The sequence below is a fragment of the Chamaea fasciata genome, unplaced genomic scaffold (assembly GCF_029207755.1).
Source record: "Chamaea fasciata isolate MVZ Bird 193981 ecotype frontalis unplaced genomic scaffold, bChaFas1.0.hap1 SCAF_20, whole genome shotgun sequence".
In the NCBI taxonomy this organism is placed as follows: domain Eukaryota; kingdom Metazoa; phylum Chordata; class Aves; order Passeriformes; family Sylviidae; genus Chamaea; species Chamaea fasciata.
Window position 1 is genome coordinate 246333 of NW_027094105.1, and position 125209 is coordinate 371541.

General features: G+C 56.6%; 8 protein-coding genes and 1 long non-coding RNA gene across 19 annotated transcripts in view; 3 read left to right on the forward strand and 6 right to left on the reverse strand.

Moving 5' to 3' along the window:
* The window catches only part of LOC136299611 (uncharacterized), a 5220-nt gene extending 4807 nt beyond the window's left edge, over positions 1-413 (reverse strand). The window contains exon 1 of the long non-coding RNA XR_010723532.1: positions 234-413. This is a non-coding gene — a long non-coding RNA (uncharacterized lncRNA). The remainder of the gene's footprint in view (positions 1-233) is intronic.
* Positions 414-9861: 9448 nt separating this feature from the next.
* ENTPD2 (ectonucleoside triphosphate diphosphohydrolase 2) lies at positions 9862-20666 on the forward strand. 2 transcript variants are annotated; one of them, XM_066201565.1, is made up of 9 exons: positions 9863-10193; positions 15419-15536; positions 16020-16170; positions 16773-16932; positions 17025-17252; positions 17573-17839; positions 18041-18160; positions 18432-18566; positions 19562-20666. In XM_066201565.1, the coding sequence occupies exons 1-9, from the start codon at positions 10083-10085 to the stop codon at positions 19760-19762; spliced, it is 1491 nt and encodes a 496-aa protein (XP_066057662.1). In that variant the 5' UTR covers positions 9863-10082; the 3' UTR covers positions 19763-20666. The 2 variants fall into 2 exon arrangements, with proteins under 2 accessions (XP_066057663.1, XP_066057662.1); XM_066201566.1 differs by lacking the exon at positions 17573-17839 and having other exon boundaries at positions 9862-10193.
* Positions 20667-22217: 1551 nt separating this feature from the next.
* On the reverse strand, positions 22218-23955 carry TMEM141 (transmembrane protein 141). 2 transcript variants are annotated; one of them, XM_066201572.1, is made up of 5 exons: positions 23850-23955; positions 23685-23751; positions 23490-23573; positions 23182-23313; positions 22218-22528 (listed from the first exon to the last, which is right to left on the reverse strand). In XM_066201572.1, exons 1-5 carry the CDS (start codon positions 23901-23903, stop codon positions 22449-22451), a joined length of 417 nt encoding a protein of 138 aa, XP_066057669.1. In that variant the 5' UTR covers positions 23904-23955; the 3' UTR covers positions 22218-22448. The 2 variants fall into 2 exon arrangements, with proteins under 2 accessions (XP_066057669.1, XP_066057670.1); XM_066201573.1 differs by lacking the exon at positions 23685-23751 and having other exon boundaries at positions 23182-23333; positions 23850-23945.
* PAXX (PAXX non-homologous end joining factor) lies at positions 22520-27017 on the forward strand. Of its 4 annotated transcripts, none has more exons than XM_066201568.1 (7): positions 22520-22976; positions 24160-24220; positions 24349-24383; positions 24497-24687; positions 25192-25269; positions 25705-25798; positions 26627-27017. In XM_066201568.1, exons 1-7 carry the CDS (start codon positions 22867-22869, stop codon positions 26664-26666), a joined length of 609 nt encoding a protein of 202 aa, XP_066057665.1. In that variant the 5' UTR covers positions 22520-22866; the 3' UTR covers positions 26667-27017. The 4 variants fall into 4 exon arrangements, with proteins under 4 accessions (XP_066057665.1, XP_066057666.1, XP_066057668.1 ...); XM_066201569.1 differs by lacking the exon at positions 22520-22976 and adding an exon at positions 23969-24066 and having other exon boundaries at positions 25189-25269; XM_066201571.1 differs by lacking the exon at positions 22520-22976 and adding an exon at positions 23969-24066.
* Positions 27018-27315: 298 nt separating this feature from the next.
* CLIC3 (chloride intracellular channel 3) lies at positions 27316-30661 on the reverse strand. The gene is made up of 6 exons (XM_066201447.1): positions 30581-30661; positions 29611-29720; positions 29136-29261; positions 28897-29003; positions 28398-28573; positions 27316-28059 (listed from the first exon to the last, which is right to left on the reverse strand). Exons 1-6 carry the CDS (start codon positions 30614-30616, stop codon positions 27898-27900), a joined length of 717 nt encoding a protein of 238 aa, XP_066057544.1. The 5' UTR covers positions 30617-30661; the 3' UTR covers positions 27316-27897.
* Positions 30662-31055: 394 nt separating this feature from the next.
* Positions 31056-65973, reverse strand: ABCA2 (ATP binding cassette subfamily A member 2). 4 transcript variants are annotated; one of them, XM_066201443.1, is made up of 49 exons: positions 65784-65973; positions 58332-58425; positions 55883-55994; positions 55296-55462; positions 54964-55091; positions 54691-54795; positions 54031-54216; positions 53731-53949; positions 52787-53121; positions 52379-52538; positions 52051-52179; positions 51624-51791; positions 50502-50598; positions 49977-50150; positions 49794-49896; positions 49136-49250; positions 48596-48786; positions 48217-48367; positions 47713-47917; positions 47096-47260; positions 46605-46785; positions 46100-46312; positions 45588-45784; positions 45325-45507; positions 44726-44910; positions 44517-44637; positions 43497-43784; positions 42246-42464; positions 41991-42093; positions 41316-41641; positions 40647-40860; positions 40364-40469; positions 39955-40066; positions 39470-39530; positions 39039-39213; positions 38840-38955; positions 38249-38396; positions 37911-38034; positions 36938-37070; positions 36647-36764; positions 36336-36514; positions 35885-36026; positions 35411-35545; positions 35131-35234; positions 34772-34864; positions 34374-34476; positions 34096-34233; positions 33681-33887; positions 31056-33436 (listed from the first exon to the last, which is right to left on the reverse strand). In XM_066201443.1, exons 1-49 carry the CDS (start codon positions 65847-65849, stop codon positions 33401-33403), a joined length of 7530 nt encoding a protein of 2509 aa, XP_066057540.1. In that variant the 5' UTR covers positions 65850-65973; the 3' UTR covers positions 31056-33400. The 4 variants fall into 4 exon arrangements, with proteins under 4 accessions (XP_066057540.1, XP_066057542.1, XP_066057539.1 ...); XM_066201445.1 differs by having other exon boundaries at positions 43578-43784; positions 46605-46788; XM_066201442.1 differs by having other exon boundaries at positions 46605-46788.
* Positions 65974-70980: 5007 nt separating this feature from the next.
* FUT7 (fucosyltransferase 7) lies at positions 70981-72795 on the forward strand. Its single transcript, XM_066201320.1, has one exon. It carries the CDS (start codon positions 70981-70983, stop codon positions 72022-72024), a length of 1044 nt encoding a protein of 347 aa, XP_066057417.1. The 3' UTR covers positions 72025-72795.
* A 1414-nt stretch (positions 72796-74209) lies between these two features.
* Positions 74210-79500, reverse strand: LOC136299497 (POU domain, class 5, transcription factor 3-like). The gene is made up of 5 exons (XM_066201174.1): positions 79003-79500; positions 77324-77435; positions 76810-76940; positions 76143-76307; positions 74210-75386 (listed from the first exon to the last, which is right to left on the reverse strand). Exons 1-5 carry the CDS (start codon positions 79498-79500, stop codon positions 75135-75137), a joined length of 1158 nt encoding a protein of 385 aa, XP_066057271.1. The 3' UTR covers positions 74210-75134.
* A 5331-nt stretch (positions 79501-84831) lies between these two features.
* On the reverse strand, positions 84832-106534 carry NPDC1 (neural proliferation, differentiation and control 1). 3 transcript variants are annotated; one of them, XM_066201390.1, is made up of 9 exons: positions 106399-106528; positions 93327-93470; positions 87982-88089; positions 87681-87857; positions 87498-87564; positions 86448-86532; positions 86218-86297; positions 86025-86121; positions 84832-85069 (listed from the first exon to the last, which is right to left on the reverse strand). In XM_066201390.1, the coding sequence occupies exons 1-9, from the start codon at positions 106490-106492 to the stop codon at positions 84992-84994; spliced, it is 930 nt and encodes a 309-aa protein (XP_066057487.1). In that variant the 5' UTR covers positions 106493-106528; the 3' UTR covers positions 84832-84991. The 3 variants fall into 3 exon arrangements, with proteins under 3 accessions (XP_066057487.1, XP_066057486.1, XP_066057485.1); XM_066201389.1 differs by having other exon boundaries at positions 86218-86532; positions 93327-93467; positions 106399-106534; XM_066201388.1 differs by having other exon boundaries at positions 86218-86532; positions 106399-106534.
* Between the last annotated feature and the right edge of the window lie 18675 nt (positions 106535-125209).

A 125209-nucleotide genomic window follows, 5' to 3' on the forward strand; every position in this document is an offset into this window, starting at 1 on the left:
GCCTCTGAACCAGTGTTAGTGAAGGAGGGAGCTGGACTCCAGCCAGGACTGGGACCCTGCCCAGCACTGAGTGTGATGCTGTGCCACGGGGGCTGTGGAGCTGTCCCAGGCTTGCTTCATGCTGAAGCAACATTCTTTGTGTTTCAGAGGTTTGCACAAAGCCAGCTGACCAGACTGGAGTGGCCTTAAGAAACCCAAAGACGTGTTTGTTTTGTGACAGGAACAGGTGGTACCTGCTGCCCTGGGGTGTGTCTGAGGATGTCCCTCTGCGGCTGGAGAGATACCTAAGCATCCTTAGAAGCATCCAGCTGCACATCAGTCACATTGGTTAGTAGCATGTGAAGGAGAAGGAAATTAATGAGACTTCCCATGGCTTTTTGAGATCTTCACAACACATGATTTTCTCACATTCAAGCTGGTGGCATGCCACAATCAGCTCAGAAGCTCAAGTTTCTCCTGAAAGACAAATAAAAGTCCAGTTCTGCAGATATGTCCAAAACCTGAAAAGTATAACCATGAAAATCTCTGCCAGTCATAAATGTTAGAGGTTTTACAGTGTCAGGATTTTGGGTTATCTGACTCCCATCTTTGAGTTCTGAGTTATTTGAGAAAAAGCCCTTAAGATATCTGGGGGGCCCTGGGGTGCACCAGGAATTCAGCAGGAGAGTTCATACAAAAGGCTTCAGGTTGGGCAATGGTGGTGAAGCAGGAGGGTTAAATCTGGGGAAAAATGGGTTTAATAAATTTATTAAAGTGGAATAATTTCCTGGCCAGGGTATGATTTAGCTCAACAGTAACAGGTGATTTCACTGCAGCTCTACAAAGCTCATCCCTGTTCCCGGAGGCCCTGTGGAGCATCAGTTTTGCTGGAAGGAGACAAGTCTCACTGCTGGAGGGCTTGCCAGGAGGTGGATGCTGAGAGATTGTCTTGGGAAAGCGAGCTCCCAGTGGTGTTTGCCCAGAGTGGGAGCTATCAGCACCCAGAAAAGATCTTCTACCCTTTGCTCAGATGTCAGCAGGTTTGGGTGGGGATCCTGCAGGGCCTGGGCAGCAGGAACAGGGAGGGATGCTGCGAGGCACCCAGGGCTGAGAGGTAATATGGGAGAGAGAGAGATCCCTTGGCTGAGCTATGGCAAAGCACCTGCTCTCCTGCGCTTGTATTGCAGTGAGTCCATTGCTGCCAGCCCTGAAACAGGACTTCTGCAGCCAGTCAGGAGCATTCCAGGCTACTTCAGGCACCTCACACTGTCCTCCCTGCCACAGTGGTGGGAAATGAATCTGTGCTGTGTGTGCCACTGTCTGCCTGTGTCATCAACTGCCTGTGCCATCATTCGTTTGAGTGTGCCATCACCTGCCCTGCCTATGCATCATGCTGGCATTGCTGTGCTGGACACAAGGGGCTTGTTCCACTACCAGGAGCAGTGACAGCTGGAGGCAGGAATAACAACAGCCTGTGACATCCCCAGTGCCCCCTTCAGAAGGGTTTCTGTAATCCTCTGCCCCCACCAACGACTGGGATCCCTGGGAGGCCTGGGAGCAACGTGACCACTGACTTCCGAAGGGCAGTGGAAGCTGAGTCCTGGGGCCCCTGGGCAGTGCATTTGGTTTCTGGCTCTGTCAGGAGGATGGCACCAGGAAATCTTTAGCAGCCTGGAACAAAGGGTGCTCTTCCAGCCTGGGTCCCGGCATGGGTACCTTGTCCAGGAAGAAAGGATGCTCTTTCAGTCTGGGTCCAGCATGGGTGGCTTTGAGTCATCTCCCGACCTCCAGCAGTCAGCTGGCTGAGGCTGCACACTGGAATCTCAACAGACAGGGAAGGATGTGGCTGCCTAGTTGGTGGGGAGAGAGTGGGAAAATGCCATTTGGACTAAGGCTGGGAAGAGAGTGCACATCGTGTCAGCTAGGGCTGGAGCAAGTCCTCGACTCTAGCAGAGGAAATGGTTCTCCTGAGTTTTCTTGCTGCATTTTGGGATGTGTAAAGGGCTGGAAATGTGCCTACTGGCTGGAGGGGTGTCCTTAGGGCTGTGTACCTTTGCATGGAGGCAGTGACCATCTGTCACAAGAAAAAATCCATTATTTGGGCCACAAATTTAACTTTAGGATTGTTAAGGCAGTCACTGGATTGACAAAGGACCACTCCAGGCTGGTGGGGAGACCTAAGCCAGTGTACTGGGGCTGTTCTCATGGCTCCTGATGGAAAACAGTGGGAGAAGAGACCAGCAAAACCAAGGAGTGCAGATGAGATGTTTCCATGATGCAGAGCTTTCCCCAGAAGGACTGTAGGGTGGAGAAGGACTGTAGGGTGGGGAGGAGAGGGAACACTGCAGGACAGCTCTTCTTGGTGTTCCCCACCTCATGGGGGGTTGGGGGCGGGGGGGTGGCACCAGAAAGCTCCAGACGTGCTGGGTACCTGATTTTATTGAAGTCCTGCCAAAGAAGAAGAGAGACCCCTCCATTCGCACAGGCTGTGTTTCCAGTATGAGGTCTTGGATCAAACAAATATAGTTTCCTGCCAAAGATTTGCAGGAGCCCTAGGACAGGACAACTTCTCCAGCTGCAGTGCTGTGCAGCAGCATGGAGGGACAGAACGTTACCACTGGCAAGTGAAACCCTTCATGGGATGCTGGTCTTCAAACTGACTGTCAGCATTAGAGGGAAGATGATTTTGCTCAGTGCAAAATGGGACACCTTCCTGTGTCATTTCCCAGAACTCAGGAAAGCGGTGCTGGAGGAGCATCAGCTCGCTGGCTTGGGATTTACTGCTGGAGAGTGCAGTATGGCAATGGGAAGGTGGCTTATGCCCTAACAGAGATGTTCCTGCCTCCTGAACTGGCTGCTATGGTACAGTGCGAGAGTGGGGGATGCTCGAAGCCCTCCTAAGATGTTTGCTTTTGAGGGAACCTCTGGGCAGAGAATTTTTCTGTGGATCAGCAATGGGAAAAAAGCAAATACGCTGCACAGAAGAACTGGTGGAGAGACACCAATACAAACCACATCCTTTCAGGTTACTTGAATTCTCCTCACAGATCAGTACAATAGCTGAGCATGGAGTAACAGGTTCTGTTTGGAGCTTCAAGGGACACAAATCCCTCATATAGCCAGGTTAAATGTAAATAACTGGGCAGTAAGAGACCACTTCATGTCAGAAAGGATGTGGGTTTTGGGCTACAGTGGACAGTAGTACTTGTACCCACTCCATGGAAAGAAGACACTCCCACGCACCCTACCTCCCCATGCCCTGCTGCCTGTCCTCCAGCCATTCATAGGGACCTTTGCAGCATCCCAAGGCCCTGTTCACTTCAGGCCTCTGGGTGATGAGTAGCAGGGTTGGCAGAAGGGCCCCTCAGCTTCCCCCAGCTGCACCCTACTTGGTCAGAGCCCTCTGATGCTTTGGTGGGGCTCAGCAGGGACAGCCTGGGTGTCTCAGCCTCCCTCAAGGAGTCCATTCTTGCTGTGGGTCTCCGTGGAGCTGTGGTGATGGCCATGGGCTGCTTCAGCCTGCTGCCCTGAGAGCCAGGCAAGGGCTCATCCTCCCCGTGGCCGAGCTGTTCACCATGGCCATGGCCTGGTGCTTGTGGGGGTGAGCTGAGATTGTTCAAAATGTGGTTTCTCACTTGGAATTCGAGCTTGTGGGTAACATGGGCCAGTTTAAGAAAAGTGACAAACAGTTCCCTGCTTTATTCCAAGCAGAAGATAATTTTCCCCTCCATCCTGCCAACTCTGTCCCCACCCCACCTCCATCCCCTCCCTCACACTGAGGATGGGGATCAGCCCCTTGCCACAAGGCTGCCCGGGAGGATCCCCATGTGATGATCCCTTCCTTCATGTCATGTGCTTTGCTCATGTTCGCCCAACAAGTCCCACAGGCTCAGGGATACGTGAGCCTGTAGTGGCTGCATGGAGCCAACAGGATGTTGACCACGACCCTGGGCCTCCATGTGCCACAGACACCTCTGCCCTGGGGCCACAGCATCGGGGACAGATATTCTGTTGGCAGGTATAGTGTCCTGTGCCAGCATCCACAGGCTCATGTCATGATCTTGGGGAGAGAGCTCGTCAGACGTCGTGCCAGGGCTCCAGGAACAGGGTTGTCAGTCTGAGGGGCTGCTGCCCTGTGCCTCGATACTTCCCAGCCCTCTGTCTTGGCAGGAGAGGGCTCCTGGCAAGACAACCAGGAGAAGCCAGTGGGGCTTTTCTGCTACCTACTTCCTGGCTGGTTCAATGCCAGGACAACAGGGATCCCTGCCCATGGAACCCCTGAGGGCTTGCATCGCACAGATGCTGTCCTGGGAAACAGGAGACAAAAAAGGGTTTAGAAAGTGAGACAAGAATAGAGATTTGTACTTGGGTTTGATTTTCCTTCCAGGCAAGGATCCTTGCCAGCAGGGGGATTATAGCCTTGGATACACTGAGATCCTTCCAGACCTTCAATGCCTCTAGGAGGACAAGATCTGGGCTTGGAGCCAAGGCTGGAATACATCAGTGGGCTCCCATTCACAGGATGCAGAGGCCCAGCAGGAGCTGCATTTGGTCAGTAGCTCTCTCCTGACTGAGGGAGGTTGTTGCATTCCCATATGTTTTACTCTACCAGTGTAAACACTGGTTGGATTTGCATCTTCACTGGCCACACTCAAAACCACCCCAAAATGCCTCACATGTGTGTGTACATGGCCTTACTCAGTGCTGGGACTGGTGTGGGCATCCCCAGAAATTCCTGACAGGTCCTTGCTTCCACTCCCCTCCTGTCTGACTCCAGCTTCGTGCAGGTGGAGATGTGGGTAAGTGCACCTAAGCAAAAGCATCTTTCTGGCTCCAGGTTCACATATCTCTGCTGGACTGTGGGATATACCCAACAGCAGGACAGGCAGATGGGAGGTTTCGTGATACCCCACACAGAATATTGTGACTCCTCCATGCAAGGCAATGAGATACTGGGGAGATAGTCAGCCCCAGCAGCTGGGGAAGCCTAGACATCCAAGGTGCAGGATTCACCCTGCCTGGAGGTCCCTGACGAAGAAAGACCTCTGGGCTTGCACAGTGGCCTGCATTGGCCTGCACTTGCCAAAAAATGCACCTGATGTGTCAGCTGAGTCCCAGGGTACGTCAGTCCAGGTCCTGACTGGAGTCACAGAGCCTTGGGGACTGGGAGCAGGTTCCCATTCCTCCATCTGTCTGTGCCTCCACTGCAGCTCCCAGGCAGAGCTGAGATTGGGAATGGGAGTGGGATTTGGATTGAGAACAGGGCTGGGGGATTGCTCCCATAGCCTGTGTACGGGTGCGCCAGCAGCCTCAGCACAACCTGAGACCAAAGGAACAAGTCCCTGCCCGTATTCCTCAGTCTGTGCTGCAGAGGCAGATGGGGACTGTGCTCCTTCTGGGAACACCTCTGCAGCCTCATGCTTTCCCAAATGTCCTTCTGGCTGCTACAGGGACTAGGCTGCTCTCCAGCCTGCCCCTCTCTGTCCCTGCTGGTTCTTGGTCTGGGTGCTTATACAGAGGAACCCCACCTGGCTTCCAGTGCTCCCTCAGGAGCAGGTCAGGACCTCTGGGGCTTCTGCCAGGGCTGAGATCAGTGTTGTGCTCTGGAGTGTGCTGTGGGATTGTTTGTGCATTGCTCAGGGCTGGCCCGCACTGGGCCAGTCCCAAAGCTGTTGAATGCTTCTGGATTGAATGGTCTCCTGCACTTGCTGTTGACTGAGGAGCTCACAGATGGGAGCAAAGAACTCTGTCCCTAACCCCTCCTTTTGGACCCCAGCCTGTTGCAGAGTCTACAGGCTCATTGTGTTCTTCCTGTTATTACCCAACCACATATGGGAGCTGCAGGGCCGCCCACCAGTGCTCCCAGGTGTGCTCATCCAGCTTTTCCAAAGCCAGTGAGCAGCCCTGAGTCCCACAACCAGCAAACCCCACCTCTCAGAGCCACCAGTGAGTTCGTTCTCCTGCTCCAGAGTCTCCTTTGATCCCTCATTCAACCCTGCAACCCTCACCCAGGTGGCCGCACCTCAGAGGCTTTTGTTGGAAGAGATGGATTAGAAAACTTCTTTCCTTTGTCTGGGGAAGTGGCGGTCCCCTGCACTGCTGAGTGACTAATACACCCCCCACTTTCTCTTCTTTGTAGTCACCTTCCACTCTGCCCCCAGGGATTATTTCCCCTGCTCCGTGGTGGGGACAAGCGTTTCCACCCAGCTGGGATGGGTGCCAGCATGCCCTATCTTTCCTGGGGAATCTGTGCCTGTGCCTCTCCTTGAAGAGAGGCCGTGGCTTCCTGAGTCACTGAGCTGAAGCCCATATCCACACCAGCTGCAGGGGATGTGGAAATACAGACAAGAGTCCTCAGGTGCCTCAGGCATGCTGGTGACACATCCTCATCCAGTTTTACCTGGGATTAAGCTCTCTGTGTTTATCCAGGTATGGGATGAGCCAAAGACACCAGCACAGTAGGGAGTTGGGGCTCCTGAGCTGGTTTCCCTTTGCCTGGGACATCCATCCCTTCCTCTGGGCTCCTGTCCCATGCCGCAAAGAATGATAGAACCATAGAAGGTCCTCAGTGGAAGGGACCCACAAGGATTACAGAATCACAGAATCATTAAGGTTGGAAAATACCTCCAAGGTCATGGAGTCCAAGTTCTGGCCCTGCACAGACCCCCCAACAATCCCAGCCTGTGCATCCCTGGCAGCGCTGTCCAAAGGCTCCTGGAGCTCTGGCAGCCTCGGGGCCGTGCCCATTCCCTGGGAAGCCTGGGCAGTGCCCAGCACCCTCTGGGGGAAGAACTTTTTCCTGATACCCAGACTTAACTTCCACTGACACAACTTCTTGCTGTTGCCTCAGGTCCTGTCACTGAGCAGCAGAGAGATCAGCACCTGCCTGATCTCACAGGTTAACCTGGTCCCTTTTTGTTATGGCCCCATCATGGTGTTGAAATAAGCTGTAATTATGAAAAATTTGCATTAAATTGGGGGAAACTTATTGCTGTCTCACAGCAAACCCTGCTCCTGCATCTGATGGATTGTCTGGTTATTTCAGGTTTCAATGCCATTTTCATATCTGGTTATGCTGAGGGGATTTGTCCCTCCCACTACCAAAGCAGTTCCCTAAAAATTCACGGCATGCCTCTGTCCCTGTGAATGGTCAAGGCAGGATGAACGTATGGAGACCAGCGCTGTGGAGGGGAACAGAGATGACAGAGATGAGATGCTGGCAGGCAGACAGATGGCAAGCAGGGTGGCAGGCAGACAGGTAACAACGTGGCAAGTGGAGAGGTGGCAGAGTGGTAGTGTAGCAGGGCAACCAGGCTGTGCTGGGCTGGCTCCCCACATAGCCACTTGCTCATTGAACCTGATCATTTGGGAAGATGGTATGCTTCACAACTGAGTCCTGCAGAGGTGACATCTGTTCTTACCTTTCTTTGTTGGTGCCCAAAATCCACATCCCTGTTTCCTCAGACAAGGCTGCTCTCACCTCCTGCCGTTGGAGCAAGTTGCCTGCTTCAACTTCCACGGCAGAGAAAACCTTCCCCTACCTCTCACTTGTTTCTTTCCCACGGAACTTTCTTGTGCCTGGAGCTCCAGCACTGCCCACCTGGGGCACCCACCTCTGCACAGACACCTGCTCCTCCCCAGAGACATGGCTGGGTTCCCTATGAAGGAACTGGGGCTGCCCACACACCATGGGCAGAGGCACTGCCACCCTCGGTGCCCTGCTCTCCAGCCTGTGATGCCTTGACAGGGCTACGTGGGAAAGAAGAAATTACATGAACCGCACCCCCTCCCCCCCCGCCCCTTTAGTGGGGCAGCAGCTGGCAGTGCCCAACCCTGGCTGGGATGAGCTCAGACAGCTGTGTTGGGGTGCTCCTCACCTGAATGTACCGACATGGGGTATTTGGGTATTTCTCTGTCTATACATGTGTTTGCCTGGCTGACATTCCCCTGGGAATGGGAGTATTTCTACCCCAGCATGTCCAAGCTTTTGGTGCCTTCCTGTTTGCCCTGGACGTCGACTATCCTGGGACACCAGGGTTTGGCACAGGCTCCCTCAGACCTCAGCTCACACCTCCTGCTCCCTTGGGGCTGGAAATAGGGGGGCAAAAGTGACCCCATGAAGAGGAGGTGCAGCCTCCCATTGGGAGGGAAGGAATGCCAGCCCCCCTTTCAAAGCCACTCATGAACAGCCGGGGAATAGGATGGCCAAGTCTGTGCAAACCAAGGTACGGAGGATACTCACATCTCCCAGGATGGGTCCCACCACACCGAGGACCAGATAGGAACTTCCTCCAAAGTCCCCAAAACCAAAAGAAGGATGAGGAGCAAATGGACCATCCCTACTCCCACAGGGCTCCCCAACCCTGTTTCTGCTCCTTACCATCCAGAAAATAGATTTTTTTGTTCCTTTTCAGTCTTTGAAGACCTCATTGTTTGTCCGTCTAAAGGTGAAGCAGGAGGTTTGAGAAAAGGATTAAGTGCAATCCAGAAAAGATCTCTGTGGTAATCCCTGGTGCGGCTGCACTGTAGAGGATGGCAGATGAGTGCCTCAGAAGGTGAAGTGAGTCAAGCATGAAGAGTCAAGAATACACAAGTATTTTTCCCATAGAAACTTGAGAAGAGTCAGCCTGGGGAGGCAGAAGGGTAGGGTAAATGATGCTGTGCTGAGCCTCAGGGACAAGACTTTTTTTCTCCTGTGGCATAATCAGTACCAAAAGGGAATATTTTTTTTCACAGAAATTAATATATTAATGTCTTGAAATAGATTGACATGGATTTTCCAGGGTTATATTCTTAATGAATTGAAGTGAGGTGAACCCCTGCAAACAGACTCACAGATTGAACACAGCAGTTCTGCAGAGAAAACACAGTGATGGGCACTGCCAGGGTGAGGGTGACTCTCTGTGCCCCTATTTATTTTTTAGCCATTTTCTTCCCCAGACTCTGCTGCCAGTCACTGCTTTGGGGACAGCACTGGAGCTTGTCCCCTGTGGGACCTCCAGCAGCAGAACCTGCACAGTGGAGTGGCGCATCAGGGCTGGGGGCTCCTGCACAACAAGTCCTGGGCAAAGGCTTAGCCCCGTGAAAACCTCTGTGCCCCAATACCACAGTAATGGGCAGGAAGCTCTGCAGAAGGTCCAGTGCTGGTGCGATGTGTGGAGAGCATGGGTCCACGAGCATGACTGTGAGCGGCAGGAAATCTCTTGCTTCAAAACATGTTGAGAAGTGAGGCAGGCATGAGGAGCCTCAGCTCACAGCCTCTGTGTGACGGTGTGACCGTCAGCCTGCAGCCCAGCAGCTCTGGGAGGCACGTCGTCCAGCCTTCTCTCCTTGTTTATTATTTTGTTCACTGTTGTATCCCACTGTGTAAGCGAGCTGCAAATGTCCTTCTCAGAGGAAGGAGCCCAATCTCCTTTGGCTCGCTGCTCCCTATGCAAATGCATCACATTATTCACTTGTGACCATATTGAAAACAGCCTCAATATGCATCTGGGCTCCTCAGGGCTGTCACGAAGTTCTTGTGATGATTAAGAGCAGGAACACAGCCACAGTCGTTATTCATCGTAGATGAGAGGTTCTTGGAGCTTTTCTGTGTCTAAGGATGTTCCCACGTCCCACTGAACCCATCTAAGGGCTAAGCCCCAGGGCGGGGGCAGGATGGGGTTGAGCCTGGGGTCAAGGACCATGCCCGGAGGGGTAGGTGGGGCTGATCCCTGGCTGTGCCCAGGGAGGAGGGACAGGATTGGGCTGAGCCCTCCAAGTAACGGTGATGCTCCAGGGACAAAGCTGGTTCTGGAGCCGGAGCGGTGCCTGAGGGGCCGGGCTGGGGCTGATCCCGGGCAAAAGGCCCGTGGCCTGGGGGAGGCAGATCGGTCTGGTCCCGGGGCAGAGGGGGCAGGAAGATCTGAGTCCGAGTCCGGAGCAGCCGCAGGATTCGCAGCCCAGGGCCGCCCCGCGCAGTGCCACGGAGCCCGGTGTCCCGCCCGGGTGGGCCGGGGCGGCGGTGACTCAGCCGGGAGAGGCGGCCGAGGAGGAGGCGGGGGAGGAGGAGCGGCAGGAGCCGCCGGCGCGGCTGCCGAGCCACTCACCTGCCCTGCTCCGCCATGGCCCGCCGCCTGGCCGCCCTGCTCCTGCTCCTGGCCCTCGGCTGCCTACTGGGCATCCTCCTCCTCCTCCTTGGCTCTGGGGACACACGGGGCCCGCCGGGTTTGAAGGTGAGGGGGCCGGTGCGGGGGCACCGGGCGCGGAGTGGTGGCGGGCACCGGGAGGTCCTCGGCTGCCGTGGGCACCTCGCCGTATGGCATTCCCGGTGTGCGGGAGAGACGCCGGCATCAGAGGATCCCCAGCGTCCCGGGAGGCGCCGGGGCTGACGGGTCCCTCATCTGCGGGGCGGGTCGCGGGGAGCAGCCGCTGCCGGGAGCGCAGGGACGGGGCTGCCCCAGTAGCGGGACCCGTTGTGTGGCACCTCCGCTGCGGGACCCCGCGGCTGCAGCACCCTCGGCCGCCCATCCCTTGTGCCTTCGGACGTGCGTTTTGGGAGGGGAATCTGTTGGACACACTGAAAGATAGCGGCCCCCCAGGCCAGAACAGCCGAGTCAGCATCTGCTGCTGCGGCTCTGCCTAGGCCAGGGCTCCCCTGCACACCCCAGCATCTCCCCGGGCTCCACTGCATCTCCTGAGCCAGTGCTGCTGGGTGACAAATGCACTTTCCTTTGAAAACAAGCTGCTTTTTTTTATTTCCTTTTTTCATTGTAAATTCAGATGATGAAAGAAGTTCCCGAACAGTTTTTTGTTGGCCAAGTACTCCTTTTGTAGCCCAAGTCTTTTGTTTTACAATACTCCCAGGCTCTTGTCCTGAAAAGCAGCTCATCAAAACCCCCCTTTTTCTCATCCCAGGCAATTTACTTGGAAACTTTCTGAGCTAGCCTGCATGCCAGATGTGCCACTGCCTTCTCTCTGGGTTTGTCAGATGTAATGAAGACTAGAATGAGAGGACGAGCTGGCTTAGCCAAGATGACCCTTTTTGCTCTTAGTATAACTACCCATTATTAACTCCTTCTCTGTGACGCCTTTCTTTGCCACCCGTTGCCACATGCTGGGGCATCTTGGGCAGTGCCAAGCTGGTTTCAAAGTGGATTTTTTCTCTTAGATTGGTTACATGACCCCATATGTAGCACTTGGATCAGCCTGGAAAGCCTTTCTTCTTTCTGATTCCAAGATAGACCTTTGGTTTTAAATGAAATGAATTCCCAGAAACCCTTTTTCTTGTGCTTTTTTTGGTACTTTTTCTCTCTCTGAGTGGTAGCACCTTCTAGTCTGTAGGCAGTGTTGCCGTTTTGGGCCAAGCACCCCTGAACACCTGCCTGGGTCCTGGCCCTGCTCGGCACAAGGCCTGGCCCAGGGAACTCAGGGTTCCAGGACTTCCCAAGTGCTGTGAGGTCCAGCATGGTGTGTGCACTAGTGTCCAGCAGTGCCTGTTCCCATGGGGCTGGCACCGGGAAGGTGCTGAGGAGTTGCTTTCGCATAAAGCTCAGTGCTATTTTGAGAATGCAGAACTTTGTGTTATTTTAACTCAGCCCAAAAGATGCCCATGTGGTTTAGAGGTCAGTCCTGCTATGGGAGACCCTCGGCATGTCTTCCAATGTATCTCTGGCAATTTCTATGTCCTGTGGCTGCTATGGCTACTGCAGCAGGAAGGAAACCTGTCGCAACTCACTGCAAACATGGGCACTGCATGACCTCACTACCCTTGAGAGAGGCAGAATGGTGGGAGGACAGAAATGGTGTGGGGGCATATGTGGCTAATACAACATGGGGCAACTTGGAGAGCCTGTGGGATGGGGACTGGAGTCCTGGGCATGGCCATAGGGCACAGTGTCAGGCACATGGGGCATTCCAAATGTCTGCATCTGCCTCCTCCCCTGAGCAGAGCCATACACTGATCAGGAATTACAAGCTCTACCCATGGCCTTTGGGAACATCATTGTCCTCTGTGTCCCCTCTGCAGGGGCTTTAGGATTGAGCAGCCCTGACTGGGGCTGGGCTGAGTGATGTTGCATTGCGGCAAAGCTGTTGGGACCATGGGTGACCCAGGAGGTGGCAGAGATAAGGCTGGCATTGGAAAACTGTCCCAGTGTGGGGCCACAGCGGGGACTCCTCTGTGTCCCCCCCCCGCCTGCAGCATCACCAGAGTCTGGTCAGGGAGTTCTGTTAGAAAAATCCCTGTGCCTGCAGGAGATGCTGGTGTTGGAGACTGTCCCACATGCATGAGGCCCTGCTAAAGACCTGGGCGCCAGCAGGCAAACATGCTGAGGCTTTTATCCTCCCTCCTGGGGCTTCCCACCTGTAGGTCCCCTAGAGCCCACCTGCCCATGCCCACGGCTCAGCCACGACTCAGACCCACATGGCAGTGCACTCTGCTCTGGGGAATGCAGTGGGTCCAACACCAAAGCCCAGGGTCTGGGCAGGGACAGAAGGCAAAACAGGGACAGGATCTGGAGCCAGGGGCTCGCACCTCTGCACACCACTGTAGGTGACCCCATTCATGATTTCTGTGTGAATACTGGCTCATTGGGACTGGAGATGACATTCCTTCTTCACTGGGAACATACTAGGCTGCCCTGCTTATCACTGCCAGGTGAGGACAGCTTCTGCACAGGGACAGGCTGGGGTGCCAAACCCTGTGCCCCCAGGAGGGGCTGGCACGAGGCTGTGGTGGCTCCTCTCATGCCAGAGTGGCTATGGGTGAGCTGTCACAGCAGATGGCCAGGCACTCTCTGCAGTGGTAGTGCCATTGTGTTGCAACACCTCACTTCAGCCCGGTCAAGCACTGCTGCTGCCACCGCCATGGCTGGGGGATCCCTGGGATGCCCCTCACCCACCACTCCATACTTGGTGGCAATGGGCTGGGGGTCCAAGAAGAGAGACCCCCACCCTGGCCCACAGGTGTTGGCAGCAAAGGGCACTAGGATGTGCCTACATGGGGCAGCCAGTTCTGCATCCTGCCCCAGCGGTGCCACTGTCACCCGAACATGTCACCTCTGCATGGCCCTTGCCCTGGGTTCAGGCTCCATGCTGCCTCTCACTGCCTGCACTTCCCTGGGCATGCACATGTGCCCACGCACACCCATGTACATGCCCCTCCTAAATGCATGCATGCACAGACATGTGCACCCATGTGCACACAACATTGGCACACCTCTGTGCATGTACACCTCACCTGTGCACACCCACAGGCAAGCACCCCCACATACCTAACCTCCACACCTAAATTTGCATACACCTTTGTATGCCCATGCACACACACACAAACACGCATACTCCTGCAGCATGTACACCATATGCACACATACATGCGTGTGCATCCATGCATGTGCACATACATGTGTGCACCTCTCTACATGTGCAACTCCACTCCAGGTATGTACCCCCACGAATGCACCCTGGTACCAGCTCTCCATGGGGTGAGAAGTGGGGCACAGCCGAGCCAGCCCCGCTGAAGGCAGGAAGAAACTCTGTGAACCAGCCTTCTCCCTGTCACAGGTGGTGGGTCTCCTCCTGCTCACCCCGGAGCCCGCCCTGTGGCCATGTCCCTTCCTGCCATGGGGTGAGTCTGGCATCGCCAGCATCCCCCTCCCAGGCTGACCCCATTCTTCGTGGGCGGTACTAGGTATCCCTGGCACTGCAGGTCATCCTTATTGTCTCATACTCCAGCATCTCTCAGCCCTTGCCACCAAGTAGATATCCCTGTCTCCAACCTTGTCCCTCTCTGTGGACTTCAGCCCCTCCATGGCATCTCCAGGCTGGAGACTACTCCCAGGGTCTCTGCTGTGCTCAGCCCTGGGTTTGGGGATGACCTATCAATGTTTTCCCTTTGGGGACAGCCTCATCACCCTGCTCCTGCTGGTGTCACTTCAGGTGATACTTGGGGTAATGTGGTGCCTTGTGAGAAAACCGGAGACATCTGCATGGTGGTTACAGGATGCATGGGCACATGTGCCACTGAGGTGGACAGAGGGTCCCCTGAGGCTGGACTTCCTCAGAGTCCCCGGTGCCTGGTCGGTGACTGCTCATCTGGGGACACAGGGGTGACCACGGTACTCCAGCGTGGGCAGGCACTGCAGAGGTTGCCCTGGCGAGAATGGACTGGGGTGCCACATGCAGAGAGGCATTGAGAGCCCTCTAAGCCTGACCAGAGCACTCATCCCAACACCCAGCACAGGAGGTTGGGGAGGGGTGTTGGGGGGAGTTGTCACCCTCCTTCCTCCTCTTTGCAGTGTTTGTCAGGAGCTGAAGCTGCATCACTGCTCCAGCTTGGCCACAGAGGGGGATTCTCTGTTGGCTTGTAGCTTTTGGCCCAGGGCATGAGCAAATCGCTGGGTGAGTCTGGGAGGGTCACCCATGTGAGACGGTCCCCTGAGGGAGCAGGAGGTACCACTGGTTCAGGGCCATGGGTTCACGGTGTAATTGGGGCTACCTATAAGTGGGGATATCAGGTGTCCCTGCCTCTGCCCTGACACTTCTGTTGCCTGAGCTGGTGAAAACCAGGTGATAGGGACAGGAGTGGCATGGGGCACCCACGGCAGGCAGGGCTGGGATGGCTTCCAGAGCCAGGCAGGGAGAGGAGCTGCCTACTCCAGCCCTTGGCTCTATCAAGTCTGGGTAGGGCAGGAGCAGACAGAGGCTCATAGGAAGTTTAAGCCTTAGATGGCTTCACCCTAGAGATGCTCAGCTGGGGTGGTGCTGAGTCCTGCCTTGCTTTCCCCCCATACTCACAGCCCTGAGGGGGCACAGCAGGGGCCAGCATGGGCAGCCCCAAGCCCCATGGGCAGCAGGGGTCAGCCAGAGGGGTCCACCCTGGGGTGCTGCAGGCAGCATGTATGGTGTCCCCTCCCTGGGAGCTGGGTAACCTTGTTTGGCAGAAGGAATAGGGTTATTTATAGCCAGAGAATGGCCAAGCCATACAAGGGCAGGAGGGATGAGGGGCCTGACTGCCCTTCTTTGGCCAAGAGCATCCCGAGGAGCCATTTCAGGTGTCCCTCCCCACCACCGGTCCCAGGGACTTGCTAGCATGGCTAACAGGCAGCCAGGAGTGATGGTAACCTGCAGTGGGGGCAAGAGACCCTTGGGCTGCACTCAAGGGGGGTCCCCTTACCCAAAAAGCCAGAGTCCCTGTGCTGTTCCAAATAGCATCTCAGAATGGCCAGTATCCCACTCCCAGTCATATCCCAGGCAGTGCCCTGTTTGGGCAGATGTGGGCCTGGCAGTGCCAGGCGGGGCTTAGCAAAGCCTGCCTCTGCCAGCCGATGGTCTGGAGCTGCTGGGCACTGATGGCGTAGGAGTGATTGTGCACTGAGCCCCAGTGCTTTCCCTTGGTAAGGGCTGGAGCAGCCAGGGAACCTTCAGCCTCCAGGCCTCACCCATTACCTTCCCCCTGCAGTATGGCATCGTGCTGGACGCTGGGTCCTCCCACACTGCCATGTTCATCTACACATGGCCTGCAGACAAGGAGAATGACACTGGGGTGGTCAGCGAGCACGGCATGTGTGATGTGGAAGGTAAGGTCTGGCCCTGGCCCGGGGCTGGGAGTTGGTGGCGGTGTCTGTTGCATGCCTGTGGCAAGGCAGCATGGTATGAGTGCCCCTTCCATGCTCAGCTGCCTCCCTCTGTATTCACTGGTGTAGTGACGTGTTCTGAAGGGTTCAGCTCTATTCCTAAAACATCTCCCAACTCCCCCCAAGGCTTGTAGCCATGCATGCTTGTGGTTTAACTTTTCCTGGCAGGTACTGAACCACCAGGGAATAATCCAGCTCCCTGCCTACCCCAGTGAGGAGCCAGGGTCGGTTTTTCTCTCTATTTATCAACCCTTCCCAGACTGTCAGCCAGCAGTGGGCAGGGAGATGTGGCTGGACCCTGGATTGGCTCCATGCCCACAGAAAACATTTTGGAAAGCCTGGAAGGGGCAAAGCTGCTCACCAGGCATCTTCCCACTGAGCATCATGCCTTCACCAGCAGGGAGCAATATTGTTTCCTCTTCACAGGTCCTGGCATCTCCAGCTACAGCTCGAACCCTCCAGCGGCCGGGAGAAGCCTGGAGCACTGCCTGAACCAGGCCCTGAGAGATGTGCCCAAGGAGAAGTACGCGAGCACCCCGCTATACCTGGGTGCCACGGCTGGCATGCGCCTGCTCAAGTGAGTGCTCAGGGGGACCCTGTTGTGCCACTGTGACATGCCAGCTTCCCACACACAGCAGGGGCAGAGGTGGTGAAGGATGGCTGAAGTGTTGCCCCTTTGCTGGGCAAATTTCTTCAGCACCCAGCTGCCCAGTGTTGTGTCCCCTCCAAGAAGGGGTCCTGCCTTTCAGAGCAGGATATGCTCTGCAGGGCACAGCCAGCACAGCACTAGTGGAAAGGGGCTGGTGGGGGACCAGAGCCAGGACAACCCACCCAGATTTTTTGGATGCTAGGAGGAAAATCCCTTGCACCCACTGTCAGCCTGATGGGACACAGTGAGAATAATCACCCCTCAAAAAGCACACAGGGGAGGAGTAGTGCTCCCCTCACTCACCCCAGGCAGGAGGGAGCACACTTCATTCCTGCCACCTGCCTCCTCCAGCAGAGACAAAGGGAATTAGCTGGTGTTTTTTGGGGACATGCCTATGGGTACCCAGGCAAGGGCTCACCTCTCTCCTGGGCCTGGCTATGGCAGTGCTGGCTCCCACAGGCTGTTGGGACAGGGAGGGCTCTGCAGCACTGTGGCAGTCCTGTCACACTGCCCTCTCACTTGGCCCACAGCATCGCGGACCCACAGGTGTCAGATGCTGTCCTCAGAGCTGTAGCAGCCAAGCTGAAGATGTACCCCTTTGATTTCCGGGGAGCAAAGATCCTGTCAGGGGAAGAGGAAGGGGTCTTTGGCTGGATCACTGCGAACTATCTCCTGGAGAACTTCATCAAGGTAGGCAGGGGATATTGACATCCAATGGGATGGCTGTGGTGGCTGGGCAGCTTATCATACACTTATGCCTGCTCTTGTCCTCCTTGTCTCAGCGTGGATGGCTTGGAGAATGGATCCAGCCTCAGAAGAAGACCCTGGGGGCCATGGACTTCGGGGGCGCTTCCACCCAGATCACCTTTGAAACCAGGGACAGGATTGAAAATCCCAGAAACGAGGTGATGCTGAAGCTGTATGGCCAGGCATACAAAGTGTACACACACAGCTTTCTCTGCTATGGGAGGGACCAGGTCCTCAAGAGGCTACTTTCCAAGCTCCTCCAGGTACTATGTGTGTTTGATGTGGATGCTGACTGTCATGACCCCACAGTTATGCCCTCACCCCAGTATTTACACTGTCCCTCAGCCCTGGATCAGCTGCACACCTTTACCAGCCAACTTGGGTTTTGCCCCCAACCCTCTCTTGTGTTCCCAGGGCTTTCTCCCACCATCTCCATGAGGTAATGCAGCCCTTGGCTAGAGGCAAGACACCCTAAGCCATTTTGAGACACTTCTGGCAACTGCTCTTTGTCTCACTGCTCAAGCTCCAGGGGAGCTGTGGCTATGGCACAGCTCATGCACCCCATGTGTCCCTCCTCTGGCAGGCTGAGAGCTACCAACAAACTGTGTCCCATCCCTGCTGGCCTATGGGCTACAACAAGAGCCTGTTGCTGAGCAGCATCTATGACAGCCCCTGCACGCAGAAGGAGAGGCCAAGCCTCGCCCTCAACACCACTGTTACCTTGGTTGGCACCGGGAATGGGAACCTCTGCACTCTGCATGTGAGCAAGCTCTTTGACTTCATCAGCTGCTCCTTCTCCCGCTGCTCCTTTGATGGTGTTTTCCAGCCGGAGGTTTCAGGAAACTTCATTGTAAGTCCTGGCATGGAGGAGGGTGGTGACACAGCTGCTAGCTGGGGAGGTTGTCCCCGGCTCCCCAGCACCATGTGGCAGCAAAGCCAGGCCCCCAGCTGTGCAACAGTGGTTGTTGGTGCCCACCACACACCTGAGAGTCTGCTCATGGTGAGAGTTTGCTCCCAGCCTGACCAACAGTTGCTCCTTTCCCTCCATCAGGCCTTCTCTGCCTTCTTCTACACGGTGGACTTCATCCAGACTATGATGGGAAGACGTGTGCACCTGCCAAGTGACCTGAAGGATGCTGCAGACACTATCTGTGCCACCAGCTGGAGTGAGGTGGGCTCTCTGGGCATCATGGGAAGGAGGGGGCTGCTTCATGTGGGGTATCACCCAGGCTTTGAGAGAAGCCATTGGAGGTCACTGGGTTTCCTGGCACCAATGGAGTAGGGGGAAGGCAATTGATGGCTCCTGCACGGGACTGGGCTCAGGTGGGTATGGGCAGCCTTGGCCTCACAGATGTAACCACCCTGAGCTTCAGGCCATAGACACAAGCCTGGCCATTGCTGGCTTGACCCCTCTTCTCTTTCACTCTGTGCATCCCACCCAGCTGCTCCAGAAAGCCCCCAAGCTGGAGAAGAGGCTGCCAGATTACTGCGCTGTCAGCACATTTGTGTATTTGCTCACCACCAAAGGCTACAGCTTCAACAACCACTCCTTCCCCAACATTGCCTTCCAGAAGAAGGTGGGTAGCACCAAAATACATCCCCATCCCATGGGATCTCTTTGGAGTTAGGCCAAAGAACCCTGCAGGAGAGATGATCCCACACAGAAAAAGAGCCAAACAGAATCAAGGAAGATCTCAGTGAACAGGATAGAACTCTCGGGTTTTGAGGGATCTGCTGGGGGATGGAAACAAATGATCTGAGCTGGCTGTGGGGCAGTTACAGGGTCAGGTCCTTCAGCCCTTCCTTGGCCCTCAAGACACCAGCCATCCCAAACAATGCTTTGCTGAGGCTTTTTGGAAAGTTACCTCAGGGTGGCATCTCACTTTTGCCTGCACGTACCATGGGATGTGCAACGAGCTCAGGACTGGCTTAAGTGCACAAGGTTTTACTCCAGGGGATGTGCCCAGTTTGGCACAGGATGATCACTGCTCTGTTCCTGGGCTGGCTGGACTTGTGGGCAAGCAGAGGCTCAGGGGGCTGTGGGCTCCCCCACACTCTTCTTCCTTGGGCTGACACTGAGACAGGCCCTGAAGGGTCTGAAGCACAAGTCTTACGAGGAGCAGCTAAAGGAGCTGCGGGGGCTCAGCCTGGAGAAAAGGAAGCTCAAGGGGGATCTTCTCACTCTCTACAACACCCTGACAGGAGGCTGTAGCCAGGTGGGGGTTAGTCTCTTCTCCCAGGTAACATGTGACAGGATGAGGAAATGGCCTCAAGTTGTGCCAGGGGAAGTTTCAGTTGGATTTTAGGAGAAATTCCTCCATGGAAAGTGTGGTCAGGCATTGGAACAGCCTGCCCACGGATGTGGTAGTTACTGTCCCTGGAGGGATTTAAAACACAACCAGGGCACTTGGGGACATGGCTAAGTGGTGGCCTTGGCAGTGCTGGTGTTAGTGATTGGACGCCATGATCTTAGATGTCTTTTCCAACTTCAATGATTCCATGATTCTAAGGTGTCCTGAGGGTCATGCAGCTGGGCTGGCTGGGTGGTGACCACACCATGATATTTCAACAGGCAGGAGAAACCTCCATTGGCTGGGCCCTGGGCTACATGCTGAACCTCACCAACATGATCCCGGCAGAGAAGCCCTCCTCCCACAAAAGCATGTTGTACAACTACTGGGTCATCCTCATTCTGCTCTTTGTGGTCACCACCCTGACATCCCTGGTGACTGCCATCTGCCTGCTCCGGCACAGCAAGTCCAGCATAATCTGATGGCAGGGACAGGGTGGGCCATATCTGCAGGACCAGCACCATCCTACCTGCTGGAGCTCCACAGTCTGAATGCTTGTTATGTGGCACATGCTCAATGTCCTCCTCCAAGCCTGACACCATCCCAGAAGGAGAACTGTTCCTTTTGCCCTCCCCTTGCCCTCAAACTGCAGGAAAAGAAGGACAGAAGATGATCGCTGGCCCTGATAGAAGGGCTTAAATGTTTCCCAGCACTACTCAGGGATGGACCCTGGAGCAGGCTTGGGAATGGGGCATTCAGAGCTAGGACATCTTTTTGCCACCAGAGCTGAGCTGAACTGGGCCAATGAGCCCATGCAATAACAGGATTCATTTTCATGTGTATGTGTATGAATGGGGAATATTACTCACACTAGTCCTTATAGCTGACATTGCTAGCCTGTCCCTGGAGCATCACGCCTGCCTCCTGGGGAGCTCTGGGCATCACCCAAAGCCCATGCTGTCTTTCTGGCTGACGCACAAACCCCACTGACCTTCCTGAAGGAAGGTCTTGGCCTTGGCCGTTGGCCTCAGCTTTGGTTAAGGACTTAGCAACAACCAGATGTGGGAAGCTGGCAACTTCCAGGTCCCACTGCAACAGCCCAGACATGGTGCCTTCACTATCCCCCTGGTTCCTATGCCAGACTTGCCTTTGCCACAGCCAGAGATTGCTGCAGCTCCATGGTGCATGGCCATGCTGGCACAGAGCCGATGGGCTCCCGCATTGTGGGGCTTTGCTCTGCGCTGGGATTTGAGCCTAGCATCACCCCATACCAGGCAGCTGGGAGGATGCACCTTCATTTCCGATTAAGAACAGGGATATACAAACATGAAGAAGGTTTGGTTTTGCGATTTTTTTAATAATCTGAAATAAACCTTTGTAACCACTGCTATGGCTCAGTGGCTTGTGATTAGCAACAGGCAGTTCAGTCTGGCTGTCCCACGGGGACAGAGCCCCTCAGCCACATCCACAGGTCAGGCTCTGCCTGAAGATCTCAGCCCTTGCAACCTGTCCAATGCTGAGACACCATCACGGCTCTGTGCGCTCTACTAGCCTGGAGACAACCTCAAATAGACCAAGGTGGGCTGGAAACCTCACTCCAGACCCAGGCCCACCTGGAGGTGGAGGAGCTCCAGCCAGCCGCAGTCACCAAGCTCATGTTTCCCGAGTGCTGGAGGTGCAGTCACTCCAAATGCGGGAGCAGGCAGCTCAAGCTGTCCCTCACTGTCACAGCCCCCAGCAAACAACCTGCCAGCAGCTTCCACTGCCAGGGTCCAGCATTGGTGCTCAAGGGTGGCAGCAAAGCAGCTCACATTTGCTGCTGCACTCACTGGCAGCTCAGAGACACCAGGACACACATCACAGTGCTTGGCAGCTGCCTGGGACTGGTCCCAGCACTCCAATCCTTTGAGAAGCCTCTCCCTGCCCTGCACGATGCATGAACACTGGAGAGGAGTGGCTGTAGGGACCTGCAGTTTCTCACTGCCCTCTTTGATCCTGCTGGCAGCACCAACTCTGCTCCGTGGGTTTGCTCGCTTCCCAGCACCCTTCCTCACTCCAGCTGAACTCCTGGAATACCATGCTTGACTTAACACACCTGTTCCCTGCAGCACTTTGCTTTCAGCTCTTCCACTGGCTGCTCCCCATCTCTCTGCACAGGGCAAACCTGATTCCAGTTCAGATGATGCTGTGAACCCCTAAGCCCAGTTTCCTCCCCAAGCTCCTCATCTCCTCAGCACAGGGACTCCCTCCTGTGGTGAGGTTCAGGGCCTGTCTACGTATCTCACACGGAGAAGGCACTTCTGGTTCCTGACACAGAAATGCTGCTCTAAGAATCGGGGCAGCTCCCAGAATTCAAGCTGGGTTTCCTCTTCTAAGGAATTCCGCTGCAGCTGAATCAGAGATGGAAATCCACCAAGAGCAGACAATTTACCGAGTCAAGACTTGGAGTCTAACATGGAAAAACCCCACATGCTCCACTGTGTGCATGGGATTTGAGGCAGTACCATTACCTTGCCAAGTAGTTACAAATCTGGACAGGCAATCTGGGACTAGCCAGTGGCAAGTGAGCACTGCAGAGAGGGGCCCTGGGCACATGGTCACCCCTGTTACAGGGGAAGAGGACAACCCAGAGGCCACCCAGCTGTGGGGTTCAGCTCAGGCCTGTTCAGGTAGGTATGAAAAGCCTTGCTGCTGCGGTGGAAGGGACATAGGGACTGCTGGGCTCAGGAAACATAGGGAACACAGCAACAGCTCTGCCCTCACAACTTAGCCCAGCCTTGTCTGTGCCTGTAGCCATCTCAGAGCAATCCAGGTGCTGACTGTCACTGCATTACCACAGAGGGACCAGAGCTCTCTGCTCCAACATTCACTGCAGAGGTTGCCTCAGGTTGACATTCACCACCTACTCTGTCCTTCACATCATCCACAACAAGTGCCTTCAGCTCGCAACTTTTATTGTACCCCCAGTGCAATGTGCAAAGGCCATCAGGCAGACAGCAGCAATCTGTGAGGTGCCTCCACCACACTCTCACTGCAGGATTAAGTCCTCTGAGCTTTCCAGCAGTGTCACCAAGACCACAATCCTTACAGGCAGCATGGGCATTGTCAGGTTGGGTAGGCAGGAGGGGGTGAAGCAGGACATGGGCACAGCACGCTATGCTCTGCTGGCTACTCCACCACGTCACCGTACCTGTTCCTCCTCACCAGTGTTGCAGCGCCGTCCCTGCCCTCTGCACTGGCGAGGTTTTCTGCAACAAGAAAGTACAAGTTCCTTGGACCTGTTCCAACTACACTGGTGAAATTCACCGTGGTGAATTTACCAAAGGTGGGCAAAGAACCACAGAGCCATGGGGAAGCACGTAAAGCCTCTTCAAGTTGGTCTAGCTTTGGGAGTTAAGGTATGTGTGGGAGACAGCAGCGAGCAGCCATGAGAATTGTCCAGCAGCACCTGTCTTGATGGCCCTAGCGTTCTGCCCACCCTACTGAGCAGCAAATCCCTCCACATCTCAGTTACTCTCTCCATCCCTTGCCTTCTCCTTCCTCTTCCAGCAAATGAGCCTTTTGTGCTGGCTCTCATGAATACCCAATGCAGGCAGGGCAGGAAGCAGCAGCAAGTACACCCAGCCCACATCACCAGCCCTGCTCAGGAACCCACTGTGCCAGGTGCACAGAGGGACAGGGGAGGCGTGAAACCAGGTAAGGTGCTCCACCCACCATGGGTGCTCTTGCTCCCACCCCTTGGCTGTAGGGTGCCAGTTGTGGGACTTATATAATGAGATTTACATAATGACACAGTCACCAGCTTATTTACAAGACAGGAACAGCAAAGTAATTACTGCAGCAGGGCAGAACCAGGCACCACGACAAGCTCAGGGAAAGCAGTAGGAAGTTATGACTGTACCTGTGGGCTGAGACACCCCACCAGTCACGGCGAGCTCCTGTGGGGACTTGCCTGTCTCCAGGTAAATCCAGAAGTTGGAACATTTCTGCGTCTCAGCTCTGGTTACCATGTAGCTTCCGAGGGACCCTGCAGCTGGGGCGGCCGAGGTGCTCCTGGGAGTGCCAGCAGCACCTTGGTGGGGACCGCGCCTGCTGCCGCGAACCCTCCTGAGCCCTGGGGGCCGGGGCACAGGGAGGTGGCTGGAGCCAGAGACAAGCCCCCGTAACAATGGCGAACACCCCTCTGTACCGCTCGGGTTGGGCACTTACCAGCAGCCAGCAGCAGGCTCCACTGCGGGCTGTACGGCAGCGTCTGCCGCAGCAGCTTCTGCACTGCGAAGGCGGCCCCGCTGCCTGCCGAGACAGGGGCCGGGGTTACCGGACACGGCCGGGACGTCCCCGCAGCCCCCGGGGAGCGGCCAAGGACAGCCCGGAGGATGCCGGGGTGGCTGGACCGGCCCGTACCTGCCAGGAAGCTGCCGATGCCCTTCATGAAGGCGTGAGACTGGCAGGCCGCGTACTGCTGCAGCGCCTGCGGGGACGCGTCAGTCGGAGGCCCACCCGGCTCCCTGACCCCGGCCCCCCCCTCCGCACCCCCATGCCCCCCAGCTCGTCCCCCGCAGAGCGCACCGGGTGCTTGGCGGCCACATCATCCTCCACCCGCCGCACGCCCAGGTTCACCATGGCGGAGCTGCCAGGCCCGGCCCCGGGCAGGACACGGCCCTCCCGGCCGCCTGTGGCCCGCCCCTTCCGCCGCGGCCATGGCGGAACCGGCAGGGCCCTTTCATCTGCTCCAAGCCGGGACGGGCCGATTCCTCTGCTACTGCGGACCCGACGGCACCGTCTAGTGAGAGCGGGGCGGGAAAAGGAGCAGGTGCGGGGCGGGCACGGGGCCGCGCGGGGGTCGAGCAGCCCCGGCCTGAGCTGCTTCCTCCCACAGTGTGACCGACGCGATGGAGGTCTGGGCCGGGGAGCTCGGCGGCTGCCCGGCGCTTGGCTGTGTATGTACCGGGGGGCGCAGGGGGCGGCCGGAGAGCCCGGGCCTGAGACCCGGAGTGCCGGTGGGGCAGGGATGGATCTTGACCCAGGCTAACCGTGTTGGACGCGCTCTTCTCCTCTCCCTCCGCAGCGGTGCCCGGCGGAGGAGCACGGCGCGATGCTCAGGTGGGTGCCGCCGCCCTGGGACGTCCTTCGCTACGGGCTCCCCCCCACCCTAGGCCCCACCTCGCCCGGGGCTCCCCCTCTTCTCCCGCTCCCCTCATGCCCGCTCCCCGCAGGGCCGCCTTGGGTCACGGGGCCGCCGCGCTGAGCCTTGCCCCGGGTTCGGCCACGCTGCGGCTGCCGGAGGATCCGCGGTGCCCATCCCTGGCCCTCGCCCAGCTGCCCGCCGCCGAGGCGCGTAGCCAGCTGCAGGCGCTGGTCTTCGGCATGGCCGGCTGCATCGAGAGCCTGGAGAGGCGCCTGGAAGGTCCGTGGTGGGTTTAGAAGAGGGGAGGGCTAGCGGCACCTGCCACCTTCATGGGATCGTCACCCCCACCTAAAGTGCCCTAGGTGCCCGAGCTAAGCAGCAGCAGGAGAGGGTTTCACCCCAGATGGTTTCTTCTCACCGGTCCCAGTGGGCCAACAGAGGAGCTGCTCCCCGTCACTTCCCTGTTCGGGCTGGCCCGTTCTCAAAGCTGGCCAAGGTCTGCACCAGACCCCCGCAGGCAGAAGAGGACACAGTGGTATGTCTCTTTGTGGAAACACAGCCCTTATGGCCAGCACCACACCAGCATCCTGAATGTGGGAGTCACCTTACAGCGTCTGAGGGGTCTGGGAAGATTTTGGAGCAGCAGCAGTTTGGATGAAAGCGCTGAGAGAAGAATGGGGCTCAGTTTGGCTGTGGAGGGAGCTCGCTGGGGAGACTTGAAGTGCTGCATGCGGAATTGGGGGGTATTGTCACAAGCTTTGTCTCTGGCTCCTGTCTCAGTAGCAGCGGAGACGTTAGCATTTAGACGTTCCTGCAGCCCTGAGAAGAACACTGCCCGGAGCCAGCAGCTCTTTCTGCCAGGTAGGCACTGCCAAGGGCACCTGCCCTGGTCCCGCAATCTTTTGTCTTCTCCTCCGTGGAGTCTCCTGGTCCTGTATCCATGTGCTTTCCAGGACACTCTGAGCACCCTCTGCTGTGGCTGCTGGCAGCCACGGGGCAGGGCTTAGTGTGGTGGCTCTCAGGGTGTCTGGGATGCTCAGGTCAAAGGCTGGGTGGGCATTGCCAGCCTCAGAAGGAAGGCAGGCTTTCCTGTGCTTCCAGACTGGAGGCTCTGGTGGATCCATGTCTCCTTTTGGGAGAGGAGGCTGAGTTTGGCCCTTTCTTACACTCTGGTGACTGCTGGTCCTGCCAGGCTGGGCTCCCAGAGGCTCCCCTGGCCCTGGAGGGACTGGCAGGGCTGCCAGAGCTCCTGGGTAACCTGTAATCTTGTGTCCTGCCTGTTCCTGACTGAGGCAGACCGCAGCCCTAGGAAGAGTAGGGCTTCCGGCTCAGCTTTGCCAGCCAAAAGGAAGATCGCCGGAGAATCTCTCATTAACCCTGGTTTCAAAAGGTCAGTGCTGGGGCTGGGTGCTGCTCACTGGGCACCCTGTGGGTTCTGCTCCAAAGTGGCAGGGTTCAGGTCTCTGATGTTTCCTCCACTGTTGGGGAAGCTGAATCAGGGAAACCTTATAAATATGATTGTTTAGCAAAAGATTCTGAAAATATGAAACCTATAATCGAAATAGAAATGGAAGCTTACTTTGAGTTGTAGGATACCGAGTCTTAGTTACTGTATAACCTGAAAACAATAGTCTAGCCAGCTGAAGGAGAATCCCTTTTGATGGAATGATACCTTTCTGCTAGCTAAGGAACCAAAGGTCGATGTAGCAAAACAGGAAAGTCTAAAGAGTAGTTTTTAGAGTTTAAAATATAACATAGTATGGTAACGTAGTAGTTCTTATAGGCTATATGTAGATTCTATAGGATTTTGTGTCTTGTGTTGGTTGGTCACTGTAAATTAGAATATTCATCACAAAAGGAGATATAATGCATTGTAATAAGGACCTCGCTCTCTTCGCTCTGCTCTTACCTCTCTTATCTCTTACCTCTTCTGCTCTGATCCCGGCTCGCTCTTACCTCTGCTCTTTCACTCTCTTATCTCATATCCCTTCTCTCTCTTTTTCCTTGCTCCCTCACTCCCTTCTCTCTCAGCTTTTGCCCCCTTGATCATTCTCCCGCTCTCTCTGGGACTTCCCTTCAGCCGAGGCTGGTGGCTGAAGGCAAGGCCCTTTTTACCCACGACCCATGCAATAAAACCACGTATTCTAGAATATCTCAGGTCAGCAGAATTCCTTCTCCCTGCCGTCCGCGGATGTTCTTACACTCCACCTCCTTTCAGCAAGAAGGTGTCATCGGGAGTGAATTTTGAGGACTCCTGATGGGTGCTGTCCTGTGCCCTGATGACAGCAGTATGGACCCCTGTGTCTGAACAAGGAGGTGTCCCTGTTATTCTGGACCTGCTGAGGGTCCTCGACCCAGGGAGACAACAGAGCCAGTAGTATCTGGCAGCCACCCCTCAGCTGGGGTAGGGGCAGGGCCTTTGGGGGGGACAGATGGAGCAGAGGGGACACCAGCATGGTGAGTTTTTCCCCTGCAGCTCTTCCCTGCTGGCAGGGACCAGCTCCTTGACCTCACTTACCATTAACTGGTAGTGTTTGGATGGAGCTTTGATACCGTGGAATGGAAAGATCACCTGTGCTTTGCAGAATTCTTGCCAATAAAGGTGTTTTTAGCCAGCTGGTCTCCCAGGGTGTGCCTGTCTATTCTACCTCTCCATTTCTCAGGAAGCCTTGGGCCTGTTTCAGCTGAACCCGGAGGTCTGGGCCTCAGAGAAGTTCTCTTCCCTGCCAGCTTTTTGCAAATGGACTGATGGATGTGTGGTTAGAGCCTGGCCAACCCTTCTGGGGAGCTGGAAGGGTACGTTCTGCCTTGCTGGGCACTGGGAGAGGATGAGGAGGTCAGTACAAAGCCTTGTGAGGGAGGAGCTGCTGGGGTAGTCACTCCAGACTCACACTGGTCTTGCTTGTAAAGCTTTTATTTATTTTCAGGAACTCTGAAGCTTAGCTTGAGCTTTCCCCGCTTCACAACCCCCAAGTCTGTTGAGAGCTTCCCAATTGTGAGTTCTGGGGGGAACTGACCTCTGCCCATTGCCTGTGCCATCCTCCTCCATCTCTGTTCCTAGGTCTCTATGGCTATGCCAGGTCCCCTCACCAGGTGCATGTGTGAGGGAGGCACACCCTGTGGTGCCTGCTGCCCAGGTGGGTGGCACAGTGTGCCTATGCAAGTGGCTGCAGGGCAGCTTGTCATCCCCAGCTCTGCCTCTGCCCTCAGCTGGGCACAGCTTTGCCACTGATGGTGCCCTGGCTGTGCCCCCTTGCTCTCATACTGATGCTCAAGGGGTCACAGAGCTTGTCCTGGTTGTGAGGAAGGGTGGGTGGCACAAGAGGAGCTCAATGCACTGCAGATTGCTACCAGCACCTGGGTGCCAGTGGAGGGAATTTGGATGTGAGGGGCACAGGTCTCCTGAGCCCCTGCAGGCAGAGGCAGGGTGGGCTGACCTCCTGCCAGACCCCAGCTTTGGCCCTGCACCCACCAGGGCACGTGCCCAGCTCACTGCAGTGCCCGGACCACGGAACGATAGGCTTGTACAATCTCCTGGCTATTGGGGCAGGTGTATTTGAACTCCTTGGTTTCACTGGCACTGTTGAGATACCGCCACACACCCTGCAGGTCCTTGGGGATCCCAAAGCGGCGGTAGTGCTGGCACACAACCTGCAGGCACAAATGGGGGAGACTTGCCTGACACTGTGTCGAGGAGAGCTCTACCACCAAGGCAAGCACCAGTTGGGAAGGGTGGCAAGGAGCCAGGGACAACCCTGACACTGCACAGTCAAGGGCTGGCACTCAGGAGGGGATGCAGAGAGGAGTGGGATGTGTGGGAGGGCACTGTGCTGGGCAGGGCTCCTGGGGAGAGGGATGCAGAGGGGCACAGAACTGAGAGAACAACTGGGAAAGAAGTAGGGGCTTGCTGTAGGCACCAAGAGGAAAGTGAGGGCTTGGGGATGCCAGGGAAAGGAGAAGGGCATGGAACTAGATTGCCTGTGGCTTACCTGAACAATGTTGAGCTTGGGCAGCAGGTTGCAGTCAGCCAATGTGAGGTGATTTCCATCAAGGAAACGGCGCTGGGAGGCCCGGAGGCAGGGGTTCTGGGCCAGCTCGTGCTCCAGAGGGGCACTCAGGTACTCATCCAGCTTCAGCAAGGCCCGCAGCAGGCTCCGCTGCAGTGCTGCAGGGAGGGTAGCCAGGTCATGGTACAGCCCTGCTGTGGGCATGGGGCCCCTGCTCTGCTGTGGCCTTCTGCCAGCCAGCCCAGCCCCGTGTCCAGGTAGCACCTGTCAGCTTCTTCCCACCTGCCTCAGGCTGGCACCAACCTCTGTCCTCCCACAGAGACCTGGCACAGCTACACTGGCCCACGTAGGGAGGGCAGTGCCTGGACAGACCTGACTGTGGACTGGGTGGGGGGACTGGGAAAGCTCAGTGTGACCAGGCTAGGTTTTGGGGTGTGGCACCCGAGAAGTTGCATGGGGTGCTCCCCCACCGGCTCCTCACCCTCATCCTGGGCAGGTACTGGGTTCTTGATAAAGGCAGAGAACTTGTGGAAAATGTCATTCCCAGCCAGGTTTGACTCTGGGTACTGTGGGACCAGACTGGGGCACCTGTGGGGACATGGGCACAGCTGAGGCAGGTAGCAGAGGCTGACAGACTCATCTGTCGGCTGCCTCATCCCTCAGCTTGTCCTGCCCCTTGGGGTGCCCCTTCCTCCTCTCAAGGCAGCACCAGCCACTGACATGGGCGGGCCTAGCTGGTCTTCCAGGAACTCCTCAATGGTGATGGTGTCGGTCTTGGGCTCGCCGTTATAGAGGAGGATGGGCAGCTGGGCACCTGGTGCGAAGTCCTTCAGCACGTCCAGTGCCCTGTGGGAGATGGGTACACTGCTGATGCCTGGCACGTCCAGGGTTCTGCAGGGCACTGTGTGTGTGAGTGTTTGTATTATGCACATGTCCCAAATAAAGGGAGTTCTGGGGGGCCAGTGCACAAGGTGGTGCCTTCAGACCCCTCCTGCCTCAGTGTGCGCCCAAGGAAATACCTGCCAACCTCCACCAAGCACCAATGGTCACCTGGGGAGGTACAAAAGGCTCCGTGCATCCCATAGTGCCCACCCTTCACATCCCTTCCCAAAATGCTGGGGACCTACCAACCCCCCACCCTGCACATGATCCTGACCCCAGGGCTGGCACCCCTTGGGAGGGGGCCACCACTCACCTCTTCACATCCACAGTGGTGAGGGTGAAGGGCACCCCTTTGAGCAGCAGCACCATGAAGAGCCGCTGGCAGAAGGGGCAGTGCCCCACGCTCTCCCCGTCCTCACTTGCCTGTGGGCACAGAAGAAGAGCTCAGCTGCCCTTTCACCCTGGCAATGGCCCCAGTGGGGGCAGCCCCAGAGGGTACAGGGTGAAGATGATAGACCACATGCCCCAGCCCAGCTTGGGAAGCTGTGCTGCAGTCCATAGCACCTGCTATGCCAGGCAAGGCGCCAGCTCCTGGCCACTGCCTGCTCCCAGAGCTTCAGTGCCACACCCCAGAGCAACCACATGGCACAGCAAGTGCTGGCCCCGGCACCCTCTGGGGACAAGCACCTCCAGGCTGTGCCGGCCTCACAGTGCCAATGGCACAAGGGCTTGAGAGTAGTAGTGGGAGCAGGGGTGGCTGTGGCCGGGGAAGTCTAGCAGCAAAGATGTGTCAGAGGAAGGTGACAGTGATATTGTGGTTGGTGGTCCTGTCAAAAACCCAGCCACAATCCCAAGTGAGCCCTACCCTGCCCTGCAGAGACACAGACTGCCCCGGCCAAGCAGTGGCTGGGAAGGGCCTGGCAGGTGCAGGCAGATGCTGTGGGGCTGGGCTGCTTTCGTGGAGGAACCTGGTCCAACCTCCTCAGGTTTAGCCCCCACAGCCCCTGTGCCTGCAGAGCAGGAAGCAGAAAGCAGTGCTCCCTGGAGAAGAGCCGGAGCTGCCCACTGCCTGTCCCCCCACCTGGCTGCTGCCTGTTGTCAGCCCCACTGCACACCCGGTACCTGACCCCCTGCCCACTATCTGCCCCCCCTGCCTGCCCAGTGCCCCACATCTGGGCAGTGCAGTGGGAAGGGGCAGCCCAGCCACCCCACCACAGCACAGCCAGGGTTGGTTGCCAGGGCTACTCACTGGCCTGGGGCACTTCCCTCAGAACCCCCCTCACCTTGATGAAGAGCTGGATTTGGGGTTTCTCAGCCATGCTGTGTGGTAGCTGCTGGTGCACTGCTGGCTGCACCCTGAGTGCCCCAGCAGAAAACACGGCCCCTCCCAGCCCACATTCCTCCGCGGGGTGCACCCGCTCCCACCCACGCCTGGCCCCATGGCACAAACAGGACGCCCTGCAATGGGGCCCCGCCACCATGGCTGCTGGCAACCACAGGCCAGTACAGGCAGCTGGTGGCATTGCCAGCTGCTGCCACTCCTGCCTGTACCCCCAGCCACCCCACACTGCCTGAATGACAAGCACTGGGCACAGACCTGTGTTGTGCTCCACACTCTCTGCCCCTAGCAAGGATCCCTAGCAGGATCCTGCACCCCCACCCTGGGCACTGCCACTCTCCTCCTCAGACCAGGCCCTCCCAGGCACCCAGCCCTGCCATTCCCCCCATGCTCAACTACACAGCCTCAATGGATTCAGTTATTACTTTTTATTTAAAACAATCATTATTTTCACATTTCATCTTTTTGTTTGGTAGCAATATACAGGCAGCTCCAAGACATTCCCACCCCCATGGGCTCCATGCCTGGGGCTGAGCATGGCACCGGCACTATGCCCGTGGCTGGTGGCCAAGGACATGCAGGGGGAGGCAAGGCCAGAAGCAGGGCCAAACTCGACAAAGTGAACAGTGTTAAAGCAACAGCCACCCCTGTCCTGGGACAATGCCATGGGGCGCTACCTTCCCGGTCCCATCCTTGAAGTGACTCTAGCAGCGACTGTGCCCAGGCAGCCCTAAGCCCAGGGCAGGGAGGCCACCGGCCACACAGGCTGTATGGGCACCTCGACTAACCCTCAGAAGCCATGGGGATGATGGCATGGTGGCGGGGGAAGACTGAGTGCACAGGGTAGACACTCTGTGACTGGGGTGCCAGTGCCCATCTCGAGCCTGGAGCAAGAGTGTAGTGTGGCAGGTATGGGGCAAGGATAAAGCCCAGAGCACAGCAGCACTGCCCACCTGAGGTGCCCCAGGGTGCCACCATGGTGACAGCTGGGGACTCAAAGATGACACTGACCCCTCTCCCTGATCGCAAAGGCCAAACTTTTGAGCTGGCCTGCTCTCCTGCATGCCCTGGGGAAGGCAGAGTGTGGCCAGCATAGGAGCAAGGGCATGCTGGTGGGGTCTGCCCCCCTGTGCCCTCCACCCCATCCCAGATCCAGCTAGTTTCCCATATGCCATTAAAAAAAATATGGTCTGAAAAATCTGAAAATAGAACTTCTTACCCCAGTTTTCCCCCTATTGAAAATACTGTATATTGTATCACAATCTATAGCAGATGGTATATGGGGCTGATGGGACCAAGGGGCATAGGGACAGTTGAGGTCTGGCCCCGCTCCTGTGCCTAAGTGGGGCCAGAGCCAGCCTCTCCCCACCTCTCATGGCAGCCAGCTGAGGTGCCTGGTGCTGCTCAGGGACTCCAGCCAAGCCTGTGCCAGGGAGGCAGAGAGGGCATCAGAGCACACAGAGCAGACGGACCATAGGTGCTCCCCAGGAAGGTGCAAGGCCATCCTGGGATGTTGCCCATAGGCTGCAGCAGCCAGCAGTGGGGGGTGGGGTCAGCATCACAGACCCTGCTCCCAGCCCATCTCTAGGCACAGCTGCAGCCTGTTGAGACCTGCAGGCACCAGCCATGGTCCCTGTGGGTGACAAGGCAGCAGGACCCTCTGCAAAAAGGAGGGGCACTGCTGGCTGAGGGGGTGCCTGCTGCTGGCCAGTGACTGCCAGTCCCACTACTACAGTCCATCCTTCCCTCCCCACCACTCCAGGCACCATTGCCAGGCTGCGCTGGCACCCACCTGGACTGTCCTGACCTCGTACCTCAAAGCCACCTCACTACCAGCCTCCAAAGCCATCCCGGGGCGCTGCAACCCCCCTCCAGTACCACCAGTGACCCAACAATAAGAACCTAGTGCAGGTGGTTCCGGTACAGGGCTGGACACTGAGGGACAAGTGTCAGGGCAAGAGCGATGTGGAGGGGGACACAGCAGAAAGGTGGCAGAGCTGCAGCAAGTAGAGGAAGCAAGTGGTGAGGGCAGGCAGGAGGCAGTGCACTTGACGGTGAGGGACATGATTAGGGGCAGAGGGGAGAAACAGCTGGTGCCAGCATGTGAAATACCCTGTGAAATACCCCCTCTGCCCCTGCCATGTGCCTCTGCAATGGCACTGCTGCATAGGGATGAAGCCAGTGCCCAAGGCCAGGCAGGGTCGGGGCGAACGGACCCCAGGGTGGGCAAGATGTACCAGTGGGGCTGAGACCCCCAGTGACATCCCACTGGTGACAGAAATCGGTCATGGGTGAAGCACCAGAGCACCTGCCCCAGTATTGCCCAGGGCAGCATCAGCCAAGGGTGATGTGGAAGCAGCCATTCTTCTTCTAGCTCCACGGGGCCAGGCCTGGGGGTTATGCACAGCCACAGGTCCCCAGAGTGAGCGCAACATGGGTGTCCAAAGGCACTGCTCACAGGCATGTGTCTCTGCCCCAGTGTGGGGCTGGCAGTGCTGGCACCAAGCCATGTCCTTTCCTTCACAGTCTCCATCGAGGGCATGTTGAGGACCATGCCCCTGGCACCACACAGTGATGCTGCTCTGGAGCTGAAGGGGGAAAAAGCCACCCCAGTGGTGGCTTGCAAGGTCCACCCAGGCATTGCTGTACCCACTGTGTCCTCCCCGGCATGTGGCTCCGGCTGCGGCAACTCCGCTCCACGGGGCAAAGGGAGGGGAAGGCCAAAAGGGTTTGGTGGCTTGACAATACGGTTGTCCCCAGGGTCTCAGCACAGCGTGTCCGTGTTGAAGGAGAGCTGAGCCTGAGCAGGGAGAGACAGGCACAGCTCAGGGGCTGCCCACTCAGCCAGCACACCCAGGATGTCTGGGGCCAGAGTCTGGCACAGGTGGCAGAGCAGATACCTCTCCAAGAGAGCCCCCACCCATCCCAGGCCCAGCCCTGGCTCCACTGTGTCACCTTTGTGGTGTCACAGCACCCAGTCCCAGGGTCTGTGGCATGGACTCAGGTGAGACCAGGAGCACCCAGATAGGGGGACAACCTCTCACCCTCTCCTCCTCAAAGCTGATGAGTCCTTCGTCATCAGTCTCCAAGTCCTCCTGCTCCTCCACCACAAGGGCCCGCAGCTCAGTGGGGGTGGTGCGGGGGCGCAGCAGGCTCAGCATGCGCTCCAGGGGTGACTGCAGGACACAGCTGGGGCTGGTCTCCTGCTGCTCCAGGTTGTCACTTTGCTTCTTGGCAAAATTCACAAACACCTGAGGAGGAAGAGGCAGGAGACTCAGGTATTTGCAGGCATCTCCACCCCATGCTTGGCAGGTCAGGACTCAGTGCATCCTGCTGTGCGGTGGCTGCCACCATGTTCCCCATCTAGCTCCAACCCCTGCCCCAAAGGCAGATCCTGCCTGGCACTTCGTCACTCCCTGAGGACAAGCATCCAGCTGCCCATGCCGTCCTCAGTCTTACATTGTCCAGTGTGGTTTGGCTGACAGAGTAGTCTTCAATGCCCAACACATCCACCACTTGCTCCATCTTGCTGAAGATCTGTGCCAGTGAGATCTGGTCCGACTTCAGCTGGTACTGGGCCTTAGTGTGATGACGCTCCTGGAGGGTGGTCACAGTGGGCTGATGAGGGCACTGAGCCTTCACTCCTGGACTCCCTCCTTTCACCTCATGGAGGATGAAGACTGCTTGTGCCCTGAGGGGGCTGGCAGGGGAAAGCATGGCCACCATGGGCAGCTCACCTTGAGGACAGCCTCAGGGAAGTTACGGTTGAAGAACCTCACCACTTCCTTGACATTGAGGCTGGACTTGGTGCGCACTGTGATCATGTAGCCGTCACCGAACCTGCACAGGAACAAGGCACCCCATGAGGACCTGTCCCCTCATCTGCACTTCCACGACCCTATGGAAGGGAACAAGGCTCTCACGCAGCCACTACCAGACACCAGGCCGGTGGCAGGGCACTTCAGTGACCCTGTTCCCTGCCCACCTCTAAAGCAGCATCCACACAAAGGGCTGGTATCTTGTCACAGATGCCACACTGTAACCCAACCATGGGGATCCAGCCCCCTCCTGCCCAGCAGCACACACAGGCTGCTGGGCCTCATGCAGGCATATTGAGCCCTTGCCAGGTCCTTACCTGTTCTTCAGGTGCTGAATGCTGCCAAGACACTTGAGCCGCCCATTCACCATGATGGCCAGACGGGTGCAGAGGGCCTCACACTCCTCCATGCTGGGAAGACAAGGGAGGGTTCAGTGGGGGGCATGGGAGAACAATGACAGGGCTATAGTGGGTGGAGAGCTGGGCCTCCCAGGGCATCACCCAAATGCTGTGGCCCCACTACCATGGATGAGAGAAGGCAACAGAGGGTGTCCCAGGCTCCCCCTGCTCCTCATGCCCCTACCAAATGCCATTCCCTGGGGATCGGGGAGCCCTCTCCCTCCCACACAGCATCTCAGGTGGTTGGAGGCATCATGGGCACAGAATCCCCCCTGGACCTGTGAGACGTGAGCACCACGGAGCGACCCGTTTTGATGACATCCAGGATGAGGTTCCAGAGGAAGCGCCGTGCCTTGGGGTCCATCCCTGTGGTTGGCTCATCCTAGGGGACAGACAGCACCCTCACACATGCCAGCCCTGGGAGGGACCCTGCCATTCCCTTCCTGTCCTGAGTCCAGCTCAGGCCACCATCCCACACTCCAGGAGATGTGTGGTGTGTGGTGAAGCAGCGGGTGAGCACCTCCCACCCGGGGTCCTTTTTCTACCCTCAGGGCGCACCAGGAAGATGAAGGCTGGGTATCCGATGAGTGCGATGGCTGTGGATAGCTTCCTCTTGTTGCCCCCACTGTAGGTGCTTGCAGGCTTGTCTGCATATTTGGTCAACTCCAGCTTCTTCAGTGCCCATTTGACCACCTGCAAGGCATGGGGGACTGCTATAATCCTGCCAAGGCCACAGGGCTGGCAAAGTAGGCAGCCGTTGGGCTCCCTAGCATGTCAGCTGCCAAGGGGACTACAAAGCCATGTGCCAGTCAGGGGAGCCCCATGGCAGACCCCGGCACAGCCATGAGCAATGGTGGGGACCTGCGAGTGCATGTGCCTGGCCCTGGCAGCTCATGTGGGCACACTGCCGGGGTGCCACTGCCACGAGAGCAGCAGCACTGGCTCAGGGTGCTGCTGCTGACCAGTGAGATACCATCCCTGTGGCACAGCACCAGCTCTTGCATGCTGCTAACTGCTTGCTCAGAGCCCTACCCGCTCCTCATCCTTCCAGGGGATGCCACGCAGGCGGGTATAGAGCTCCAGGTGCTCCTGGGCCGTCAGCTCATCAAAGAGTGCATCGAACTGGGGGCAGTAGCCCAAGCTCTGCTGGACCTGCAGGAGCTCCTTCAGGATGCTGTAGGAGAAAATTGAGGGTTTGTGGGAAGAAGGAATTCTTCTTGTGAGGACTGCTGCTGAGCCCCTTTTCACACGCCTTTACACTGGCGTGGAGCATCTTCCCCCAGGCAAAACCCCAGTGAGCAGCCTCAGCACAGGGTCACTGTCTCTTGCCCCACATCCCAGGTTGATGGTCACCCAAGAGGACACAAGGCTGCAGAGTTCCACTGGGAAACACAAGCTCACTCACACTACTTTATCCTGGGAGTCCTCCAAGCAGACCCCATCCCTTCCCCAGGAAAGCGGGCAGCCCTCAGGCCCCCCTTACCTGTGTCCGTTAACAAAGGCCTCTCCACCCGTGGTGCTCTCATCCCCTGTCAGCATCTTGAATGTTGTTGTCTTGCCTGCACCATTGACACCCAGCAGCCCAAAGCATTCCCCAGGGCGCACACCCACACACAGCCGGTCCACAGCCAAGATGCGCCCAATCTTGCGGGACTTGTACACCTAGTAGGGAAGGGGAAGGTGGAGGGGAAGGTGGACTCAGCCCACCAGGAGCCACCTGGACCTGCTGCCCCACCCACATCCCTGGGCTGGGGTGGTCCCAGGAGTCTCCTTGCAGCCTGATGCAGCCCCCACCTTTGTGAGGTTCTCGATCTTTAGCATGTCATTGTCAGCATCACCACGCAGGACCCGGTGCCTCTCATTGGCCACATCAATGTCATCCTCGATGGGTTTGGTGGAGACGGGCAGGCGCCTGTGAGAGGGGGCAGAGGCAGGGGGGAATGTGGGACCAGGCGCTGTATCCCTGACAGGCCCGGGCAGTTCCCACTCAGCACTGCCAGAAAGGCAGCCTGAAGCTCAAGGGTCCTAATGGAAAACCTTTACCCCATGGCCAGCCCCAACATCCCTGCCCTGGGCCACACTCACTGGGGCTTTCGGAAGAAGTTGTACTGGCACATAATGGTGATGAAGAAGCCAACAAAGCCTTCAATTGTCATGGCAACAAGCCCCCGTGTCACGATGTCCCATTCGAAGGGTGATTTCATTTTATCAAACTGCCCTGAATAGGAGGAAGAGAAGAGAGCAGCTGGGGACACCTTCCCATGGGGACAGCTTGGTTGTACCTCCTGAGCTGACCCATGACAATGACACTGCTTCCCATGTTCGCCCACCAGAGCAGCCTGAGCTGGTCGCAACACAATTCCATCTCAGAGCATGGGTGCTGTGGAAATCATCTGGCAAGTTTTCAACCTCAGTAGGATGAATCAACCCAATTGAGAGTAGAATCAAAGGGATTTGCCAAATCCTGACCCAAAATCGTCCCTCAGGATGCCAGCAGCACCTGGCTTATGTACAGAAGCTGCTCAAAAAGCAGAGACCAGGGGAGTTTCTGAGGTCAGGATGAAGCACTAAGTGGCAAAAGACTTGTGATGGTTGGGCAGTGCAGCCCCCAAGAACCCTGTTTGAAAGGAGAGTCCCTGCAACCCCCATCCCTCCTGTCACAGCAAAGACCCACCATGGCCCACCACAGCTAAACTATGTCCCCACTAAGATCCAGCATAGCCTCACCATGGCCCAACATAGGCAGTGTGCAGCAGCAGCAGAACCACACACCTCTGTCAGTTGTCCTGTCAGAGCTCACACCCTCTTCTCCCTATGGGGCTGCTATTTGGAATGGCCCAAGGAACCTATTTCAGCGAAACTGGCACCCTGCCACAGCTGATCCTCAGCCGTGGCTTTTTCTGTGCCCTCTCTAGTCCACTCCCTTAGCTTTTTGCTCCAGGTTGCTCTGGATCTTGGGACATCACCATGGGGCAGGCAGAGGGGATGTGCCAGCATCGTGGTCCTCTTCAGCCCCACATGCTCTGAAGCAAGGAAGGGAGAGAACAAGAAGCCATACCAATTTTGGCATAGTACTCATTGATGTATTCATTGTAGGCCATCTCCATCAGGCCATGGCCCAGGTTGTAGTTAGGGAACACGAGGAAGCAACTCTTCAGGTAGCTGTTCACCACCTTCAGGTCCTGTGGGGACAACAGAGAGGACACAACCATCAAACAACCCTGAGTGAGTGGTAGGATCAGGATCCCCAAGATCTAGCCCAGTCAGGTCTCATGGCTGATCCTGCTAGAAACAGACATCCTGAGGACCCTCCCAGCCTGAGCTGCCCCACAAGCAGATGTCACCATCTCCCTTCCCGGTCACCCTCAGCAGAGCTGAGAATGCTCTGTTCTGTACCTTGTCGTGCTCAAAGAGCTGCAGCAGGAACGTCGCGACAGTGGCTGTGATGCCAATGAAGAGGTTGATGACGATGAGGAAGACGTAAGCAGAGCTGGGCACCTCAAACCAGAAGGAGGCTGGGTACATGATAGGGGTGATGGACCAGCTGGGGAGAAGAAAAAGCACACACCAGTATGGCAGCAGAGGCGCCCCCAGCCTTGGGACAGTCCATTTCCATCCTGCTGTTCCCAGGCTCTCCCATCCCAGCCCTCACAACCCACTGCACCCCAGCCAGCTATGGGGACTGCAGAACATCACAGAACGGCTTGGACTGGAAAGGACCTTTCAAGGTCATCTAATCCAACCCCCAGCCATGGGCAGGGACACCTTTGACTAGTGCTCCAGGCTGTCTAACCTGGCCTTGAACATTTCCAAGAATAGGAGAGCCACAGCTTCCCTGGGCAACCTGTGCCAGGGCCTCACCACCCCCACCATGAAAAATTTCTTAATATCTGGTCTAAATGTCCATCTTTTTGTTTAAAAACACCACTCCATAAGACTCTGGAGGCAACCCCCGTGCCTTCCGACCACCTCCTCTGAGCAACGTACCCATAGAGCAGGAAGAGGGAGAGGACAGCAGGGAAGTTGGTGGGAGACGTATATGCTGGGAGGTCAAACACGAACAGGATGATAATGCAGCACGTAGCTGGCACCAGGTAGTTTAGCTGGAAGACAGAAACTTCTGTGACTGCACACCCCCTGGCACAGCCCCAGAGGCTTGGTCGGTGGGGCCACATGTCCTGCTTACCATGTCCCACATGTAGTTGGCCAGCCAGTAGATGACGGGGTCACAGCCACTCACAAACTGCAGGTGTTTGGCCTTGGTGGCCTTTTCGGCCACCAGGAATACCACAAAGCTGGCTGGGACGAAGGACATGGCCACGATGATGAAGATGGCAATCACCACATCTGTGCCTTGCAGGCTGGATGGGAAGTAAGGAGAGCAGGGATTCCATCGCCCACAGTTGCCTGGGGAAGGGCCACCCACCCTGGTGTGGGACAGTCACTGTGCACAGAGCAGGGCATGGCACAGGGACCCCCACATCACAGCCACCCTGTCCCTCCCCATCATGCAGCCTGCGGAGCAGAAGCCTCGGCCTTCCCCTGCAATCACCAGTAAAAAGCCCCCTACCTCCCATAGGACAGCCACCCTCCCTCAGCCACCCTCCTTGGACCTACAGGTAATCCAGGGACAGGCTGGCACTCGTTTTGTTCATGGGGTGATTGGTGACTGTGATGCCTGCAACAACAACCAAGAAGAAACATGGAAGCATGAAAACTGGCTTGGGACACATACCCCTGTCCCCAGTCTGCCTAGTCCTGGCTCTGAGCAGGATGGGTTTCCAACCTGAAGCTCAGCAGGAGCTGGGCACTCTGAAGCAACTCAGCACCTCAAGGCCATGCCCTCCCTCCCTGGAGAGCACCCTTGGACATGTCACAAGCCCAGGCACTTTCAGGCAGCACTTTGGGACATTCTAGCCCAGGCCTGATAAAGAGCTCATCCCAGCTCTCATTTTTCAGAGCTGAGGTGTGTGAACCCCTGTTCCAGCTGGACACTAGCCTGCTTGACCCAAGGTGTGTACGTGCACTTTGGAGCCTGGTTGGACCATGCCCTAATGCTGTTCCTGACATGCTCCTGCCCTCAAACGCCTCCAGATCCTCACCATAGGCAGCAGGGTTGCCCTTGCTCTTGGGCAGGTTGGCTCTCAGGATGGCATTGTTGAGGGCATTGAGGTAAGTGGGCATGCTGTGGTAGCCCTTGTTGTTGTAGAAGACCTGGAGGAGGAGAGAGGAACAGTGGGAGATGGCAAGAGAGCTGGGCCCAGAGATGTACTGGGAAGAAGGGATAGGATGGGATGGACAGCCAGCCACAGGGCAGGCGTCCTGTGCTCAGGGCTGTGGGGAGAATAGGTCACTGCTGACTGTGCTGGGCCAGACCTGCTCACCGTTCCCCCATGGCTGAAGCCTCCCAAAGCCCTTTGAGAGCAATGCAGCGAGCAGTCCCAGGGGTCCCCACCTACCCCCTTTCCTCCCCACCTATCTCCCCTGTGCTGAGGGCCAGTGCTGTCCCACCTGGGCCGTTCTCCGCACAGCAATCTTGCGCACTGTGGCCGGAGCCCTGGCTCCAAAGGAGGCTGGAATGGACTTCTGGATGTTTCCAAACGTGAGTGCCCCATACCTGTGGGACAAGGCACTGCTGAGGAAGCTGCAACTTCTGTCCCTCACCTCTGGGGGTGGAACCATGCTTGAGCATGTTGCTGACTCCAGCCAGCACGCTGAGGCAGGTGTACCCAGGCCCCTGGTTCTCACCCCAGCACTATCGTGCGGAACAGACCCTCCCAGCCTCCCCTCTTGCCTGTGCAGCCGGAAGCGGTCTGAGGTGTAGAGCAGATACTCAGACACGTTGCGCCCTGTGATGTCTGTCAGGATGTCCCCTGTCACCACCTTCATCTGCGGAGGATGGCCTCCCACACCACTAGGGCAGGAGAAGCCGGTCCCCTGCATGGAGCACGTGCACTTGATGGGCTCATGGATGATGCGGGGCAGGGCAGGGGCTGACGTCACGGTCCCTGAGGAGCAGAAGGGGTAGCTCACAGCCAGGCTCCTGCCTGCCCCAGCTGGTGGGGACAGCATGAGGGTTGGGTGGCTGGCCAGGCAGGGTCCTGGTGACCCAGAGACTGACATGCAAAAAGCTTTGGGGGGACAGATATTCAGAGATGGGCCATGAGGTATGGCTGGAGAAAGAAAGAGCTGGGGACCACATCCAGCAAAGGTGATGCAAGGCTGGCCACAGGGCTTTGTGACAGTGTCACCATCCTAAGCGCTCCACTGGCATGGTTGGGGCTGAATGGGGACAGTGTTCTAGGGCCGAAGCCACAAGTTCAGCTCAACAAAGCTCTGCTGTGTGGCCAGGCCAGACTAACAGATACTCCCAAGAGTCCCTGGAGCTACTTCTGTGAGGGGAGGGATCATCTCCCTGCTGGAGACAAATCCCAGACACAAGAGCGCCCAGCATGGGTGATACCTTTAACAGTGGAGAAGGTTGTGGAGTTCCAGGCATGGAGCAGGTCCTCATCCACTGACATGGGGTAGTCAGAGGGAGCAGGGGATGGAGGTGGCGGCACAAAGTTCGAAAGTGGAAGGCCCTGGGTGAAGGAGTCAATGCACATGGCACCGAAATACTTGGCTGCCAGCATTTTGGACTCATTGCTGTTGAGGTTGAGGGTCTGCATGGGCTGGTCCAGCGTGTTGTTGAAGGGTGTCTTGAGCACACAGGTGGCCCCCACACCAGAAGGCAGATGGAAAGTGTTCACCAGCTGCTGAGGGCTGGCATCGGGAGACAGCCTAATGCTGCAGGAGCAAGGAGCAGGAGACAGATCTCAGCACTGTGGCCATCTTCTGGGACCTCCCTGAGGCCCTGGCACTTATCATGAGCACACACAGCTTGTGCCTGGCATGATTGAGCTGCTAGTCAGTGCCAGGGCTGGCACACCTCCCAGAGACACCCTGGCCAGGACAGAGTTTGCTTTTTGTCAGGGGACACGGCACCAGCCAGGCTCTGCTCCAAGCCTGAGCCAGCCCTGGCACTAGGCCTCCTGCGGGCTGCCCTCCCCACTTGCCTCCCCTTGCAGTCCCATGGATGGAGACAGGGATGGGCCTTGGGCATGGGGTGCTGGTCACCAGCAGTGGCAGCTCTCACCGGTACTCACGCCGCTCCTCATTGGCGTAAGGAATGAAGTTGCCCTTGGGCTGAGTGTAGTTGTGGTATTGGGATGGCGAGAGGATGAGGGGTGGCAGGTCACCTGTAGGGACAAGGACAGGAGCCTGCTCGTACTCACAGCACCACTGTACACAGGGAGACTGCCTTGGCCTTGTCCTCCTGCAGCCAGTAGCAACACTGGGGCAGGCAGAACAGGTCACCCAGCATGCAGGTAGGTACATAGCTTGCATGCACCTATTTCGGGCACAGAGAGCGCCACAGTCATGGCCACGCAGACAAAGAAGGCGGGCAGGAGGATCTGCGAGAAGAGGGCCTTGGTGTTGCGCTTGGCACAGTGGAAACGTTTGACGATCAGTCCATGGAACTGGCGCAGCTTCAGCCATGAGCCTTCCAGTTTGAAGCTTCCCTGACCTGCCAGGTCACGATCCTCTGCTTCCACCTCTGCTTCTTGCTCTGGGAAAGGAGAGGAACATCAGCCCTCTGACACAGTTGCTCCCACACCAGCCTGGGCTCCCAGGAAGCTGCGCCAGATGCCCAGCCCAGCTCAGCCACCCCAAGGTTAAGGGCAGCATCCAACCCCAACTCTGCCACTGAGCCACAGAAGCAGTGCAGTGGGAAGCAAGATATGTGGCTGGCAGGTTCCTCTTGGCCCCAAATGGAAAATTTAGACAATAGTTTAAAAAAACAACCTGATTTGATGCTTTTTTTCTAGGACCCCTCCATTTTCCCATCAGCTCTGCCAGCTGGTGGGGGGTCAGCACAGTCAGGAACAGGGGACAAGACCCAAGTGCAAGTCCCAGTGAGACAGTGGGAGCACTGCTACAGCACTGCCCCAGCTCTGCCTCCCACAGCCCTGGTGGGGAGAAGAGGTGGCACATCCTAATTTAGTCATAAGAGTTGTGAGATAACCCAGAACAGGATCTCTTGACTACGGCAATAACCTTGAGGCACCTGCCTGCACCCTCTCTATCCAGCAATCTCAGCATCCAGGCAGGGAGAGCCTTGCCCCCACGGCAAGGTGTGACAGGTGAAGCCAACACCTGGAAGGTGACTCTATGCCCAAGGACCAAGAGGAGAAACCCAACTGGTGCCAGTGTGGGAAGAGGGCATGTTAGTGGGGCAAGTCTGCAAGGTGGCACTGGAGATCCACAAGAGGCAGAGCCAACACTGGCTGCTCTCACTGGCTCCATGCCTTGGCACAAGACCCTCATGCACACCCTACCAGTATGGGGTGCAAACTTGTGGAAACAGCCTGTTCCCAGCCCCCCCGACACAGGCTGTGGCTCTCTGGGTGCTGTGTTGCTGGATGCCCCATCAGCCTTCTCCTCACAGGCTCTCATCCCAGCAGTCACAGCCACCCACCTCAGATACAACCACAAATTCCGAGGGACCGGGCCAGCTCTGCCCACCCTGGGCAAACCCTCCATGACCCAGCTAAGTGCCTCCCCCGGCCCCTGCCGCTGGCCGGGCACCAGCGGCACCAACCTTGCAGACTGATGTTATCAGGGTCCTGGCGGTTATCGAACAGGGGCGCGTAATCCCCAAAGAATTCGGAATAAGCCCCACCTTCATCGCCACGCACGGAGCCCACCGAGGACACTGAGCGCAGGGATGCCTGCGACTGCGCCAGCTTGGAGCAGGTCACCAGGTTGCTGAGCTCCACCTCGGGCTTCTCTGGCATGGCTGCTTCAGCCAGGGACTCCCCATTAGCTTCCGATTTTGAGCCCAGCTCAGAGGTGGGTGGCTGCAGGGCATCCTTGGACTCCTTCATGTCTGAATGAAAAAATGCGGGTTTGCCACCAGCCATGCTACTCTTCACTGCAGCACGGCACCAGCTGGGGATGGATTGTATCACAGAATCACGGACTGGTTTGGGATGGAAGGGACCTCACCTCATTCTACTCTCCTGTGTAGTGCAGGGACACCTTTCGCTAGACCAGGTTGCTCCAAGCCCCATCCAACCTGGCCTTGAACACTTCCAGGGATGGTGCACCCACAGCTCCTCGGCACAACCTGTGCCAGGGCCACACCACCCTTGCAGGGGATAATTTCCTTGTAACATCTAATCTAAACTTTTCCTCTTTCAGTTTAAAACCATTCTCCCTTGTTCTAACACCACCTGCCCATGTAAAGTCCCTTTCTCATTTTTTCAAGCCCCCTTTAGGCACTTGAAGGTGCCATAAGGTCTCCCTGAAGCCTTCTCTTCTCCAGGTCAACACCCCCAGCTCTCCCAGCCTGGCTCCATGGCAGAGATGCTCCAGCCCTTGGAGTATCTCTGTGGTGTCCTCTGGAGACCTGTACTGAGGACACAAGAGCTAGACACTGTTCCAGGTGGGAGTAAACCCAGAGTGGAGCAGAGGCTGGCTGCACTTGGCCAGGATGGGCTCTGCTGGAAATCTCTCCTCCACCTGGGACAGGAGACTCCTGAAGTCACCAAGCCCAGCAAGATCACATAGCACCTCACTAGCCCCGGCAGCACCTTGTGCCCCCCCCCGGCGCCCGTACCCACGTCACTGTTCTCCAGAGACTGGTCCTCCTCAGACACCTTCAGGAAGACCTCCTCCAGCGTGGTGTCCATCAGCCCAAAACTGGTGAGATCCAGCTCTTCCAGGCTCTGCTCCAAGTGCTGTGGGAGCAAAGTGCTGTGTGAGGAGGGCAGATGTCCACAGTGCCACAGCCCCTTGCCTGCCCACCCTGCCAGCCCCTGCAGGTACCTGGAAGAGCCTCTCAAAGCAGCCCTTCTTGACAGCCTCACTGGGCAGGATATAGGAGAGCTCTGTGTTGGTGTCTGAGATCAGGAGGCAGGAAGCCACGTATTTCTTGATGAACTGGGAGACACGAGGCTCAGAGCAGGGGCTGACAGAGGAGTGGCTCGGGGGGCTGTGTGGCTGGCCTGGCTCTGGGGCAGAGGTACAGTACCCATCAGCCAGCTCACACCTCACCTCCCACCAAGACCCACCACATTTCCCCTACTCCCTACAGCCATAGGGGATTCTCTGTCACCCTGACTGGCCTGGGGATGACATTCTGCAATGTGGCCCACATTGGACATCTCAGTGGGCAACCCACAGGCTCAACAGAACCAGCACCCAGAGAAAAATGCCACCATGTAAGGTCTGGCCAAGGACCCAACTGGGAAAAATTAACGCTGAACAATGGGACCTCCTACACCCCTGCCCCCTCTCCTCTGCCCTCCATGTGACCTAAGGAGACTCAGGATGGGAGTACTTGGGTGTTGACCTCTCCTTTGCTGGGCTGAAGAAGGGCTGGTGCCATCTACTCCTTTAACAAAGGGTCCCACTGCTCCCCAGACCTGTGCCATTCCTGATGTCCGACTGCTTCTTCACTACTGTTAGCTTGTAGCCATCACCATAGGTGCTCTTGAGGAACAATGGGGAACCACAGCACTTGAGCTTCCCATGGGAGATGATGGCGATGCGGTCCCCCAGCAGGTCAGCTTCATCCATGTGATGTGTGGAGAGCAAGATGGTCCTCCCTGATGGCAGCAAAAAGCCTCAGCAGAGGGGCCAAGGCTGCCACAGAGGAGCATGCTAGGCTCTGCCCAGCTCTGCTCACCTGGCTTGTATTTGAGGATGAGGTCCCAGATGGCCCTTCGGGCATATGGGTCCACACCAGCTGTGGGCTCATCCAAGATAACAGCCCGCGACCCACCCACGAAGGCAATGGCCACTGACAGCTTCCTCTTCATGCCACCTGAGAGAGTCTGCACCTGGCAGTGCCGTTTGTTGGAGAGTTCCAGGTCCTCAATCATCCTGGGGACAGGGCAGAAACACCAGGAATGCTGGGGGGGCTGTACTGGTGCCCAGTGCCTGTGGGGAGTATGTAATGCCTCTTCCCTACATGGTATCTGCAGCCTTTGGCTGCTGGGACTGTCCAGCTGCAGTCAGGCTATGAGCATTTTCTGCTCACTTCCATGGCCTGGCACCCCAAGGGTGGGAAAACACTTGGTGGAGCTGCTCCATGCAACACCTCTGCCACCAGACCACCCTCCATGGCACAGCCAGCAGGAAGGAGACTCCCTCATGCCAAAGGCATGGATGAAGACAAAGGAGCTGGAGGGTGCCTACTTGTCCATCTCCTTGCGGATCTCCTCTTCTGCCATGCTCTTGAGCTGTGAGTAGAACCAGAGATGCTCCTCCACTGTCAGCCTGTCAAACAGCACATTGTGTTGGGGACACATGCCCAGGTTCTTCCGGATCTTGTCCATCTCCGTACGGATATCGTGGCCATAGATGGTAGCAGAGCCCGATGTTGGAGGGAACAAGCCAGTGAGGATGGACCTGGATGGATGGAGAAAGAACTGTGTGAGGGAGCTCACATTCCTCAGTCTGGCACCAATCCCAACCACCATCTCTGAGAGCATCTGCTGGACCCCAGGCAGAGCAGTATCGGCACAGGGCCACAAGCCTACTGCCTGTTGCATATTTGTGCCAGCCCCACACCCAACACTGCTGCCCTCTCAGCATGGCACCAGTTGCCACAGAGCCCTGCAGAGACATCCTGAAGCCCCTGCCTCACACCCTGCAGCTGGCCAGAGGAACATGGTCTCTCTCTGCCTGGGCAGGCACTCACATGGTGGTGGTCTTGCCTGCACCATTGTGCCCCAGGAAGGACACAACCTGGTTCTCGTAGAGGTTGAGGCTCAGCTTGTTTAGCGCCAGCTTCTTGTCTGTCTTGTAAACTTTGGTGAGCTTGTCGATGCAGACGACCAAGGGGAGGTGGGTCGGCTCCTCCTCGATGCCCCTTGTCTCCTCTGCTGTGACGACAGTATGATGGTGAGGAGCCAGGGGAGGGCAGGGAAGCGAGGCTTTGAGTGGGGCTCCCCGGGAATGAATCAACCCGCCTCTCTCCCATGGTGGCTATGCTGGCTTGTGGCCCCTTCCCTTCTGCTTCTTGCCAATTTTCCCCCTCCCATGCCACAATGGCAGCTCCCAGAGAGGCCACAGCGCTTGGCCCAGTATCCTGCCCTGAAAAGAGCACAGGGGTCCATGGCCAAGGCAAGACCCTGTGGCAGAGCCAGGGCCACCCTTCTGCCACCCACTGCCACTCCCAGCTGCCCTCACCCAGCCTCCGGCTCTCCATAGCACAGGCCTGATCCTCCTCCATGATGCTGAGGCGGGTGGTGCGTGACCATGGCCAGGTCCACTCCCAGGTCTCCACGCGCCCATTGCCCAGCCAGTAAGACTTCTGGAAAGGGAAGTACCAGGGCCGTGGCAGGCCGAACATGCCTGCAACCACAGCCCCAGGGAGTCAGGGCCAACCGTACACCCAGGGCCATGCAGAAGCTTGCTGAGTACTGGGTCAGAGCTTGGCATGGGCATGGGGGTTTTCCCAGGTCACATCACCACTGCACGGTGGGGGCTCTGAACACTCCAGCCAGCTGGGCTCAGCGCAGTTCTGTGGGTTGTGCTAGGAAACAAAGTCCTTTGGGACTCAGTTATTTTTCATTGTAAAGCTCATGCTCCAGCTTTACAATGAAAAAAAACGGGAACAACTGAGATGCTTCCACAAGGGGGAGGATAAGGGGGATAAGCTGCGGACATCTGGCTTTGCTACAGCTAGCCCCTGAACTGAGACACCTGGCTGACACCAGCAGATGAAGACACGCAGGCAGGTGTCCCGCAGCAAATAGGCTCCTGTAAGGCCTGGGGTGCCCTCATGCCCCTCTGCCCACACGTACCCGGGTGCACAGCCTCGATGTACCACGTGAGCACCCCGTACACTATGGCATCCACAACCAGCATCATCATGGACAGCAGGAGGTTGAAGTCATCTCCTTCCACGGGTGACTGGCTGAAGGTGTGCCACTGGATACCCACGCCAGCCACCTCATACAGCGCAAAGTACTTGGAGCCCAACCCAAAGGCCGTGGTGGACATGAAGGACTGTGAAGAGGTGGAGGGAAGGGAATGGGAGGTCAGCAGGAACCACAGGCCAGCTCCAGAGAACACACTGAGGTAAATTCCTACCCAGTGCTGCTCCACCCAGCCCCACGGAAATGCTCCTGGCCCTGAGAGGCACCAAACCTTCTGGAAATACCTTCAAAAGCCCACAGAGAGTTTGGTTTATACAGGCAATGGCTTGCCCAGGGCTTGGTGACAGCCTGGTGGCTTTGTACTGGACATGAGATGCCCGAGGCAAACCTGGTTCAAAGCATGTCCCCAGCTGCTGCAAGCCAACTCACCGCAATGCACTTCTCAAAGGCTGTGATCTTGTCATGGGCCACCTCCTCCCGGATGGCCACGTACATGTAGGGCACATAGCTGAGGAAGTAGATGATGCCGCCACAGGCAGAAGCCAGCTTGGCCTTGGAGTAGAGCACCGACACCAGAAAGCTGCAAGGAGAACAGTGTCTCCTTGGATCCCACCCCACCAGGACTTCCCCCACACCATCTGGTTTCAGTGCTGTTGAGGCAATAAATTGGCTCCCCAAATCAGCTGCTTGGAGGGACTTGTGCCCCTCCACTGGCCCTTGCCCACATGGATCCCAACACCCTCGCTCCATGGCACAAGAACCTGGGGCCCATGTGCCTTTACTGCCCAGCACAGACCAGGCAGCTCACCAGAACATGATGGTGGCCACAGCATAGATGGCAAGGAAGAGCCATATGATGAGGACATCGCTGTGCATCAGGACCTTGCCGTACTTGAGAATGGCAGTGAGTGCTGTGACCGAGATGGAGAGCTGGACAAAGCCAGTGATGAACCAAGCCACCCAGTGCACCGCATTGTTCAGGCCCATCATCTTCATCACCTGTGAGGCCAAAACTACTCAGCAGGGCTGTCCCCAACCCTGTGCACCCCTGCTATCATTCTCACTGGGCTGGGAGGGCAAGGGGTAGCACCAAGGGAGCTGCTGGGAGAGGGCAGGACACAGCACCCTGTATAGGGGTGCCAAGGAGTTCAGCTCCCTCCAGTGCTGGGCAGGGCTCATCTCATGCTGGGGACACTCAGGAAGACCAGCTCAACCTAGGGATTTGGGATCTGCATGTGCCCTAGTTCATGTAACCCAGAAATACAAGGAAGGTGACCAGGGACACAGCACAGAATGTAGGGCTCAGATACGCCCACTCCTCCCCAAGAATCTCCTCCACCATCCCTACCTCTTTCAGGCGATGCTCCTTCTCTGTCACGATGTGCTGGATCATCATGGCCACTGAGTAGACCCAGGAGATCACCATGCAGAGGGGCATCATGTGCTCGATGACAAAGAGAAAGCTGATGAGGTAGAGAGGGGAGAATTGGATGATGGCACTTGCCACAGAGACCTGTGGAGACCCTGGGACATGGGGCCCTGGAGGGACTCTCCCACTGCCCAGGGACAACCAGTCTCTAACCCAGCACCTCCTTAGTGCCCTAAAAGAACTCCTCCAGTAAGCCCACAGGACAATCAAGTGTCATGCCTGGCAAGCCTTTGCAGGCAGGCAGTAGCCACGGGCTCAGCCCAGGGCCCTGCTTGTCCTTCGTGTGGATGGGGCCCTCTCCAACCTCCTGCCCAGGAGGGTTGGTGGCTCTGGGACTTCTACAGGAGCTGCCTCCAGACCACTGTAATCCATAACCACCAACAGAACCATGCACCATTCCTTTACCTTCCCCTGCCTCCTGAGCCTGGTAGTCCAAGGAACTGGACTTAACTGGTTGCCCATCACTCCCAGTGTCACCCATCTCTTTCAGGCCCCCAAACTTGTTCCCTTTTCCCAGCTAAAGTATCCTGGCCCACGAAGTGGAAGGAGGGAGGTCCTGCAGGTGAGCGTTACTCACTCATCCCGGGTATAACACGGGTACGGGAACATCTGTACGTAGTTGCCAGGCTCCACCACATCATGGCCAACAAATGTGTTGATGAGGGCACGCTCCATCATGTCTGTGGAAGAGGAAGAGAGGCCAGGCTGAGTACACAGGGGCCAGGGTTGTGGGCAGCAGTGGCAGGGCGCTGACATTTACCCTGGATCCAGACAAAGCCATAGAGGAAGTAGAAGCGGCCGCCAGTGTTGGGGCCAGGCCGCCAGTATGCCCGCCGGATCTCGTTGGTCTTCTCTGTGAAGCTGGAATTCTGCCGAATCTTGTACATGACATGGGGGGGCAATGAGCCATCCCTGTTGGTCTGGAAGATGACACCTGTGGGCAGCAGAAGAGGCAGAGTCCACAGGGGCCAGCCACATCAGCTGCCCCACAGCAACAGGCAGGGATGGGGAGGGCACTGTGAGGGCTGCCATGGATGAGATGGGTGGCATGGCTGAGGATGTGAGACCCCCATGGAATGCAAGGGCACATAGACAGCAGGCCATGTCAGTGGGAGAGCCAGGACAGCAGCACGGGGCAGAGGATGGGTACCATGAGATACTCAGTCCCCTCATCCACCCAACACGTGCACCTAGGGACCCATATCCTTCCAGTGGCTCCAGGGCACAGCTGGAGAAGGGCAAAGTTTCAGGGACCCCTGAGAAGAGCTGGTTCCCTGGGACATACTGGCAAAGACTGTGACGTTGTCCTGATAGGCCTGGTTCAGCGTGTAGTTGACAATGCTCTCCTCATCCGGGAAGCCTTTGAAGATGTCCACGCTGACCTAGTGGGAAGAGAATCATAGGATCACTAAGACTAGAAAAGCCCTCTGTAGCCCTGGTTCTGTGCCTGAGATGTTTTGGTTTTCTGAAATTCTTTTCCCAGGGAATTTTCTGTAAAAAAGAAAGATGTTTTTGTAAACTGTACTTTGTTATTCATTCCTTTTCCTGGGAGGGACTTCTTCTTGATGTCCCTCTGGTCAGACCAATGTGATTGAAGAAATTTGTCTTTGTTTCACCAATCAAATCGGTCTGTGTAGAATAGCATAAAAGATTAACACATCCCAAAAATAAAAAAGTCAATTCAGCCTTCTGAAGCTCAGAATCTGTGTCGTTGTAGTATAAAACAGTGCCAGCCCTCTCTAAGAACATAGAGTCCATTAACCCAAACACTATCAAGCCCAGCACTAAACCATGCCCCCAGGTGACACATTCACACATTTTTTAAACACGGGGGTAGTACCACTGCCCCGGGCAGCCTGTTCCAGCACTGAAAACCCTTTCAGTGAAGAAGTTTACTCCTAAATCAAATCTAAACCTCCCCTGCTACAACTTTAGGCTGTTTCCTGTTGTCCTGTCACTTGGGAGAAAAGACCAACCCCTACCTGGCTACAACATCCTTCTAGGTAATTGTAGAGGCTTAGAAGGTCCCTTCTAAGCCTCCTTATCTCCAGGCTGAGCTCCCTCCTCATCAGACCTGTGCTTCAGAACCTTCCCTGGCTCCATTGCCCTTCTCTGGACATGGTCCAGCAGGCTAGTGGTATCTCAAGGCCCCAGATGGGTCTAGCACACAGAGCATGCACACAGTACAGCATGTGCTACCCAAAGCCAACCCCAGCCCCTGAAGTCAACAGTGTGTGAGCACCTCCACCCCAGACATCTACCTCAAAGCTCTGGACACTGCACAAGCCACCACCTCCCCCAGGGCTCCTGTCCCATGCTTTTAAACAGGTCTCAGTGGATCTGACCCTCTTCAGCCCAACAGAGTCTGGCTGTCAGTGGTTCAACCTCCCCACAGGCTCCATCTCACCTTGGCCATGAAGCGGACCCAGCCGCAGGCAGCATTGTCAATGGTATCCAGCTGCTGGAGCAGGATGCTGGCATTGGGCAGGGAGAAGTTGCCATTGAGAAAGTTGTGAAGAACATCACTATCAGAGACATTCAGGATCTCTGGGTGCTTGTGGAGGTCAGCAGCCAACTGAGACAGAGAGGAAGACATGGGAGGAAGAAGTTGGGGTATGCCCTGCCTCTCAGATCAACTGTCCCCCCTCCATGGACACAGGTAGGACCCAAAGCTCCTCCTGGGGATGGAAGACAGGGTGCACACTGTGCAGGGATCCAGACTAGTCTCCACAAGAGCAAGGCAGATACCAGGGAGTACCACATGAAGAACCCCAGGGTATCTGGGGGGAGGACAACCCCTTCTCCACCACCAGGGCAGTAAATCCCTGTCCTACCTGCTGGAGCCAGTGGATGCGCCTCTGCAGCCTGCCCTCCTCCAGGTAGGCTCGGATCTCGGGGGAGATGTTCAGCCATGCCTTGGCGTAGTGGGTGACGTTGCCCACAAAGGCGAAGGTCTCATTGGCCTGGGGGCCAGGCAGAAAATCATACAGCGGACAGAGGCAGGGGCTTCCGGCTCTCTGGGATGGCTAGCAGCCATGGAGACACCTGCCCACCTCCCACTGCCTGTGTCTGGGAGTCAACCTCTTCCCTGCCGCACAGCCCACCTGCACAGCAGGACTGGTGGGAGAAGAAGGACAGGGGTCCCAGCCTATGCATCCTCACCTTCAGGATGACTTTGTCAACTTCAGTGCCCACAGGTGCATACAGGATTTTGGGGTTGCTGGTCATCAGATGCACAAGGAGGCCCAAGTTCCGCTGCTCCTTGCTGGTGAAGCCCAGTGAGCTCATGTTGCCCTGCTTCAGTGCCTCAGGCTCAATGGTCCTGCAAAGGGAGCTCAGGCTTTCCACTCTGTTTCAGGCTCAGCACCCCTTGCTGCAGGCAGCCCCCACCCCTGCCCATGACAGCCCTTCACACTGACACCAGTGCCTGCGTGGTGCTGCCCAACACAAGGGGCACTCTTGGCTGCAGCACAGCCAAGTGCGGCACAGCACCCATCCTGCCTGCTCAGCAAGGGGTGACATCCCTGGCCTGCACAGGGAGAACCTGGAGCCATCCCCCAGCGCTCCTACCGGTTGTTGCCACAGAGGATGGGCTGCAGCCCCGCCCAGAGCTGCACGAATGCTGAGAACTGCCCCTGGGGGTTGTCGATGCTGGATGCGCCTTCCCCGGTGGCCTCTTCCTCCTCTGCTGTGGCATTGCCAGCTGTGGAATTTGCGCTGGCCCAGCTGGTGCTGTTGGCCATGGGTGGTGGGGCCTTGCTGCCACAGGCTCCCCTGGGGAGCAGCTTAGCCAGTGCCGAGAGGATGTCCACATCTCGGAAGACCTTCTCCATCTCCACCAGGTCCTCTAGCAGGGCACGGAGGCGGTGCTGGGTGGCTGTGCTGTTCACCTCCTCCAACTTCAGCTGTGAGTATGAGTGGACAAGAAGTTACTCATTTCTGGGACAACAGGGTCCTACTTGCCATTAGGAAGGGACCAAAGAGGACCCCAAGCAATAGCAACTACACTTTCTTGGTTGGATCTGTGCCAAGGTAAGGCCTTGGACTCATTGCTGTGCACGGTGGCTATGAGGCAGTGAGAATGGTGGCAAATGCTGGGAGGGACTTGTGTGAGGACACAAGATATCACTCAAGACAGGAAGGGTGGTCCTGTGTTCCTAAAAAGGACGCATCAAGCTTAGGTGGGACAAGGAGTGAGACCTCAGAGTCAGGCTTGAGCTGTGTCACCAAGGGCTTTGCCGGTCCTGGGGAGAGAAGCTGGCAGGGACACGTAGAAAGATGTTGAGGACTTCCAGTCCTATCCAATAGGCAGTGTTCAATCAAGTGCTAGACGGAAAACCACTTGGGATCTAACCATGGAGGTGGGTGGGGCAGTGCTCACCTCAGATAAGCAGATGACCAGGAGAAGCCAGGCCATGTAACTATTCCCCACCCCAACACAATGCCAGCTGAGTAGAAAACCCTGCCCAACCCTCTTCCCTGCCACCAGCCTGCACCGCCTGCCCAGCTCTCACCCTGCTGATGATCTTGGGGGTGTCCAGCTGCTCCTGGAGCTTAGAGGCCAGCTGGGCAAAGCGCTCCTGGCGGGTGGCTTGGCTGCCATTGCAGGCCAGTGCCTGATATGCTGCCAGCAGTGGCTGCTGCCTGGGGGACACGTGCAGGAGGCGGTGCAGCCCCCCTGGGTTCTGCTCACATGTCAGCTGCTCCAGCACTGGCCCAGTGAAGAGGACATTCTACAGGGCAGAAAGTTGTAGGGACAGCACTGCAGTGCCTGCTCTGGCAGAGCAGCCCAGGCTGCCCTGTGAGATACTCACCTCCATCTTGGAGACGAAGGCCTGGGGGCTATCAGAGATGGCAGGTGCCACAGCAGTGCTGGTGAGGCCCAGAGCCTGGGAGAGCATATGCAGCAGTGCTGGCTGGTGTGGGGCTGCTGCTGGGTCCCGCAGCACCCTGTGAACCAGCCCTTCCTTCAGGCTTCTCCAGCCACTGGGGAGGCTCTTCTGAAAGGCAAGGAATGGGGATGGCTTGGCTGGTGGAATGTGGACTTCCCCCAGGTCCCCCCTCCTTGGGTGTCCCTAAGCATACATGAACAGCCCCACAGCATCCACGGTCTCCACAGGGAGGGGAAGAAAAAGGATGTGCAGATGCAAGGAGCAGGGGTCCCCCACATGCCAGATGCAAGGGGGGATCAATCTCCCCTGCTCCCTTCACAGCCATCACCCAGGCACCACCAAACCCCATTGCAATGGTAAACCCAGGCACGGGCACTGGTGTGTATCATAACACTGGGGGAACTGATGGCAGCACCAAGATGGACCCCAGCCATCCCTGCTGCTGCTCTGCACCTTGACAATGTTCTGTCATGGCCCCTCAACTGGGACAGACGTCCCCAGATCACCTGGGGTGGGATATGGAGGAGACAAGAGGATGGACTCTACCCTACCACATCCCCTGCATGCCGCACCGCTCCTCACCTCCAGCTGCATCATCTTCTTGCTGGGGCCAAACCCATCCCACAGGTCTTGCTCATGGGTCTCATCAGGTACCAAAGGAAAGGCATCAAAAAACTGCCGGTACACCTGCACCAAAATGAGAGCAGGACTGCCAGGTGTGCCAAGAGTGGAGGACCAGTGCTTCACCTGCTTACCCAGCAAGGCCCTGGTGTCGGGTGGCAGGGAAGGACAAATCCCAGTTGGGTGCCATTCACAGGGCAGGACAGACCCCTGCAAAGCCCAGAGATCACCCACCTCCTGCAGGTCAATGCTGGAGCCCAGGAGCAGCTCAGCTGTGCTGTTGGGGAGGGACAGGTTCTGCATCAGGAAGTGGCGCAGCTCGCCTTGGTCTTTGGCTGCCCACGCCAGTGTGAAGCTAGATCCTGCAAAGGAACAAGGTGGGTGGTCAGAGCAGCCACCAGCATCAGGGACACAGCATGGCCCCAGAGCTGGCCCTGCCCAATGCAGCAGTGCAGGACAGTGGCAGGGTCCTCTGTCCCACACCATCACTTAGCTGGGTGCCATGTAAGCTGGCGCTATCTGTCTCTGCTCGCACAGGCAGCAGGGGCAGGCAGAGCACAACCCACCTGCTCGGCTGCTGAAATGGGTCTCCATGGAGCTGGGCTCAGGGCTGCTGAGGGCCTCCAGGTGCCGGCGCAGCGACTCCAGCTCCTCCTCCAGTCCTGGGTGCTGCGGGTCGAAGAGGCTGCTTTGCTCTACTGCCTCGCTGAGGTGTTCCAAAATCTGTGTCACCCTGTGAGAGCCCAGCACCACCCTGGCTTCAGGGACAAGAGGGATGGGGACACCTTCCCCAGAGCTCCGGGGAAAAGAGCCCCTCAGGTACAGGGGAGAGCAGTCTTGTCTGAAACAAGGCACCACTGCCCTTGCCTGAGCACTGAAATAGTGTGCCAGGTTTCAGAGGAAGAGCCCCAGCACCTCAAGGTGTCTCCACGGGCCACCTCCATCCTCCTCCCAGCACCGAACACCTGGGAGCCCACAGCAGAATAGACAGAGGTATCCCCTGCACTAAGGACACGATGGTCTGCACCCAAACACTTTGGGGAATAACAACCTCTGCCTCAGCCCTAGGGTGGTAGTGCCAGCATGGAAAGGGGCAGGCTCTGTGGGAGCGTGAGGGCTGGGAGAGGAAGTGCATGGTGAGGGCAGGACTCACGTGGAGTTGGAGTACTGCAGGAAGCCAAACTCATCACGCTGGCCGTCGGGGCAGAGGGACTGCATGACCGGCAGAATTCCAGCTGATGTGAGCGGCGCCGCCGTGTAGAAAGCTGGAGCCAGTAAGAGTGCAGAAGAGGCCAAGGAAAGTGTGGGCAGCAGGGAGGAAAGGCAAAGAGGCAGGGAGAGGGAAGGGGCCACCAGAGAAACAGACACTCAGTTCAGAAAAGCATGCGCTGGGGTCTGTGAACCCATGGGAGGCTGGCAGCCAAGATCAGAAGTCAGCAGCTTTCCCACCAGGGCTGTCCTGGCTGGTGACCCTGTGGAGCTGCAAGCAGCTCCAGCACCCCTGGCTCTAGCCCTCTTGCTCCCACCCATTCTTCCCTGGGTGATCGCTGCCTTGAGCCCCATGTCAATGCCAATTTCTGCCACTTGTCCCCAAGATGGCCACCAACCTCCTCCAGGCTCCCAGCCCCTCCTGTTAGTAGCCTCAGAGGCAGTACTGGATCTCCAGAGGAAAAGGAGGAGAAATACAACAGGGAGGAAAAATACAACAAAATAGATTTGTCACCTGCAGCACCCAGAGCCCCCAGCCTCCCCCCAACCCAGCTGCCTCAAGGTCCGGTGGCTGGAGGTGGATGGAAACGGAGACACGGAGCATGAAGAAAAAAGAAGCAGCAAAGGGCTGACAAACCTTCCCCACTCCACTGGCACTGAGCCATCATCCCTCCTGGGACCCTCCCATGTCCTTCCCCAGGGCAGGGCAAGCCCAGAATGCCCCTGCCTGATGGGGTTGTCCACAGGTTGTCACTGGGCAGTGCCAGGCAGGGACCCTGTTCTCACCACCCTGTCGATGACCCTGTGGTTAGAGATAGGTCAGTGCTGTTAGCAAGGCCACAATCAGCAGAAACTGGTGAATATGGGCTTCTGGCAGGAACAAAGGAGAGGTGCAGCATGGGATAGGCCAGCAGCCTGCTGGAGTGCTGGAACCCACACTGCGCTGGCCATGCCACGGTTTGGTGACCAAGTCAGTGCATGGCACCCTGCTGGCCTTGAGGCTCCTCTAGTGCCACATCCCAGCTTGTCCCAGCCGTGAGGGGCCAAGACAGGGACCTGGTGGTAGTGCCAGGGTGAGAGCCAGCCCCAGAAAGCCCCAACCCCTTGGCAACTGGGCAAGACTGGGTTACCAGAGGCCAGGTGGCATAGGTGACAGGACCCAGCAGACTTTGCTCCATGAGTGAGGCAAGAAGAAGGGGTAAGACAAGCCTCCACCTGGCCTGGAGAACCCTGTGCAGCCCAGGAGGCTGGGGACATGGCCACCAGTGGCCCCAGCACCTGGGGAACCCAGCACCATCAACCAAGGGGATACACCACTGTGACTGGTCAGTCCCCGGAGAGAAGCAGGCAGGGGCCATACTGTGCTGCCCAAGCTCATCTTCACCAGTTGTGGAGGAAGGCAAGGGGTTTACAGAGGCATGGATTAGGCCAGAGTGAGTTGATCTAAACCAGGCTCTTCCTCCTCAGACTACGAGGCCAGCACTGGCAAGGGAATGGGGGGAGGCGCCCACCCGTCCCACCAACTTACAGACTGGCGCATGCAGTTGAGGCATGAAGGGCAGGCGGGCAGGGGAGATGGTGGGAAAGAAAAAGAAAACATGAGCAGAAAAGAATGAAAAAACAAACCAAAAACCACACAACACAGAGCACGTCAGTGCCAAGGCAGGAACGTGGGCAGTGCCTGCTGCAGCCGGACCGCGCTGGCAGCTGGGCTCTCCCTCGCCGGCACACACTGAAACACAGGCTCAAACCATCGTTACATGGGGTCACCACCAGTGCCCAGCATCTCCCCTGGCCTTGCTGTGCCACCTGTGCCAGGGCACTCATCAAGGTGGGCATCCACAGGCCCTTGCGAGCTGGCAGCTTCACTCCGCTGCCTCCTCCCAGCAGCACAGCCCGCAGGCACCAGAGACCAGGCCAAAGCTCCAGCTGGAATTCTCCCAGAGCCCTCAGCTCCAGTCCCATCAATTTACAATCCTGCCAGGCCTCTGAGCACCCCAAGGCCAGGCGTAGGTCTTCCTGTATGTCACTTTCCCCCACACTGGGGAGCCCTTCCCAGAGCCACTCCAGCTGACTCTTGACTACCTGGGGGGGACTGTGGCTGTTCCAGCACCATCCAGCTCCCCTTTCCCCATACAAAATGTCCTAGCTGATGACAGGCACAGGCTGGTTGGTGCTGCCACCCCCAGGTGAGCCTCCCCAGGCTGGGATAGACTGCTACTTCCACCCACCACATCTACCCCACCAGTCCTTGGCTGTAGCCCCTGCCCAATGCAATGTCTCCCAAAAGGCTTCCCCAGGTACCCCCTGTCCCCAGGCTGGAGCACCTCCCCAGGGCCTCAGGGTGCCCCCAAACGTGGGAGAGTCTCAAGCACCACCTTGCTGGGACTCACCTTCCTTCACAGGGATGGTTGGCTTCTTCTGCCGCAGCCCCAGGAGTATGAAGAAGAGAACCAGGGGGATAAAGATCTCGAAGGTCAGCACCCACTGGGGATGACATAGAGCAGAGGAAACAGGACGTTTAGGGACAGAACCCAGCCACCAGGGAGAACCATGGACAGTACAAGGACCGCCAGGCATTGGTGCAGTGCAGCACTGTGTCCACATATTGCAGATGGCTGGTGGCTCTGTCACAGCTCAATCAGCAGCAAACAGGTTCCTGGGCATCCCACAACTTCCTGCCTGCACCACCCTGTACAGAGCATTGCAAACAGGGCAGGGTGCACAGAGGGGATGGATGCCTTCTCCAGCAGTGCAAACAGGGGGCTGGGGCTTGAGCTCAGCCTCAATGATCAACCATAGCTGGGGCTACTCAGAGAGAACTCAAGACCTGAAGGCTAGTGCCCTCACAGCCTGGAGCAGCATGACATCCCCTTGTCACAAGCGCCACGGTTGGATCTAACAAGGTTCAATAGCTGAGTCTAATAGCAGAGGGTGGGCCTTCAGTTCAGCCAGGCCCTGGCACCAGCTCCAGGTGCAACTGGGCCATCCTGGCACCCCTTCTATGGCCTCACAAAAGGCTCTGGCTGCAAGGAATTTCCACTGGCAGCATATGGTAAATAACAGCAAATTCCCAGGAATTCCTGGCCACAGTGGCTCAGAAGTCCAGGGTAGGCTCTGTGCCCAGAGGCCCTGGGGATAGGCATCAGCATCTCCAGCCACCAGCAGGAGCAAGCACCCGGCACACTGCCAGCACAGCTGTTGCCACTTTGCACTGGAGTACCCAGGCACGTCACAGCCCCGCTGCCCAGCAGCAGGGAATCACTGCAGGTTCAAAAACTGAGGCACAAGGTGAGTTAAGACAACTTTGGCTCTCGCCAGGGCCAGATCAGACCCAAGGCAGCTGCCGAGACCCTGAAACCTGCTGCCACTCATGGGCAGAGCAGGACCCGGCTCCACTACTGGGAAGGAGCTTGCTACACCACCCACACCAGCCTCCCACCAGTGATCAGTGCCAGTGGGCAATGGGTGACAAGAATGGACTTTAACATGAGAGATGCACCTGCCAACAGGTGACAGGGTCAGGCTCTCCTGTCTCCAACATCACCTCCATGCTGCCCCATTCAGGGGCTGCCAACACTCTGTCAAGAAAGTCAGAGCAGCCCCAAATGGCAGTAAGCAGAGGGAGGCGTGCACCCATGTACCTGCCAGCAAATGGCCACAGTGCTATTTCTGTGGGATGAGCACAACTGCACCCATGGGTGCTGCCCATGCTGCGCTCACTATGCCAGAGTTCCTGGTTTTGGAGAGGAAGAACTGGAGGAGATGGAAAATGCCCCCAGGAGCAGTGCCTGAGAATCCTTATCTTTCTGGTAACACCAGTCCCGGGGACAGTCCCTGGTGTCACTGCTCCTGCACAAGGCAGGATAGCAGGGGACACCCTGACACACACTGCTGTCCCGTGGCCCCTGCCCCACCCCCTGCCTGTTTACCAGGCATACAACAGGGCCTCTGTGCCCAGGCACCGGGGGGACCATCCACACACACCCACGCTGGCCTGTACCAGGCTCGTGTGGAGACTGTCCTTGATGGCAACAGCTTGTTGGAACCTGCTTGTTGTTATTTATTTTTTTGACAGGGGTCATTGACTTTTGCTCATCTCCATCCCCAGAGACGTCCCTTGTTCCCAGCCTCTTCTGCACTGCCACATACCCCAATGTCACAGCAGGTTGGCCCACACCTTTGGCACCCAGAGTGACATGGTGATGGGCAGACGTGGTAGCAAATGGTTATTTACCAGGCTGCACCTCTAGGACTGACCCTGCCCCCCGGTCTCCAGGGCTGCCCCCATGGGAACTTCCCAGAGGTGGGGAGGCCAGGGCTGCTCCACACCCACAGTGGGGCACTGGCATGTAGCGGGGCCCAACAGAGTCTCAGACTTCCAGAGAGGCACCTGGCGGGGACACCAGCACAGCCTGGGGATGGTGGGGTCCCTCCCCACAGGTGCAAGACATGAGGGAACATTTTGGGATTGTGTGAGGAAGCAAGGAGGAAAGGCCATGATGCAAGCAGCTGAGAAGGAAATGCTCCCCAGTAGGTAGGAGAGGGCCAAGGAGAGGAGAAGAGAAGGCCAGTCCCCACCAGCAGCTGGCCATGATTGTACCAGCTAGTCTACCATGCCCTGTCATCCATCCCCTGCCTCCCTTCTCTGTTGACAAGGGCACAGGCGCAGGACCAAGGGTGGGACACTGGTCCCAGAAGCCCTTGTATCAGGTGACAGTGGCTGTGGGGGCCAGGGACAGCTTCTGGGTGGTGGCCTTCAGTCCTTCCACATCCCCTGCCACATGTTCATTTCAGCCTGGTTGGATGTGAGCAGGATGAGGTCATAGGTACTGTCCAGGTTTGCACAAGTGCTGGGTGTCCACCTGTCACCCTACAAGTTACTGGGGTAACTTGTCCCATGTTCAGCCCTGCCCTTGGATGAAGGCAGGGGTGGTGGGGTCCTGCCCAATTCCCCCAGCAGGGAAGCAGAGCTGGGTGGGTGCCAGAGCAGGGTGCCAGCCCCTTGCAGGGGGACATGTCTTTCCTGGAGCATTGGGACAGTGACGCAGGGCCTCTGCCCATCCTCTGCCACATTGTCAGATGGGAGCGAGAGGCTGCGAGGAGGCCGAGCAGGAGGCAGCAGTGCCTGCTACGACACACAGCTCCCACACAGTCAAGTCAAAAGACCAGATAAGCACCACAGGACAGTGGTGCAAACAGAGCAGAGCAAACAACCCGGCCCGACACAATGGTGCCACCATGCCCACTCTCCAGCCAGCACTGGGACAGCTGAGAGATGTGCTGGAGCCAGGGTCAGCATAGACATGGGTGTCAGGTCATGGACAACTGCGCAACTCCACTGGTGTACCCAGGATGTGGCAGCACAAATGTCCCAGTAGCCCAGGGGGCAGTCCTCGTGGGGACAGCCAGGTCAGGCAGAGGCAGCTCTTCCTGTTCATCACTGTCACCCAAAAGTTCGTTCAGTTCCTTCCTGCCTGGCCCCAGCAGTGCCTGACGCCCACAGCCTCCAGCCAGCATGGTGTGGGAGAGAAGCAGTCAGGGGCTGGGCACCCCCATACTAAGACTCTCAAGCTGGCAACTCCAGCAACACCCCTGCACCCCAAACGTGACATGTCAGTCCCCCTCTCCCACAGCCTGGCACCTGTTAATTTGCTCCAGCACAGCTGAAGCACCATCACACACAGCATCCAAAATCCCCGCACATACCCCGCAGAGGACAGGGCAGGGTCTGCCTGTGCTCCTCATGGGAGAAAGGAGCTGCTGCCTACTCCATGCCAGCCTCTCTGCCAATCCCAGTGCTGCCCACAGTGCAAGCAGTAACTGGCAATAGCTGCTGGCCTGCAGGAACCCTGAAGGACTGGGCTCTCAGCTCCTGCAGGATCCAACTTTTCCAACAGCATTTTAAAGCTGCAGAAATACATTTATATTTTCATGGCTCCAGACTTTAATCACTGTTAAATGCCCACTTTTGCACACAGCCAGAAAGTAAAGGCAGGTAAAGCCATGGCCACTGGGAAAGAGGAGCTCGAGAGCTTAGAGGGCAAATTAGGCCCCAAAATGCCTGGGGCTAAGCCGCCCAGCTCCAGTGGAGACCTGACCATGGACATCCACTGATGGTCAACCACCCAGGTGTGGGCCTGAGTGGCTTCCTCAAGGTCACTTGCCCCACGGGGACAGACAAAGCCAGGACCAGGGGCTGCCAACTCCCATCCTGCCAAGGCCTAGCCACCCTCATCTCTGCCTCTGGTCACTTCCAGTTATGTCCATCTGTCCCACTACTCCCTGCCCTCCAGCATGGACACATCCCTGCCCCTGAAGGCCTTGGCACAGCAGCCTGGAGTCCTGCCTTGGGAGGGCTGGAGGAGCAAGAAATCCCTGCTGGGGTTTGTCAACAACTCTCCTGAGCTGAAGACTCAAGAACACACACCACAGTTCTCCCCATTCCTCCAGTGTCAGCCAGGCACCTGTGTGCTGGACCGAGAGGGCACATCATCATCAGCGCCCTAAGCAAAGGCCACACAGCAATGGGACAGGGCCACCCTCCCACTGGAACAAGATGCCTGACCTGAGCACAGGGTCATGCCAGCCAGTATGGAGGAAGGTGTTCCGCAACAGGTGCCCCCAGCTGCCCTGCCAACAGAGACACTGCTGGGCCACCACACCCCCGCCAAACCCATGCTTCCCCTCCCCACACCTGCTGCAAACAACGAGGGGGGAAAGAGCACTCAGAGCCCAGGCAGTACCCAACGGATTCCTGCTGCACCCAGTACCAGCATCCTCCCAGCCCTGACAGCAGGAGCTGGCAGGGCCGCATGCACAGGGTCCTAGGGATGGTGCACGCCAGCAGAGGCACTGTTACAGCCCCCACAGCACCCCAAATTTCAGCCTTTCTCTTTCTGGCAGCATCAGTTTCCCTCCAGCTCTCTGCCACCACCAACCAGAGGGAAGAGACAGATCTGCCAACTCCTGTGTGGAGAGTTTTCCTTCTTCAGGACAAAACGCAGAAGGCACAGATCCTGCCACAGTGCTGTCAGCTTTCCCTATACCCCTTCCCTCCTCCCAAGGCCCATGCCACAGGGAGCTCCACCAATGTGCTGCAGCACCAAAACAGCACAGAACTGCTCTCACTAGTACCCCAAAAGAGCCGTGACCTGCCCACCAACCCTTCCCCAGGACCAAGCAAACTGGCAGCACACTTCCATCACTACAAGCTCCAGCTGTGGCTGCCTGTCCATTCCAAATGAATGGGCACAAAGCGCCCCACACTTCCATCACTACGAGCTCCAGCTGTGGCTGCCTGTCCATTCCAAATGAATGGGCACAAAGCGTCCCAGGGCAGGCAGGTGAACACCCTGTGGTGACTTCTGAGAGAGCATTTGCTAATTTTACATCCAACATAGGTTTAAACCAGATACCGAAGTCATGGGTGAGCCCATCCTTTAACAATTCCTGTTCCAGCAGACTCAAAGCACAGCCAGCAATCCCCAGGGCTGCCATGAGCACCCCAGGGGACCCCACAGCCTCAGCTTCTCTCCACCAAGAGCCACCGATGCTGTTCAGCTCAGACCTCCATCATCCCAGGGCTCCTGCCTGAACTTCTGTTCTGGGAAGAATAAAATCGAGGCCAAACCCCAGAGCAGCCCCTGGAACAGCTGAACCCCACTAGGCAAGGTCCAAAGCCATCATGAGCTGGGAAAAAGGCCTTACAAGAGGTGCCACAGGCCAGGGACAGTGCCTGGCCATCTCCGCGGCCATGCTGCAGGTCTCCCTACACCCACCACCCACCTAGAAACGGCCTGACCAAGCCCTCACCAAGTGCCTATGAATAAAGTCTGTCCCAAAACCATGGCTGTAGCCTACTGTAACCCTGCTCCTGAACAGCCCCTGCTGCCAGGGACAACAGGGACACTCCCAGGCCACCAACATTCATGGGCAGAACACAGAACTGCTTCAGCTCTCAAGTCCCAGCCCAGAGCCCTCAGTCAAACCTGGGGTCTCTGTTTCCCACCCCACCCTGCAGTACTGGATTTGCTGCTCCACCTATTGCCAGGAGGGGAGCACATGGTGACAAGGACTGACCCCAGGGGAGCCAAAAGGCAGCTGCTGGTGCCCACACTCCCTCTCTGAGGCTGGGAGAAGCCCAGCAACCCCCAACTCTGCCTGCCCCTGGGTGAACACTCAGGAAGAGAACGGGCTAGTAGCGCATTCTCCCTTCCCTGCTCCAGGCCCCCAGCCTCTGGCTACTCCCAGTGAGAGCTGGTTTCTCTCACTGAAACATCCATCCGTGGCCGGTGCCAGGGCAGACCTGCACGGGTGAATCCACTGCTGAATGCCAGGCGCAGCCACCACGCAGGGCTCTGCCCTGGCCAGCCAGCCCCAGCACTGCTTGGAGAGGGCAGAGCTCCCCAGGGAGTGGGCAGGATGATGGCTCCTGCACAGACCAGGGACACCAAGTGACTCTGGGATTCCCATACAGCAGTAGCACAAGGAAGGAGGTGACATACACAGGGCACACGCATCCTCAGGGCACAGCTGTCCTAGGGACTGCATCAAATCCATTTATGAGCACCCATGGCACTGGGACCAGCCCTCATCCAGGCACACAGATGGTCCCCTGCACACCCCATGCACTCACAGCATCGCTGGGTGGGCAAGGGGGGGCTGCTCCATACCCTGCCACCCTGCCTGCAGCAGTGGCACTCCAGCAACAGTCCGTACACATGGGGGTGATGGGGCCTGGGCTCCTCAACCTCCTCCTCTGGCCACAGCTTCCTGTGCTGCACTCCCATGCTGCCCACAGGGCTGGCAGGGAGGCTCATGGAGAAATGGGTCCCCAAAAGCTGTGTGCACTCCCACTCTGTAACCCAATGGCCATGGCAGCCAGGGCTGGGTCAGCCGACGTGTGCCAGGGCCCAGCTGTGCCAGGCTGCTCACCCTTGTGAGCAAGGGTCTGGTGCAGCCCCTGCCCTGGCCACGCAGCTCTGCTCAGGGTAAAGAGGGGAGATGACTCAGCCAAAGAGCATCATCCCCCTCATCCATTTTGGGGGCCACGGGGGCTGTCCGTGCAGGGAAACCTGCCTGCAGCGAAAGGCTCGGCCCTGCTCCTGTCACAGGGGCCTCTGCTGCTCCGGCTGCCAGGACATGGGGTCTGATGCTGGCGGCTGCTGGTGAGGAACAGCAGGATCGGGCCTGCGGAATATTTGGGAGGGGAAGAGAAAAGCGATGCCAGTTTGCGAGCAGCCGCTCGCTCCCCTCCCCCACCCGCTAAAAATAACGGGCTCCCTCGGGCCGCGCACCCACCCCCTGCCCACAGCTGCGGGGTCCCTCGGGAGGCTGACGGGTGACCCCCACATGGGGCCTGCAACACAGTGGCAGCGGCCCCGAGGCCCCAGCACGATGCCATCTTGCCCCTTCCGCCAGCCCACAAGGGCCACACACCAGCCCCCCGGCCTCCAACCCACGAAGTTGCCTTTTCTCCAGCCCACAGGAGACCGGCGGCTCCGACCCACATAGGAGCTGAGAACCTATTTATACCCGGCGGGTACCGGGGCTCGGGGAGCGATCCCACCCCGGTGGGGGCGACATCCAGCTCCGATCCCGGGCTCCTCCTGCAGCCCCCGGGTCCCGGCGGCCCCACGGACACGACAGTGAAGACAGAGAGCCCCAACTGTTGCTGCCACACAGGGGCCCGGGGTTGCGCCGGGCCGGAGGATCCGTGCACAGGCGGCCCAAGGCAGACGGACACCGCCGGGCCGAGGGACTGGGGGGACCCTCCAGCACCACTTCCGCGCGGGGCCCGGGCCTCGCCCCTCGGGGCTGCAGCCCCCCCCGCCCCCGCTCACCGGGCTGCGCCGCTTCAGTGTCACGTTCTTCCAGAGCAGAAGATGGAGCTGATGCAGGAACCCCATGGTCGGGTCAGGCCGGCCCCGCCGGAGGGCCGCGCCGCGCTCAGCTCCGCGGTCACCCGCCGCACACCGCCATCCCCTCCTAGCCGCCGTCCACTGCCTGCCGTGGGTTGCGAGGATCCCAAGCGGCCTCGGCCCGGGCCTGGCTCCGCCGCACCCGCCCCAACCCTGCGCAGCACCAGCACCACCCCCGGGCCGCGGTGGCCGCCCCTTAAAGGCACCGCCGGACCCGCCCGCTCCGCCTGCACGGCGGCCCCAACACAGGGCGGCCCGGGTCCGCCGCATGCCGCCAGCAGTGGCCCCGGTGCTGGCTGTCCGGAGCGGGGCTGCTGCCCCAGGGGCCGGGGAACCCTCGCTCCCCTCGAGCCGCCGCCCTCACGGCCCTCAGCCATACACGGGTCACCTCCGCGCTTCTGCCCCTGGACAGGACAGACTAGCGCATGGCTGCGGGATGTGTGTACCAGGATGCCACGGCTGTCCCTGCTCTTGGATGCTTCCCACCCTGCTCCTGCCTGACCTCTCCCAGGGGCATGTGCTGGGGCGTCCACGGGTGTTTTTGGAGGGACCAACCTGCTGCCACATCTATCTCCTGTTAGCTCTGAACCCAGGCCTGGATGCCCTCAGCAGTAAGGACTGAACCAGGCCAGGTCTCCTCCTTAATCCCATCCACTCTTCCTTCTATCCATCTTTCCATGCGTCCTTTTTTCTTGCCATTCAACCATCCTTCCTCCTATCCATATTTCCTTCCTTCCTTCCTTCCTTCCTTCCTTCCTTCCTTCCTTCCTTCCTTCCTTCCTTCCTTCCTTCCTTCCTTCCTTCCTTCCTTCCTTCCTTCCTTCCTTCCTTCCTTCCCTCCTTCCCTCCTTCCCTCCTTCCCTCCTTCCCTCCTTCCCTCCTTCCTTCCCTCCTTCCTTCCTTCCTTCCTTCCTTCCTTCCTTCCTTCCTTCCTTCCTTCCTTCCTTCCTTCCTTCCTTCCTTCCTTCCCTCTCTCCCTCCATCCATCCTTTCTTCCTTTTCCTCCTTCCTGCCATCTTTTCTTTTTTACATCTGTCCTTGCTTCCATCCATTTGCTCATCCTTCTTTCCCTCCCTTTTCTTGTCCTTCTGGTTCTCTCCATTTCCCACCTGTCCCTCCCTCTTCCTGCTCTCCCTCAGCCTTCTCTCTCCCTTCGCTCTCCTTTCCTCGAGCTCTCTGTAACCATCTCACTCTCCATGCTGCTTTGTGGGCCAAGTGTAGCTGGGAGCAGTGAATCCCTTTCTGCCCCAGCCCCAGTGGTGCTGCCAAGGGTGCCTGTGCTCAGGGCAGGCCCTTTAGCAGCTGCCTGGCGCTAACAAAAGCCCCTCTTGTCCACACAAAGCAGCATTATTCCCCAAACTTCTGGGCAAAACACTGCTGAGGTCCAGGAGGACAAAGGATGCCTGGTGATGTGGTAGTGGAGAGGCACTGTGTGCCCAGCTCCATGTTCTGAGGAGGGTGACTGGTTTGGGATGGTTTCTGGGTGCGTGAGCAGGGCTACGGACAGCAGAGCTGCTCAGAACTGAGGGGGCTGGGCTTTTACTAGGTCCCTGGAGAAGGAGGGATGCAGTCACCCTATGGTCCTCGCAAAGAATTGTGCATGATTTGCCCACAACCCACACAAGGAGCACCTCCAAGTCCCTGTCTTGCAGCAGAGTGGATCCCCAGCTTGGAGGAGCTCAGTGGGGACACCCATGGGTGGGTCAAAATCCTGACCTGGGTCTCCTGCTCCTTCCCTCCTGCTGCCCCTGGGTGGGTCTTGGGGATCTTCACAGCTGCTCTTCTGTTTGGCATGGCCATGGAAACACTGAGAAGCCAGCAAGGGACAGACCCAGCAGTGTGCCATGGGGCAGCAGAGCCCCAGAGACACAGTGGCAAATCTCCAAGGACCCAGGGCCTGAAGCCCAAGGACCCACTTGCCCAACTCCTCCATGGGCTAGAAGTTCCAAAGACTTTGTGGACCATCTCCTTCATGGTCCTGAAGACTTGGGAACATGGAGCCCTGAGCACCTCTCAGGGGACTTACCTGCGGGGTGGCCAAGCTCCTATCTCTGTGTAAAGTTATCTGCAGATGGCAGTACCCATACATCTGTGCCAGCGCTGTCCAGCATTCCTGATGGTCTCATGGCCTGGCCTCTGGCCTTGATCTCTGCCCAACCCACCCTGGCAGCACCCGCCCTGGCTCTCTGCCTGGCTCAGAGCCTTGTCCCTTGGGCCACAGAGTCAGGATGTTTGGATTCAATGGCTGCAAGTCCTCCCAGGTCATTGCCCCTGCACACAGGGTGTCCTGGGGCAACACCCGCAAATGACTGCTTTTAAATGCCAAGGAAAAACTCCCTGCTGCTTTACCAGCCATCCTGAACACCCTATGGAAATGCTGTCCCCAGTGCTGTCCTCCATGGAGCAGAATGGCCCCAGCCTTTGTGGCCCTGGGCTCTCAAGCTGTGGGACAGCAGCAGGATGGTGCTGCATGCTCCAGCCAGGCAGGGACTACTGCCCACAGCCAGCAGGGCTAGGGCAGGCAAGGCTAGGAATGGTGCCCATGGACTGTGGTATCTGGGCTTTTAATCATACAGGAGAGGAAATGCAGAAAAGGAGTGAGAAAAGATGTCAGGAAATGGACATGCCTTAGGAAGAAGGAACACTCTGCCTTGGGGCTGCAGTTTGCCTTTGAGGGCTCCTGGGCTGTCACTGAAACCACAGAGCCCTGCCACATCATGTCCTGTTGGCATGGCATTGTGCCCAACAAGGATCTCAGGAGGCTGGCAGCCAGCAGGAATGAGGGTGCAGATCCTAGGGGCATTGGAGCAGCCTGAGAACACCCAGGGAGCAGTCTGGAGCCCTGTTCCGAGCTCTGTGTGTGCCAAGACATAGGGCATACCCTTGCCAGCTTCAGGGACAGTGCTGCACACCTCAGTGTTCCCCTCCTTGCCTCTGTCTCAGTTTCCCCGTCTCATTTTGCCTGCCAGGGCTTTCATGGAGACTTGGGTCCTGAACAGCAATGCCAGCAAAGGACACAACTGAGCTAGACTGGGAGCAGGGCAGAACAGGGGCAAGGGCAGAGGAGGCAGCTCTCTGTGCACACACTGCTGAGGCTCACATGTGCCTGCTTCCCCTTTTGGCAGGAAACATCCCGGACAGGACAGTGCCCGGGGTTCGGTGGCACTTCGGGGCTGTTAGTTGATGGTTTCAGCATGAGTCAGTGGGAGTTGGTATCCTGTTTGCAACCAAGCTGTGGGTGGCAGATGGGTGGCACCTTGTCAAGGCTGAGGGCACCTATCCAGCCACAGGGCACCAAACTTGTTCTGGGCCATGCATGCACCATGGGGTGCCCATTTGGCTAGAAGGTACCCACCCAACCATGGGGCACCCACCCAGTAACAGGGTGCCACCCCCTCCAGCACAGTGCAGGGGAAGTGCTGGGAGTGGGGTGTGCCAGCTGACACGTGGGGCAGGAAGGACCTGCTGTGGGGCTGGGACAAGGCAAAACTGAAAAAAAGAGGAAGCCCTCGAGTGCCCCAGCCCAGCACAGCAGCACCCAGGCAGACGCATCTGGCAACTTGCACACCTCCATTACAGTAAGTCTGAGTTCAGTATTAATGACCAGAGAGGGGAGAGGGGCTGAGAAATGGAGTGGCCCCTGCCACTGCTAGAGCAGGGATTTCCCTTTCATAGCATCCCCAAAATGGGGGCAACATCCCCAAATCAGGAGCAACACTCCCACTGCTGGGGACAGAGACCTGCAGCACTGGTACGCAGTGCAGGGAGCCAGCAAAGCTTTCCCAGCCCTTTCTGCTTCCCGTGCCAGATTTGTCTGGAGCTTAAACTTAGCTCATGTATTTTAGCAGGGCAGATGGAGTGGGCCAATGTGGGGAAGGGACTTTCTGCAGCCAAGCTGCAATGCTGGGGTGTGTGGCAAAGTAGGGCACTGCTTTCCAGGAGACTCCAATACTGGAGGACTGGCTCAGCCCCAGCTGGCAGCAGGGCTCAGACAGATCACATGTTTCCAGAGGTTTCCACAAAAGGGGAAACCACCTTTGGTGCTGAATGCTCTGAGCCCTGCAGTGGGACCAGCTCTCCAGAGGGGACTTAAACTGGTGGTTGGTCCCCAGTGCAGCCAACCATTCCCCTCTCCACCTCTGCCATTGCTCTGCTCCCAGCAGTGCTGCTGGTTAAACCACAGAAGCCTGAGCCAGGCAGATGGGCACCCTGGCAGGGTGAGCATCCGACAACTGGGGGGCCCATGAGCCTGCAAGCTGAGCCCCACCAGTGGCAGCCCCAAGTGCTGCACTGTCCTCCCTGCTATCCCTGTCCTCCCTCCGCTCTGGGCCCACACAGCGGCATCCTAAATATTAAATGTGAGTGTTTGGGGCACTGAGTCTATGAGCTCCCAGCCTGCTGGGGCTCCTGATGCCCTTAGGGACTGGAGAGTGCACCCTGACCTGGGGAGAGCACCTCGAACCTTGGAATTGCCTTGCCATTGTCACAGGAGAATGCTGGGGTGAGCAGGCACTTCTTGGGCAGGACACTGCCATACTCAGCCCTCATCAGAGTTTTGGACTTCACAGTCAGTCACCCCATTTTCCAGCTAAGGCCTCACCATGGGGCTATTCAGGTGGAATTGTGGTGTTCCTTCTTGTCCTTTGGTGCACAGCAGTGGCAAAGCTGGCTGCATATCAGGTTTGACCTATTCTGGGCAAAGCAAGAATTGAGGACTGAGACTGTGGCTGTGTGTCAGGTGGGGAAACTGAGGCATGGAGCAAGCAAGCACTGCCTTTAGTGGGGCCAGCCAGGTGGGGCAAAGGAGCACAGGTGGCTATTTTCCATCAGCTCTGCACCTCCCAGAAGCATCTGTGCTCCCCCAAAGGTCACCAGAGACTGCAGGAGCATGAACAAAGGCCCTGTGCATGAGGAACTCTGTGGCACAGGGAAGCAGAGGGTCCTGGGGTGATGCTGAGGCTCAGGCTTCATGAAGAAGCCCTTTTTCTGGCCGCTCGGGCCACAGTGCCTCCCCATCACCCCTCACTCCAGGCAAGCCAAGCTGATGGCCCTCGGTGGGCGCTCCTCTCTCACAGGTGTCAGCTCTGTCACCCGATGAGGAGACAGCCAACCCACCAGCATGCCCTGCGCATTGCCGCTGCGATGGTCACCATGGGGCCGGCCTGGTGTGAAGACCTTGGTCACTGCCGGGGTGTTTGTAACCATCCTCTGGAACTTGAGGTTCTTCCTCAACCCCTCCAAGGGTTCTGTAGAAGACTCTAAACACAGGAAGCCACTGGTGATCCTGGTGTGGGAATGGCCCTCCAAGCAAGTCCCCAATGTCAGCAGAGACGTGTGCCATGAGCTGTACAGCATCACAGGCTGCCAGCTCACCACACAGCGGCAGCTCCTGTACCAGGCCGATGTGGTGGTGTTCCCCCACTCCAGGCTCCAGCCTGGCCGGGACAAACTGCCGAAAGAGAGGCTGCCAGGGCAGAACTGGGTGTGGGTCTCCCTGGAGTCCCCCTCCAACACTAGAGCTCTAGCAGCATGGAACCAGACCTTCAACTGGGTGATGACCTACAGACAGGATTCAGACATCTTCATCCCCTATGGCAAGCTTGTGCCCAACCGGTCAGCTACTGTGAACATCCCTGCAAAGACTAACTTGGTGTCCTGGGTTATCAGCAACTACCACAGGACTCAGAAAAGAGCTGAAGTATACAAAAACCTCTCCAGGTATCTACATGTGAATATATATGGGAAAGCAAACAACAGGCCCCTCTGCAAGGACTGCCTCTTGCCAACAATATCCAAGTCCAAGTTCTACCTGGCCTTTGAGAACTCCATCCACCGGGACTACATCACAGAGAAACTCTGGAGGAACTCACTGCTGGCTGGCACAGTGCCTGTGGTGCTGGGGCCACCCAGGGCCAACTATGAGCAGTTTGTTCCTGCAGACTCCTTCATCCATGTGAATGACTTTGGCTCCCTGGAGGAGCTGGCCACCTTCCTGAAGACCATGAACTCCAGCCGCTACCAGCAGTTCTTTGCCTGGCAGAGGAGATTCAGTGTGAAGCTCTACACTGACTGGAGGGAGCGGATCTGTGCAATCTGCACAGCCTACCCCCACCTGCCTCATGGCCGCCTCTATCCTGACCTGCAGAGCTGGTTCAACTCCTAGTGTGTGCCAGGACCCTTGGGATGAATGCAGGCAGGAGTGGAAGGTGCGTGAGGCACTCACCTGTACACAGGATGTGAAGAAAGGACAGGAGCCCCTACTGTCCTCCCAACCTAGCTGTTGCCGCACTGTAACTTCAAGCAACTCCCGATGACTTCATTTCTTGTGAAACAGGACTTATCACCCCGACCCAACACTGAACACCTTGTCAGGGTGCTGGCAGGACCAAGGGTGCTTTGGAAATAAGTGGCACAGTGCTGCTGAGGTTGTGCATGTGGTGTGGGCAGGGCAGGGGGTGGTGGGTGGCTCAGGGCTCCATTACCCCATGGCCAGGGAGGAAAGACAGCATGTGCTCCCCCTCTTCCCAGCAGCACCCATTTCCTGTCCCCCACCCTTGAGCCATGGGTGTCACTGTGCCAGTGAGGAGCCACAGGACACCAGATTCTCTCAGGAATCTCAGTGCTGCCAGGCAGGCAGAGGGACACTGTGGTTGTCACTCCCTCCCTGCTGTGACAGGAAGCCAAGTGAGCAGACAGCCTGCAAGAGGCTTGCACAACCCCGAAGCAAAGCCAGTCCCATGGGCAAGTTGCACATGCACGCATTGCACTGGGGAAACCCTGCAGCATGGGCATCCCAAGAGGAAGTACCCATCTGGGATCGGTGATTTCGGCCTTGAGTGACAGGACCAGGGCAAGACATGACTGGTCTATCTGCACATTGCTCTTTGCCCCTCTACTCAGTGCCATCAACTCCCTTGATATAAACAACTCTTTTTGTGACAAGTTTCCGTTCCAGTTTTCTTCCCTGTGGCCCTGAAGTCACCGAACCCCACCTCTGCCAAGCTGCCGGGTGCCCAGCAGCACTGAGAGTCAGCAGAGGGAACATCCCTCCCCTGGCAGAGCCCTGGTAAGGTGGCAGCTGGACGGGCACACTGTGCTCTTCTGACTTCTGTGGCTTCCGATTTCCGCTTTATTGTTTTCTGGGTCAACCAGAAGTGGAATAGGAGGGGCTGTGGGTGCCAACAGACAGATGCTGGGTGCTCATGAGCAGGGATACCAGTATAGCAGGATGTGAGGTCCCATGGTGGGCTGTAGCTCCTGTGTGGCTGCATGCAGAAAACCAGACAGTCGAAGTGTGGAGAGAAGCAAAGCTTAGGGAGATGACATGTCTCAGATTTCTGGTCCTGACCCTGCCGATCTCCTGCACCGCTCAAGTGCCAGGCGGAACCGGGCAGCAGCAACAGGGGGGACAGTTTCTGGTGGATGCCACACACAGCTGTGCGCCTACCCTGTGGGCAGGCAAGTACAAGGCTCTAGGGAGCAAGCAGGGATGCAGAGGGGCCCCACCCTATAGGGCTGGAACCTAGCCCAGCCCTTTGCAGGGTCCCAAGGTGCCCTGCGAGCAGCTGCCTTCGGTGCTCCTATTCCAGGCAGCCCTAGCGAGCAAAGCTCCAGCTATCAGCCACCAAGCTGAAAGCAGGGCTTTCCAGAAGATTCCCTACAGGCTTGATTGGGGATTTCATTCTGCTCAGGGGAAGGACCCTCGAGGAGAATGGACTGGGGGCAAACCAACTGAGAGTGTGGTGGGAAAAAAGTAAAGTGTCATCCCCCAAACATCCCTGCTCCCAGCAGCTCAGCTCCCAGTGCTCAATGGACCTGCATGGTTGGGTTGTTATGACTCCACTAGAGACTGCCTCAGCTGGATGACACACATGGGAACACTCATTCCTGCCCTGTCAGCACCATACTATAATGAGGACAGCCCCATCTGTCCAGACCTCTTAACTGCCCATCCTGCTACATCCTCCTCAGTCCTTCTCTGTCCCTGGCAGCTGCTGCATCAGCCTACAAGCTAGCTCACACTGCTTTCAACCTTCCCAGAAGCAGCTACAGCATACCAGCAGTTAAAACTGGGTGGAAGATGGCCACCCTCCCTCCACTTTTGACCCCCTCTGCTTTGCAGGGCAACAGCCCTGACAAATTGGTACCACTTCAGGGCCAAGCTGCCACCAGTCGTGGAAGGAAGCCAAGCTGCAGGCAGCCAAGAGCTGAGCGTTGCTGGCACGAGGAGGATACATCCACCTTCTTAGGGTGCCTTGCTCCAGCCCTGCTGTGCCCCTGCATGCAGGCAAACCTCAGTTGCTGGACTGCAGGAGCAGGGATGCAAGGAAGGCAAGGAAAGGGTTAACTCATTCTTGCCTCAAAGAACTCTGAGATTTATTTCACTGCCAGAGGGAATGTGATTAAGAACAAAAAATTTAAAAATCATCTTTAACTACAGCAGGCTGGAGGGCATGGGGTGCTAGCAGCATGGACAAGGTGGTGTAGGCCCCCTGGGCTGGGCCTTCCAGGGAAAGATGGGTTCTGGGCAGCTGGACTGTGAGGAAGGGGGGGGGAGACAGAGGGGGGTGGGGCTGGGGGCGATGCTGGGCACAAAGCACTGGGGTGGACCCCCCAACCCAAACAAACCTTATCAGCTGCCCCACAGAGGGGTGAAGCTCTCTCGTGCCACAGGATGAGGGGTAGTTGTGGGGCTCACCTTCTCCTCTTGCCCCAGCCTTTGGCTCATCCTGGCCACCCAGGAGGGTGGGCAGAACCACCAGGGCCATTAGCCCTGAGCATGGCACCCGAGCCCCATGCTATGTGACAGGGCAGAAGAAGACACCTGGGAAACTAGATCACTACAAAAATTTTTCCTTTTTAAAAACTACAACCAAAAACCTTTTAAAAAAAAAAACAAAACCACCCCTCCCCCACCCTTCCCAAAATCTAAAAAATACTTTTTTCTGCATCTTGCAGGAGAGTGGCTGGGCAGGGGCCAGGTGTGGGCTCAAGAGCTTCAGAGGGTGCAGTGGGACAGGAGGAGCTGCCCTCAGGAGAGGTCAGAGGGGGCAAATGCTGCTGGGACCATTAAACTCACGTAACAGGGAAGGGCTAGGAGCATCTGCAGAGGCCAGGCACCATCCCTGGGCCTCAGGCTCTCAACCTCTCCCACCCCAAAAGCCCCACACATCAGCCCAGCGAGCAGAAGCAGGGCTGTGCCTGTGTGAGCCCAGGGCAAGAGGGGCTGCCCCAAAGCACCAGCCCACCTGCAGTGAGCCCAGAGCCCCTGGTTCAGTGGCCGCTGTTACTCATGGAGAGCCCAGGCTGCAGCGCTTGTGGGAACATCTCGGCTTTGTGGAAGGTTGGCATGTAAACAGGAGGAGAGGGTGCCAGGCTGTAGCCCTGGGACGTCACTGGGATGGGCAGAGTGGAGGGCACCAGGGGCTGGTTCATGTCATACATCATCCCCTCTGCCTCGTTGCCGTAGGGTAGCAGCAGCCGTTTGCCTTTCTGACGCCGGTTGCAGAACCAGACCCGGACCACCTGTGGGAAGGGAGACAGAGAAGGGTGAGGGGGTGACTCAGGCACACCATGTGACAAGAAAACCCTACTGCTGGTGGCATCTCCACAGCACCCCAACCTGCCAGTGCAGCCCCCTCCCTGTCACAACTCCATGCTAGGCTCAGCTCAAACAAACTTCAGCCATGACCACTTTCCCACAGCTTCCAGAGTCGAGAGATGACAGAAAAGGCAACTGTTAAACAGGAAAGAAGATAAAGAATCGAAAGAAAGGTTCCTCTCCAAAGGCTGGTAGCATAGCTAGATGAAGGCAATATGCAAACTTGAGTATTGTTAGTGGGTTGTTGTTTGTCTCTCTTCTGGTGCCTTTCCACTTCAGAGGAAAAACATTGTAACTTTCCATGTGGGTTCTTGGGACCAAAAATTAGCTTCTTCAGAGATGAATTAGTATCAAAGGATTACTTTTATAGGATTACTTTCATATATTTATGTACATATACACAAACACAGATGCCTGTAGTTGGGTCTGGGAACTATTTTTGTCTCTCTTAAGTTTTAAATATTTAATCTGCGAACAAAAGTCTTCTCTGGAATCAAGTGGGTTTTTCTTTCTCATATTGATGAGCCATATATATCCCAACTGTCTGGCAGAGCTAAAGGGCAGTTATTTACATCTCTCCGTTTGTATTTAATTTTTCCTCTGAACTTAAGTATCAAACTGATAGGTGCTCAGAAGTTGGAGCCATTTGGGCACCCATCCTCCCCACCCTCCCAACCTACATCTTTATCCAGGTTGAGGTCCTCAGCGATCTGGGAGATCTCCTGGGGACTGGGCTTCACGCACTTGCGGAAGAAGCTCTCCAGTGTCCCTTTCACGTTGGTCTCGATGCTGGTCCTGCGTTTTCTCTTCCGGGCTTGGGCCAGTACTTGCTCTGCATTGCACATCTGGGAATGAGAGAGGGAATATGTTTGCTTACCAGGTGGAAGAGGCTCCACCAGGCTCGGAACAACATGTGTAGCTGGCTGCAGAGCTTGGGACACAGATTGTGTCCCTGTGACGCTCCACTGAGCATCATTCCACTGTGACTGGGGCCATTCCCAGTGTCCCAGCACTATCAGCAGTGAGGCTGGACACATCTTTCTGCAACCCCCTCAGTGTTCCCCAGGGAGCAGCAAGCTGCACATTCAATCTATCAGAGATTCCAGCAGGACCTGTCTGCTCCAAAATGGGAGCTGCCACAATCACAGGGTGTCTGCAGGGGGATTTGGCTTCCCCCCCCAGCCCAGCAGAAGGTGATACCCAGTGGTTTGCCCTCAAGCCACGCTGCAAGATTGCAAGATGACTTCTGCTCCCCTCTTCTCTCCCTGAAGACACGTGGCAGAGGGAGGAAAATCTGTGGCTTCAGGGCTTGCAATTACCCAGCTCCCAGCCCCCTCAGCCCTGCACCTCTTGCATGTTGTCCGTGTTCTCTGCCTCATTGAGCCAGCGCTGCAGCAGCGGCTTTAGCTTGCACATGTTCTTGAAGCTGAGCTGGAGCGCTTCAAAGCGGCAGATGGTCGTCTGGCTAAACATCTTCCCTGTGCAGGCAAGGCAAGCAGGGAGGGCATTACACACCACGCAACTTCCCTCACCAGCAGCTCCCCAGGATTACCACCCCCAAGATTGCCCTGTGTTCCTGGGAGACCAGGAAAGGCATTCTCCCTGTTCCTTAAGCAGGGATTTAAAGCCCTGAAATGCATCTTAATAAGCAACTGCAGCAATTTTAAACCAGTTCCCTGTGAGCTCGAACCTTTCAGTTCAGGGCAGATCTGGAGACACCCCACCAGGAGCCCTCTGCCTTGGATGCCTCCGTTGCAGATCGTTAAGGAGCAGAAATTATTAGCCCAGGTGATTCCAAACCCCTCTCGAGCCTCTCCCCAGTCCACCGCCTGGGGGGGAACTCAAGCGCCCTCCCCCTCACCGTAGAGCGTGCCCAGCGCCAGCCCCACGTCAGCCTGGGTGAAGCCCAGCATGATGCGCTTGTGCTTGAGGTCCTTGGCAAACTGCTCCAGCTCTCCTGAGGTTGGCGCATCCTGCCAGGGACAGAAAGACACTGAAAAGGGACAACTCACGCCCAGGGTCCAGGGTCTGTCCGGGTCCCCGAAGACCAGCAGAAGACGGCTCAGCTGAGCCCTCGGCAGCACTCACACCGACCAGGCTCACATAGGACCCACCCCGACCACGCACACTGCTCAGCTCGGCCCAATCTGGCACGGCGGCGGCCAAGGATAGCACAAAGGCACCGAGAGCTTCTTTTCTGCCTTAACACTCCCTGCTAATGTTCCCTCTGTCCTCTGGCTCGCGCCCGCCCGGCCCAGCCAAAGGCAGCACCGGTGATCACATAGGCCGAGTGCCAGATCTGCCCCATTCTCACTCATTCCACGACACGTGCGCACGGGGACGTTCAGTTCTTGCGTGGCGTGGGCCTCTTTCCCACGGCTCTCGGGCTGAGGCAGCCCCTCACCAGCCGCTCTCCTGCCTGCGCCCGGAGCAGGGAAAAGACTCCCGTGAAGAGAGGGACAAAAGTGCCCATTAGCGGATGGGATTTAGGCACCTCTTTGCCACCAGCAGGTCTTCCGTTCTGGCAAGCGGCTACCCAGGCGCTTCCCACTTTCCTGCCGCAGTAGCCTTCAGCCTCTACGGGGGAATTTTGAAGCCTTTTACCAAATTTTCAGCGGGGTTTCGGGTTTTCCAGGAGTTTTTCCTGTCACCGAGCCACAGCTATTAGTTTCTGACGTATATAGGCACCGGTAAACTCGGAGCATCAGCATCCCTCCCACAAAGGAGGGATGCCGTCCCACATCGCACTCCTGCATCACCGTCCCGTAGCCAGAAAACGCCATTCATGACCACCTCCCACCCAGCGCGGCCGGTTGCGGCCCGAGGACACACGCGCATCGATCGTGGCGTGGGACCTCCCACAGCTCCAATCCGCTGGCGTCAGAGCAAATCCTCCCAACCCCGTCAGGGACCAGCCCCCGGCATCGGCCGCCGCTGCTGTCCCCGGGGCGGGCTCGTGATTCGTCAACACTGAGAAATACTAAAAACAAGCGCAAACCACAAATTCAATCATGCTGGGAACCAGCCCTGCTGCCCCCGTCTTCCTCTCGCCCTCATCTTTGTGCTCTCTCTTCCCCAGCAGACTACAGTGGAGCTCCGGGAGCGCCGGCCGGGGACGCAGCCCACCGGCGGGCACTGGCCTGGAGCCCTCGGTGCTGCGCTGCCCCGAGTATCACGCCGGAGCTGGCTTCGGCATCGCTACCCGGGACGACTCCGCCGCATTGCGTAGGGGAAGCTGCTCTCCCGAGTTCCCAAAACCCCCACTCTTACCCCAAAGCAGCCTCCCCAAGGCTCTCCCCCTAGCGAGAGTCTGACACATGCGGGACGACCCCCAGCGCCGGGTCAGGGCTTCTCCCGGTGACACCCGACGGTGGGGCCGGACAGATGGCACCGGCTGGATTTCGGTGGTACACGAGAGCAGCCGGGCAGCTCCTGCCGACGGGGCTCCGGACGGGGAGGAAAGCCCCAGGGCCACAACGTGTGCGGACGGCGGGAACGGGGCAGGGTAGCCCACCCGACCCCCGTCCCGTCGAGTCTCACCTCCTCACCGCTGTCGCTGGAGTGTCCGCCCTCGCTAGCGGCGCCGCTGGAGCTGCCGCTGCTGCCCAGCCCCGAGGGGCCGCCGGAGCCCGGCTGCAGCGCGGCGGGGCAGAGCTGGGGGCCAGGGAAGGCAGGGGCGGCCGGGCCAGGGAAGGACGGCCCGGGCAGGGCGGCGGGGCCGGTGGGCGCAGGGCCGGCCCAGGGCGGGGGCGGCCAAGCTGGGCCGCAGCAAGCGGCGGTGCGGGGCTCGGGCTCGGGCTGGCTGCAGGGCCGGCCCGGGCGCACCTCCGCCTTGGCAGGCGGCGCGGGGGCAGGCGGGGGCAGCCAGGCGCGGGCCGGCGGCGGGTCGCGGGTGGGCTCGGGCTCGGCGGTGGTGGCGAAGGGGAAGAAGAGCGGCTGGGAGGGCGCCCCGTCGAAGCTGCCGCGGGGGAAGGGAGGTCCGGCGTCGGTCAGGAGGCCGAAGGGGGCGGCCGGCAGCCCCCCGTCCGGGCTGAACATGCTGCCCGCCGCCCGCTGCCCTAGGGCTCCATGCGGGGGCTGCCGGCCGCTGCCTCCCTGCTGCGGCGCCGCCGGGGCCTCTGAGAGTGACGGGGCCGGGCCGGGCCGGATGGAGATGGGCCCCGGCCCCATTGGGCCCTGCATCGGTGGGTCGGGCGTGAACTTGATCCCCCAGGGGGGCGGGGGGCACGGAGGAAAGGTGCGATGGGAGGGGGCTGCGCCGGTCCGCACCCAGCGCCGGCGGAGAGGTGGAGGGGGCGGCCCCGATGCCACAGGGAGGGGGCGGACACCGATCCTGTCACGAGGCCTCGTACCCCTCCGGTCCCGAGGCACTCGAGGAGACCTCTCTCCCTTGCACCCCTCCGGCCCCACGTTGTTCGGTGGGCAGCGCGCCAGTGTTAGGGCGGCAGCAGCCACGGGGTCTTCCCACCTGGGAACGCCCAGCGCTGCGTAACCTCGGCAAGAACCGGGATGGCTTTGGGGAGTTAGTGGCGGCATGAGCCGGGGCCAGGGGCTGGTGTGAGGGCAGCTTACCCAGCTGCGGCGGCCACTTGTCTCCAGTACAGAGGACAAGCCGCGCGATGCTGGTGTCATCGTGCAGCAGCAGGGATGGCCCAGGGCTTGACCATCACCTCTTGCCCCCCTTGATGCCTGGTCTTGTTGACTGAGCCTTAGCTCCTTGGGGAGCATAGACAGAGGTGAGGCTCCCGGCGCCCCTTACAGTCTCACCATTCCTCTCCCTCACTCTGCAGAGAAGAGTTGTGGCTCGGAGGAGCATGTCTGTCCCTGGGGCCCCAGAACTCGGGGGGTGCTGTCGGGGAAGGAATTGCAGCCCCAGCTATCGCTGGGGCTACACAATGAAGCACACTCCATATTTTCTCTATCTTAAAGACTTTCTCTTCACACTGCCCTTCACAATGGCGTTACCAGGGCTGACTTCTGTCATTTCCTCTTTCCTTCCCTCTTGGCTCAGGGCCGGGAAGCCTCCCGATCCTGAATCCATCACATCAGCCTCTGTTTGGCTCTGCCCGATGCCAGCTCCTGCGTACGGGCTGGTACCCACAGCGTGGGCACTCACTGACCTCAGCTGGAGCAGGGCGAGGGGTGCTCCTTTTGCCAGCACCCCGTGACCCCAGCCGGAGCAAAGCAGGGAGTGATCCCACTGCCTACAGCGCTGCCTGTTTATTAACCCAGATTACCGGGAGCTGCTGCCGTCTCACACTGGAGATATGGCGAGGAGATAGGCTGGAGCAGTTTCCCCCCGCGGCGAGATGGGAATGGGGCCGTGGGCGGGGAACTCGGGGAAAGTGCTTGATGATACTTACAAAGCACTTGCTTTGGCTCCCCGAGATGGCTGGAACCCAAGGACTGGCACCCAGGGAGAGATGCCTGGGACAGGCACCCAAGGGCTGGCAGACCGGGAATCACACCCACACCTGGGATCCAGGGAGTGGCACCCAGGGAGTGGTGTCCACAATGCCAGCAACAGCCCCTAGGCCAGCACCTGGCACTGCTGCCTGTCAGAGGAAGTGTAACAGCTCAGCCTCTTGATGATATTCCTCTAAAGAAAAAAATGTCCCGGTGGATGAGCTGGAATTAATGTCGGTTTCTGACGCCTGGCAGGACATGTACCAGGCTGCCCATCCTGGCTGTGCCAGACTACATCAGGAGGGAGGGCAGCCCCAGGAAAATGAACTAAAGATTCAAAAACCTTGTGGGGACATGGGCAGCCCTGAGTGAGCCCTGTGGCTTCTGGACCTCGGGAGTCCCATGCCCAGAGCTGTGAAGCACCTTCCCCAGCAGGGGCTGGATTGAATCTGCAAGAGGACGACCTAGACCATGCTGCTGGGGATGCTGGACCCAGTGCCGTGCAGGCAGACCTGCCCACTGCCTGCTGTGCTGCTGCCTGCCCCACTGCCAGCGGGCAGAGGAAATCTCTCTGCGGGACCCCGATGGCAGCCATCAGCCCTGCTCCTCCCGGGCTCCTGCTGCGGCCCAGGGCTTCAGAAGCTCCTTGGCTGGGCAGTAACTCCCTTTCCCTTTGATTTATTGTTCCCGGGCTGGACCCCCCTCCTCCTGCCAACCTACTTTTTCTCTCCATCCCCCCGGGAAGCCTCCCAGGCCCCCTCCCCCGCCCTTTTCTCTCCCCCCCCCAGGCCCTCAAACGCATTCCTGGTCCTTTCACATACAGACAGAGGGGAAGGGAGACGTTGACTTTGAACCGGCCCCTTTGTAGGCGCGGGGCCCATTGTGGCGGTGATGGTTTTAGCTGGGGAATGTGGAAAGAGTCAGTGGGGTTTCTCGGTGTGTGCCCCCCCCCCCCATACATTTCAATGATTTGGGGGGGGCTGTGTGAGGTTATTGTGTAGGGTCTCTTCTGCCTGCTCTAGAGGAGATGGATGGATACACCCTTCCATCAGCCCATATCTCGAACCTGCTGGTGTTCCAGGCTTGGCCAGGATCTGTCTAAGGCAGCCAGGGATCAGTGGGATGCTGCTAAGAAAATGGGAGCAGAAAGAGATGCATCCGCTTTACTGGCTCACTGAGATGGCTGGAGAAGGCTGAGATGTACATCTGCTCATCCTCCCTTTGCTGAGTGTGCTCGTACGGCACTGGTGCTTGGGATTTTAAGAGAGTGGATGAGCACGGATGGTGTTTTATTCGTAGTCAGGCCACCCTTTTCTGTGGCAGGTGATGGAAAGGCCATTGGGGCTGTGCTGGATACCCCTGAGTTGCCCACCAAAGGGGGGCTGCAGTCCTGCACGTGGTGGGTCAGGGTCCCATGGTGAGGGGGCCACTCCAGGACCATCTAAGGAGGGCTGGACAGGGGATTCATCTCCAGAAACCCCATGCCTGGATGAACACTGATCTACTCCCTGTCAGCACAGCTTGCTGAGCTGCAGCTGGCCTTGTGGGACCGTTAAGGTGCTTCCAAACCTGGCCCAGGGTAAAATCACAGAGAGGTTTTTGGTCCAGTTCTGTCCCCTTATTACAAAGGCCCTGGACTGTAATGTGGGTCTCACCCACACTACCATAGTGCCTGAACACACTAGTGGGCCCACCCCACTGTGTTACAGCTGGGGGGGATGACGTGGAAGCTGAAGTCCTTGGATATCTGCAGCATAGGTGCCCCATCCCTGGACAAATGACTCTTCCATGCCTGGATGCATGATACGGACAGGGATTCCCAGGGGACACAGGACTCCTGTGGCCACCGTGCCCAGAGCGAGGGGGTATTCCCACGCAGAACAGTCAATTTTTACTGTGAGCTAGAGCTTCCCAAGATGTCTGGAGGTGCTCCAAGAGGGATTGCTGGGTTGTGGGAGCAAAGGAAGGACAAATTCAGGGACCTCAGCAGAGAGGAGTGGGTTCGAGGCTGAGTTTCCCCAGGACTGAGCCCTGGGGGCATCTCGGGTTATTTGGGTGTGCATCGCCCAGGGGTGCAGCTGGAGAAGCTGAGAGATGCATCCCGGGCGGGTGCTTTGGCGGTGAGTCAGCACCCACCTCCGGAGCCCGAAACCAGGAGAGATGGTATCAGCCTGATGGGGGGGCTGGCGTGATCAAAGGAGCTCGGCTGCACACAATGCGGGGACTCGATAGCCCTTATCTGTCAACCCCGAGGTGCGAAGGGCCCTGGGGGCGAGGGGCAGACGGAGGGGGGGGGGCGGGGGGCAGTGGGTGCTGCAGGGCTGGGTGTGGGAGCTCCCACCCCACCTTTCCCCGGAGAAACCTCTCCTGGCAAATACTGAGAGGCAAGAAAATTATGTCCCTGGGAAAACCCTTGGGAAGGGTTTGAAAGCTCCTCCAGCTGCAGAAGCGGGACGGCTGCTTACTATTCCCTGGGGAAGGTTTTGGGGACCACAGAATCCTCCCTCCTTGTTCCCTTGTCCCACTGCTGTCGAGAGGAGCCCCCCGAGCCCCGGGCCCCACACCATACACTCGCATGGGTCTCAAACATGGTCGTTTAATAAAATCTCCTTTTAAAAGAACTACGATTCATACAACAACGACGAGAGGTGTGGGAGAGTGGCAGCAGCCCAGGGGAGGGGGAGCACAGGACATGGGGACAGAATCTGTGCCGTGATGGCCTCTGTCAGCCACCCCGCCAGGCACAGACACGGTCCCATGCCACCACCACTCACCAGCCCATCCCTGCCACTGGTGCCTGCCTGCCCATGCCTGCCTGAGTGTGCAATGGCTCCACTGAGCACAACAGGTGGCCGTGACAGTCCACAACAGGGTCTGGACATGAAGCCACACCTGTACAAAGTGACCCAAACCCTGTTCTGGGCCTTCCAATGGAGGAGTTTATGGCCTACGTACTCGGGAGGGTTTGAGGAGCAGCACTGGGCTCCAAGCAAGAACGTGTTGGTGAGGGCTGTTGAGGCTGGACACGGGCAACAGAGAGGTGCAGGGAGTGTCTGAGGCCTGAGATGTGCCTGGGATGGACCAGTGCAGACTGCTGCCTGCCACAGAGGGATGCCCGAAGAACACACAGTGCCAGGCTCCACAGGGATGCTGCCAGAGTGTGGGCTCTGTGGGGTTTGAAGCAGCACAGCAAAGCCCTCATGCCTTGGCTACCTCTCTCAGCTACCCCAGCTCCCTCCAGTCCTGTTCCTTCCTCCCCTGCAGCCACATAAGCTTAAAAAGAAAACCTTGAACACTTTTTCTGAGCTTTTACCCCACTGAGGCCTGTGGTAAGAGAGACCCCATCCTCTGCCACCACAGACTGATGTGGACTCCCAGGCCACAGTGGCACTGGGATTGCCCATGTCCCAGGGGACTTGAAGCCTAGCACCCTTAAAGGGGTCAGAGCACAGGGCAGCATCTGAAGGAGCATCCTGGGGAGTGATGCCAGTGCCTGCTCGACCTGTTTCTGCCATTGGCTCCCAGAGCACTATCCTGCTGCCAGGAGCTGCCTAGACTGGCGTGGAGGAGGCAGAATGGGCGCTGAAGCCCTTAGTGATGCCACCTGCTGCTGGGAAAGGCTCCATCCCTGGCAGAGGGGCTCTGGGCAGGCTGACAGCCCTGACTCCGGGCATGAGCATGCCCAGCCCTCCTGGCCCTCTCCTGCTTTCTGACCCTCTTTCTGGCTCCTTCTCAGCTCCCATGCATCAGCCTAGCTGCAGCCAGGGCAGCAGCCCCCTCCACAAAGGGACAGTGCCACAGCGCCCCTCCCCCCCCTCCCCCCCCCAAATTTCTGTGCCAAAGCAGCCACCCCCCTGCAACCGCGAGAGCTGTGAGCAAAGGGCAATGCAGGGACGCGATCACAGCAGCAAAGACAACAAGAACGCTGGAAACGGGGGCGAATCGCCCCCCGCCCCCCTGCCATAGCTGTTAGTGGGTGTTTATTGGGCAGGCGTCGAACAGTCTGGCAGCGCGGGGCCAGCCTCCCTCGGCCCAGCTGTGGGTGCCCTTCTGGCACGGCCACCTCGCCGGGTACGGCCGCAGGCACAGTCTGTAGCAAGCTCGGACGCAGGAGACGGGGTGGTTACTGGTGCGACTTGGGGTTGGAGGAGTGTAAGGAGGAGTCGTCAAACAGCGGGTTTCTCACTTCCATTTCTCCAGTCTGTCGTGGCGGAGGGAGAGGGATGGGGAAAGGAAAAGGCAGGTCAGAAAACAGTTGGGATTCAGCTGCCCCATCCCAAGGTGTTCGAGTCTGAACCCCAGCCCGGCAGGGAGGAGGGAGGAGGGGAGGGCAGCAACCCAGTGGGCTGCGATGGATGATGAACACCAGGACTCTCATCAGCCTGGAAAGGTGCTGCCTCCCTGGCAGGAGGGGATTGGGTGGGGTGATGAGTAAAACCCAAGGACTTGGGTGGGATGGGACCCCACAGCTGCGTTGGGGACCCCAGGACAGCAGTCCCAGCCTGGCTGGCCGGAATAGACTTCCTTGCTCAGACTGGGGACCCCAGGACAGGACCCCCATCATGGCTGGCAGGAATGGGGTGCCCTGCCGAGACTGCCTGCCTGCCATCAAGTGCCCTTTAATGGGCTTGTAAAGACCCACTGATGACCCTCGATCTGGGCCCTGATGGCTGCGCTCCACAGCTATTACCATGTAAAAGGCTCCTCTTCCTCCTTTTGTGCTCTTTGTACCCAGGGCTGTTAAGAGCTGCCCTTCCCCAAAGTCCCCTGCTAGCCCGGAATATCCTCTCTGACTCAGGGGTCGAAGGTCTTTGCTCCAGGCGTTAGGATGAGACAAGGACAAGCCCCCCAGCCCCAGCGCCCAGAACCGGTTCCCATGCCCCTGTCACCACAGGGATAGTGGGTCAGGTGTGCCAAGGGCTGCTCTAGTCCACTGCTCCCAGAGAAAAGCCTTGTGCCAGGACATGCATTCCTGCCCATTGGAGAGCTTCAGGGGGAGCTGTCAAGGGACATGGGAGGGAGCAGAGGGGTTGGACCACCTCAAGGTTTGATGAAGAACATGTGGAAAAGGCTTCTCACACAGAAATGCACATTCCAGGCAAATGTTGGACACCCCCGCATGCACAGGGATCCCTGGCCCTCCCGCACCCGCATACCGGAGCCAGCCCAGGGCACTCATACACGGTGAAGTCTCCATCCTCATTCTCCTCATCAGATGATGCTGAGTCCGGCAGCTTGGGCTCCTCTTTATGTCTGGGGGAAGAAGATGTAGAGAGGAGGTGAAGCCCTGTGGGATGATTAGGGCCATCCCAGTTAATGGCAGGAAACACTGTCTGCTGCCAAGCTTACTTCTCCAGGGAGAGCATCTGCTGCTTTTGGTGCTGGTAGTGGTACATCTGGGCACTCTGAGCCAGCGTCTTGTCCCCGGGCTGTGGAGAGAGCAGGAACAGGTGTGGAAACTGGGCTTTGGAGGGCCCCAGCCTGGCTGGTGGGGGGCCTCCACTGTCTGAGAATCTCTCCAGCAGAGTACTGGGGCCTGGGTGCAAAACACCCCACAGGGAGGAACACGGGCGCCTTACCGAGATCTTGTCATAGGGCAGGGGGCTGGTTACTCGCTGGGATGAGTAGTCTGCTTTCTGTGCCAGCCTGACTTCCTTCTGCAGCCTGCCAGAGAGGGGAATTGCAATCAGGGAATCACTAAGGTTGGAAAAGCTTTCTAAGGTCAAGTTCAACTATTAGCCCAGCACTACTGAAGTCCACAACTAAACCATGTCCCCAGGTGCCACATCCACATGTTTTCTGAATGCTTTCATGGACGGTGACTGCACCACCTCCCTGGGCAGCCCTTTCCAATGCCTGACCATCCTTTACATGAATATTCCCTAATATCCAACCTAAATCTCCCCTGAGACAGCTTGAGGCCATTTCCTCTCATTCTGTCCTTTGTTCCCTGGGAGCAGAGCCTGACCCTCCTCTGGATACCCCCTCCTGTCAGGGAATTGTGGAAAGCACGAAGGTCCCTCCTGAGCCTCCCTTTCTCCAGGCTGAGTCCCTTTCCCAGCTCCCTCAGCTGCTCCTCAGAAGAGCTGTGCTCCAGACCCTTCCCCAGCTCCATTTATTTCTCTGGACATGCTCCTGCCCCTCAATGTCTTTCCTGCCATGGGGGCCCCAAAACTGAACCCAGAATCTGAGGTGCCTCACCAGTGCCCAGTGTGGGGCAAAATGACTTCTCTAGTCCATTAGAGGATGTGGGGAGCCTTAGGAGCAGACGACAACATTCAAGAGCCAGTGACCCTTGGAGGGTTAGCCCTGTTCTCTGTGATGGCACCACGACAGGCACAGCCACTTCCTTTCCATGGGGCCTGGGCACAAGGCACCAACATGCTGGCAGTGTCAGCACTCAGCACCACAGTGATGCCCACACCAGGTGCCACCTGCTCCCAGGAGCTTGCATCTGGGACAGGGGTGTTTCACTACTGTCCTCCTGCCCTGGCCAGCTGATACCACACCTTGGGCGAACTGGCAAGGGTAGCTACTGCCTCTCTTCCAAGCCCTCATGCCTGGGAAGCATGGGAATACACTGCCCTGGGCACAGGGACACCAAGGGACTGTCAGCAACCCCAGCTCACCTGCACCAGCAGATGGCTGCCACGATCAGCGCTGAGATCCCGGCCACTGTGCACACCACAATCAGCCCTGCAGAGATGAAGAGGACAGCAAGGGACAGCAAGTGAGCTGGCGGCATGGTGACACCAGCCCATGCTTCCCTGGTGAAGGTGTGAAACCCCTTCCTCTGAATCCCAGGGTCTCACCGAGCACCATGTTGTCATTTGCAGGGATGGGAGACGTCTCCACCCCAGGGTACTTCTGGACGGTGGCAGTGGTGGGTAGAGTGGTGGCTGCCATGGTGCCGGCAGGACCCTGCTGCAGATGCCCCTCTCTCAGCCCACTGGCTGCACGCTGTCTGCTGCCGTCAGGAACCAGGGTGGCTGCGGGAGAAGACAGAGCCGTGAGCAGTGCCTGGGCAGCTCCAGAGAGCAAACCTGCCTGGGGTGCAGGGTCTGGCTGCCATGAGGCCCTTGGCACTGCTGGGAGCAGGGAGTGAGCACTTACTCCTGGGTCTGCCATCCTGTAGCGGGTAATGGTGAGGAGCCTCCTGCCTTGCCAGCACATCTGCGAGAAAATCAATTTCTGCCTCCAAGCTGGGAATGGAGGTCCGTCCTACAGGAGAACAGGTGTGAGATGGGCACTGTGGGGTGCAGCCATGTGCCCACCCCCAGGGCCAGACCAGTACCCCCAGGAAGGGCTCCTGTCCCAGCTCCAGCAAACACAGGTGATGTTCAGTCTGAGGCCCCTCACATGCAGCTCTCAGAAAGCTGGGCCCTGGGACCTGTGTGTGTCCTTGCTGTTTTTGGTGGGATTTTCACCCCACGAATGCTGGACGGTCAGGAGCAACAGCATATGCCTTTGTGCCAGAGGCAGCAAGACCTGCAGACTGTGAGAGAGGGCAGGGTGCCAGCACCTGGTGTGCAGGACCTGCCCTGTGTCCCTGCCCCTGGGGTCACACAGCAGCTCTGAGTGAGGAGGGGTGGGAGCTGGACCAGGACAGATACTCCCCAGCTGCCCTGCTGCGTCAGGGATGAGGCATAGGTTCAGCACAGTGAGTTACAGTCAGGGGACACCCAAACACTGGTTTGCACCCCAAATTGTCCTTTATGGCCCAGGGTGGCTGGAGCCATCCCAGAGCAGGGCTCAGCTTGGCTGTTCAGCGGAGCATGGGAGCTCTTGCCCCAGGAGAGGGGTTGGTTCCTGCCAGCGCCTGGTAGGATGCAGCTCCTTTGGGGAGCGGGCAGGGGTGCTCCATGCAGCAAGGGATGTACCCCCAGGGGCTGGCACCAGTGGCATCTCACAGGTGGCTGTCCAAGCCATGCCCCAGCACAGTGTTCACCAGGGACATTTGCCCCTCAGGGGGCTCCTGCAGCATCAAGCACAGGCAGGACTCCCACTCTAGCCTAGGTGTGCCCACCCACGAGGTTACAGCATTACAGCAAGAGTGGAGTTGCTCTTCTCAGGCTTATCAAGTAGAGTCCAGCTCTGACACTCACCACCGCTTTTAACAGAATTAAACTCAACTTCAAAAGCAGTAGACATCCCTGTCCCCATCTCAGTCCCCATCCTATCCCTGCTTCCTTTGCCCATATTTAGACTCTCCCCCCAGGGACTGTCCCCTGGGGGCTAAATCCAGACATAAGAAGACAAGGTGGTACTGGCTGCTTGATTCCCAGATAATTCAAGGTTATAAGAATTACATCTCCTCTGGAATCTGTCCTCACATCCAGAGTTTGGAAATAAACCCTGATTCCCTCTGGAGCCGTGCACAAAGGCCACCTTGCTGCCCCATGACTCAGAGCCACATGAGCCACAGAACAATTTAAACAAAAGCACCAAGAGTCACTGTCCCCACATCCTCCATGCCCTTGTGTTCCCAAACTGCCGGCAGCCTCCTACCCTTGGCTGGAGCCCTGGGTTTCCCTGGATCTTTGTACCCTCCTATTTGCATCCCAGAGCAGCACCATGGCCAAGTGGTGCCAGGATGGGGCTGTGCCAGTGCTGTGCCCAATAGGTGAGTGCCATGGTGCCAAGGTGCAACACAGGGCCAAGGTCTCCCAACGGGCAAGCGAGTTGGCATGGGAATGAGTGTGACAGCCCTGTGCTTGAGGGGGACATCCTGGTGCCCAGGATGGGGATAGCCCTGTGTCAGGGGACATCCTAATGCCTGGGGATGGGGACATTCTGGCTCTAGCTCCCCTCTGCACTCTGGGAAAGGTCTGTCTCCATAGGGGACAACCCTGTCCATCCCATGTGTGCCACCATCAGGCTGTGTTGGTGTTGAATGTGATGTAGCTGGAAAAAGGAAAAAAAAAGTTTAAAAAGCATCCAGAGCAGCTGCCAGGTCCCTCAGAGTCTCCCACCCTGTGGGAGTGTGTGAAGTGGCACATGGGAAACTGAGGCAGTGGTTTGGGGTTCTGGCATTGCTGCCGTGCCTGGGCTGTGCTGCTTACCTGCACTAACCATGATTATCACCAAATTCTCTTCCAGTGGCTAAAAGCTGCCCACCTCCCATTCTGTGTGGCACCTAAACCTCACCCAGTGATGCCACAGTTGCCACCACACATTTGAGGACACTGAGGGCTGGGTCCTGCCAGGCACTGTGGGTGTGTGAGATGCTGGCCCTGGGCTGCTCCAGGGAACAGGGGGCCGGGGTGAGCCCCAATTCCTGCCTGACTGCCCCACGAGCAGAGATGCTGGGGAGGAACAGTGTCCAGGCAGGGCACTGCACACAGGGTATGCAGGGCAGGGACGGGACAGGGACAGGGCACACAGGACATGCACAGGGGCACTCAGGGGTGCAGGCAGGGCTTGTGCAGGGTACGGGTGCCCCCTCATGGTAGTTGCCACCACTGCTGCAGCAGGATGGCACAGCCAGGCTGGCATGCAGCCCCCCAGTCACTCTGCTCTGCCCCTGGCCCCTCCTAAGGGCTTCCACTTCATCAGGGCTTAACCCTGGGACACACACCTCCCCTGACAGTATGGAGAAACAGGGACCTAGGGGACACATACGGCTTCTGTCCTGGGCTGAGGAAACTTGTGATTGACAGTGTCCACAGGAGGGCACAAAATTCCTACAAATCCACTAATTTCCATAGTCTTGTCCCAGGATGGCTGATGTCCTCCTTGGTGCTGGCAGCACGGCAAGCAGGGAAGCGGGAGCCCCCATATCTGTGAGCTGTGGCCCCTTTTCCCCCTTTTCCCGAAGTGTCTCTTGCAGAGCAGTGGGGCTCCACGTTGGTCAAGCAGAAGCAGGGAAGAGACCCACTATCTCAAAGCACATCACTCAAACCCATCACAACACAGACACATGCAGCACCATGGTGTGCGTGGGATTTTAGGGGGCTCAGAGCCCTGTGCAAGACAGCAGCCGCCAGGTGCAGACAGCCAGCTGTGGGATGCACTGTACCCAGATTCCATGCATCCCATCTCACCTCTGCACTGATGCTGTGCCGGGTATGCCAAGACCCTTACACATAACGGCAGGAACACACCACTCACATGCATCGCCCTCCTGAGACCACAAATGGTGCTTTTCACCCCAAAAAGCTGCTTTCGGGAGAGGATCCCTGGCCCCTGCCAGGAACTGTGGGGATGGCACAGTGGCGGGATCCCAGGATCAGCGTTATCAGCAGTCATAAGTGGCTCAAGGATGTAGAACCCTTTAAAGGGGCTGCCTACATAGCAAAAGGGCTGCAAGGGTATCCCCTTTAAAGGCTTGGGCATCCTTGGGCTACAGCAGCCCCGTTTGCCTTGCATCCCCTAAATGCAGCTATCACAGCCCCTGTTCATCCTCACAGCCTTCTCCGGTGCTGCTACAAGATGAACGTACAGGCAGAATGAGAAAACCCCCATGGAAAAAGAAATGGTGCCTCCCTGCCAAGAGGAGCTGGGCATCCTCAGGATGCAAAAATAGAGGATTTAGGAGGGGATCCCCCTTTTTTATTTACCACAGTCCCGACACTTTTGCTACCACAAGCTAGTGGCATTGCTTGGGACAACAGGATGGGACTGGGAGAGACCTTGGTGTCACCATCCTCCTATGGTGGGTCCTTAGAGGATAGTACAGTGGTCCTGCATCTCTCTGGGTGAGGATGCAACTGTGGCCACATCCTGCAGAAAGGAACTGGGTTGCTATGGAGACACCAGCGCATGTGCAGCCCTTGTGAGAGGGGAATTTGCTCTCAAGACTTCACATTAAAAATAAACTATAAACAACTCCTAAAGCCATTCAATGTCAGTGGATGAAGGGTCCATGGCAGGGGCACTGACTGCTGTCAAATGCCAAGTCTAGACCCCAGCCCTGTGCCACCCCCTTTTATCCCCCTCATTTCAGCCATCCCTCTCATTTCAGCCAAAGGGCCTTGCTTTGGGGGTCTCCCCTCTGATTTACAGGGGATTTAATTCTCCTGCCAGGAGGAATGGCATTGAAGGCATCCTGGGTTCTGACATCCTCCATGTGCCCACCTGGGCTGAGCCATGGGTGAAAGATATCTCCAACTGCCTTCCAACAGCAACCTGAACATGCTCAACAACACAAAGCGATCCCCCAAAACCCAGAGGACCCCTCCATGTTTGCATGGAGTTCAGATGCAGGGGGAGCTGCCTCCCTGGTTCAATGACCAGTGCTTGTCCATCCTGCCTGGCATAGGACAAGCCACCCTGCATGTTTTTAGAAGCTCCCCAGGAGTTGGGAACCGCTTAGCAGGAGACTTCTGGGGGCAGCAGGAGTGAAGAGCAGGTGGAGAAGGATGGGCTGGGGGAGATGCAGACGTTCTGCACCAGGAGGTGACTCAGAGGCATTGCAGAGTACCTTGCATCCAGGCAGTCACCCCCAGAACCCACCAGGAGCAGCCTGAGGGCATGGCCATTCCTGGCCTCTTCCCCAGCCACAGACGTCACTCAACTTTATAGCAATCAATAATTGTGTGGAGCCATAATTATGGTCTTAACTCACCTGCGAGATGAGCCCGTAATAAGGGGACACAGAAATAACTCTGCCACAGCTTTCCAAGCTGCATGGAGAGTTGACTGTCATGCTAAAAAATGCCTGTGCCTGGCCCCCAGCACTGTCTTTGCAGCTGAACCAGGGGCACGGGTGCCAAAGCTGCACTGGGAGCACCCTTCAAGTATTGCAGCAGCAGTGGGATGGGTGACCATGGGCTGCTGCACCCAGGCTGCCACAGCCCCTCAGATCCCTCAGGGATGGAGCCAGGAATAACACCAAGTGCAGCCCTTGGTGCCCTGGTAACTCGAGCACTCCCACCATGGATGCTGGGCATGACCCAAGGAGGAAACAGAAGTCCTGAACCACAACCCAATATCTCAAACCAAAGGGAATCAGGCACTGAAATCCCAAACACTGGCATCAGCTCAGCCCTAGGATGGGAGAGGTCATGGGCACCTGTTTCAGTCAGTCCCAGAATCAGCATTAAGTCACCGCTCTGTGTGCTGAAAATGGCTCCCCTGCTCCTGCAAAGCCTGAACCCTGGGACAGCCAGGCAGACCCTGGAAATCCCCAGAAGCTGCCTGTCCTACTCCTGTCCTTGGAGGTCCTGGGCTCCCTACAGTGCTGACAGGGCTACACACACTCACTAGAGGAGGATGCACATAGAGCAGGATGCACATAGAGCAGAATGGGGTTGCCAACCCAAAGCCAATCCCCCCCCCCAGCTGAGGCAAGTGGGGTGAGAGGGAGAAGGGCAGCCGTCCCCACAGAGATACAGCTGCCATGGAGAGAAGGAAGAGGATGGGGTACTGCTGGAGTGGGGGGGCTGCCCTGAGGCACAGAACCTCCCAGAGCTGCAGGGTAGGTGTGCTGCAGAGGGGTGGAGGGTGAGTGGACCTACCACTGGGTGAGAGCTGCTTCTGGACACAGTGCCCGTGGTCGTCCTCCTGGAAGGGGGGCAGGCAGGGCCCGCAGGCACCTGACCCCGGTGGGCAGAACTCTCGGCGCTGCAGGGCACAGTCCAGGCTCCGGGGACACGACGCTGCTGTGGGGACAGGACAAAACAGCTCAGGAGGAGGAGAGGGGTCAAACATGCCCCCAGGTCTGTTCATGGCCTCTTGGAGAAGGACCCAGCTGACCCGGGCTGCCCATGACTGCTCCTGCTGCAGCACCTGGCTATCAATGGGCTTTGTCACAGCTCCTCTTCAGCCCTGCTTTGCCTCCACAAAGCCATTACCAGCCGGAATTAACCATGAGCTTAATGATGGAGTTGGACTCGATGATCTCCGTGGATCCCTTCCAACTTGAGGTGGTCTGTGACTCCACGACCTGCACAAGGCAGTATGCAGTGATAAGCATGCAGTGCCCATACCCCACAAGGGTCCTCAGCCCCAGGGTGCCACCATCCCGTGGGACACTCCATGGGAGTGCTGCAGGACACTCTGAGCCCTGCAGAACTGGCAGTGACCAGGATCTCCTGCCTCTGCCTGCCCTGCATGAGGAGATGAAATCCAACCAGCACAGACCGATGCTTGTGTGGTGACTGTCAAACCAGAAGTCCCAAACCAACTCCCTCAAAGCCTCAGCAGGGTGTGACAGTGCTGATACCAGCACTTAGGCTCCCATCCCTTCGATATTCCCTGGAGGAAGCAGTGGGAGGCAGCCCTCCCTGGCACTGAACTGCACGCCAAACCTCGCTCGCAGTTGCATGCGACATCTCATGCCCATGTCAGCCCCAGGGAGTCTCCACTCGCTGGGCACAGGCATGAGTCCCCCAGGCTCCAGCCTCACCAACCCACTGTGCCACGGGGTAGCCCTGGTTCTGTGCCTGAGATGTTTTGGTTTCCTGAAATTCCTTTCCCAGGGAATTTTCTGTAAACAAGAGACACATTTTTGTAACTGCAAATCTGTTTACATTTTTCCCTAGGAGGGACTTCTTGATGTTCCTCTGGTCTGACCAATGTGATTGAAGAGGTTTGTCTTTGTTTCACCAACCAAATTGGTCTGTGTAGACTAGTATAGAAGGGAGACACATCCCAAGAATAAAGGAGTCATTTTCAGCCTTCTGAAGTCGGAGTCTTTGTGTCGCTGTCGTGAACAACAGTGTCACCATGGCAGTGCCATCACGGCTGGGTCTTCACCCCAGGAGGTGGACCTCCCTTCGGGACACAAGGTCCCCATGTCCTACACAAAGCTGAGTCCTTGACCAGGTGATGGTGGCAAACCATGTGCAGAGCTGGAGACAGGAACTGTGACACGAAGGACCAGCACTCAGGTACCACCTGTGGTAAGGGGCTGTTGGGGACACAATGGGGTCCTGGGTTTGATGGTGACACTGCTGGTCCTGCTGCAGCAGGAGTGTCTTTCCCTCACAAACTGATGGCAGTGTAGAACCAGGTGCCCCTCAGTGCACCCAGCACTCAGGCTGGGCACAACTTGTGGGAGGAAGAGCTGGATGGGGCCACAGCTGGAAGGAGGTGTGGCACACAGCTGCCCTACACTGCCCCTCACCTTGCCGTGCACAGCCATGCCCGCAGCAGCGGGCAGGGAGCAGGACTGTGGGGCTGCACTGGGAACAGGGCCAGGCTGGCAGTGAGTCACAGCAGCAACCGGCTCCCAGCACTGGCCCACACGCCCCAAGCACTCCCTGCCAGCCCTCACTGCCCACACCCATACCAGCAATGCACCGGCCACCTGCCCAACCCTGGGCACAGCAACACCAGGGACAGCCTCAGTGCACTCCACAGCGAGGGGCACCACAGCTGTGGGGGCTGTCCTGAGCATCCCCAGCCCTGCAGCACACCAGAGGTGAGGAGGGCAGCACCCTGTACACAGTTGAGAGGATGGAACCACCGGGACACAATTCATGACAGTTCTGCTCCTCCCAGCAAGGGCGCAGGAAAGATGTCACCCCAAAGCCACACAAGCGGGATGTGCAACCCCCTGCCTTTGCAAGGCCATATTTCACCATCAAACTGCTCCCTGGAGGGTGCAGCTGCTACTAAGAACCCCCAGCTTGTGCCCAGGCAACTCCCCACTGCACCCCATGAGGAAGTCATCACCTTCCCCACCTTGGCTGGCACTGGCAAGGGTGCAGCAACTGCACTTTTAATGCTGGCTAACCCCCATGCCAGGCACAGCAGCCTGGAGGGGTGTGCTTGGAGTGGGGCAAAGTGTCCACCATGCCCATGGGAGCTGGGTTTTTTGCCGAACTATTTGCTCCCTGGAGATAGTGTGGGGCTCGGCCACGTGGCTGGGGGGCAATTAGTGCTAAATGGGCAAATAATCAGATGTCTAAGCACAGAAATTGGACTCAGCTTCTGACTTCACCTCCCAAGGGTTACTCTCAAGGTGGCTTTGTTTAAAAATTGGGGCAGGGGGAGGTTGTGGCACTCTGCAGCCTCAGGCTGGGGCCATGTCACAGCCCTTTGGGGCACTGGGAAGAACACCTGTAGGGGCCATGGTCTGTGCCACAGGCTCATGGGAACACTTCCCCCCAAAACAGGTGCTGCTGAAAGCTGATGACTGGCAGAGAAAATCATCCCAGTGTGGGTCACCCCACAGCACCAGACATTGACAAGACCCTCAGAGCCACCTTGTGAGGAGTGATGGGGGCAGAGCCCGAGCCAGAGTCCAGCAACTGGGTAAATAAAGCCCAGGCTGGATCCCAGTGAAGGCTGTTATCTCTGTTTGAGGAACGAGCTCTGCTTGCCCAGCTGTCACTGGCTGCGCTTCAGCGCTCCTCATGTGTCACCAGCCAGTGACTGGTGAGCTGGCAGCACTGCGTGGGCACCCTGTGGACTGAGGGGGCTCACAGGGGCTTTGCCATTCTCTGAGCCCACCTCAAAGCCAAGCAGTGAGAGTCCTGTGCTGGTGGGAGTGGGCACCTCAGTGCCATGCTCGGTGATGCGGAATGAGCATTCTGTATCCCAGCACCACATGGGCACCTCCAACCCTGACTGCTGCCACCCTGTGGGGCTGTCAAACTACACTGCTCCAGAGCTGCTCCACCCTAGCACACTCACACATTCCTGGGGGCTGGTGTCACCTGTCCAGCACTCGAGCAGGGAGGTGGTGGGTTCCCCAATGCTCTGGCCATGGGTCCCCCACCCCCAGAACACTCACCCCAAGGTGGGGTACTAGGGCTGGCAGAGAACGTGGGTCCCAACTCCAACCAGCTGTGGCCATGTCACCACCATGCCACCGACCTGTTACCAGTGCCAGCATGCCTGTTGCAGTTCCTAGTCTTGCCTCTGCACCTGCAGGACTGCTGTTGAATCTGGGGGAGTTTGGAATCCCCCCACTGCAATCACGCCCCGTACTTGGCACCAGTGCAGCCCAGCATGGCCTGGCCACAAGTGGGATGGGCTGAGGGACTCAAGCTGGGGTCCAAGCTGGGGTTCTGTGAGGACACTAACCTTGCATTGCCCTGCCAGCAGGACAGTACAGATCAGAGGAGCAAACAATGAATGATATGGAATATGTGGCCAGCACCAGACACGGCACAGCCAGGATGCTGCTGTCCAGATGTGCCTGGGGTGTTCAGAGGAGGGGGATGCTCCAATTGCTGTCATTGCCCTGCCATGGTGCTCAACTCCTGTGCAGGTGGGCCCAGAACAGCACAACTGGGGTAATCCCTTAAACCAAGCTCAGGCCTGGGCAAGCTGCCAGTGCTGGAGGGGCCGAGTGGCTCCCTGCAGGCAGGACTCCAGTCCAAGGCCAGAGGGTGCATGGGACACAGCAGCTGGCACAGACAGACAGCAGGTGGGCATGAGCTGGGGACACATGCAAGCAGAAACAGACCTGTGCCCAGGAGGAAATGGTCATGCGAGCAGCAAGGCCTCAGGATGTGTTATCCACGGGGGAAAGTTGAGCACAAAGCTCCATCCCCAAGGACTCACTCAGGGGAGAGCTGTGCCAGGCACCCAGCGTGGTATTCAGGACCAGCAGAGTGCTTGTGACAGGGGGTGCCCAGGCAGGGCATTGAGCCACTGGCAGTCACAGACTGGATGGAGCAGCTCTTCCACACTCATGCCAAAACATACAGGTGAAAAAGAAACAAATAAAACCAAGGAGGACATCTGTGTGGCCAGGGAGGCAAGGACTGCCCCCGCTGCATCACGGCTGCAGATAGAGAGATGAAAGTGAACCTAAGAGGATAATTAATCAGCGCTGAGCATTGGTGTGAATGTTTAAGGTCCCAGCAATGCCAACGCCCAGCCTCCCTCTCAGTTGCCAGCCCCGGTGTGAACAGTGTGAGCTGGCAGAGCCCACTGGGCATGGGTTGAGCCCACTGGGCACTGGCTGCACAGCGCGTGGGCACAGAGCAGCCTGCCCAGGACCACCGGGCCTGGCCCCTCTATGGCAGCAGGACACAGCACCTGGTGGGACATGGGCACTGAGCATGGGGGGATATCGGGGTGTCTGGGGAACAGGGCGCAGGTCTCATTCCCACTTCGGGCCCCTGCATGCTGGCTGAGGCTGAGGGAAGACCACAGCAAGGCCATGACAGAGGCCCAGCAGTGGCAGCAGCCCCCACAGGGCCTGCAGTGGTGTGGCCTCTGCCAGCTCCACTCCAAGGTCATTCCTTCTCCTCTTCCTCCTCCTCCAGCCAGACAATGTGGGAACTACTGCAGGCCCTGCCTGCAGCCTGCCCTCCCAGTACTTCCACTGCCAGCTGGCACTGGCTGTGGCTCCCTCCCAGCTCTACAAAGTGCTCCTGGCTCTGAAGGAGTGCCCTGGAGCAGGCCCTGGGCAGGCTGGTGGGCAGGCATCAGGCAGGTAGGCTGGCATGATGCTCCCACCAGATACCAGCCCTGAGGTCTCACTACTCCCTGTCCACAGCCTCCCTGGCCAGAGGCAGTGCTTCTGTCCAGCAGCAGGCAGGAGCAGGGGTTGCTGAGGCACGCCAGCATCTCACCCGCACTGCCCCATGCCTAGGGGTGCGGCTCCTGAAATGAGCCAGGGGCAGTACCTGCCAGCAGTTGTATGGTGCCAGGCTGGACACTGTACACACTAGCCATGGGTGACACACACCAGCCACAAGTGACACATAGAGTTGATGGACACCCTGCTGGTGGCTGCGGCCTGGTGGGCTTTCTGACCTAGCTGCATCCCCCTGCCCTGCTGTCTCTTGCACTAGGAAGCAGATGGGAACAGGCTGAACCCCTGGAGCCATGCCCACTCCTGGACACAGCTGGCATCACTGCTCAGGTGATGCAGTGGCTGTACAAGCCCTGCCACTGCCAGCAGCTGCTCACATCACTGCTGCATTTTCCTGCCCCTGAAAATGCAGCAGCCAAGCCCCCTCCCACGCAGAGACAGCAGAACAGGGCTCTCTGCAGCACTGACCCCGGAAACCAGGAGTGGGGGGACGCTGGTCACATCACGTTGCTGCTCAGGAGAGAGAGCATGTGGCACAGCCCTGGCCAGCAGTCTGGCCCCATGTCCTGCAGCAGCACTGGTGTGTGCTAGTCCGCCAGTGGGGGAGCAGCTGGAAGCACTTCTTTGTGCTTCAGCAGATTTCATCAGGCAGATGCAACATGCCACCAGCTCCCATCCCTGAGGCCACCAGGGCTCGTGTCCTGGCTCCCAGCTTTGGCTGGTGGGTGCTGAGGTCTGGCCCAGCCAGCAGAAATGATCTCCAGCACGGTTTCTATCATGGCCAAGACACTGCCAACAGCCTTGGGCCGCAGCTGGGGCCAGGGAACACCTGTAGGGAACGCCTGGGAGCATTCCCCATGTCTGCACAGCAAACACCTCACAGCACCCTGCTCCCACCGAGGGGAAAATCCTACTGATGGGACAGTCCCACCACACACAGCCCCACCTAGGAACAATGGAAAAAGGCCTCATCAGCACTCCTCCCCGTCCCACTCCCACACCCATCTCATTCTCCTCTCGCTGCTGCTGCTGCTGCTTTGGGGCCACCTGGGCTACAGGCAGCACAGACAGTGTGGTGGACACCCATGCTGCAGCCCTGAGGCCATCATGATGGGCTTCCAGAGCCTTGTCCTGCTCCACATTCAATGCCAAGGAAGAAAGGGAGGGCCAGGAGGAGCTGAGCCAGGTTCCTGCAGAGGTGGAGAGATACCAAGCCCTCAGCATCCCCAAACATATTGCCTCCCAACCACCAGTGTTCCCCCAGAGCCTGTCCCTGCTCTAGAGGAGATCCCATCTACAAGTACCCTAAAATCCCAAGTTACTCCTGTAATTCCAGGCTGCGGCAGAACCAGGCAATCTCCATGAGGCTGAGGGAGTGGAATTTTGTGTCATCACTACTCAAAAGCCCTTAACTGGGCCAGAAAAATCCCTGTTCCTTGCCCTGGCAGCCTGCCTACAAACGAAACAGCTGGACTGGCAGGGCTGTAGGAACAGGAGATAGCACCAGGATGGGTGGAAACAGCTCCAGCAAACTACAGATCCAGACCCCAGCAGAGACCGGGCAGAGCCAGGAGGTAGAAGAGGACATGGCTCTCCTTGCCTGTGGGCAGTGAGGAGAGCATCAAGCCAGTGAGGCCCCTGGTATCCCAGCCTCAACAGCCCTGGATGCTGACATCCCCAACTCCAGCCCTGCAGAGGCTGCTACATCCAGGATGTTCACCACTGCATCCCCCCCATGCCCCTGCTGTGCCAGGGGGTCTCCAGACACAAGTGGCTTCAGATATTCAGGAAGAGAAGAAATAATAAAAAGAGCAGAAGGCAAAACAGGTGCCACACACCATTTTCTTAAGCTTGCCTGCCCAAACCTGCCACTGGCTTTGCTTCACTGCATGCACGCCCACCCATACTGGGGATCCCAGGCTGCCACCGATGCCACCTCATCCCAATGCATCTGGCTGCTCTTTGCAGCTCGAACCACCCACTTTAAATCTTGTTTATCAGGTTTTGCTCAAGTAAATACCAACGATCTTTGCACATGCCCTGAGCCTGTTGGGTCCAGGGTTGGGTTCTTTAATTCCCTTCTTATTGGGCAGGTTTTGCACCACGTCACAAGCAAAGCAGCTGGTGGCCAGGGCTATGGTGCAGAGCAAACACCATCAACAGGCCACAGGCTCCCACGCACTCTCACTACTGGGCTGGAAATACCAGCACCGCTGTGCCCACCAGGGCCAAGATGCTCTTTAGCAAAGCCAAAGCCATCCCATACCACCACCAGTGAAATCCTGCAGCCTTTGGGAAAGAGGCACCAGCATAATTTTGCTGATGACTCCAGCAGCACAGAGTTCAAGCTGGGAATCCTGTCTGGCTGTCCAGCTCCCTTTGTCTAGTCATTGCCTGGCACCAGCCCTGGTGCTCCCACCAGCCCATCACCCTGAAACAGGTGCCTTGGGACATAGCTCCTCACCCACGGGTGCTGGAGCAATAGGGGCTGTGCCTTTGGAACAACAGCCTTTGGAACAAGGGCTGGCAAGAGGACTCTGGGTGGGTACCCTCTGTGCCAGTGGACATTCCAGAGCAGAGGCAGGCAGAAACGCAGGGGCTGCAGCACCCATCCTGCTGAGGCTGCCCCTATGGCTACGCCCGTGCTGATCCAGCCACCGCCAGTGATAAAGAGATGGAGGGCCATTGTGTCCCATGGGGCAGAGCCCAGAAACTGAGACCCCATCAACACAGAGACTGGGGGTCCAGGGGATGCACAGCTGCATCCTAGGGGTGCCGGTGCATGCAGCATCCCAGGGCTCTTTGAAAAGAGCTGCAGATGGTGCAAAAAGAGCTGGATCCAGAGATTTTGGGGTATATGCTGCATAGGAAGAGCCAGCTCAGGGAACCCCTCTCCTTCATTGCCAGGAAGCCAGGAATGATGGCTGCAGGATGGGTCATGTTACAGCAGCTCACCAGACGCCCTCTCTCCCGATTTAGGGCCCTCTACAAGAGAGCTGTGGGCTCCCCAGGTGCGAGATGATGGAACTCCCCAAGGCAGAGCAGCTCCTCACCTACAAGAGAGCTGTGGGCTCCCCAGGAGCACTCCCCTGCTGACCCCCAGCCGAGCCCAAGCAGCAGCCATGCGTGCTGTGGGTGCACTGGAGGCCTGTACCTTCTACACCTTCTGCGTCCGCCACCACCACAGTTTCCTTTCTACAGGAACAGAACAGGGGCCAGGAGCCTAGGGAACACCCGTATCATGAAGAGTCGGGGTCCCTGCCAGCACTCAGCTGACATGTCACCTCTCATGTCAACCACCTAGTGTGATGGGTTCCCACTCAAACAGCAAATACCTCTCATAGGCTTTGCCCTCCTCTATCTGTGCAGGAAGCACCCCAGCATGTGCCACAGTGCACATCAGTTAACATGGGCAGTTGCAGCCCGTGGTGCTCCGGGGCAGGATAAGGCAGGGACCAGGACCTGCTCTGGCTGCATTTCCTTCCTCCAATTCAAAGCTCACTCCAGGCACTTAACGGCCAGTTTCTTCCCGTTGCAGTTCTCATTGGCTCACGAAGTGGCTAATTACAGGCCTGCAGCTGCCATTTGGAGCAGCAGCAGTGCTGGGTTATGCCCTGGCACAGGAGGGAGATACCTCAGCACTGGCAGAGGCGTTGGGGCCAGGCCCTGGAGTGCTGGGGCTAGCCAGCCCAGGGGAGCCACTACCCCCCTCATGGACCAGACCCAGAGCTTTTGGCGGGGACCAAGCACCAGGGCACTGTGTTTATGGATTTAATGCAGGGATGGGACTGATGGTAGCTTCTGTACCCTGGGCCCAAGGACCCAGCACCTTGCACATGGGGAGAGGCCATTCCATCACCCCTCTTGTCTCTGGGCACCAAACCACCGATCCAGTCCACAACATGTCCATCACCATATTGATGCTCTTATCTGCAGCAGCCCCCAGAGTCCCCACTGTGCTCTTACCCCTCCTGTCCCAGCACTCCATATCTCTCCTGTCTCCAGCACATTGTCCATCCTGTGACCCCTTCTGATCCCCCTGTCCCTGCCACACTGTCGCTCCTGATACCCCCCATCACCCCTCTAGTCTCCAGCAACCACCACCAACCTCCCTGTCCCTGACCACACTGTCACCCCCCTGACACTGTGCCCCCCCGGAAGCATCTGCCAGGGCTAAGCTGATTACTGCCCTTAATACCTCCATGGCCCAGAAGAGACATTTCAGGCAAACAACGATGCACCTTCCCCTGTGCTGCGGGAAGACCCGGGCTCCCTGGGGTCTGGGGACCGGTCTCCACAGCTGCCAGGGTATCGCAGATCCAAAGGACCTGACTCTGCACAGTGCAAGCAGCAGGCCCCTGGCTCTGGAATCCCAGCCTCCTCAGCCTGAGCTCCAGCTCTTCACACACTGGCACCTCCAGGGTATTGCTAGGGTGCACATGGATTTGTGAGTCCCCACAAAGCTACAGCAAAAGGGATGAGGGACCTTCACCCCATCTCTTCCATAAAGCCTTCCTTGATGCTGATTCTGCAATTGGAATTATCAGATATCTTTCCACCCATTCCCCTCCTCAGGCCGACAGACAGAACCCTGCCCATGTCCCTAGGATGGGTACTAGCTCCTTGGAGCCCCATGGGATGCCTGTTGCTCACATCCCAGCTCCTCCACACCTCACTCCCACAAGGGCTCCTTTCCCACAGTGGGAGCCAGCTGAGCACACGTAACCACAGATGACAAGGTAGGGACATTATCTCCAAGAAAAAAAAACACATGAAAAATTAAACTCGGGACTAGCACCCCAGCTGCTGCATGGAGAAACACTTGGTCTACACCAGTGCGGCAGAGGACACCCCACCATGGAGCGATGGGAGGCTTGAAGGGATGGGGTGGCTGAGTGGGACCACTGCCCACCACTGCCACCAGTCCCAGGGGGGACCCAGAAAACCTTTCCTGTGCCTCAAGTAAAAACTGGGGGTGCTTCCTACAGATCGACTCACAGGATGTTGTGGGGCTGAGAGACCATTCCCTGCTCAGCCACTGGGCAGAGCCCCAGGGAGCTCGGCAGGGCAGCCAGGCCCGTGCAAGCACCACGGGTGCAGCACCAGTCCTGCTGTCTTGCTCCCAAGAGCGGCTTGGAGCTGCCACAGCTTGAGGGGTTAGCTCGGGAGCCCCTGGGGCCACTGCATCCACTGTATCCCAACCCTGTCCCCAGCACAGCGACGGACAAACAGGCAAGCAGGAAAAGCCAAGAGGTGGACAATCCCACCAAAGGCTGAGCCTGGGAATTTCCCAGGGGATGGCTCCTGCCTAGCCATGCCCAACTGGGAACTTTGAGCAGTCCCTGCACCACTGCAGAGCAGGGGCAACCAGTATCAACACCAGCATCTGTGCTCCCACCCACGTCCCTGCGGAGCGGCACGAGGAGGAGCTGCAGCGCGAAGCCAGCAGGTCAAACGTGGCCAAATGGGTCACTTGGACTGGAAACAAGAACTCAGATATTGCTGAGCATCTCCTTCAGATGTCTGGGATGTGAAGTGATGGCTGTGGCAGCAGGGTTCAGGATTATTAAAAAATGGGGTTCTAGTCTGTCATCCCATTTGGAAAACATTTTTTTTTGTTTACAAGAATAACAATAATAATAATAGATGAAATTTGGCAACCTAGTTACTCTAGAAGCGGGGAGAAATACAGCTCTCACTCATGTTCCAGGAAATGAAGCCAGAAAATGAAGCAAGGCAGGGTCTCTGCCCAAAGCCTGGTGTGATACATAGAGACACGTGGGAGAAAAAAGCTGAGGAGCAGCAAGCAAATCTAAACCACCCTGCAGCACCTCCAAAGCACTGCTGTCCTTCCTTCAGCTCAGATCAGGCTCACACCAAGATGACGACGTTACTGAGCCACGTGCACCTGCATCCCAGGAGATGGCATCTGCTGCAGGGGCTCTGGGTCGCAGTGCCAGCCAAGAAAAGTGAGGAGGAGGAGAAGGAGATGCCAATCCCTGTCTGAAGAAGTTTTGATGGAGCTGCAGAGGCAGGAGGACATGGGTATGGTGGTGGATGACCTTCTCCCTGGCTCCCTCTTTGCCAGGAGGCAGTTTCACCAGCATACCACAGAGCAGGAGCTGCTCCTGGGCCTGCCACTTCCACCCCACAGCCATCCCCAGAGAAAGCCAAGCTTGGCCCCATCTGCCCAGGAAAGAAAATTATATTATAAAGTGAGAAGAAACAGCCAGTGCTTCCTATGCCGCACTGCACTCAGAGGAAGGTTGGGACAGAGACTCCTTTACCTATCCAGCATCCCAGGGATACTTCTTCAGCCATCCCCAGGAGAAACCTATCTGGAGCTCCCCACTGCCACATGCCACACAACCTCGAACTCCTGGCAATGGGATGCTGCTGTTGGGAGCAGCGCAAAGACACCATCCCCAGCTTCTCTCAGGGGAAAGAGATTGAGCTGAAAATCCAACCCCATGTGTGCCAAGAGCATGCAATACCCCAACACTGGAACAGGCTGCTGATGTGGTGCACAGCACTGCACCTCACCTCCAGCATCCTCCTAGGGCTGGGAAGGGAGGGGAAGGGGAAACTGTCACCACCCCCCTGATAGCACCCAGGCATAGCCATCACAGCAGCCCCTCAAGGGACCCTGCCCAACCAGCACTGCCAGGCCAGATGATCCCACACTAACCCCTTAAATTCAGGAGGAGTGGAGATTATGCTGGATCACTGGCGGCTCATCTGCGCCGTCCAGATCTCCTTCCTCCCATCTCACCCCGTGTCAGCAGTACCTCTGGCTCGGCCACCCCAGCCTTGGCTCATAGGAAGAGGGAGAGAGCAGGACCATCCCCACCTCTGCCCCAACCCTCCGACGTGGAAACACACAGACTTTTTGATCCACTGGGAGTTATAAAAACTATTGCAGCTTCCTGCCGTCCCTCAGAGCACATGGGGGCACGACGAGGCCACCCGGGCCCCGGCTGACAGCAGCCTGCCTGCCTGCTTGGCGTCCGCCTGCCCGGCGTCTGCCCTGCCGGGAGCCAGAGCAAGGAAACAATATCAGATCCGCAAACAATGCCGGGAGCCAGGAGGCCCTTCTCGGCTCCTGAGCCAGAGAGGCGGAAAGCACCTACCCGAGACAGGCCGTACCTAGGCAGGGACACGGCACCTCCCCGGGGCGGGCAGCCACAGCCTTCCCCGCAGGCAGCAACGGGGCTTGGGGCTGGCTGGGGGTTTTGGGCCGATGTTTGTGCCCATGACAGCGCCGCGTACCCCAGCAGTGGGCACAGAGCGAGGGGACATGGAGCATGTCCAGCGCCTGACGGCCCAGGAGGGGAAATGCCCTAACCCAGACCGAAACTCAAACAAATCAAACCTGAACGCCCCGAAACAACAGCAGACAGCAGGGCAGCTTAGGGCAGTGCTGCACGGGAGAGCGCAAAGGCCACCCACCCATTCCTTCTGCCCCGGCGGAGAGCAGAAATGTCACCGTCACTGGTGTAGTGGGGCAGTGCTACGGCCACTCCCGGGGCAATGAGGCAGGTGGGCAAACAGGGCTCCCTCCAGCGCAGCCCCTGGCGGATCCCCGGGATGGCTCGGTCACTGCAGCACCTTTATATTTTTTCTTTGTTTCGGTGTTTTTTGATGTTGTTTTAATTTTTTTCCTACCAATAAAGGTCCTTCATGAGGGCCGCTCCCACGATTATGAGCTCCTTCCCCACTCCAGGATCCACATGTGGGTCCCTCCAGAGCCCCCAAACAGCTGCTGGGGACCAGCCCTGCGGCGCTGCCACCCGAGGCAAGGCCCCTGCCTGCAGCGGCGGGCAGGAGAGTGACGGGGAGGCGCTGCCCGTCCCCGGGGAGCGCTGCAGGGTGTGAGAAATCCCCGTGCGGCTTCGTGGCGGGGGCACCTCCTACCTTGCTTTCACCCAAAACCACGAATACCCACGGACTGATCCCTCGCGGGGATGGGGATAATGGGGGAGAAGAGGGGAGCAACCGCACCAGGGTCAGTCGTGGGAGGGGACACGAGCATCCGCGGGGGAAGGGAGAGGACGCGGACACGGGAGTGGGGGGAACGAAGAGGTACTCACCGGCACGGGCGAGGCGCAGACGGAAGGATCCGAGGGCAGCGAGCAGCACCAGCAGCGCTCCGCGGCGGGCGACAGCACCCCGGGCCGCCACCATCGTCCACGGACACGCACGGACACGGACGAGCGCGGAGCCGCGGCGGCTGCGGGCGGCGGGGAGGGGCCTCGGGGGCGGGGCCAGGCGGCGGGGCGGGGCCAGGCGGGGGGGCGGGGCTCCGCCGCGTTTGGGCGCCGCCCCCGCCGCCAAGGCCCGCCGCCCCTGCAGCCCCGCGGCCGGACCGCTCCGGCATCACCGACCCCGCGATGCTTCGAGCACTGCACCCCGGAGCCTCTTCCCGTGCCTAAGGGGGCTCCAGAGAGCTGGAGAGGGACTTTGGACAGGGGCCTGGAGTGACAGGACAAGGAGCAATGGCTTCCGACTGCCAGAGGGCAGGGTTAGATGGGATATTGGGTAGAAATTCTTCCCTTTGAGAGTGGAAAGGGCCTCGTACAGGTTGCCCAGAGAAGCTGTGGCTCCCCCGTCCCTGGAAAAGTTCAAAGGCAGGTTGGACAGGGCTCTGCGCAAGTGGCAGGTGTCTCTGCCCTTGACAGGGGGGTTGGGCTATATGACCTTGAAAGGTCCCTTCCAACCCAATGGAGTCTGTAATGATATGTTGCGATCTGGTTATTCCCCCAGTCCTACCTGAATACGATACACTGGGAGTGAGGAGCTGGGGAATCTCACCTGTGGGTCGTGTGGTTGCTGGGGTAATGTTGAGGCTGATGGCTGGAGGTGTCTCATCCCTGCCTGCTCTGCAGCTGTGGCACCTGGCTTTGAGTGCTGTTTGTCATACCTCATCAACCATTGGCTTTGGATAGAGCTGGGACTGCCCCCTCCCTTCCTAGGCAGAGCCACGTCCCTGGGTCATTCCCTTGCAAAACCTCTTTCCATATCCTGAATTAGTCTCATGTCTCTGGGGTTTGCTTTCCAACACCTATGTCCCTTTCAGAGTACAAATGTCCGATATGGCTGCAGGACAGTGCGTGCTCGGTGGAGATGTGCGTCCACAGCCACAAGCCCCAGAGATGGCACATGGACACCCCAGTCACGCCAACACCTATGTCCAGTAGGGATGCCAGGTTGTCCCTCTGTGCTCCAGAGCTCCCAGGCCACGCAAGGTTTTCCCCCATAGAGTCAAGGGATGCTCTGCAAAATCCTGGCATCCAATCTCTGTCCCCATGCTCTGCCAGACCTGAGCCCTTGGCACAAACACAAATGACATGATCCTGTATGGGACCTGCTGTCTGTGATCCTGCTGGCCAGCACGTGCTTGCCTGATTCCCAGTGTAGGGATTCCCATGGCTGTGCCATGCTGCGTGGCTGGGCTTTGCCCCAGCCGACAAGCTCGCAGCAGGAGCCCTGTTAGAGTATCAGTGGTGTCCTGGCAGGCTGTCAGCCCGCTCCAAGCCTGTCCAAGGAATGCTGAGAGCGAGCTGCCATGGTGTGGTGTGAGGTCTGGCTCTGGGTCAGGGTTGTCAGGCCTGTCTCTGGAAGGAACTGCCACCTTTCCATGGCTCCCCCTGCCACCACGGCTGAGCAGAAAGGTGCCAGGCAGAAGTGGATGACAACATGGCATGGGGCCAGCCATGTCATCTGCTCCCAGCAGAATAGTTACCTCTCAAATTTTCTTTATTCCTTAATTTCCTTGGGCCTTTGCTCCTGTGAAAGGGACTGTGGGGGGAAAAAAAAAAAAAAAAAAAAAAAAAAAAAAAAAAAAAAAAAGCCTGTCTGGGATTTTACTTTCCCAAGAAAAAGCTGCTTTCATGGTTTAGGAATGGCACTCCCCAATTTAGTGCCCCCTGCCCAAGACTGTCCCCAACCAGATACTGCGCCCTCCCTCCCTCCCTCCCTCCCTCCCTCCCTCCCTCCCTCCCTCCCTCCCTCCCTCCCTCCCTCCCTCCCTCCCTCCCTCCCTCCCTCCTTCCCTTCCACCATCTCCTTCCTGCCCTGGGAATGGAATTGAGAACTGGAGGCACAAAAACGTGGGTTGAGATAAAAACCATTTACTGGAAACAGCACCTCTGTGGGGACCTCAGCACAACCCAGCATCACACTCAGCCATGGGGCAGGGGCACTATTTCTTCATCTGGGAGCAAGTGGTGGGAACAAAGATGGAGGAGGCCATGGGAGCCCCGAACACAGTGGGGCTGAGGTGGATCCTCCAACACTGATCCATCAGGGACAAGCAGGGCTGGCAGCAAGGTGGGACCTGATCTCCTGGTAGAGGCAGAGAAGGACCACTAGAGCCATGGTCACCACCCTGGGGGCTTGCAAGATCCTGCTGGATGAAAGCTTAGGAAACCACCTGTGCCTCTACCCTGACTGCAGGCACTTCCAGCCCTCTGGCAGGGATGTCTCCCTTTATTCATAAGTTATATACATGTAGATTTTAAAACATACACACAAATAGACATTTTAAAAAAACAAGATAAAGATTTAATAAACACTCATTTAAAAATATTATTTTATTCTGTTTATTAATTTGCATATATTTTCACCAAATACATAGTATCAAAGTGTATTTGCACCAAATATACTTTCTTCCTGCACCTTGATGTATTGTCCTGTGTGCCCCTGGAGTTGCATGCACCCTGGTTTCTCTGGAGGAAGCAGGGATCTCCCCTGAACTCTGAGAACCAGAATTCATTATTCTTTTATCCCTGGTGACACTGCTGATCCTTTCAGCAACCTCTGTTGGTCCATATTTTGGTGTGCTCTCATCCATCTGTGCTTGATGAAGGCTAAGCACAGACACAGTTGGGACTCACGGTACCCAGCCCTTCCCTGCCACAAGGATTCTCCATCCTCCCCCTCTGCGCATAAGCTCCAGAGGTGCATTCCCAGCCTAATACTAAAGCAGCTACACTTGGCAGAAGCGGTCATGAACTCTCAGGTTTCTCGGGCAGTAGGAGAGCAAAGGGGTGGCAGATGGCTCTCGCTCACCCCTTCCCTGGGAATAGTGAGTAAAAAAGGATGAGAAAATCACATTTTATTTCCAAAGGAGCTGCTGATTTTGTAGGTGTCTTAAAATCTGGGTTCCTCACCTAGCCCTGCCTTGTCCATGTCTTTTGAGAGGATGTAGTGCAACTTAACCTGAGTGGGATAAAGCATGTTGGCTTCCCAATGGGAAATCTTGGCTCCATCAGTCACAGGACACTAGTTTCCATAATTTTTCCTCAGTAGAATTCTTACAGAGTTTTGCTTGTAAAGTAATCCCCACCGGGCTGAGGTCTGGGGAGGACACATTTCACTGTATCTGTATCTCCCTATACACACTGAGCAAAACATCCATTCCCACCTCTTCATTTACAACCACCAGGTACCACTCTCTTGGATCCGTGTGCTGAGAGTCCCTGAACCCTTCCTGAAGGCAAGTCATGAACCAAATTCATCTGGTCTCCCACCTGCACTACTGCCTCATTGCAATTTCACATATGGAAGCAGCTTCCTGTTGCTAGGATCAACTTTCAGCTCCATAAACTATAAAGATCAGTCCACTGACAATGGTTTTCCTATTTATACATATTTTATTGCATTAAGGGAAAGACATCTGGCTCTGCAGTGTCTGCAAGTTGAGCCCAGACAAGATTATCCAGCACTTACCAGGAGTGCAAACAGCTGAGTATTACTGCTGTGCTTGCGCTGTTTCACCTCAGAAAGGGCTCTGCTTGGGAATAAAAGCTCTTTCCAGGGAGCCTGACAAAGCCCTGATGTAGATAAATGATTAAAGGAAAAAGGCTTACCAAGGGCATTGGCATGCCAAGGCAACGTGTGGACAGCCAGCACAGTTCATCCATCTGGGCAGTATTTATTTCTTATGGAAATAGTTTCCAGAATTATTTATTGGGAGAACTCCTGTGGCCAAACAACTAGCAGTATTAAAGAATCCCCTCCTAGTCTATCCTAGAGGATGCTACATGCCATCCTCCTGCCACGCCTCTGAGAGGATGAGGAGCTGTGCAGTGCTCCCCACTGATACCTGGCTTTAGGGATGGGATGAGACCCACCTCACCCATTGAGGGCTGTACCTACAGAGCTGGGCTCTCTGGAGCTGGCACTGTGACTCCAAGCCAGCAGTGGGGGCCTTTCAGTCACAGAGGGAGAGGATGCTGTGAATCAGGGACCCAGCCCCTGGGTCGCCCTAGGCAGTAAGAGGTCTGGATGTGCTGGTGAAGGGGAGCGAGAAGCTGCCAGCTGTGCCCCCACCAGCACTGCCTGACCAGCACCCCCAGGCTCTTCCCCTGTGTCAGGTCACTGAGAGACCTTTCCCTGCTGCCAGGAGGGTGGAGGTCACTCCGTGTCTCTCAGGGCACTCAGCTGCTTCCTCAGTGACATCTCTAACATCTGAGAACATGGTAGGACTGTATTCCGGACATGCACAGGGCTCTCCTGATGGTCCCAGGCACGGTTAAACAAAAGCAGAAGCAGTAGTAGGAGAACATCAAGGAACAGACACAGTAGCTCCTCTCCTCCTTCCAGGTTTCCTGGCCTGCAACTGGAGATTGGTCTAAAGATCCCACAAAACATGACAGGTCAGACCCTACCTGAACATCTGCTGCCCTTCATGGGAACAAATTGTTCTTACACCTTTAGTAAAGATACAGAAAGGTGTCCTGGTTGCCCTCTACATCACAGATTGTGGAAGCAGATGTCAAAAAATTAAATAATCTTTAAATGTTACAGACAAAGTGCCTGCTGGCCTATACTGCACTGGGGATGTCAGCCTCATGCTCACACTGAGAAAACAGCATAAGGCAGGTACCTCTGAGAGTCTGGAGGACCAGAATGGCATCCAAAGGTGACTGTGGTTCCATCAGGCTTGAGAGTGGCAAGGGAAAGCAGAGACACCAGACTGCAGGAAAGACTCTGGGTCTAATGAGAAACTGGAGCCTAAGGATAAATGAAGACGAGATATAGAAGATTTTGAGTGTGAAACTAAAACTACTGAATTTGCAGGAGGAGCAGGCCAGGAGGTGATCAGTGATTCACACAAGTCTGTAAGAACCTACTGGTGCTGACAGTTGTCATCGGGTCCTTCCAGAGAGAAGGGTGGAAACATCTGCAAGGAGTGAAGAGAAGGTGGGTGCCAGACTGAGAGGACTGAGCGCCATCAAACAACATTGCAAAGGCCCTCCAAGAGGGAACAGGCCAATGCTGCCATGCTGGGGATGTGCGTTACAATGCAGAGGGTTGGGGGGGCTGTGGCTTTGTCCTGGTGCCCAGCAGTAGGGTGAGGGTGTGTGAGCAGCCAGCCCAGGCTGGGGTGCCTGAGCATGGATGCCATGGCAATCATGGACCACTCTTCAATGCAAGGAGGCATGCCAGTGGAATGGGAGACACCTTCAGGGATGTGATGCCAGACTCTGAACCAGGAGGGGAATGGAGATTGGAGGATAGGCATGTACTCTACATGCTCTTTTGGGTTGTGATGAGGAGTAGGAGCTGGTAAACAAGTGTGCAGCCACGGAGGGAAGGAAAGACCTTGAGGGATAAGAGCAGCTGGGAGAGCAGTGTGGCCTGGTGTCTTCACATCTGACTCATGGGACAGATCACAAGCAATGGTAGTCTTGTGCAATGCTGCTGGAGAGAAACTCAGACTGGTGCATGGAGCTGCCCATGGGAGCAGAGGCAGCTGGTGTGAGCTGGGCAGAGGCGATGGAGGACTCAGGAGGAGGGATAGGAGTGTTGAGATGAGGAGAGTGGCCAGCACAAGACATTGAAAGACATCATCAAAAGATCTTCCAGGACCTAAACTGCCTTTGTAAGGAAGGAATGGAATTTCTGCCTAAGTGGTTTTGGGAGCCCATCAGCCAGCTTGGGGTGAGGACAAATCTGCAGGAGAAATCCTTTCAGGAAGAATAGCTCTTTGGAGGGACGGAGGTGCTAAAATCATCTGTCTGCAACAGTCATTTTAGTTATCCTTGGATATGAGGACAACATAACCAGCATAAAGTGAGCTGATGGGGTGTTTTGCTTGTACCTGTCCCTTTTGGGTTTTTTTTAGAAGAGCTATTTGGGAAAATAACTTCAGCTCCAATACCCATGAGTCAATGCCATTTGGCGTAAATGGGAAGATCAATAGGGGCAGATTGGTGGCTGTTGCCGAGAACAAGCACAAATCAGAAGTGAGGCGAGCTTGTTCCTGCAGCTGGGCAGGTTTGGGAAGTTAGTATGCAAACAGAAAAGAGAAGGAAAAGGCACAAAAAAATCTCTTCGAAGCACAAGGGAGAGGCTGGTGAAACAGAGCTTTTCCTCCAGCAAGCAAGCAAGCAACATACAGACACCAAGAAGGGACTCTGGAAATAGTGGAATGTCTGCAAGGAAATAAAAGAGCCTTTGCTGGAAGATGAAGTGCAGGGAGCCTGTGAGAACAGTTTGCAGAGTTACATGGCATAAGTATTCACCCTTCAGCCACGTGGTTGGGGACAGACAGTCCTGCTGTGTCCTCAGTACAGCGCTGTGGAGGTCAGACATCTCCTGCTCCCAATGTTCCAAGAGGATAATAACAACTTATGGCCAGTGACAACATGAGGGCACTGGGACAGCAGCTTCAGGGAGGGAGGAAGGTCTTCAGAAATTTGCTGAGGGAGGGAAATGTGGCTGCACCTGGATGCAGAGGGAAATGTGGCCGCACCTCGATTCAGGAAGAATTAACCTTGTGTCTCCAGCAGTGAGGGTGCAAAGTTTTTTTGTGATGTGGGAGAAGAGGAATCAGACCCCAGACATTTGCAAGGCTTCAGGGGATAGAAAGAAAACTTAGTGGGCACGAGAGTTCTGGGACTGCAGAGTAGTCTGCCTGTCTGCATGATCCTTGACTGGAGAGCCAGTGCTCTGGTCAGCACAGGAGAATCTTGAGCCACCAGTATGGCACAGGATGCCAAACTGGCCCTGGGGACAAAGCGTGCCAGTCTGTGTGGGAAAATATTGATGCTGTGTTATGTTAGTGAGATCTTTCTGGGTGCTGCACAGGGAACCCACTTGAGGAGACAGCTGAGCTGGGCTGTCATGAGGCCTGAGGAGTAGAGAGTCCTTTGGAAAAGAGATGCTGCAACATGGTCAGCCTGGAGAAGTAAATCCCAGCCAGGAGATGGCTGCATCAGGGAGGAGAGCCCTTTGCTTGATTATGCTGCTGTGGGCCACCCTGGAGGGGCAAGCCTACAAGAGCTGGCAGCTGAAAACCAGTGCCGAAATTTACTTTGACCAGGAAACAGCTCCTCAGATCAAATGGACCAGGGTTTGGGCAGGGTTTGGGATATCTGTGTGGTTTCAATATACTCCTGGGTGTATACTTGTAGTAGTTTGAAGGCAAAACAAATGAGAGGCTCCAAGTCAGAGATACAATTTAATAGGAAAAAAGAAAAGAAAGTAAAATAAAATAGATGCAATAATACAAAAGACCACTGACAGAGTCAGAATACAACCTGAGCGTAGTGATGGAAGCAGTCCAGATGAGGTGGTCTTCCTGAAGCAGTGATCCTGTAGAAAGGTCTGGTAGCTCGGGTCCTCTGGGAATCCAGTGGGTAAGCGCCCCTCTGGTGTTCAGAGTCTCAGCTTGTATCCTGGCTGGAATGCTTGGTTTCTCCCTCTGGGCCGAGCATCTCACAATGGGATGGTGAGTCATGTGATAAGGCCTGATGGGCCCATTAACAAGAGATAGTCCAGGAGGGGGTTATCTGTCACCTGTGTAGCAAAGGTGCTGATGGCCCATTAACAGAAGATAAGCCAGAGTGGAGGAGGCAGAGAGCACTGCCTCACCTGGTTTCAACAGTTCATGAAGATGGTGATAGAATATACTTCAACCCAGGACATTATCCACCCCTTATTCTATTACCATCTACATCATCCTAAATCAATACCTTCCTTAAACTACACACACACATATATATATATAATGAAATCCTACACACAGTTCTCACTTAAAATAAGGTCTCCTTGTGGTACACAGTGGGTTTCCCCATCCTTTTGCATCACCCACCAAGTGTAACCAGGTCCTTGAGCAAAGACAACCCCACGGATGGGTTTGCCCTTGCCCGAGGTGGGATTAATCCAAACAGTCTTTCCTAACATACCTCTCATGTGTAGCACAGGGACCCTATCTCCATCCACTGTATGCAAGGATTCAGACTGGGCAGGACCAGCTCGATTGATGGACCCTCGGGTATTGACCATCCAGGTGGCCTTCGCTAAGTTCAGTTCCCAATTTTTGAAGGTCCCTCCACCAAGTGCCTTAAGGGTAGTTTTAAGCAGTCCATTGCAGCGTTCCACCTTCCCAGCAGCTGGTGCATGGTATGGGATATGGTATATCCATTCGATTCTATGTTCTCTGGCCCAAGTACTTATGAGGCCATTCTTGAAATGAGTCCTGTTGTCTGACTCAATTCTCTCAGGGGTGCCATGTCTCCACAGGACCTGCTTTTCCAGGCCCAAGATGGTGTTCCGGGCAGTAGCATGAGGCACAGAGTAGGTCTCCAGCCATCCAGTGGTTGCTTCCACCATGGTGAGCAGGTAGCGCTTGCTTTGGCGGGTTTGGGGAAGGGTGATGTAGTCAATTTGCCAGGCTTCCCCATACCTATACTTTGACCATCGTCCGCCATACCACAGAGGCTTCACTTGCTTGGCCTGTTTGATCGCAGCACAGGTCTCGCAGTCATGGATAGCCTGAGAGATGCTGTCCATAGTAATGTCCACCCCTCGGTCATGAGCCCATCGATATGTTGCATCTCTCCCTTGATGACCAGAGGCATCATGAGCCCAACGAGCTAGGAATAATTCTCCTTTGTGCTGCCAGTCTAGATCAACCTGAGATACTTTCACCTTGGCAGCTCGATCCACCTGCTCATTGTTATGATGTTCTTCATTAGCCCGACTCTTGGGTACGTGTGCATCCACGTGTCGAACCTTCACAGTCAGCCTTTCTACTCGGGTGGTGATGTCCTGCCAAATCTCCGCAGCCCAGATGGGTTTCCCTCTGCGCTGCCAGTTGGCCTTTCTCCAGCGGTCCAGTCATCCCCACAGAGCATTAGCTACCATCCATGAGTCAGTGTAGAGATAGAGCCTCGGCCACTTCTCTCGTTCAGCAATATCCAAAGCCAGCTGGACAGCTTTAAGCTCTGCGACCTGACTCGATCCACCTTCTCCCTCGGTAGCTTGTGCAACTCGTCGTGTGGGGCTCCATACAGCAGCTTTCCATTTCCAGTTAGCACCTACAATTCGGCAGGAACCGTCGGTGAAAAGGGCATATCGTCTCTCACTCTCCGGTAGCTCGTTATATGGTGGGGCTTCCTCGGCCCGTGTCACTTGCTCCTCCTCTTCTTCAGGGGATAATCCAAAGGTCTCACCTTCAGGCCAGTTTGTTATAATTTCCAGAATCCCAGGGCGATTCAGGTTTCCAATACGGGCGCGCTGCGTGATCAGGGCGATCCATTTGCTCCACGTGGTGTCGGTGGCGTGATGTGTGGTAGGAACCTTTCCCTTGAACATCCACCCCAGCACCGGTAGTCGAGGTGCCAGAAGCAGCTGTACTTCAGTACCAATCACCTCTGAGGCAGCTTGGATTCCTTCATAGGCGGCTAAGATTTCCTTCTCTGTGGGAGTGTAGTTGGCTTCGGATCCTCTGTAGCTTCGGCTCCAGAATCCCAGTGGTCGTCCCCGAGTCTCACCCGGCACCTTCTGCCAAAGGCTCCATGACAGACCGTGGCTCCCGGCTGCAGAGTAAAGCACATTCTTCACCTCTGATCCCATCCTGACTGGGCCAAGGGCTACCGCATGAGCGATTTCCTGCTTGATCTGGGCGAAAGCTTGCTGCTGTTCTGGGCCCCAGTGGAAATCGTTCTTCTTGCGGGTAACCAGGTAGAGAGGGTTCACGATTTGGCTATACTTGGGAATGTGCATCCTCCAGAAGCCTATGGCACCTAGGAAAGCTTGTGTTTCCTTCTTGTTGGTTGGTGGAGACATTGCAGTGATCTTATTGATGACTTCAGTGGGAATCTGACGCCGTCCATCTTGCCACTTCACTCCCAGAAACTGGATCTCTCGAGCAGGTCCCTTGACTTTGCTCCTCTTGATGGCGAAGCCGGCCTTCAGGAGAATCTGAACGATCTTCTCTCCCTTCTCAAAGACTTCTGTTGCGGTGTTTCCCCACACGATAATGTCATCAATGTATTGCAGGTGTTCTGGAGCCTCACCCTTCTCCAGTGCAGCCTGTATCAGTCCATGGCAAATGGTGGGACTGTGCTTCCACCCCTGGGGCAGTCGGTTCCAGGTGTACTGCACGCCCCTCCAGATGAAGGCAAACTGAGGCCTGCATTCTGCTGCCAGAGGAATGGAGAAAAAGGCATTTGCAATATCAATGGTCGCATACCATTTGGCTGCCTTGGATTCCAGCTCATACTGAAGCTCCAGCATGTCTGGTATGGCAGCGCTCAGTGGTGGTGTGACTTCATTCAGGCCACGGTAATCCACTGTCAGTCTCCATTCTCCGCTGGACTTACGCACGGGCCATATAGGGCTATTAAAGGGTGAACGAGCCTTGCTTACCACCCCTTGACTCTCCAGCTCACGAATCATCTTATGGATGGGGACCACAGAGTCTCTGTCGGTGCGATATTGCCTACGGTGCACTGTTGCTCTGGTGATCGGCACCTGTTGTTCTTCAACTTTCAGTAGTCCCACAGCAGAGGGGTCGTCTGAGAGTCCAGGCAAGGTACTCAGTTGTCTGATGCCTTCTGTCTCTAGAGCAGCTATGCCAAAAACCCAGCGGTATCCTCTTGGGTCTTTGAAATACCCATTTCTGAGATAGTCTATGCCCAAAATGCATGGGGCCTCTGGACCAGTCACAATGGGGTGTTTCTGCCATTCTTTCCCAGTTAGACTTACTTCAGCGTCCAGTACAGTCAGCTCCTGGGATCCTCCTGTCACCCCAGAAATGGAAATGGGTTCTGCTCTCACGTACCTTGATGGCATCAGAGTACACTGAGCACCGGTATCAACCAGAGCCGTATATCTTTGTGGGTCAGATGTTCCAGGCCATCGAATCCACACAGTCCAGTAGATCCGATTGTCCCTTTCCTCTACCTGGCTAGAGGCAGGGCCCCCCTATTCCTGGTCATGGTATACATTGCTCTCTTCTTGTAAATATGTTTCTGAGGTTCCTTCAAGAGGATCAGTCATATCATCATTCCTGTACCGTCTGGAGTTCTGTGCACGAGAGACCGGAGCAACATTGATTCTAGATGGGCTCTTTGTGGTAGGTGTTTCTTTTTTCAGTTCACGTACCCGGGCTGCTAAGGAGGAGGTGGGTTTTCCATCCCACTTCCTCATGTCTTCTCCATGCTCCCGAAGAAAAGACCAGAAGTTGCCTCGTGGTGTGTATCCTCTCTCCCTGGCTGGGGAGCGCCTGCTCCTAATGGCAGAGACTCTCATTGACTCTGGCTGGATATGGTAAATTTCTTCCTTAAGTTCTTTTTTCAGTTTCTGATGGTCTTCTTCAATCAAGCTCCGGACTTGCTCAGCCAGTCTTGTTTCCACAGACGAGACATGGGTACGAACTGGAGCAGTGACAGCGTCCTCGTAAATTCTTAGTTTATTAGCCAAGACACCTACCCTGTCCTCACCTTCCCTCCATTGCAGTGTTGCCAGGTAACGTGAGTACATCTCAGGTCCAAGCCGTGCAAATCTCAACCACATCTGTGATGTGCACTGGACACCATCTGGGTTTTTAGGAAATCTCTCATCTTCTGAAAAAATGATTTCCAACACAGCCAATTCCCTCAGGCATCGGATACCTTGTTCTATTGTGTTCCATTTTCCTTGGTGCACTTGGAGGTCTTCTTTACAAAGGCATCTATCCTTCACACTTGTTAGCAGTCACTGCCAGAGGCTGAGAGGTTCTTGGCTTTTCCCAATCCCCTGGTCAATGACCACATCTCGGGACAACGATCCCAGTTGCCTGGCCTCACTTCCATCCAGAATGGTGTCATTGGCTGCAGCGTCCCAGATGCGGAGCAGCCAGGTCAGGATGGACTCGTTGGTCTGCCGGGTGAATTCCTTTCACAGGTCACGCAGCTCACCCAGAGATAGAGAGCGAGTGATGATTTCTGGCTCTGTCTCTTCTGCTGATTGTGAAGGTCCTGCTGCACCCTCATCAGTCACTATGCGGACTGATTTGGTCCTTGATTTCTTCTTCTGAACGGGGGCAACTGCTACTGGTTTAGGCTGTTCCGGTTCAGTGATGGTTTGTGTGGAGATGCTGATGGCACCCTTAGTCCCTTTCTCCTCTGTGACAGTCTGCATAGATGTGGACACTGTTGCCTCACTTTTGGCTTCTTTCTCCTCTGTGAAGGTCTGTGTAGATGAGGACACTGTTGCCTTGCCTTTGGTTCCTTTCGCCTCTGTGACACTCTGTGTAGACACTGATACTGTTGCTCTGCTTCTTTTTCCCTCTTCCTCTTCCTTCAGAACACGCTGTATCACACCATGTAGTGTTTTGATTCTAAGCATGGTGCGGGCCGTGCAGAGAAGACAAAGCAGGACTAACAACAACATCATGCTGTCCTTGGCATCCAAAGGGTATTCCATATTTTCAAAAACTGCTGTGTCATGCCTGAAAAGCTGGAAAAAATCATTCTTCACCCCTCCCCACAGGGGCTGGGTGAGATTGTTGAGGCCCCAGATGTAGCATCCTAGACCAGAACAAGAAAACAAAAGTGGGTGTATATTCTGAATAATGTTCATTGCCTCGGAGTTTATCAAGCAATGGACATAATAGACCACTAAAGCAATTTTAGTACCATACCCTGGTCTACGCAGGAGCATTAAGACTGGCAGATAGTACCCCAGTTGTGGAAAAATATAGAGAGATAGATATAAGACACATGTAAGCATGTTGAGCATCATAGCGAACAGGTGTCTTCTTCAATACAAAATTGTAATTTTGACTTTTCTCAGTGCCTTGTGCCCCACGTTGGGCGCCAAAAATGTAGTAGTTTGAAGGCAAAACAAATGAGAGGCTCCAAGTCAGAGATACAATTTAATAGGAAAAAAAAAAAAAGAAAGAAAGTAAAATAAAATAGATGCAATAATACAAAAGACCACTGACAGAGTCAGAATACAACCTGAGCGTAGTGATGGAAGCAGTCCAGATGAGGCGGTCTTCCTGAAGCAGTGATCCTGTAGAAAGGTCTGGTAGCTCGGGTCCTCTGGGAATCCAGTGGGTAAGCGCCCCTCTGGTGTTCAGAGTCTCAGCTTATATCCAGGCTGGAATGCTTGGTTTCTCCCTCTGGGCCGAGCATCTCACAGTGGGATGGTGAGTCATGTGATAAGGCCTGATGGGCCCATTAACAGGAGGTAGTCCAGGAGGGGGTTATCTGTGAGCTGTGTAGCAAAGGTGCTGATGGCCCATTAACAGAAGATAAGCCAGAGTGGAGGAGGCAGGGAGCACTGCCTCACCTGGTTTCAACAGTTCATGAAGATGGTGATAGAATATACTTCAACCCAGGACAATACTGAAAGGGGAAAGGCTCTTCTGGGCTCACAACCACCAGATCCCATGACCAGTGGCACTTGGGGAACTCTGGGGTCTCACACGGTACCTTCCCAGGAGATTTGGGACCCAAAGTGCTCACTTCATGGGAATACAGGAGGTGTTTGGGTTCCTAAATCCATTTGTCATCACTGAAAACTTTTCCCTTTACCTAGAATAAACCTGTTCTAACTACAATTCCATGTTCACAGAGCCTTTGAGTTGATCTGACGAAGTAGAGATGGAAAACTACATGGCTGGTCCACTGCGAAGGTATCCCACAGACACACCCAGCACAAGACCCCTGGGGAGGCCACACACTCCCAGCTCCCTCCCTGCACCCTGTGATTTCTCCATGACAAAGGGCATACCAAAGAGCTGGTATGCCCAGGACAGCACCACAGTCTGGACTACCAGAAAACCAGGTTGGGTTCTCTGGCACCAATTGCCTTACTGGAAGTTGGAGGGTGCAGAGGGATGAAGCTCAGCAGACCATGTCCCCCCCCGCAGCAAAACTCCCCAGCCATGAGCCAGGGCAGGAGAAAATGTCAGTGCTGTGTGAGTGGGATGCAAGTGGCATCTTCATTTCATTCTCTGATAACTGTAGGTCTTTGCAATTACATCTGCTGATCTGATAGCTGTTAGGGAATGATGAGCAAGTCATTGGCAGGGGCTGTTTGCCTTTCTGCTAATTAAATTGCATTTGATTTGCAATCAGATCTAATGAGTCAAGTGAGCTTGAGATAGGCTCAAGTGAAGTACAAGCCAGTTCCACAGCCTTGCTGTGCATGAAGAGCCACATCCCAGGGACACCGCCAGGAACCACCCTGTCGCACAGGGAAATGAGGGACACATCTGCAGGTGAGCAGTGCCATGTTTGTGGCAGGGACAGGGCTCCTGCCATGCTGCCAGCAGGTGACCTGTGAGGCTGTGGACTTTGAGATCTGCACCAGTGTATTGGGTTGGCATGGCCAGACTTTGGTAGTGGGGAGAATATAGGGGTGGCTCCTGTGAGAAGCTGTCAGGAGCTTCCACCGTGTCCAGCAGAGCCAATCCCTGGTGGCTCCAAAGACAGACATGCCACAGGCCAAGGCTAGGCCAATTAGGAGTGGTGGTAATGCCTCTGAGATTACATATTCAAGAAGGAAAAAAAGAGGAGTTTGTGCAGTTGTAATTGTGGCCAGATAAGAGCGGGGTGAAAATATGTGAGAGGAAAGCTCCGCAGACACAAGGGTCAGTGGAGAAGTAGAGGAAGGAGCTGTTCCAGGTGTCAGAGCTGAGACTCCCCTGTGCCTGTGGTGAAGACCATAGCGCCCCTGCAGCCCAAGGACTCTGCACAGGAGTGCAGAGATCCACCTGCAGCTACTGGAGGAGCCTATGATGGAGCAGGGAGATGCCTGAGAGGAGGCTGTGACTCATAGGAAGCCCATGGTGGAGCAGGATTCTGGCAGGGACTTGCAGGCCTGTGGAGAGAAGAGCCCACACTGGAGCAGGTTTGCTGTTAGGAGCTGTGACCCTGTGAGGGACCCATGCTGGAGGAGCCTGTCTTTGAAAGACTGACCCCATGGAAAAGTGAGTCACATTGCAGCAGTTAGGCTAGGACTGTTGCTTGTGAGCTGGACTCACATTTGAGAAGTTCATGGAGAACTATTCCCCATGGGAGGGGCCCTGTGCTGGAGCAGGATAATGACTTCTGTCCCTGAGCAGTTTCCCATTCCTGTCTCCCTGCAGCACTACGGGCAGGGAGGTAGAGCTGGTGTGGAGGGGAAGGTGTTTTTAAGGTCTTGTTTTGCTTCATTATCCTGCTCTGATTTTGTTAGTAATAAATTCATTTAATATCTCTAATAAGAGCCTGTTTTGCCTGTGATGGTATTTGATGAGTGATCTCTTCCAGTCTTTATTTCAACCTGTGAATCCTTTGTTTTCTCTTCCTTGTCCAGCTGCAGAGAGGAGGGACAGAGAGGCTTTGGTGGGTGCCTGGGGTCCAGCCAGGGTCACCCTACTACAGCGAGACACCCTGTGCTGGCATGGAGTGCTCCTCAGGCAAGTGCTCCTCTGGCTGCCAGGCCAGGAGAGACAGCGAGTACAGCCCTGACTGCTGGCTGTGGAAGAGGGGCAGGGAACAGACCAGGGCAGAGCCCCCAGCACGGGGTTGTTGCTTCTCTCCTGAACCCCTCTTCATGACAGGTGTGTCTGGCAGCTTCAGTGGTTTGGGACACAGGTGTGATTTAGATAGACCCCTGAATGTGTATTGAAAGAGGAAAGGCTGCTCTGGGTTCATACCCACCAGACCGCAGCATCACTTGGGGAACCCTGTGGTCTCACTCTGCACCATCCAAGGCAGATGGACAAGCCTGGTAATGATGTCTGCATGTCTCCGAGTGACCCCTGCTGTGGTGGCCACATGTCCTGGGTTGAAGTATATTCTATCACCATCTTCATGAACTGTTGAAACCAGGTGAGGCAGTGCTCCCTGCCTCCTCCACTCTGGCTTATCTTCTATTAATGGGCCCATCAGCACCTTTGCCACATGACTCACAGATAACCCCCTCCTGGACTACCTCCTGTTAATGGGCCCATCAGGCCTTATCACATGACTCACCATCCCACTGTGAGATGCTCGGCCCAGAGGGAGGAACCAAGCATTCCAGCCTGGATATAAGCTGAGACTCTGAACACCAGAGCAGCGCTTACCTACTGGACTCCCAGAGGACAAGAGCTACTGCTGGATCTTCAGATCCATTATTTCTACAGGATCACTGCTTCAACAGAACCACTCTGCTTGAACTGCTACCACCATAGGGTGTCAGGTTGTATTCTGTCTTTGTCAGTGTTCTTGTACTACTGCATTTATTTATTTCTTTTAATTTTTTTTCCCTATTAAATTATAATTCTGGTTTGATTTCAAACTAGTACACCACACCACCAGCTGGTGATTGGTGCTGCACCCATTCACGCGCAAAGGGACATCCGGGATGTCTTTATCACATACATACAACTGCTCCAGGCAGGTTGGTTGGGCACCCATACACTCAGGGTTTTTTGGGATGGCCAAGAGCCCACAGGTCCCAAGCAACAAGTGCGACCTGGCTCAGAGGCTGAAATTAGAGTGTCATCCTTGTGCCAGTTGGTGCTACTCTTACAACCTGAGATGATCCCAGACAGTTACTTTTAAAAAGAGGAAAAATGAAAAGTTAAGAGGATTAACTGTCACAGTTAATTGTATGGCACAGACATTGTCTGGAAAGACCAGCTTAGCTTCTGTGAAAGATTTTTAGGAATTAATTCATGTTTGTAATAATATACTGTATAAAGTCATATTCTTAAGTCTAAGGAATGTGGGATTCCTGGAAAACATATCTCTGCCAGGAAACTGAGAATCACCCACTCCTGAGAGAAAGGAGGGTGTCACCCATGGGTGATGGAGTTAAGCACCGCCATCAACGGTTGTTGTCTGAGTGCTCAGAGCATGATATCAGTCTCCTCTATCTCATCAAGAACATGCATCTCAATGCTAGATTCCAGTAAACCGGGACAAAAGCTTATGTCTCCCCAGAAAAAACAATTCACCGGACTTGCAACCAGAAAAGAAACCAGATGAATATGCATCAAGGACCAGGGAAACAAAGACCGATGAAGTAATCGGTTGCACAAACCCAAAAACTGTATAGAAGTGGCCTCTGCACAAACCGAATTTGTGAACCGGGGGGGATTCACTGCCTGAGAGGTCGGATCCGTGGTTCATCCAGTGCCGATTCCTGGGTTCGGAACTGCATTTTGCTTGTGGTTTTATCGGGATTTTTTCTGTCAATTCTTAAAAAAATTCTTTTATTTTATGAAATTTGCCTTATCATTTATAACAGCTTCCCTCTGAGTGCTTAAGCTGATATTAGCAAATACAAGCCCTAAACAATATTGGGAAGTCTAAATGGAACCTGGCGCGATTGCATCAATTTAAAGAATCTGATTTGGAAATAGCATAATGTCTTTGTTTGGAAAGACAGGTATGTTCCAGGGAAAGCTGGAGTTTCCCTTGGCATGAAGAATGTAAACCACCCCACCCTCCCACCACCTTTTTTTCCAATTATAAATTTGCGGTTAGAGGCTTTTAGGCAAAGATTTGGAGATAAGAATAGCAGTTCTTTACTAGTATGTATAACAAAGCAAACAAAAACAACTACAGCATTGATAACAAAACAGTACCAAGAACCTTGAGGGCTTTGCTTCATAAAAAGCCAGGGCAATTTAGTCTCGGTGCCCCTGCAGGACCCTCAGAGCACCAGGCTGGAACAGTGGAAAGTTCCGGGCTGGTGTCTGGAGAGGCAGGATGTCCCGGCAGGGCAGTGGGTGCACGGTCAGGTCACACTGAAGCAAAAGGAGCAGTGCTGGAGAAGCCGCGACGCTGGGGCAGGGCTGGCCCAACTCCAGCAGGGCAGGTGGAGGAGCTCAGAATTCCCGGGCAGGTGAACAGATGATGGAAGGCCTCTCAGGACTGGACCCCTCCAGCCACAGTGAACTCCTCTCGCAGCAAGCAGCAACCCAGCCTTTCTCTCTCTCTGAACGCCAAAAAACAGAGACCCGAGCTGCCTCCAGCTCCATCCTTTACCTGCCCCAAAAACTGGCGTTATCTCACTCTCTGAGCTTTGGCCACCTCTTTGTTTTGGTCAAGTACACTTAAGTACCCAACACTTAGTCTCCTTGGTAACTTATGGGGAAAAGATTCTTCCTAACCCCCAACACATAAATATTCTTTAATTTATTGAATGCAGCCAAAGGCAACAATGTAAGACAAGCAATGAGACACCAGCATCTGGCACCTTGCTTTTATGCTTTGAGAAATGGCAGCTGCACTTTATTCAAAGGTTCTGGCAGTGGGAAATTAACACCGGAAAATATTTGAAAGTAGCTGGTTAAATTCAAAGAAAATAAGCTGATAAAAAAGTGAAGAAAACTTGTATCTGCCTTGGCCAAGAAGGAGCTTTGGTGGATCCTCAGAACACTCTCCTCTATAAACACTTCAAAAGTTCTGTCCTACCAATGGAGAAGGGCAAGTGAGTAATAAGATGGAGGAGATGACATTTCCAGACAAAAGAAACATCACTATGGCATCCCATCTGCCACTTACACTCTGTTTGGTGCCTGTGATATATGCCATGGAATTAATTCGTCTTTCATTGTAATATACTGTATAAAATCATTTTTAAGTTTGAATAAAGGGATTCCAGGAATTGGACTGCCTCTTCCAGGAACAAGGG

What these genes read in the sequence shown, in the direction of transcription:
- CLIC3 (XM_066201447.1), bottom strand. Translation starts at nt 30,616, where the DNA reads ATGGCTGAGAAACCCCAAATCCAGCTCTTCATCAAG. An exon ending in AAATCCAGCTCTTCATCAAG is followed by an intron (nt 29,721 to 30,580) that starts GTGAGGGGGGTT and finishes CTGTGCCCACAG; the next exon opens with GCAAGTGAGGACGGGGAGAG. An exon ending in GACCAGCTAGGCCCGCCCAT is followed by an intron (nt 29,004 to 29,135) that starts GTCAGTGGCTGG and finishes ATGTCCCCACAG; the next exon opens with GTGCCCCAGTCTGGTCCCAC.
- NPDC1 (XM_066201388.1), bottom strand. Translation starts at nt 106,492, where the DNA reads ATGGTGGCGGCCCGGGGTGCTGTCGCCCGCCGCGGAGCGCTGCTGGTG. An exon ending in TCTGCGCCTCGCCCGTGCCG is followed by an intron (nt 93,471 to 106,398) that starts GTGAGTACCTCT and finishes CTGTCCCCACAG; the next exon opens with CAGCGTCGTGTCCCCGGAGC. An exon ending in AGTGCCCTGGGCTGGCTCCG is followed by an intron (nt 85,070 to 86,024) that starts GTATGCGGGTGC and finishes CCGCCACGACAG; the next exon opens with ACTGGAGAAATGGAAGTGAG.
- ENTPD2 (XM_066201565.1), top strand. Translation starts at nt 10,083, where the DNA reads ATGGCCCGCCGCCTGGCCGCCCTGCTCCTGCTCCTGGCCCTCGGCTGC. An exon ending in GCTGGCATGCGCCTGCTCAA is followed by an intron (nt 16,171 to 16,772) that starts GTGAGTGCTCAG and finishes CTTGGCCCACAG; the next exon opens with CATCGCGGACCCACAGGTGT. An exon ending in TCCTGGAGAACTTCATCAAG is followed by an intron (nt 16,933 to 17,024) that starts GTAGGCAGGGGA and finishes TCCTTGTCTCAG; the next exon opens with CGTGGATGGCTTGGAGAATG.
- PAXX (XM_066201568.1), top strand. Translation starts at nt 22,867, where the DNA reads ATGCAGGCAGGGCAGGAAGCAGCAGCAAGTACACCCAGCCCACATCAC. An exon ending in CAGGGGAGGCGTGAAACCAG is followed by an intron (nt 22,977 to 24,159) that starts GTAAGGTGCTCC and finishes TTCCTCCCACAG; the next exon opens with TGTGACCGACGCGATGGAGG. An exon ending in CCTGGAGAGGCGCCTGGAAG is followed by an intron (nt 24,688 to 25,191) that starts GTCCGTGGTGGG and finishes CTGTCTCAGTAG; the next exon opens with CAGCGGAGACGTTAGCATTT.
- ABCA2 (XM_066201442.1), bottom strand. Translation starts at nt 65,849, where the DNA reads ATGGGGTTCCTGCATCAGCTCCATCTTCTGCTCTGGAAGAACGTGACA. An exon ending in AGGAGCATCGCCTGAAAGAG is followed by an intron (nt 48,787 to 49,135) that starts GTAGGGATGGTG and finishes TTGGCCTCACAG; the next exon opens with GTGATGAAGATGATGGGCCT. An exon ending in ACCCAGCCTTCATCTTCCTG is followed by an intron (nt 35,235 to 35,410) that starts GTGCGCCCTGAG and finishes TCTGTCCCCTAG; the next exon opens with GATGAGCCAACCACAGGGAT.
- TMEM141 (XM_066201572.1), bottom strand. Translation starts at nt 23,903, where the DNA reads ATGGTGAACCTGGGCGTGCGGCGGGTGGAGGATGATGTGGCCGCCAAG. An exon ending in ATGTGGCCGCCAAGCACCCG is followed by an intron (nt 23,752 to 23,849) that starts GTGCGCTCTGCG and finishes GCGTCCCCGCAG; the next exon opens with GCGCTGCAGCAGTACGCGGC. An exon ending in GAGCCTGCTGCTGGCTGCTG is followed by an intron (nt 23,314 to 23,489) that starts GTAAGTGCCCAA and finishes CGGCCGCCCCAG; the next exon opens with CTGCAGGGTCCCTCGGAAGC.
- LOC136299497 (XM_066201174.1), bottom strand. Translation starts at nt 79,500, where the DNA reads ATGTTCAGCCCGGACGGGGGGCTGCCGGCCGCCCCCTTCGGCCTCCTG. An exon ending in CCAGCGACAGCGGTGAGGAG is followed by an intron (nt 77,436 to 79,002) that starts GTGAGACTCGAC and finishes TGTCCCTGGCAG; the next exon opens with GATGCGCCAACCTCAGGAGA. An exon ending in ACCTCAACCTGGATAAAGAT is followed by an intron (nt 75,387 to 76,142) that starts GTAGGTTGGGAG and finishes CCCTTCCCACAG; the next exon opens with GTGGTCCGGGTCTGGTTCTG.
- FUT7 (XM_066201320.1), top strand. Translation starts at nt 70,981, where the DNA reads ATGCCCTGCGCATTGCCGCTGCGATGGTCACCATGGGGCCGGCCTGGT.